General features: G+C 44.8%; 6 protein-coding genes and 1 long non-coding RNA gene across 18 annotated transcripts; 4 read left to right on the top strand and 3 right to left on the bottom strand.

Moving 5' to 3' along the window:
* Positions 1 to 850: 850 nt before the first annotated feature.
* On the top strand, positions 851 to 11324 carry LOC143172329 (DNA polymerase iota-like). Of its 3 annotated transcripts, none has more exons than XM_076361625.1 (10): positions 851 to 990; positions 2067 to 2192; positions 2921 to 3085; positions 3895 to 4047; positions 5057 to 5293; positions 5992 to 6170; positions 6441 to 6532; positions 8020 to 8153; positions 9063 to 9265; positions 10375 to 11324. In XM_076361625.1, exons 1-10 carry the CDS (start codon positions 882 to 884, stop codon positions 11197 to 11199), a joined length of 2223 nt encoding a protein of 740 aa, XP_076217740.1. In that variant the 5' UTR covers positions 851 to 881; the 3' UTR covers positions 11200 to 11324. The 3 variants fall into 3 exon arrangements, with proteins under 3 accessions (XP_076217740.1, XP_076217741.1, XP_076217742.1); XM_076361627.1 differs by lacking the exon at positions 851 to 990 and adding an exon at positions 1344 to 1439; XM_076361626.1 differs by lacking the exon at positions 3895 to 4047.
* On the bottom strand, positions 2889 to 9213 carry LOC143172331 (uncharacterized). The gene is made up of 2 exons (XR_012997330.1): positions 9151 to 9213; positions 2889 to 4177 (listed from the first exon to the last, which is right to left on the bottom strand). It is a non-coding gene; the product is annotated as an uncharacterized LOC143172331 (long non-coding RNA).
* Positions 11068 to 20110, bottom strand: LOC143172330 (stAR-related lipid transfer protein 6-like). Of its 4 annotated transcripts, XM_076361629.1 has the most exons (8): positions 20059 to 20110; positions 18684 to 18777; positions 18484 to 18533; positions 15267 to 15393; positions 14008 to 14125; positions 12820 to 12913; positions 12340 to 12495; positions 11068 to 11116 (listed from the first exon to the last, which is right to left on the bottom strand). In XM_076361629.1, the coding sequence occupies exons 2-7, from the start codon at positions 18771 to 18773 to the stop codon at positions 12342 to 12344; spliced, it is 633 nt and encodes a 210-aa protein (XP_076217744.1). In that variant the 5' UTR covers positions 18774 to 18777; positions 20059 to 20110; the 3' UTR covers positions 11068 to 11116; positions 12340 to 12341. The 4 variants fall into 4 exon arrangements, with proteins under 4 accessions (XP_076217744.1, XP_076217743.1, XP_076217745.1 ...); XM_076361628.1 differs by lacking the exon at positions 11068 to 11116 and having other exon boundaries at positions 11798 to 12495; XM_076361630.1 differs by lacking the exons at positions 11068 to 11116; positions 20059 to 20110 and adding an exon at positions 19934 to 19993 and having other exon boundaries at positions 11798 to 12495.
* Positions 20111 to 20289: 179 nt separating this feature from the next.
* Positions 20290 to 32713, top strand: LOC143173018 (lung adenoma susceptibility protein 2-like). Of its 2 annotated transcripts, XM_076362966.1 has the most exons (8): positions 20290 to 20345; positions 21604 to 21933; positions 23721 to 24500; positions 26005 to 26155; positions 27328 to 27436; positions 28833 to 28964; positions 31125 to 31198; positions 32064 to 32713. In XM_076362966.1, exons 2-8 carry the CDS (start codon positions 21654 to 21656, stop codon positions 32170 to 32172), a joined length of 1635 nt encoding a protein of 544 aa, XP_076219081.1. In that variant the 5' UTR covers positions 20290 to 20345; positions 21604 to 21653; the 3' UTR covers positions 32173 to 32713. The 2 variants fall into 2 exon arrangements, with proteins under 2 accessions (XP_076219081.1, XP_076219082.1); XM_076362967.1 differs by lacking the exon at positions 31125 to 31198 and having other exon boundaries at positions 32064 to 32155.
* A 593-nt stretch (positions 32714 to 33306) lies between these two features.
* LOC143173019 (uncharacterized) lies at positions 33307 to 48239 on the top strand. Its single transcript, XM_076362968.1, has 10 exons — positions 33307 to 33359; positions 38692 to 38778; positions 40582 to 40806; positions 42055 to 42261; positions 43525 to 43758; positions 44538 to 44691; positions 45843 to 45952; positions 46097 to 46210; positions 46861 to 47010; positions 48131 to 48239. The coding sequence occupies exons 2-10, from the start codon at positions 38701 to 38703 to the stop codon at positions 48233 to 48235; spliced, it is 1377 nt and encodes a 458-aa protein (XP_076219083.1). The 5' UTR covers positions 33307 to 33359; positions 38692 to 38700; the 3' UTR covers positions 48236 to 48239.
* Positions 48240 to 73271: 25032 nt separating this feature from the next.
* On the top strand, positions 73272 to 126480 carry LOC143173231 (ras-related protein Rab-27B). 2 transcript variants are annotated; one of them, XM_076363446.1, is made up of 6 exons: positions 73272 to 73535; positions 109888 to 110059; positions 112696 to 112781; positions 115500 to 115603; positions 116974 to 117097; positions 118498 to 126480. In XM_076363446.1, the coding sequence occupies exons 2-6, from the start codon at positions 109907 to 109909 to the stop codon at positions 118685 to 118687; spliced, it is 657 nt and encodes a 218-aa protein (XP_076219561.1). In that variant the 5' UTR covers positions 73272 to 73535; positions 109888 to 109906; the 3' UTR covers positions 118688 to 126480. The 2 variants fall into 2 exon arrangements, with proteins under 2 accessions (XP_076219561.1, XP_076219559.1); XM_076363444.1 differs by lacking the exon at positions 73272 to 73535 and adding an exon at positions 95666 to 95792.
* Positions 126481 to 127595: 1115 nt separating this feature from the next.
* LOC143172851 (coiled-coil domain-containing protein 68-like) lies at positions 127596 to 139962 on the bottom strand. Of its 5 annotated transcripts, XM_076362685.1 has the most exons (11): positions 139885 to 139942; positions 139113 to 139284; positions 135578 to 135720; positions 132942 to 133085; positions 132251 to 132376; positions 131830 to 131958; positions 130621 to 130703; positions 129953 to 130058; positions 129005 to 129088; positions 128631 to 128707; positions 127596 to 128090 (listed from the first exon to the last, which is right to left on the bottom strand). In XM_076362685.1, exons 3-11 carry the CDS (start codon positions 135695 to 135697, stop codon positions 128024 to 128026), a joined length of 936 nt encoding a protein of 311 aa, XP_076218800.1. In that variant the 5' UTR covers positions 135698 to 135720; positions 139113 to 139284; positions 139885 to 139942; the 3' UTR covers positions 127596 to 128023. The 5 variants fall into 5 exon arrangements, with proteins under 5 accessions (XP_076218800.1, XP_076218797.1, XP_076218799.1 ...); XM_076362682.1 differs by lacking the exon at positions 139113 to 139284 and having other exon boundaries at positions 139885 to 139962; XM_076362684.1 differs by lacking the exon at positions 139113 to 139284 and having other exon boundaries at positions 132942 to 133082; positions 139885 to 139962.
* Between the last annotated feature and the right edge of the window lie 280 nt (positions 139963 to 140242).

Genomic DNA, 140242 nt, shown 5'->3' with positions numbered 1-140242 from the left:
AGGGAGACGCACCGGGAGGGCTCGGGCTCTCCGGCGGCGGAGGCTGGAGGAACCTCAGGGCGGAACCGCGCCGGCAGGGGCTGGGGCAGGAGGAAACCGTCCGTCACGTCCCGCTCGTCCCCCGGCTGCGAGGGAGAGCGATGCTCGGCGGCCGTTGGGGCTGGTTTCGGGACGCGCTGCGGCGTTGGAGCCCGCCAGGACGGGGACGCCAACAAACCCGCTCTACCGTAAACCCCAGTTCTCCCGTTTTCTCCTCCGAAGCGTCCATGAGCAAAACACTTCCCCGGATCCCCCGCGTTCAGTTTATTCGTGCCCGCTACGCCCCAACCACCGCGACGCCTCCCCCTTGCCGGGCTGACCGCCCTCGGCGGTCCCGGCCCGGGGGCCGCTGCCCTCCGGCTCGCTCCCGGGACCGGCGGGCTCTGCCGAGCTCGGGGCGGTTCCCCGCAGCACGACGCCGACTTCGCACCACGAACTCCCCGTCGGACACCCGGCAGCCCCCTGACGGAGCCACCGCTTCTCGGCGGCCCCGCCGCCGCAGCGCAAAGCCCGCATCGCACAACCGAAGGGCTGCGTCCCCACGCCTCTCCTCAGCGGGTCCCCGTGCCCCCGCTCCCCCGGCCCCGCGCCCTGCTCGGAGCCGGCCGCGCTCCCGCGGGGTCCCTGGGGGCCCCGGGGCCGGGCTCGGCGGCCTCGCAGCCCGCAGGCGTCCGGCGGAGGCCCCGGCCCTCACCCGCCGCCCCCGCCGCGGCGCTAGGACCTGCGCGGCGCGGCCGTCGGGCCGCCTCCTCCGCGGGGCGGGGGCAGCGCGAAGGGAGCTGCGGGAGCGCGGCCGTTCCCGCCGGCGGCGGCGGTCGCGGGGAGCGGCTCTGCGGCGGCGGATGAGTCAGCCCTGGGGCGGCATGGAGCCCTTCCCGCCGCCCACGGAGGAGGACGAGGAGGACTGGCTTCGCCCGCAGCCGGGCGGCGGGGCCGCTCCGCCCGCCCCGTGTGAGCGCGGGCCGCGGGCGGCGGGGCGGGGCGGGGCGGGGAGCAATGGCGCCGGCTGCTGAGGGGAGCGGCGTCAGCCGGAGCCCGCGTCCCGCGAGCGGCTCCCTGGCGGGTGGCCGCAGACTCGCGCGGGGCCGAGCGCGGCCCGCTCCGCGCTGAAGCGCGGCGTTCTTCCGCGGGCGGGGGCTCCGCGGCTCGGGCACACTCGTGGGGCGAGGGAGGCGGGGTCGCCCCCCGGGATGAAAAGGCAGGAGCTGCCGGGGGGGGGGCGTCCGAGTCCGAGCCGCGTCCCTGCCGTCCGGGGAAAACGACTGCGAGGTCCCTGTGGGAGCCGTGAGGAGGGGAGAGCCTCTCCTCAGCAGCCGCAACCCCGCCTTTTTCTTTTTTAATTTATTTCTGTGATCCTGCTGGTGACCGCTTTGCTTCTCCGCTTAGAACAAGAGACCTCGGTAGGCATTAAAAACACACGCCCCCCCCCCGCCCCCAAAGAGCATAGAGAAATAGGCCGGGGTTTCATTTGGACTGTATCAACCTATTGGGGTTCTTTTCAGCTTGGAGAAATAAAAGCTTTTTTTTTTTTTTCTTTCCCCCCCTTAATTTTCCTTTGCCTTTTTTTAACTTGGCGGGCTTGTTTTCATAGCAGCGTTTGCCGTTTGTTGGATGGTGATTTGCCATCTTCACTGGCCGCCCCGGGAAAGGCAGATATCTGATAGACCTATCTTAGTGGAGTTAAAGACAGATTATTTTACAGAAATATATTAAAAAGAAGTTTCAGCGTTCCACTGTGAAAGGATATTGTATCAGTAAAGCGATGTTCTAAAATGGTTCGGTGAAAAACAAATACCACTGGCCCTCCGAAAACGGGAGTGTTTGGTAGCAACCCGAGTTACTATGGGTGACTTACGCTCATACGTAATCCTAGAATTAACGCAGCGCTAGAATTAGTATAAAACTTGTAAATTTTATATTCTTCTTGTAATATCTGCTTATTAGTATGAATTAATTAAACAAAAATTGTTACAATGACATGTAAGGTGGCAAGTAATTTTTAACCTGTTCATTTACTTTCCTTGCAGCAGGCCACAGCAAGCCTGTATCGGCAAGACGCGCCGCGTGCAGAGCGATTGTGCACGTTGACTTGGACTGCTTTTATGCACAAGTAGAAATGATCCGTAATCCTGAATTAAGAGACAAGCCTTTAGGTACGAGTTACCTTGCTGTTAATTTGGGGATTATGTGTATTCAGGCAGAAGAAACTAAGGACGTGAATAAAGCAAGGACATGCCTGTGTGGTGAGAGACAGGCAGTCGCAGCGGAGCTGTAGCCACATCCAGCGTGAGCAAGGTGCAGTCTAGCCTCCACGTAGCTGTGACTACAAGATTAATAAACCCTCCTGAGCGCAAGCAAGTACAGGCACTTGCCGACGTGTCTGAGCAGTTCTGGGGATTGAAGCTGGTTTGTAACGTACATGGGCATAGAGAGGGCTGAGCGCCACGGGTGAGCCCGAGCCTTTTGACACGGTCATGCTTAATGCATGCTTTCTCCCGTCCAGAAGTTAAGAATGAATGCGAGGCAGGCAGTGGCGCCTACGACCAGTGGAGAAAGCACATCGTAAAATGACTGTTACGTAAAAAGCACTTTCACGGGTAAGATTGGCTGAAAAGGCCCAAAATTAAGAGCGGTATTACAATGGGGAAAAAATACCTGTAAGGTTTTAAAATGTTCTTACTGTCCAGTAACCTAAAGCAAGAGATCTGTCCTTCTCATAGTCTTGTAAAACAAGACTGTTGTGCTGGTTTGCTTGTTCTGTGACGTTGCGTTCTGATCAAAGCATATGCTTTGCCGTCTTTGCAGTACATGAAAGTACTGTGGTCTTCCGTGAAGTACCGAGACACCTGAACTTTAAAACACATTTAACCTTTATTTTTAGGCGTGCAACAGAAATACATCGTAGTTACCTGTAACTATGAAGCCAGAAAACGTGGAGTTAAGAAAATGATGTCTGTCAAGGATGCTAAAGAGAAGTGTCCTCAACTGATACTGGTTAATGGAGAAGATCTAACTCCATACAGGGAAATGTCATACAAGGTCACAGGTACAAAATTAACAATTTTTCAGCAGAGGGCAAACACTTTCTGTTAAATTCTGCGTGCACGCGCACACATGTGCAATAGCAGACGACATTTTCCTGCTCTAAAAGTTCTTACTAGAATGAGCCTCATGCCATGGCGGTAATGCTTACAGTCGTACGATGTCAGTATTTCATAAAATAAGCTGTTAGACTTGGTGGCAGTCTGGGTCAGGCACTATACACGTGTCATACTGACGTTATGTGGGATCCGTGTGCTATGTTAGGATTATGCCCATGTAGTCCTTCAGGAACAATTTTTCTAATTAAATACTGACCGCAGTAACGTACGTCCAAATGTGAAGCAATGGAGGACAGAATGCTGAAGCCTTCAAGTGGGTGAACTTCTCCGGTATCTCTTAATTAAATGATATGCCAGCATTGTCACTGATTACTGCTGTTATCATTAGCAGTGTTAGCAGGTGAAATAGTAATAACTTAAAAGTGAAAGCCCACCTAGCTGGGAAACAGATTTCCTTAGGAGAAAGTACTGCAGGGGTTGAGAACTATGATTTCAAAAAGAAATGAGGAAAGAAAGAAGAGATTTGGGGAGAAGAAAAGCAGCTGACAGAGGCAGTTGTGGGATGAAGAAATATTCCTCCTCTTCACCTTTGCTAAAGTAGGTGCCTCATTATTTTATCTGGAAGAGAACACAGTTTCTCTTCATGCAAGCATCCTGCTTGAGTCCGTGGGAAGTCAGCTGTGGATTGATGCAGACGTGAAAACCTCACAGTATTAGTTGTGTGCATGTGATCCTTGGGTACCTTTCCTCCTAGAGCTGTTGGGGGAATTTTGTTCGCTGGTGGAGAGGCTTGGGTTCGATGAAAATTTTGTGGATATCACAGAGATTGTAGAGAAAAGACTAAACGAGCTACAGCAAAGTGGATGTTCCAGAGTCTGTGTCTCTGGCCACGTGTACAACAACCAAGGTGAGTTAAACATTCTTCATGTTGAAAAATATGGTGAACGTTTGTGAAGTTCAGTACAAAGTATCTGTCTGCTTCTAAGTGTTGTCCAGAGCTGAACAGTTGGAAACTTGGATTGCTCTGTGCTTGGTTTCTGTATTTGAGAGCACATGTATCGCAAATGTTAATCAGCGTTCCCATTAGACTGTACAAAAAATAAATCTCTGTGGTAGGTAAGCACGTACAATGATTTGGGAGAACAGATTTTCATTGTCTTTTTTTCTTTAAAGTAGTTTTACTGTAGTAAGACATAGAATTTTGTTTCAGCTTGAATGTTGTTGTCAATTGGCAAAACGGAGTGAGTTTTTTAACGAATAAAAAACAAAAAACAGTAAATTTTTGCTACAGCCACTAAGTAGGTCAGGAATAGACTTGCTGAGACCCAAGTAGCTAATTGAGCTGCTTCACACATTGTCAGACGTGAATGCAATAGCTATGCCATGATACTCATTTCACGCACTAGGAAGGAAAGCAGTTGGTTTTTTCTTGGACTTTGAGCTATTGCAGTGGCTTTGATTATGGTTTGGAGAGGAGGGAAATGCCTGAACCGTCCTTTTCCTCATTTGGCATTTGCATGTGAGTAATAAAGGCTTAGCTGCAAGGCAAGCCCTCTAAATGAAAGATTTGTAAGTCTCTACTTTGGTTACATTGGTACAAGAATCTGTGATGTTTAACGCTTTTCTTTAACGTCTCTTAATAGATTGTATTTTGTATTTAAAATACTCCCTAAACGTTATGCTTCCTGGACAGTATGCCCCTGGTTTTGGACAGCAGCAGTCTCCCTTTTACCAGGGTTTTTGGGAGATAAGAGTGAGGTTAAACTTGGATACAGAAGCCACGGCAATACCACTTGACCCCTGAGACCATACTTCCTTGTACTGCTGTAATGCAATGTAAAAAATACCTAAATCTAGAGAATTAGCTAACTAGGTGGCTGTTTACATACTGAACACCGCCTTCTTTTTCTTTGCAGCTATCAATTTGCATGATACAACGCATGTAAGACTAGTTATTGGATCTCAGATTGCAGAAGAGTTCAGGGAAGCCATACATGCGAGACTGGGCCTCACAGGCTGTGCAGGAGTGGCCTCTAACAAATTACTGTCTAAACTCGTATCTGGGACCTTTAAACCAAATCAGCAAACAGTTCTTCTGCCTGAAAGCTCTCAAGATCTAATACGCAGCCTTGATCACATCCAGAAAGTGCCTGGTAAGTATGGTGCTCTGAGCATAGATGGAGAACATACTGACAACTCTTAAGATGATAAGAAAAAATACTGAAAAAATGATAGCTGAAATAATTTTAAAATCTAGTTCTCACAAGCAGGCAGCAGGGTGCGCAGGTGTGTGTTTAGGGTGCTTTTGTTTTTTTTTTTAATAAGCTGTTTGAGTTTTGCTTAGCAGAAGGAATGAAAGGACTTTGGTTTTCTTAATTTTCAGTTGTGACATAAATGCCTTGCAGCACTTCACAAGATACCTTCAAAAATACTAAAATCTCAGTTTATTTTTATCGAAGCCCAAACATTGTGGTTGATACTAGGTTTTAAATACAAACTTTTTTAAACTTGCTGATTGGAAACCTACTGAGGGTTATTAAAACAGTCTATTGGAGCCCGATAGAATACTCTGAGGAGGTACTTTTCCTGCTTATTCTACACTGACGCTGTGCTGTGGGCCAGGAAGCATTGATGTGGGCTACAGACCCAGGCAGACTTTTGCTGTGTCCCGGTATGGCTTTTCTAATGGCAGATTCTGAAACTCGAATGGAAACTCACCAAAAATGTTGCTGAAAAGCCTGCATTGCAGTAGTGAAAATAATTGTCAGTACTACACAGGTGGGCACTATTTATATGTATGTATATACCTACTTTCACTTTTCTGTGTATTTTTAATACACGATTTATTTAGGCATTGGCTACAAAACTGCCAAACGTCTTGAAACGCTGGGTGTTAGGAACGTGTGTGATCTCCAAGCGTTTCCGTCTGCTGTGTTAGAGAAGGAACTAGGTGTTTCTATTGCGCAGCGTATCCAAAAACTCAGCTACGGAGAAGATGACTCCCCTGTGATGCCATCAGGCCCTCCTCAGGTACAAGTATTGTTCTGAAGTACTTTATAAAGAGCAAAAAAATCGCTTTTAGTTTTACACAGCTTTGCTGGACTAACCAAAATGATGCATTTTTGTATGTATTCTCTAGTACAACTCAAATTAATGGATAATTCTCCTGAAATTCAGTTGAGCTCTGAGTGTCAAAGATATCTTGGTGGTGTTAATTCTACACACTTAACTGTGATACTTTTTTCCTCTTCAGAATGTTGAAGTAAATATAAAATTGAAAGGACTAATGGGTTTTTTTAGTCCTTTAGTGATGAAGATTCCTTTAAAAAATGTTCATCAGAAGTGGAAGTTAAAGAGAAAATTGAAGAACTGCTTCCTAACCTACTAGACAGGTGACTGTCTTCAGTAGCTCTTTTTGATGACCGAATTTGTGACCTGAAGGGACTAGGCACGTATGTTAGGTTTGTCTCACTCTACGCTTCTTCTCTCAGCAAAACGCCATGTATAGGGACAGCACCTGCCTCTCCAACTTCCCCTCTGGTCTTTTTTTCTCAATTCATGCATTGTCCTGCTGTATTGCCCCACTTTCGTCTTGCCCCCAGGCTGGCTGCCAGCCCTTCCATTCCTGTGCAGCCTCTCTGATAAAGCATTTGCTGATCCTCCTCTGTTGCCTTGGTTTTGCATCGCAGTATTTAGTGCACCTTCACTAATCTCTGTGAAGGACCCAAGGTTTTGTTTCTCTTTCCGTAAGTGACTTTCTCTACTTCCAGACCCTTGGTTATCACCATTTATGCTTGTCTCCTATTCCACAGCTGCTTCTTCTGTTGGTTTGAAAGAACATTTTCATTTCTTCCTCCTTCCCTTGCCCTGTGAATCCAGGCAGCACCCAAACCCAAGATAGTTGACAAAAACACCAGCATAGCAGGAGGATGCATTTACTCATGTCTTGACTACTGTGACTTTCCTATCCTCCCTTTCTATCCTGTGACTCTCTATGTAAAAGAAATTAATAAAAAGGAGTAATATTCTAGCAGCACTGAACTGTGTTTCCTGTGCTGTCATGCTTCAACTTCTTCTGATTTTTGAAACCCTCTTTGTGTCAGTCCTGAATAGCCTTTGTGTCCCCCATTAGTTCTTGATTTTTATTTTTTTTCCTCTAAGTATTTTCATATTCTCTGCATGCTTCTCTAAGCCTCAAAATAATCTACAGGTCTTAAAGGTTTTCTGTCCCCACATCTATGCAAGTCTCACAAGATATATCCATTTTAGTTATATTAACATTGTGGGCAAGCAGTCTTTTATCTGCATCTCGGACATTGCTTGGTAATCACAAAATTTGAAGCGAGGCTGTTTGTCCTATCTTATTTACAACATGGAGAATTGAGATTTTTTTTTTTGGAGGGAAAATACCCCCCCATGCCTTTTGGAGGGGGAAAGAAGCAATTACATCCTTTTGTTTCTTACCCTTCATCCAAAAGCCAGCTGCCAAAGTGGGGATGTCTCCTTGAAAAGCAAAAAGAAGAGCTAAAAGCTGAGGATTATACAGGGTATAACTGCAAAGACTGTACTGCTTTCAGTGTATTAAATACTGAAATGTGGCAGTACTGCAGACTGGCCCACTTAATTTTCACATTCACTTCAGTTGAATACTCTTGGAGACAGTATTCACATTGTATTGAACTTCTAACTTACGGGTAACTCAGGGAACCAGCTAGGACCCAAAGTTCCCCGTATAATCAGTGGAGTAAAGCCAGCAGTTGAGAGAGATCTGTAATGCTTAATTTGACTTTGTAACCTAGGTGCTGTGACAGTTTCTAGAGACCCTCTGAAAAATACTCGTAGTAATGCCTATTGCTTTGTGTGCATTAATGCTCCATAGAGTGTACACAGATGGAAGACAACCCCACACAGTAAGATTGACCATACGCCGGTTCTCCTCAACCAATAAATGGTTTAATCGGGAAAGTCGTCAGTGTCCTATTCCACCTCATCTCATTCAGAAATTTGGAAAAGGTAAACTTAAAATCTTTGAAAGTATCAACTTTGTGCTGCTACCACCTAACTTCTCTGTAAAATTCCGTTCCTTACATTCACAATAATATTCCATACATTTAATATTTGGAAACTTTTCCAGTACTTGTAATGGATGTATCTTGATGAGATATGCTAAAAACATATAGAACTGGGATAACTTCTATGTTACTACCATGCTTTAACCTACTCCGGCTGGATTCCTGGAAGTAAATTTCTTGGTGGGCTGGGAAAGGGCGACTGGGGGCTGCTTCCCGGATTAATAATCCGCTTTTCTCTGTTAGGGATTTGAATTATGTTCTCAGTTTTATTATGTAATAAAATGTCTTTTTGATGTACCTCTGAAAATCAGTAACATAACGGCTCTCATCCTTCTCAGACTTAAGCTTTCCAACCGGCAATTGCAATTCATTTGACACTTCATCCAGATTGAGGTGGGGAAATAAATCTGAATCTCTGCTGTGTCAGCACAGAGAATCACCTTTCCCTGACTTCAGTTCCTGAATCACTTCTCACAGTCCTAGAGAAGCTATTGAAAGTCTGTGTAGCTTCTTACTTCAAAATTGCTACTGGACTTCTACATTGGAGGAGACTAACAATTACTGTCAGCTCATACAATATGTCATGCAAACTCCAATGAACCACGTTGTTATCGATGTTGGGATAATGTTATACACCTACGTGGCCCTGTAAAGGCCCTTTTTGGTAGAATTAGATCATTTTTCATGTCTATTCAGCTTGGCTTGTATTCTGTAATTCTTAACGACTATATTGACAGATTATTTTGGAAGCCTTTAGCAGTGTTTGCCTTTGTACTTTGCTATTTAAATCAATGTTAGTCAGTTACTCTTGATTATATACATTGCTTTTTTCCAACCTTTCTTCTTTTAGAAAGCAGCAACGTTATATCCCCATTGGTTGATATACTAATTAAACTCTTTCGAAAGATGATAGATGTAGATCTACCATTTCATCTTACCCTTTTGGGTGTCTGCTTCTCCAACCTCAAAGATCTTCCTAACAGCACGAAAGGATCAATTGGTTTCTATCTAAAGCAGATGTCACCACCATCAGGCTCTGGTAAACGTGTCCGGGTAAGCTAGAAGATACTGAAAACTATCTGCAGATAAGAAAGCTTCGAGATATTTCTGTCTTTATTATATAGATTTAAACCTTAACTGCTCTGGAATTTTTAGGATCGTTAAGTTTTATTCACCTGGTAAAAATGAAGATTTATTTGGAGTCTTCTGAGCAGGTGTTACTTGTTTGCTTTTTTTCATTAGACAGACTGCTTAAAAGAGATTTAATACTGTCTTAAATGGGACAGCCAGCTATGTTATCAAGCCCCTTAACTTGGGCAGAGGGGAAGAATCCAGACTAATGTCTTCTAGAAAAAATAATTGCTGAATTTGGCTGTTCATTCCATTAAGATCTGCCCTTTATTTAGCATTTGTGAAACAACAGGCCACTTACTCAGATACTGTCATACTGAAGGATCTTTTACCTTGGACTAAAATCTCCTTAAAGTTGCTTATAATTTACCTTGTTGCTTTTATGAAGATACTTTCACAGTGATTATTTACCTTCCTATGCATTCTCAAGTCTCCCCATTCAGGCTAGAAATTAATCAAAGATTCAATTCTGTATTTGCTACTAGCACTAGCTTCTGATCTAGTGAGCTTCTCATTCCTGCTTGGAATTGAACAAATCTCCTACTTCCCAATCACGTATGCTAGACAGCGTAGGAGCTGTCTGTGGAAAAGCTGCTAAGTATTTCCACAAGATGCTTTCAGTACTTAATACAAAAACTTAGTAACTTCAAAATTATGTTGTGTAATGAATGCACTGTTTCTATCTTGACACAGCAATTTTGTACATTGATAAACTTGTCTGTTTCTCAACTGCTCAGGAATATGAGGGATTAACATCATACCGTGTATTCTAAAGCTCCACAGAGTTTTAAAGCAATAAAATGTAACTTCAAGGTATTTGCTACTTTAAAATAAGAAAAGGATTCCTACGTGCATGTACTTTTTAAGGTCTATGTTTGAAAATAAGATTTAAAAACACACTACCAATCATAAGGAAAAAAATTACTGTGTTAAGGAATAATTTGAAGAACTTGCTGTTAGTAAAATAGTGCTTGGTAACTAGTAGATTACACAGAACATACTTATGCTTTTACATACATTTTTTGCCACAGGAAGTGGAAGATGTCTCACAAGGTGAGGGAAGTGCTTCTCGGAACCAGAACTGCAACAGAACTGGAACTACAAAAGCTAGGAAGCTTTCAGAGGAAAAGAAAAGCAATGTAAAAAAAGCAGGAGTTCTTGACTTCCCATTTCATTTGTCTCCTGGTGATATCGACCAGGAAGTCTTCAGAGAACTTCCAGAAGATATTCAAAAAGAAATTATTTCTGAAAAAACAGAAGCGATCCCTACTGAGAATGTTTCGGGTCAGCCGTCGGTATGTTTTGCAGAAGAGGTACACAGCACTTCCCCAAATTCTAAGGGACTGAACAGTGATACGCACTCTGCAGGGTGCAGTATACATCTCCCGTCAGCTCATGAATCTGCAGCTATTCTGGCACACAGCTCCAGGGCCAGTTGTTCTTCTGAGTGTCCCAGAAGTGCACTGACAAGCAGCAGTATGGCAGAACAACCTACTGACTCGCTGAACTTCAGAGGGAGAGAGCTGTCATCTCTGGAAGCTGGAGCCAGCCAAACCGTTTTGCATGTCCCTGTCTTGGATAAAGATAAGCAGGCCTTTGAAACACCTTCTGAGGATAAAACTTATAGTAGGCAAGTGGGAATTGTATTTCCTCCTGATGTTGACACAAAGACTTTTTACGAACTACCTGCAGATGTGCAAGAAGAACTACTAGCTGAATGGAAGAACCAGGAACCCGTGTCCAAGACTTCTATGGATAAACCCCCTGAAAAGCCTAAAACAAGTAAAGGAAGAAGGAATACAGCACCATGTTTATCACAGTCTAACAATTTGCTAAGGTATTTTAAACCACAGTGAAACACTTTTCATAAGAGACACTATAAGAATCAGCACTTGAAGGCACTTTAGTTACGAGAAGTTTGCTATAAATTGTAAAGATGTGAATATTAAAAATATATTTTGACAACTTTTGACATAAAAACTGCTGGTGACTTGTCTGTCTTATTTTTCCTTCTTATAAACTGACAGTTATCTGATGAATCTAGGTGTCCTAAAAATACTATAGTATGCAAATGTCTTTTAGTATTCACTATTAATACCTTAACATGCTGACTGGGGGGGAAGGAGTTTTTACTTTAATTTTTACATATACTATGTATGCAGTTAGTTGTTTCTAACAACTTGGGAGGGGATTGAGCAGAGAACATGAAAGCAATTTTCACACTGTTCTTTAATTTGCATCACTGTTTGTGATTTGTAATGGAAATTGCTATTCACATGGCTATCACTATTTCCTGCAGTTAACCTGTAACTTGAGGTACCAGAAATACTAACGGGTAATGGGAAACATTACTTCCAAATGAATCATACCACCAGCTTATTCCTGGAAATTAGTCAGCGTATAAAAATTGTTTAGGTTTGGTGCTCAGGATTCAGCAAGTGACAGACAACTCTGTGCATAAAGAGCAGCTTTTAATGAGTTGCTATATACAAATTCACCAGGCTTTTCTTCAAATATTTAATTCCAAAACAGTGAAATCGTTGCTAATTACACTTGCACACTTACAGTTAATAAATGTGTTTAAAGTCTCTAGTACACAAGATGTTTGCTTGTTTCAGTCAAGAGTACATAATTGAGGTAAAAATTTATCGAAGTGTGTTTAAAGCTATAGCAAAATATTTGACTACTGTATTTTAACATTGCTATAATTTATATCACCGGATTCTCGTGTGTGTGTGTATATTCTCTGCATATAAAGTGCAAAAATATTACAAAACATCACCTGATTACATTGAAAGCAACATCCTGTACTTTGAGGGCACTTCAGTGTAAATTCTTGCATCATTCCGAAGAACAGAGAAAACCAGCATTCACCATTTTAACAGTTAAGCTTTATACATTTCCACATAAACCGCAATTAAACTTCATCATCTACTTTAAAAATGAATCCAAGTAAAAGATGCATGTGACTTAAGCGCTTATTATTTTCCACTTACATTTAATTATGGTCTTTCAAGCCTTTCAGTCCAGCTCTTGTTTCTGTGATTAAGTTTATGAGAGTAGTAGGTAATGCTGTCTCCACTACAGAACCTGGGAGCATTCCTCCTAGTTCTGGCTGAATAAATACAACTAGCTTAGAATGCTCTGGATTCCTGCGATGAAAGGAGCAAAATCCTTCAGTTAACACTTGTTACTCTTGCTATGAAACTTACTGAGATGTAGAAATGTTTACAATTTATAGTTCATCTCTGTTGAAATTACTAATACGAAAAGTGGAGGATGTAGAAGAGTTTCAATTGTTTCAAAAGATAGTCTGAGTCACAAAACTGATCTGCACAAAACTCTCTCAGAACAAAACTGTCTAAAGAAAATAAAAAAAAAAAAAAAGCTGTGTGCTTCAGTAAATTTTAAGCTTTCTATAGAGAAGACAACTCAGTAACCAAAGATGCTAATATAAGGGGGCTTTAAATACTTACTCAGGCAAAGGTGAACACACGTATCCACAGGGATTGTTATAGCCTCGGACACAAGAGGGAGTTGGAGGGCAGCTGGAGTATTCCACACTGACCGCTAGAAGTCACCAGACACACAAAGCAAAATCAAATTAATTATGTTTATATATGGCAATCATACAACTCAAAAAAAGCTTTTAAAAACAAGAAACTGCTCCAGCTACTACGGGGTAGTACAAGATCTCACAATACGGTCACTGATGTGTTCAGCAATTCCATTCTGTACACAAAACACCTAAAGGACATTACAGAGTTGTGCAAGTAATTCAATACATGTAGAAGTTTCTATAGATGTTTGGGCAGGTACACCCGAAAGTACTATCCTTGAGATGTGATTACACATACCTAAGTGTTGAGGTGTGGCTTAGTTCTGGACAGAGAAGTCAGTTTGTCAGCAGATGTCATTAGTTAGTAAACGCAATTACAGAGAAGATGAGGAAACTGCTGCACACATGCACCGTAGTAGTTAGGAGGGGTTGTTTTGTTTAGTTCTTCATTACTTTTGCGTAATATAAGTATTGTAAGACTATGGCTTGGAAAAAACTGATGGGTCAGTGAAGTTCCAAGCTGAAAAATGTTGTTTTCTGCCATGTACGAAGATCCGCACAAAGGAAACAGATTAGCACAGAAATGAAGCAGCAGTGAGATATTTTCCTGGCTGGCCATATAGTTGTAATATTAATCATTTTACATTTTGTGTAAGTTTACAGAGCCAAACTCAGAATCAAATATGGAGCAAATTAGCAAGTTCACTCTGAGAATAGCATATTAGGCCAGTAGCATTTGGTCAGGAAGCCATCTAAGTACAGAAACGTGTTATTAAATAAACACTGAATTTATATAGCAAAATAATAAATTCCAGCTTCCTCATGCTACTACATTTTTTTCAAGTTTTCAAATAGAGGCATAATAGGAGACTAAACAAAGAACACAGTATTTCCGCTGAAGATCAATTTTGATAGTTTCAGAATTAAAAAAAACAGCTTTGTTCTGGGGATAAACAGGAGGGGACTGTTAGCATCAGTAAGACCACACACGGAGCAAGGTACTCTATAGCACAATTAGCCGGCAGAACTTCTACAGCCATTCCCCGTAGGATTTCCCGAATGCAGCCAAAATATGAAAACATGCAGGGAGTTACATGCAACTTACAGTTAGTTGTAAGGATATCACCAGGATATGGTTTAACATGCAGCAGGTCAACAAAGTCTCTTGATGAAATCAGTCCCATACCATAACTGTGTGTTACACTGTGGTATATACCAGTGTCCTACGAGTAAGTAAAAGTAATTTTTTTTGAATCAATACGTAAGAAGCTAAGCTTTATTTAATTGGCAAAGCAGCATTACATGTTGAATAATGAGAGTGTGGCAAAAATGGATTCCTATTTTTAGCATAAGATGACAGTTCTCTTATCGAGTTAGGGCTGAACCAACATGAGAGCCGTGAAAGGGATCTTCCAGTAAAACAGGGTAGGGATTCGCTGCCATTCCCTGTGGCCTAGATTTGAGGCAGGAATATAGTTTCTGTGTGGAAAAACTCAAAACGTGCACATGTAGTATCCACGTTCAGCGGAGCTAGAATGCCTGTTTGCATTAAAATACACATGCAACCTAGCACATTGTGTTCTAGGACAAAGATGTATAACCTGTTAAACTAAATCACTTCCCAAAAAAGCAAAGAAGGTATGGTTGGATGTACCACTACATCGTAACATCTGACCAATTCTAGCAAACCCAGGCAGGGGAAAGTGAGAGAGGTACAGGGAAGACAAAAAGGGGAGGATTCCCCCCCCCCAGTTCAGAGAGTACTTTTCATACACTTGAGTCATTCATGTATGTGTAATACATCCTGAGACCGCTCTCCATCGTACACAGGGCCATCTCTCTAAAGCGGTTAGATCAAAGCCGGCTAACACAGGACTGATACTCTTTCACAGGAATTCCGAGTTCTGGGTTTCCAGAATGCCTGAGACAAAGCCCCAGGCAACTGGAGTTCAGAACATACAGTACTTCACAGCACTAGTACAGCAGCAATTCAATCTCCATGCTGCCCTTGACTTTGGTGATTTTTTTAATTTGTGTAAACCACGCTCACTGTGAGAGGGGAGCCTTCCCTACATTCTGTTGTGATTGTGTCTCACCCTACTCTTGATGGAGACTTCTGTTGTTTCCCACGGACTCAATTCTTGGCATGCTTGAGGACGTTTATTTCACAATAAATATTTAGCTCGTAAAGGGAGGGACACATTTCATATCCATTTCACACAAGCAGCGGGTTTAGAAGTTTTTACCGGCCCAGAACGTATATCACATTGAGAGCTTCCTTCATCCCAGTAGAGGTCTTTCTAGTCACCATAATTCATGCAGAAAGAGCTAAAATAAAATCTTTATATTAAATTATCATATTACCTGGTCAATCCTTTCTAACAGCTTGTAAGATTGTAATGCTTTGTCCCATTTGTTTCGATATTCAGGAAGATACATAAAAGGAATAATTTTACTAGGGACTTCCTTAATTATCCCTTCTCCACGGTATCTAGATTGTGTAAAAAAACCAGATATTGAATTCACATTTATGAATTGGAAAAATAAGTTACACAATAATAAGCGTCTAGCAGTTGGGGATGCCAGGCTATAATGAGGTAACGCACACGAATGTGATTGCACTTGATGGATTGATTAAAATCCAAGTAATAATAAAAATTATTATTCTGTAACTGATTTTTGAGACCATTACATTCTTGACACCATATATTTTACATTAATTATTTGTGAGCTATTAGATAGGAACCTGCTAATTTAAATATATGCAATTCATCTATTAATTTCTTTTGTCTATATAGAGACTTTCAATCCATTTTGACACTGATTGCAAATCTTCTATTTATGAACTAGTACATTCTGGCACTTCTCCAGCTTTTGTTCGTAATCTTCTGAGTTGTTCAAGGGAAAGTTCACAGAGGGGAAGAGGGGCATCTCACAAGGAAATAGGAAACTCCTGTAATCCTGGGAACTGCTCACCAATACTGACAGTTCTCACACCCAGTTCCTGGAGAAACTGTGAATCACTACGGTAAGCACTCACAGACAGCAATTAAATGCAAAGGTGAAGGATGCTGCATGACAACAGATGAGTGCAAAGGACACTATGCTTGCAAACAGTTTAAGAAACATGAAATCAGATTTACAGATCCTGATGACGCATGATTGTAAGTCAGAAAGAGCAAAGATAGCCAAGCTCAAACCCAAACAGAGGCCCTGTAAAATCATGGGTCTGCTTCTTCACTCTGCCGCAACTGTTGTCACCACTTACTGCCTCGGTGGAGCGAGCGCAGTGTGGGCGTATATGACTACTCCAGAAACTCGCTTCTCCACTAACTACAGCAGGTCCGATGGTGATGGAAAACATTTTAATGCCTACTCAAAAACAGCAAACGTAAGCTGTGGCAGGACCAGTTAAAACCAGCACATTAATATTTGGATACACCCTTTATTTCCATAACTCCCATGAACTTATGTTTACCAATCTCCTAAGCAGCTCTCGCCTGCATCCTGTAATATCTTCTCTCCTAAACTCAGTGCGAGTTGTTAATCAGGAGGACTTCTTCTAGGCAAGGCTTCTGAAAGACACAGTTGCTAGAATAAAAGAAAGGGCACACTTGTGAAAAAATCTCTATTTCCAGTTCTTACAGTGGATTATTGAGAACACTGGAAAAAGAGGAAGTAAGCCTGGTAAAGACCGCTTGGATCACCAAATCTAGTCTCGCTGTCTTACACAAACTGAAATACTTAACCTCATTGTCTTTCTTGAGTTTAGGTGACATAATTCCAAACGAAATCGTATTCAGCCTTGAACAATCACCTAAACGCTGCCCTGAACTCTGCTGAAAAATATTTTACCTGCCTGAAGCAAGGATCTCTTTTGCTTTTCACTACCAGATCCCAATACTGATTTCTTTTAGCGAGTGCAGCAAACTGCTAATACTCCTGCCAATTAAAAAAGAATCTGGCATTTGTGATACATGGTTAATAAATATTCAATATCAAACTGAAAATGGGAAGAGCTATACTTTTGCTTCTAGAAACAGCTAGTATTCCTTCACAAAAGACACGCTAGGGACCAGTACTGCTTGTTAATGTGACAAAGATTTGTACAAAAATAAATGAATGAAAGATTCTGGCTCGCTGTACCAAATGGCAGAAAGCATGATGATGCTTCTCCTAACTGCAAAGGACTTGCTATGTACGGATCTGAGTACAACTGAAAACGGCTTCGTGCCTGATTGAGACTATAGCATATCTTTTTTCCACCACAGAAAAAAAGTCAGGCACATTCTTATGAATTCTATGCAACTAGACTCTCACTCCTTCACATCCACCTGTACTCAAGTAAGATCTGAAATACAATAATAATGCCACATACAAAGTATGCAAATTCTTATTAAGATAACAGTACTTTTAACATATTCTAATGAAATATTACAGCTATTTTCCATTGTAATACTATAGAGTAATTCTTCTGTAATACCTGTGATATAGCATTGTCTTCTGTAATTAATACCTTCTTTGCTCAAACCTTCAGAAATAATTAGAAAACCAAGCAAGACTTTCGGATTTAGAATACCACTAATCACAAACATCTCATCATATTGAGAACAAAAAAGAATCAGATTTTCCTCTACTGCCTAGCTGTCTAGACTGGCATTTAATATAATTTAATACCCATTAGGCATTTTAATTAAAAAAAAAAAAAAAAAAGAGAGAGGGGCTAAGGACATCTTGCAAGTGTCCTCTTTTCTGCTGCTTTTGCACACTTCTCTTTAGTGAGATTTTTTTTCTTTCCTCTGGTTTAATGAGCTGAATCAGCTTGGTAAACAATCAGCTGAGTGCCACAGCCACCATAAATGAGAAGCAGGATTGCAGAGCCAGGAGAGGGGTAGGAAAGAGGAGAGGAGGAATGTAAAGAGTAGAGCCAACTCTATCAGTGACAGCAAGCTGTGAGATCAGCTTAGTCTGCCTTCCCTAACTCCACCCTTTGGGCCAAATCTAGCTGCTTAACAGCAGCACAGAATTCATCGCTCAAGAGGAGGAAGGACAGATGAAGTTGCTGCTCCAGAGATTATGTGACCTTCTTACTCTCAGTACAGTTAATTCAGTTTTGGGTGCCAGAAAGGAAAAGGTACAAAGGACAGATAAGGTAGAGCGAGAGCGTAAGCATGTCTGCGTGTGCGAGTATCAGTCATTTCACAAGTATGAAGGGGTGACAAGTGAAGCCCAGCTGGTAAGATGTAATGGCTTAAATAGAATATTCCACCAGGAAGAGCCACTGACTTCAGGCCAAAACTGTGACTCCATATCTACTTATTCCATATTAGTAAGTGTTATATAGTATTTAATTTTCAAAGCACATTTGAAAATTGCTTGGGAAATCCATCTCTTGTGTTCCAGCCCTACTGCTGACCCAGTGTAACTACAGCGCAAAATGTTCTTTACAGCTAACAAAACTAAACTTAACACTTTCATGAAGGACAGAACATGGTTAACTTTTCCATTTCAATCTTGGGTGTCACTGCTCAAAAAAGATGTCGTTACTCATTACAATGACAAACAAAATGTAAATACTTACATATTTCCTGCATACTCTTTTGAAGGCTTTGAAGAAACTGTAACATTTTTCTCAAAGTAGAAAAAGGAAAAATAAAAACTTAGCAGTTGATAAAGAGTTGTCAACTAATTTCTAAAGGAAAACAGTTTTAAACACTTTTTGCAACAAAATGTATTTAATAAAAATAACTTTATAAACAATATTATCTAACATTTTCTTACTGAAACTTTTATCACTCTCCATCCTGAAGTATCTTGACTGTATGATAAAATTTTTTCTGAAACTTCATCCGTAATTTTCTTATAGTCCATTTATCTATAAAGATTTAAAAGCAATTTGCTAGTATACGATAAAAGCATTCCTTAAAGAGCAAAAAACATAGGGCTCGTTCCTGTATTCTTTCCACATGCTTTAGTATATGTTAACTGAGTATTTCTATCAAATGAACTTTTTATTCATCATATTAAATTTCAGAAAAAGACGGTCTTTATTTAAACAAAATTCTGTAATTGACTTCCAGTCTGGACTACTGAGAAGTAGCTGTTGGTGCGGATCTTGAGAATGAATTACAGCATCTAGTGAGACACACCGTTCACTCCATATTAAATCCATCTTTACTCCACATTAGAACTTCCCCTCTTTACACAGTTTATCACCTGAGAGTCTGATTCTGCAATGATTTGCTGAAGTCATTAGATTAGTAGCCATCTTGTGTAGTTAAAACACGAGGCTCAAACAATTGAAGAGAGAATTTTCTTACACCAGAGCTTTATGCAACTGTCATTACAGGCTGCGCTACTGTGGAAACCCTTTGGCAAGCGAGAGGCCTGGCTCTAGCAATAGCGCAGCAGCAAGGCTGCAGAAGCCACCCTTAGTGAGCCGCCCTCCGCTCAGCCCTTTCCAGCCCAACCCAGCCCTCCCCAACGCTGTTATCTCCCGTGTGCTGGAGCTCCCCGCCTCTCCACCCCTTCTGCCCCCAACACGTGCAGTATCGCTCAGGGAGCTCTTTCTGACAAGAATATCAGCTGTGCTTCTCAGGCCGATAGCGCTGAACACTCCCGGACCAGTCTCTCACACAACCTTAACTTCATACCTAAACCTTTAAGGGGCTGTCCCGTGTAACGGGTTGCACAGACTTTTCCAGAGCCACCTCAGTGACATCCTGTGGAATTTAGCCAGGTGTTCGGCTTGTGCCCCCTAAGGAGGGGCGCCCGCCGAGGGCTAGGGCGGAGCGCATCGCACACCCTCAGCCGGGCACGAATTCGCGGCGCCTCCGGCGGGGTGGTGGGCTGGGCCGGCCGGGCCCACCAGCACACGCAGCCCCCGCACCCAGCTCGGGGAGCGCTGACAGGCGAAGCCGAGCGATGAAAACGCGGCGGAGCCGAAGGCCTGGCCGACGAGACCCCCATCCTCCGCGGAGGCGGCCCTGAGGCGCGGCGCCCACCCCCGCGAGGGGCGGCGCACAACCCACCCGGCAGTCCCCCTCCTCGCTCCCCCGCGGCGACGGCCGCCCGAGCAAAGCGGCGGGCGGGCTGCCCCACCAGCGGGGGCTCAGGGCGGGAGGAAGAGGAGGCGACAGCGGCGGCTCGCACTCACCTCAGCGGCACGGCACAGAACGGAGAGACTTGCACGCGGCCCAACCCCACCCCACCCCGCCCCGCCCCGCCCCGCCTCGCCTCACCGCGCCTTCCCGCCCCACCGGCGCGGGGCATGCCGGGAGATGTAGTCCCGGCTAGCGCGGCGCCGGCCGGCCGGCCGGCTTCGACTACAGCTCCCGCAGGGCCGCGCGGCCGCCCCTGCGCCTGCGCGCCGCCATTTTGGAAAGGGGTGCGGTCCCTTCAAAGCCGCTGCGCGGCAAAGCCTGGAGGAGCGGCCGCTGTGGGGTGGGGACGCCCGGGGCTCCCGGGCAGGGCTGGGGAGGGATGGGCGGGCAGGCAGGAGCTAGGGTGGCGCACCCTCGTGGCGTTGCGGGGGGGCTGTGCTGCTTTAGGCGCTTCTTTTCCCCGCGCTGGCTGCTTCTTGCGAGGGAAGGGGGGTCGGGGGTGCCCGCCATGGCCGGGTCTTCCCGTGCGGGCCTGCCCTGCCTCTTTCGGGGGTGCTGTGTGTGGCTGGGGTCCCGGGAGGTCTCTGTTGCCGGTCGCGGTGCCCTCGGGCCGGTGCCTGGGCCGGCTCCTCAGCTTTCTGGGGAAAACCGCTTCGGCCTTGGAAGAGCTGGTCCCCACTGTGCCGTTTTCATATAAATCCTTATGCTGCTATTGCATGATGATCCCTGTACGCGTGTGGTATTGGATATAACAAAGTTATTAATCGTTCCTTGTTGCAGCACCAGTTTCCTTAACACCTTAACAGATTTTTCAGATGGTCTTTTACCTACAGGGATGAAATAAACTGTTAGGTTTCTTTCAGGGACCTTGACCATCCTGATTACAGCATTTGGAACAAGCGTGTGCTTCCAATTCTTCAACTTACAGTTTGTGGGGTTACAAAGGCGGCTTGGATTGGGTTGACTAAATTGCGTAGATAGGATGATTCTAAGTGCTCCCATATGGCTCGTAAAATTCTTTTGCTGTGTGTACCGATTTTGGTTATATAAAAATATCTGCAAGGGTAATGGCTTCCTACTCTTGTTACATTGAGTTGTTTAGTTTTTCGTGCTATCTAAGCTACTTCTGTTTTTTGGTCATGAATGGTAGTCTTGTACTGGTTCTGAAATCAAAAGTTACGATACTTTTGTGTGTCTTTGCTGAATTGTATGTTTGGTGACAAATGTCAACAATTCTTATCTGAAATTCTGTTGTTGCAAAAGCAGGGTACTGAAGTTCCTCTAGAATTAGCAAGGAGCCAGGTTTTCATGCTCTTCTGTTGTTTTTTTTTTTTTCCATTACTAAAGTTTTAATATACAAGAAACTTTCCTTATTGTTATCTTTTTTTCCAGAGCCTTTATTTCCTGCCTTTTAGTTTTCTAGGGGTGGTGCACCTATATGACAAACTTATTTGAAAAGCAGTGAGTTGAATAGCTAAATAGTAACTTTTAGGAAAATAATAAAATTACATAACAAAAGTAAAAAATCCTAGATACATTTATGAGAAGACATTTCAGTGCAGATGATCACTTGCGGTTTTGTTTCTTTTTCCACTTAGATTGATTAAAAAGATGAGTGAAGATTCTAATAGAAACCTGGATAAAAACTATGACAAGCTCAAAAAAAGAAAGCAGTATCTGCTCTCCTGAGTCAACAATATCTTCTCTTTTAACAAGCTATAGCATTGATAGCAATAATCCATACTCAGACAGTTTGATTCAGTACAAGGACAAGCTTTACAGCTCTGCATCTGAGGCTCTGGAGGCTTATATTGAAGATTTTGATCGAAGTCTCACATCTTCAGAAATAAGCACTGGAAAAATCTGCATATGTCAAAGCACTCCTAAACGAGTTCAGTTTGTAAAGCATCATGCCAGAAAAAAACATGGTATGTCTTCTGCAAATACGGCTTTTAATAAGTTTTGGTGTTTGTTGTTCTTTTTTTTTTATTCATTGCCAATGGTATTGCAACTCCTTGTCTCACACCAGGTGTGTTTTGTTGAAGGAATATTCCATGCACAACTGCTTGCAAGTCTTTTATGGTGTAGTAAATGATGCTTGGTCATGGCTGGCAATATTTGTCATTCTCTGTAATGCTTTTTCACAAATCCTTGGTGGATTGGTGAGAATTCATTACCACGTTTATAGGTACAACAATAAATTCCAGAGTATGGAATAGAAATTGTATTTTCTATATGTGAATATATGCTAAAGATGATGTAAATCATTGCTTAAACCGAGTCTTGAAAAAAATCTCAGTTTCTTTTCCAAAGTAACATCAGAGTCCAATTAATTGAAGGAGTTCCCTTAAACACTGCTTTTTCTTAGAACAAAATTTGCCCTTTATCCATTGATACTTACGGAATGTACTTTTGGGTCTGAAGTCTAACCCAACAGGGTAATGTGTATGGGTTTGAACTGGCTTTTGTCATTATTAGCTAGCTTGACTAGATAAATACTTAATTGATTATATGAACTCTTATGAGAAGATCTAGAGTAGATAACTGTGCTTGAGCTATTTTATACTGCAAATGCTTTGTCTGTTACATCTAAAATAACAAAGTCCTAAGTACAGACAAACTTTGTACCTGAAAAAGGATGCTTGCCTGGGTGGCATTGGCACGGACAGTTGTGGTAGCATATTGTATTATTCAGGGTGTTTTTTCTTCACTGTAGCCTATAACCTTCTGCTAGCTTCACACCTTTCCTTTCTTTCTCTTATCAAGACAGCTGGTTTTTAGATGTGTCTAGCTTCTGGTTTATATTTTTCTAATACAAACCATCTTCTACTTAAGTTTAACTGACCTCTCAAACAAAAATAAGCATTCTGATTATCACTAAAAATGAGAAACTGTTCTCTGAAAGATGTCATCTGCTCATATTTTACCCTGAAATTTCTCTGTTGCTGTTCTTTGCAGAAGTCTCATTAGCTCCATTCGCATATTAGCTAGTCTGCATGTATGTTTTGTATAATAGTCTGTAATATACAGATTTCACTTACTGATATTACAGTGAAAGTGAGGAAAAAATAACTTCCAGGTACTAGCTGAGGAAAACCTATTTTTGTGAATCAAAGTGCTTTATAGTTTCAGTAAAAAAAAAAAAAAGATTTAATGCTATAATTCTTCCCTGAAAAACTGCCAAGTCAAATCTTATACAGCAAATAAGTTTCTGTAGAATCACAAAATGGGTCTACAGGCCCGTTAATCTGGCTACTTGCCTTGCAAGCTATTGCTTTTAGCTATCTTTTTCTCTAGTAAATGTGCTCTAACTTCAATATGGGGAAAGTTATCCCTAACACTACTGTGTGGGGGAAGTGTCACTACTAGGACTGAAATACTAAGGATGTATCTGCAAAATACACAATTCTGAATGTGCAACTAAAAATGGACTGTAGAATGTTGAAATCTTGTTCCTCTTAAATAAAAACTTCACAGCTTTGAGTATTTTCTTTAATGTTGTGTACTAGGCAAGGAGGGGTAACTTTTGACTGGTAAGGTTTTTATCAAGATTCTAATTAGAAACGGAACCATTCTTGCAAGAACTGTAATTCAGTATCCCCTGGTAAAGAATATATTTCAGCTTTAAATTATTACTTCATGTTAGATCTTACAAATATATCATTTTGGTATGCTTGAAGTTTAGCAATTCATGTAAAATATCTTTGTTTTTCAGCATCGGATGATTTTAATCAGCACGTAGGACTGGGTTCTCTTGCTTCACCCTGTAGAAGGCAGACTGAGTGTGACCCAGACTTGATTAGTCTCGCGACGGATGACCTGTTAGCATTTCCAGCAGATGGATCGCTGCCCTTTGTCCAGCATACTCCTTTTAAATCAAGGCATCAAAGTAGTGAGTTGAACAGGCGGTCACTTAAAACATCTTTCTGCCCTTACCAAACCTCATCACTCGATACTGAAAGCGGCTTCAGTAGTCTCCAGGAGAATGGCAAAGCTGTTGCTCACCGGAATCCACACAAAGACTTCAGCAAAAAGAAACACAATGTGTATACACCTGATAGGTGTGATTCTGTCTCCTCTAAAGGAAGTTCAAGACCCTTCTCTTGTGAAGAGACCTCTAACACTTTTCCTTTTAAGAATTATCCGAGGTGGCTTACCAGTCAGAAGTCTGACTTAAGTGTATCAGGGATAAGTAGTATTCCCAATTTTCACTACCCAGTCTGGCTTAAGAGTTACAACCTTTTTTCTGATTCAACTAAAGAAAATGATGGTCAAAATTTTAATATACAAGGCAAAGCTTCCTCTTCACAAACTTCTGAGATCCTGACAAAAAGACACTCTGTCAATAAAGACAGTTCTAATTTTTTTGAACAAAACAGTTGCCTGGATCTGAGAGATGATAACAAAGTAGAAGAACGTTACAACTATGATAATCCAGATGCATGCTTCCAATTTGATAACTCGTTTTCAAGACACACCAAAAAGCCATTCAGAGGTAACCATATTTCATATAACTTGTTTTTTTAATTTTGAGGGTATGTGTATAAAGATGTACTTTTCTTAAACCAACATTCTCTAGCCATGTTAGTCTGACTGCACTGTATAGTAGATCTAGTCATGTCCATCTTTGACAAATGACTCAAAGCACTTACTAGTAGTTGACTAAGTTAAACAGCTTTTATACTGTAAGTTTTCATATATAAATCAATATTTAAGCATTACTTTTACAGCAAAGTATTTATAACAGTGGCATATTTAGTACTTTACTGCAATGACAGTAATTCCATGAATACCTTAATAGAATTTCAAGCATTAAATTAAACTTCAGGAAGTGTAATCTTGGAGGAGAGAGATTCCTAAACACAGTGTAAATGAACCCATCAAATTGGTAAGAAATACCATTTATCGTACAGTCTCTTTCTCTACTTTACACAGTCAGCAGGAGATATTTGTAACCCATATACTTAGGTTATCCAGTGCCTTCAGTTTATGTAGAGACTTTCCTTGGGAATCTCTCATGTAGCTACTCTTTGCAGCAGGCCATCGCTCTTCAGAAGCAGGGAGGTCCTCCCATGGTGAAGCACCATCTTTTTATTATGAAATATCAGCAAGATTTGCTTTGATATGACAGATTAACATTGCGAAGTGTTAATTACCTTCACTTCCATCTAAGTTTATTCATTTAAAAAGAAAAATATTTTTTTTGTTTTGCAAAGCATAAATATTGATCTCTCCCTCTTTCCAAGAGGTTATTTATAAAAACTAAGTTAAAATGTGGTTTATGTTGTGAATTCAAAGTGACAAAATGCCAGATATGCAATGTCTGCAAATATCTTTCTAATGTGTGTGCATGATGAACTTTAAATAGAGGGTTATATCTTTTTTTACACACAAAACTTTACCAATCATGAACAGGCTAGGTATAAAAAAAAAAAATATGAGAATGTGTCTGTCATTTTGAGTGCTTATCTCAACCTATTTTTAAATGTGAGTCCTGTATGTGATTGTATATGTGACTTGCATGTATGTTTGCATGATTTCTCTCCCAGGTGTGTGTAAAAGCAGCTGTTAGAAAAACCTGTACAAAATAATAAGAAAATTAACCTAAAAACTTACAGTATTAATAAGTAATATTTAACATTGTATTGTGAATTAATATTAATTATATTTTCTATAACATAAAAGCAGATTAAAAATATTAAATAATCTTGAATGCTGCATATGATACTTGTTTTACATAAGTTAGGAAAAGAAATGCTTGACTACTTTAAATACTCTCCTGGCTAGAACCTTGCAGATCCCACTTGGTACTGATGATTTACGTGCCGTACTGCCATACCACGATAACCAAAGGAGTTGTATTGGGCCTGTACTCTCTGTAAAATATTTCCAGTGCTAATTCGTCTGTAGTAATTTTCTTTGAGTATTACATAAAATTAAAAGTAATGTGGAAATAATGCCTTGAAGAGGGTTGGATACATTGTGTCCTTGTGTTTTAGAAGACCAGCTTGAGCTACTTACCTTGAAGGCTGACAAAGGTCTGGAGAGTTCAACTGAAGACTTGTCAAATACTCTGGAAAATGATGGCAGTCCTTCTACAACAGATATACTAGGAGCAGAAAGATCATGGGAAAATGCTCCAGGTGCTTTGTAAGTAAACATATTTTTGGAGTAATTTGTTGATGAAAATGGATAATGTACTTAATTGCTCTTGTATATAGATTATAAGTAATGGTGATGTGGCATGTACATAAAGAAAGGATTTACTGTTAGATTTCTTGCGTAGTGCTAAATGTTTGATAATTCGAGGTCAGGTTGTTGGTGCACTGCTTTCCCTTTTTCATCAAAGATAGCAAAGAGCGCTATCAATATTACTTATTGTTGCCTTTTAATAATATTTCTTATATATATAATTGATATACAAAGATATGTATTTCAGGAGAAAAATTATTTAATGGAACTTAATTTGAGAGATTTAATAGCTTATGAAAAACAGGTTACTAGTGGGAAGTCCATTTTTAAAAAAAAAAAGCAGTGTGGTCTTGGGAAGTTTTGGAGCGGTCTCGGAAGTGAAATTTCAGTTGTTCAGGAGCTGAAAGGTTATTTCACAGGATCAAATAATAATAAAAATCAATACTAGAATTTCCTGTAGTTTCTTGCAGTTTTTAAGAAGCAGCTAGGTGTAAATGGTTCTGGGCGTTGTCTGTCAGTTTCCCTTTACCCTAGAAGATTTTGAACTATTGGTTAGTTTTAGCAATCTTTAACAGGTGAGTAAAAGTCTCAAACTGCAGCATTCCTGCACATGACAATAGAAATGGTACTATTCATGCTCCTGTTGGGAGAGGGGCTAATAATCTAGTCTCCTGCTAGCCACCAGAATGCCCACATAGGAGAACATCACTGGAAATCAGGCTTCATTAATGTCTGTTTCTATGAGACTGCTAGCTTTAAATTAAAATACCTTAGAGACTGTAGAAGAATTAGAGGTCAGTAAGCAGAGTGTAACTGTTTTTCTTTAGATGTTGAATATTAATGGAGGAGTACCAAGTGTAAGAAAAACACCCATGTGTAATAAACTATAGCTAAGAAGTCCTTTGTTTAGTTGATTTTTGTGGCTACCCCTGTTTTGACTATACTGGCAAAACTGGAAAAAATAGTTGTTTCTCACACATACACCAAAGTGCTGACAGGACTACTCGGTGCCCCCTTGGTGTTGCACTGATGCAATATATCTGGTTTCATCATAATGACTATATCCTAAAACAATTCTTTAGTTTACAAACCTGTTGTTATTCTCCACTGCATGTTTAATGTTGGTTTAGCAAACCACCAGTGCCTGTGTGCTGTGAGGACACGGAGAATGTGCTACCGTTCCCCAAGGCAGATATTATACATAAGTTCTTGGAAGACTGTTTAAATGACAAAAATAAGGTCAGTAAAATTGAGTATTTTTTTCTGAGAATGCCCAAAATGTGTAAGGCTGGTAAATATTAGAAGGGGGAATACCTGTAAATTGGTTTTTCTTCTATAATATATAAAGTAGAAAGTCTAACTGCAGTAGTTTAGCCATATTTGAGCATAGAGTTATTAAATCCTATAATCTAACCCTTGGTCACAATTATGATTAAGAAAGCATCTAACTATAAAATGCTTTGCTTAGTAATAGTTTGACTTTTACAGTCCATGTTTTGTTTAAATAATAATTTTCCTGCCTCGAGTAAAGGAAGAAATTTTTTTGTTATTGATGTATTAAATACTACTAATTTCATAGCCTGGCTGATGTACTGTTGGATATGAGTCAAGTTCAAGAGGTAAGTTAAGTAACGTATTTCTTATTTATGCTGTTGCACTGGAATTGGATCATGGATTGAATTTACGCTTTTGATTATTCATTATTTTATTCCCATTTTTACATATTAATCACCTTCTTGGCAGTCTTTAATGTTTTTCAGTCTTTCATCTGGATTATATGAACACTTTATCCTTTTCTCAGCTAGGGAGATGAGCACTGAGCCCAATATTCTAGTTGAAAGGCATACTATTAATTTACGTACTGGTATGTTTCCTTTGCTTTCTGCCCTATTGTCCTTGAATCTTAACTGCTCTAAGGTTCTGTTTTCCCATCTTGTAGTAAACAGAGCATTACCCTTTAAGTTTTTCCACTGTGACACATACTTCTGTTTCCTTAAGGAGTTAATTGACACAAACCTAATGATGTGCATGAGTAATTCAAATTACTCTGATGAATGGTGCTTCGCTGTATTTCTTCCTTCATGGTTTCCGTTCTCTTGGTTCTGCTAGATCATCAGACATTTCTAGACATAAGAATTTCTAAATTATCCACAAATTTTTGTCACCTTGAGTTAATTTGCTTTTTTGATTATAGAATGAGCAGATATCATATAGGTGCTAATTATATGAATGAATCTGTTTATCATTAAGGAAGCTTACTTGCTCTGTCAGTTATGAAATGTTGAAACATGTTGCAGCACTGCTGTTGTAACATTACAAGGACTGACAGTCTTAATGTTCTTGAATTATTTTACACAAGCCAGGGCTGAGGCCTTTCTGTGTTGCTTCATGTCTTCCTAATGATGTATGTATTTACAGTGATTTCACTGACTGTACAGTGGCATAAATTAAGATGAACCAGTGTAGCATCATACTATAAATAGACCTTTAAAGAACAGGTAGAGGGAAACACTCATAGAAATTAGCCTTTAACTTGTTTCAGGGAAACTTCAAAAGTTGTTTGTTTTATTTTGTTTTGTTTTATGTGCACTGCAGTACACTGCGAGATCAACAAATTCTTTGGGTTTTGGTTTAGGGAACTACTTTTTCCGGCGGTTATCATCACAGGCCCCTTGAGGCTTTGAAGCTAACGTTGTTTAAACTTCAAGCAATTCAGGGAAGTTTAAGCCAGAATGAAACTGCTGAGCAAAAGGAAGAGTTTGAAAAAGTGAGTAGCTAGTTTCCTTATGTTGTATCTTGTCAAAATCGATGTGCTGCGTACACTTCTGAGAAAAATTTAGTCCTTTTATAGACTTGGTTTCCTGTCATCTTAGAGCACTGCCAGCAGATTCAATCCAGTTTGCATCAGGAGCATATGCTCAAGACTGCTGTGCCCTAAAATCCCCTGTGTCTTGTTGCTGCTGTTGCAAATTGGAGGCCCTGTGCTACATTACGCTGCAGTCTCTCCTGTTTGCAGGGTCACTGTGTGGCCGGTCAGTAACTCGACAGTGGCCTCAGCAGTGCTGCAGAAAGCAGTACTTGTAAGCCAGGAGATGGCGACATTCCAGGCAATCCTGCCCGAAGAGAGCCGATGGTGCTCTCCTCTGCTGCTCTAGCAATAGCTGTGTTCTGGAAAAGTTGTCTTCTGATAATATCCCCATTAATTCTAGGCTTTTGGGGGCATGTACCAAATTTTTAAAAAGCCAAACGTTCTCAAATGCTCTATCCTTGCCTCCTTTGGCATCAGTGAGTTGGTATTTTGTGGCACTTTTGTTTCAAAATGACTTAATAGACTTTATGAAAAAGGTAAAAAGAGATAATAACGTTGCTTGCATACAGTTCTTAAACCCTATGTCCTATGCTCAGTAGTGAATGCAGTGCTCCATATATATCTGGATCAGGCAGGCTGGGGGAATGGGCCGACAGGAACCTCATCAAATTCAGCAGGGGTATATGCAAAGCCTTGCACCTTGGAAGGAAGAAACCCTCGCAGCACTACAGGCTGGGGACTGCCTGGCTAGGGAGCTGCTCTGTTGAAAATGCCCAAGTGGTCTTGGTAGGTACAAGCTGAACATGAGCCGTCTGTGTGCCCTGGCAGCAAAGGAGGAACAGCAGGGCCTGCGCTATATGGACAGGAGCACAGTCAATGGATCAAGAGAAATGATTGCCCCTCTGTATCCCCCAGCACTTATTAGACCACATCTGTAATACTGCATCCAGGTTTAGGCCCCTCGCTTCAGGAGAGACATCAATAAGCTGGTGGAGGGGCACCTAGGCGGTTGGAGGCTACAGCACTTGTTTATGGGGGGGATCTGAGAGAACTGGGCTTGTTCAGGCTGGAGGAGTAGTTTTGGGGGACCTAATAGAAGTCTTCCTGCACCTGTGAGGAGGGAATTAAGAAGATGGAGCCAGGGTCTGTATCGGAAATAGTGTGGCCAGCAGGAGTAGGGAAGTGATCGTGCCCCTGTACTCGGCCCTGGTGAGGCCGCACCTCGAATACTGTGTTCAGTTTTGGGCCCCTCACTACAAGAAGGACGTCGAGGTGCTGGAGCGTGTCCAGAGAAGGGCAACGAGGCTGGTGAGGGGTCTGGAGAACAAGTCTGCTGAGGAGTGGCTGAGGGAACTGGGGTTGTTTAGCCTGGAGAAAAGGAGGCTGAGGGGAGACCTCATCGCTCTCTACAACCCCCTGAAAGGAGGTTGTAGCGAGGTGGGGGTCGGTCTCTTCTCCCAAGTAACAAGCGATAGGACGAGAGGAAACGGCCTCAAGTTGCGCCAGGGGAGGTTTAGATTGGACGTGAGGAAAAATGTCTTTACTGAAAGAGTAGTTAAACATTGGAACAGGCTGCCCAGGGAAGTGGCGGAGTCCCCATCCCTGGAAGTATTTAAAAGACGAGTAGATGAGGCGTTTAGGGACATGGTTTAGTGGGCATGGTGGTGTTGGGTCAACGGTTGGACTCGATGATCTTAAAGGTCTTTTCCAACCTCAATGATTCTGTGATTCTATGATTTTCATAGTGGTGCATGGTGGAAGGATGAGAAACAGGCATAAATTGAAACAGGAGGTTCACACTGGACATTGGGAGAAACTTTTTAACCTTGAAGACAGCCGAGCACTGGAACAAGTTGTTCAAGAGAGGTTGTGTAGTCTCTGTCCTTGGAGGTTTTCAAGATTTGACTGGATAAAGCCCTGAGCAACCTGCTGTAACCTCATAACTGCGTCTGCTTTCAGCAGGAGCCCACCTCCTGAGGTCCCTCCCAACCTGAATTACTTTATGATGCTATAAAGTTTTTGGCAATACTTTCCAATGCATTGTGCTATAAAGATTCCATGTTTTATGTCATATTCAGTTACTTTTCCTTCCCTCAGCTAACAATGTTTTTTTTTAAGCTTTCTGAAAAAGCAGAGGCTGAATTAAAACTGTGTGACAGTGAGATAATCCCCCTTACTAATTCTATTCAGAAGTAAGTGACCATTGATTTTTCTGACTTTTCTCTGTTTTCAGAAAGTGCAGAAAAGGAATGATAAATTAGCTGAAGTTTTGTCATGTGATCTGAAAACTTTAAGAATAAGCCATTAATGAATAATTAAAAACATGGCAGTTCATGGAGCAGAGAAATATCTATTGAATAGTTGCAGAGATGTACTCTGTAAATAAGCAGTTGTATTTCATCTATATCAATAGATTAATTATTGCTACATATAGATGGACTTTAAAATAATCACACTTGGAGAAGTTTGTAATATGGGACAAAATATTTTCTCTTTTTCACTACAGTGGGGAAAATAATTGCTAGAAAACAGATTTCATTAATGAAATCCTACTGAACAGTTATAAGTGACTAAAGAAATAAGTTTGAGAAAAGGCAGAATGGAAAACAGGGTTTTATGTAGAGCGCTTGTTTCAACAAAACTCAGTGTTGCAGTACAGTTTTATACTGTAATGTAAAATTAAAAGATTTTTTAGTTTAAAAAGATACAGTAACTTTCACTATTGCTATTTTATAACAATGTTTTGCAGTGTTTAACATCCTCTGTTAAATACCCATTCCGTAATAATTTAATAGAAACTGTGTTTGTGAGCACCTGTATTTGAAAAGACACATTTAAAATTTCAGTTCCAAAAAGTGTTTTATCTTTTTAAAAAAATCTTAGTGTATTTTATAATCTCTGAAACAGAATAAGTGGAACAGTTAGATGTAGAGATGTAAACTGTATATAATACCATTCAAACTGTTAAGCTGTTTGTAAGAAATCAACATCATTTTCTGTTAAATGAAAACAGTAATATATACACTGTTGTTAAAGTCTTCATTTTTCCTAATCTAGGGCTTTACACCATTTGTCGCGTCTTAAAAGTCTTGTTGAAGATAACAGTAACCAACAAGAGCAGACGGGTGATCATGAAGATAAACAAGACAAAAAGAATGATCTGTGAAGCTGATAACTAAGAATATTTTAATACTGTGTAATTTAAATAATTTGTCAGCCTGACCACTGGTCAAAATTTTTTGAAAGCTGAACCAGTGCATGTTCTGAAAAATGTTGTATTCAGTATTTCTGTACATATTTGTTCTTTTCATTAATAACTTCAAAGCTTAATTGAGTGTTAGTGCTTCCAGTAGGATCTAACAATATGTGCAAGAGATACCACTTTTTAAACGAATATTTAATTAATGTGAACATTTTCATGGAAGAATCTCTGTGTATAAAAAATTTACAAAAAACTAAACTATTTGGCCAATTCTAGTCATCACTTCATTACATGGTGTGTTAGAAACAGGGTGAGCTCAATATCATGTGTAAAGTTAAGCAGTAAGGTTTAGCAATAATGTAATTATGTAATATTTCCAGTGCTGTTCTTTCTAACAGGACTTGAGTTGATGTAATTGTATGTTCCTTGTTCCCCGACCACAAACTTAACAAATATATTGTATCAAAAAGTGTCTGAAGTCTTTTTGAATTGTCCCCCTTTCACATCCTAGTAAAGCCTGGTTCTCTGGGGAGAGAAGGCACTTGTTTAGAGGCATCCTGTTTGGGAGCACAGGGTGTGTTTCAGCTGAACTGATCCAACAGGTGGTTGTCACTGTTACTGAGAAGTCCTAATTTCCCTTCCATTTTCCTTGGCTTTGTTCTTAGCTTTAGAGCATATAAAATCCTTCAGTGGGCCTAAATAAGCAGAGAAGTAGAGTTTGGGGGTTTTTTGCAGCATAATTGAATAGACTTAGCTTGTGAAAGCCACTGATAGGTACTGGAACTTGTGCAGGGGAGAGAGGAGTAGGACTTATCCCATTTGGCAGCAGCAAATTGAGAGACAGAGAGAAAAGCTGTAAGTAGTAATTTGAGTTGTGAATTGAAATACATTGACAGAACATCTTGAAAGAAGCCTTTTGTACCTCTTCTGAGGCTTATATAATGTAGCCTAGTATTTTATGCTGTCAGTAAACAATATGTATGGTGACATGCCTTTCTAGTGAACTGTTTCCTTCTAATCTGGATATTTATAGGTTCACGTGAGAAGGCGGGTACCTGAGCATGTGCTGATCCTGAGAAATGAAACAGAAGCCAGAAGAAAAAGCAGAAGGAATATTAGCTATGTATTTCCCATCTTCCTGTTAAGAATTAGTAAGTAGAGAGAGAATAATAAGTGACTTCATTTTATGACTGTCATAGAACTTTAACATAGGTAGATCATAGGTAATATGTAATAATATATTTCAGGCAGTCTTTATTGATCTTTTTCAAATGCTGAGAGCTAGATCTGAAATCGGAGTACAGACAATGAAATGACTCCTAGAAAACTTTTTGTTGAAGCTTTTATAAGCATTGCCGAGACATGAATGTACAAACCAACTAATAACTGTGGGTGTAACTGTTGTCTGTACTAAGATAGTATCTGTTTGCCAGAGGTCATTTTAAGGAATTCAGATGTGCAAGGAAAGATGAGGTTTTTTCCTGACATCGCACATGCCTGAATGCGGATCATGATGAATTTGCTCTACTTTTGCACTACTCTGGATGCTGTGTGTAGGTAGTTACGCATAGTGTGTGTATGCTGCATCGTTTGAGCTAGTATACCTCAGGCTCTCAGCACAACTAGTGTGGCACTGCCCAAGCTCTCATAGCTCTCCTGTTTCTGAAGGGGCTCGTGCCTATATAGCTCACAGTAGAAAGGTAGGTTTACTCATCCAGGTGTACAGATACTCCTTGGGGTGCTGGTAGCACAAGCAAGGTGGGCTCAAAGCATGACTTGATGCCCTGAGAGTACTTGGAGGTTATAGCATGCTCCCCACGTGTCCTGCTTGCAGGGGTGCATAGGACAAGTGTAAAGCACTCCCTATTCCCTTAGAACTTCTCTTGATGTTAGGGCAGAGTTTGTTTGCTATTTAGAAAGTCTTTTTCATTAATTCCCCCTTGGAGAATCCTTGTAGCTATCCATATTTGTGAGATGCCTCATTCTTTGGAGTTTTTTTTTATTAGCCTCCAGATATTTCTCCTTTATCAGTTTCATGTACTTTGGAGAATTTCGGCACAACTTTTTTTGGGTTTTATGGCACACAGACCTAGGTAACAACTAAAAGTATTGTTGACATTATTGAATATTCATATCTACTAACTTTATATTGGCCAGCTATGAAAGGCTTTGATAATGGATAAGGTCCAGTGTGTGAGGTACTGTACCACACCAGATGAAAGTCCCTTAAGCATATGAAACTAAGCAACAAATGAGTGACACTTCCTAGTTTTAAACAATATAAATTAAAATAAGAACAGAATAAAAAAAACCCAACAATAAAACACCATTAGTCAGTAAGTGGAAACAACTGGTTTCACTTTTTTTTTAAATGCTATTGAGATTTTTATGGCCTTTAAAGAGGGATTTGATCCCTTATATATCAATAGAAAAAAGTAACTTTTTGGTTGTATACACTGTTCTTGCAATTATAGCTGGAATTTAGTTTGCTTATAAGTTAGACTAAAGAAGTTGCCACTCAGGAAAAATAACAGAATGTGTAAATCAAGTACTAAACAAAATTGCCATATCCAAGATGTCAGTGATGTTCTTGTCCTTGAGGCTAGATCAGAGAAAAGGAATTTTATTGAACTACAGTCTTCCATAGTGACAGTGGGAAAAACAAAAAGGCAGGCAGAAAGACAGAGATTGGGATTTGGAGGAAATACTAAAATAAAATAGCAGGCTGGACAGAAGGAAAGTCACTTTCTCAGCAGGTTACAAGAACTGTTTGCTAAGGATGTGCACAAGTATTTGTGATCCTAGTATTTGCATATACAGGAAATCTTTTATTGGGAGGGCACTTCCTGAATTACAGCGTATATATATCAGTAAAACAGAGCTGAGGGAAGTAAAGGCTTTGATGAAGACAAGTATCGTGCTCTTAAATCTTGTGAACATCCTACCTGTGGTAAGACTGTGACTTGGCATGGTGGGAGGAAAATAGATGGGATTTTTGTCTCGGGGATTTTTGCCCTTTAAAGGCTTAATGAGAGGGTCAGTTGTGATACTGGTCTTGAAATGATTAGAATGACTGTATGCTGCAGTTATCTTTTCTTCTGTAACAGCCCATTTGCATTGGCAAATCTCTCTACATCACTGTATTCACACTGATACAAACAGGTGCTGATAAAGGAACACTTAATTTTAGGCTCCAGGTGTCAAGACTAACAGTGCTCCCCGCAGCGGGTTAATTTGGCTAGAGTTTATACCTGTTTTAGTCTGAAAAGGAGGATCTGAAAAACTGCAAACCCCGCAGTCACTCATTATCAACCTATTAATTCTTTTCCTATGTAATTCTGATGCTGCCAGAGCAGTTGTATTTGTTTTCCAAGAGATGCTTATGGCTTCTTGCATATATATAAGTATCTGGAATTGTGAAACCCTTGAAAATTATGATGTATGTTTTCTTTCTGGTTGATCATGGATTCTGTGATTTACCATGGTTTTTAATTTTTGTGTCCTTACTCAAAATATTTGGTCAACTTTACAGTTGGTAGGTCTCTCACTGTGCAGACAGAATTGCCGCTCAAAGGGAAATGAGAAAAACTTTTCATTAATTTTAATTGACCTGATCCTGCTGTTGCCGATTTGAATGGCTGAGCTTTCACAGCTCTTCCAGAACAGAAAAGAAAGGACTGCTGAGGAGAGATGGGCTCTGTCTCATAAGGAAGAATAAGCGCTTCTTTAAGTTTAGGCTTACCAACTCAGGAAGGAAGACTTTAAACTAGAATTAATGAGGACTGATGACAAAATAATGTGTTGTCAGTGGAAAGGTGACCAGAGGCATAGTAACCATGGATATAGGGTTTTTATAAAAAAGATTGAAGCAATATGGAAAACAGGATAGTGATTATGCCTGCTTAACATTTAAGATGTCTGTACTAGTGCAGGCTGTATGGAAACTAAATGGAAGAATGTACAAGGTTCTATTCAAAGTTGTGATTTAGGCAATGTAAATGTTTACTTGGTGGGATATTTCATTTGTTAATGAATTAATACAGAAAAAAAGTGGAGGTGGCTCCTGAAGAAAAGGGCAGGGAACATATGTTTCTCTATGAATATTTACCTTGGTATTGAAGTCTAGAATATAGAGGGAGATAATCTGTTAAAAGTATGCTTATGATAATAAAAGGAGAAAAAAGCCTGACTGTTGTTATGTTGAGGACCTACCATTAAGACCACCAAACCAAGAAGGATAAGATGGAAAGAACATTCTTGTAAACAACTGACAGAATAATTTGCCTTGAGGAGATACTAGCTAACCAAATATTTGTTGGGAAAAATAAATTGAATAGAGAGTATCCAGGGTATTTTTAGACTAGGATGATGTCAGGTTTTGATACAGAAGGTGAAGGTGAATACAAGAATTTTCTTACAAGGTTTTCAAGATTCTTAGAATGGAAAAGAGGAAGAATAGAAAAAAGCAACTACAAGAAATTCAAAGATCTGTTTGCAAAATCCTATGAAAAAAGTCTAGGAGAAAGGTGCTCAGGAGTTTGGCAGTTCATAAAAAACACATATATTTAAGATATAGTTGCAGGTTATCCTAATATGGAACAGTGAAAATAAATGTAATGTCTTGTAGTCCTCAATGGTCTTCAGGATGGAAGCATAATGGAAATAGCTAGAATTGTTCCTGAAGATGAGTCATCTTGGACTTCTGTGCTTTTTGGAAAGTCCAAAGTACAAAAATGAGAGACAAGGAGGAAGAGTTGTCGAAGATAGTAAAATAACCCAAAAGTTCCCTATTGCTTAGTAAGTCCCTTACTGATATAAGGGAGGACCAAGGAAAATTTTGGTCTGTGACCTCCCTGCAGAGAGTAATATATGTCAGTGAAGGTACAACATTTACTTATAACATCAATGGCAACAGGCAGTGGATAAAGTTCAGATTACGACAGGGAAGACGTGATTGATAGCTCTTATGCAAGCTACCTGTATTCAGTGGACTATGCCTACCAGCATTAACACTAAGCTCCTGGAGAAATGGCTGAAGCTATCTTCGAATTATCAGTAATGTTTAGAACTCAGTGCAGTCCCATAAGGGTCTAGAAATGGGACTAGCAAAGTAACTTTTAACAAAAAGTCAACTAAACGATACCAAAGAATTATAGGGCAATAAGCTTAACCTCAGTTTCGTAGAAGTTCAGAAGTACATAATCAAACATGGAATATGTCAAGGAAATAAGGAGGGGCGGGGAAGAGAGAAATATCGTTACAAACACTGTGTATTACACAAACCTAGTTTCCTTTTTATGACTGGGTAGCAACGTTTAACACTTGTGTTCGTCAAAACAAGGAATCATAGTCTATATTAAATTATTTTTAGGGAAGTATAAAGGTGGGTGAAAAACAGTACTTGGAGAACAGTTAGCAATTAGAAGTCTCTTGCTATTGGTGGAGTTAGAGAAGATCCAGAGGAGAGTGACTGAAATGATCATGGAGATAGAAGAGCTGCCTAATAGGGAGAGACTAAAAAGGCTGGGACCTTCAGCTTGGAGAGGGGAATGCGTGTTTGTTGCTGCTGAAATCCCACAATACAGAAATGTAGGAGGCCTTAAAGGAGCTAGTAGGAGCTCCATTTAGGACTGAGAAGTGCTCTTTGTTTTAACCAGCAAGCAGTAAACTTAGGAGGTCTGGGAGTATCAGCAGGTTCAGAAAAGACTTTGTCCAAGTCATGGTTTTTCACAGAATGAAATCTACAGGGAAGAGGCTATTTCCTCTAGCAGCTCTCATCCAACAGTTACGTGTGCTTGTAAAGTATGAGAGGTGTAACCTGGAAATAGTAGCCAGGCTATGCTCTCCCTTACCATTTCCTAAAGTCCTGTCAGAGAAAAAACACTGGGCTGGATGGTCTCACCTAGTAGGGCATTTCCTGGGTAGCGAGGTCCATTGCGGGAGGGTAAAATGTAACAGTTCTCTTGCAGCAAGAGTGATTTAGGCTTGTGAAAACCTTTTTAACAATAATAATACGTAAGCAGGGAAATGGGTTGCCAAAGAAGTTCTGCAACTTAAACCGTTTTTGTGGTTGTAAAAGTAGATTACACAACCAGCCAAAACTGTAATTTAAATATATTCGGTCCTTAGCATAGGTAAAGGAACTAGATGACCTCTGCTTCCCCCCCCCCCCCCCCGCCCCAAGTATTTGATGATTCAGACTATTTCATTGTCATGTTGTGTCTCTAGGGTTCATGTGATACATGAATAATGTTAAATCTGAATGTGGAAATTGTCAGACCTTTCTGTTGTCATTTAGTGAAGAAGAGTTTTTTTGTATTGCATCACATTTCTGCACAATGGTACTGCACTAAATGCCGTTAGTGTTACTATGCAGAAGATGAGTCACTTCCCTGGGCTCTGTAACATAACTGAGCACATATTGGAATTAACATTCTTTTGTTTCAATGTTTTTCTTGTCTTCTGTGGGCTAATCTATTTCAGCTTTACTAAATGGATAACCACGCATTTGAAATGCACGGAGAGAGCATACGAAGTTTGTCAAAAGAAAAAGAGTGGCCAAAGACAGAGGTACCAGCCATTTTCTTTTACAGTGCTATCAAAACATTATTAACAGAGTCAGACTGAAGATTAAACCCTTATTTTGTAACATGACCTAATCCTATACTATTAAGAAGGTCCTGAAGAAAATAAAAGCTGTAAAGGGCTTCAGTTGCTAAGGTCCTAAAATGCATAGCTCCATGTGCACTACCTAGGATCTGAACTGTGAGACATAATTGCCTGGCCCCACTTAAGTTAATAGTGAAATTCTTTATCCTCTAACTGCTGGACAAAGTAATTATCTTTGGAGGATTCCCCATTGATTTTAACAGAAAGAGCTACTTAAAAGCTCATCTTGTGGTAATGTTTAGTATCTCAACTGAGTTACACATTAGAGTACTGTTTCATCTTTCCTTTTTTTTTTGCCCTTGAGAAAAGTAATTGTCTGTAATTTTCCCATTAAAGTTTTTGCTTCTTGGGATTTGAATTAACTTCATGCAATAAGAGTTGGCATATCGTTTGTAAGCCGTTACATTTGTTTGCAGTCAGCACAGTGCTGCTTCTTGGCTATAAATATACCAAGGCTAGTGATTTCCTCACAACATAACTCACTCCACACAGTTGTACTGAGGTTGAATGTTCTGTATTAGTTATTATTATATAATATGTACAGCATTCTTTTGACTTTAAAAATAATTATTGAATTGGTGCCACTGCTGTGAAAATGCTGTAAATTAAAGGCCCTTCAAATCTGGAAAATGGGGATTTCGAACGCACTTAACTATAAAGCCTTGTTCTCTGACTCAGACTCTGTGGTCTGAGTACTACTGTTGGGATATTTAATTGAACACAAGCTTTAAAAAGGGAGTCATTTAAACTGAAGAAAAGATTATTACCGAATAGAATAGGGTGGTATTTTGAGCACTTTTCTGCTGGCAAGAGAAACGTATTTGTAAAGAGCTTTTGTCAAATAGATTCATGAAAAAGGTCATTTTGTTAAAATCAGCATGTAATTTTTAATTTTTTCATTTCTGATTGTTCAGCTTAAGAAATCAACATTCATAGCTCATCTTCAGGCACTCACCATCTGAAAAATCAGGCTTTTAAAGGTAGATCAAGCTGTGCACCCAGAATCAGTAGAGAGTTTTAAAATTTGGGCCCGAGAATGCAGTCTCTATTCATCTGAAGCTGCAACTTCGGCAGCAAAAATGGTTGAGGGACAGAAAACACTGAATATCCTCACCAAGGTGATGCTTCATGGTGCCAGAAGCGCCTTGGCCTTCTATAAAGAACTTGTGTGCTTCTGCATGCCCAGCTGCTTCTCCCCTTTGTCCTGAGCTGCTTCTCCCCTCCCCAGAGGCCTGAATGTCCACAAAGGAAATTTTCAGTAAAGAAATGATGCCCAGAGCAGTTAGTACAGATGAAATTTCCCCATTCTGGCCTGTCTTCTCCACTGCCAGGGAGCTGGGCCATGTGAGATGTGACGTAAAGCAGAGGCAGCATTTCCACCCCAGAGATGAAGGTGGATGCTACAAGTCCTCAGTATTTTGTGACATAGATTAGAAACAGCAATGAAAAAATCTTTAAGCGTTTGTGAGACCCCAGGATGAGGAAGATGTTTTTTTTGCTTGATGAAATGATGAAAGGACAGCAACAATCTGATAACGTACTCTACAAGGTTTTCCTGTACTGGGCCCAGTAATTTGGCTATACCTGTGTTTCTGAAAGGCATACTGTTTTGATTACAAAACAACTATGACAAACTTTCTCCTGTGTGTTAGATCTAATAAAGCTTTCTTTTTTGTTGGGGGGGGGACTTTTTATTAATTTCAGGAAAGAAAGGGCAGCTGGTCCCTAATGAAAGTCTTTCTAGTTTGTCTATTGGCCTGTGTTATCACCACCGCAATAGGAGTGCTGGCCCTGTCCTTGGTCTATGTAAAGAGCACTGCCTTTATGAAAGAGACGGATATTAAAGACGATGGTGCATCTTCCCCAAAACCAGATGAAAAAAGTGTGGATTTCAAATTCCAGTTCCTGAATCATCTGGAGAAATCAAAGGTAAATTGTTCATCTTGTGCAATGATATTCTAGCATCATTTATAGAAGTTTAATGAATTAATTTCACCTAACTCTTTCTTAAGCATTAGGTGATCAGTCTAAACCTGTTATCCAGGCTTCTTTTATAATCCATGGGGAGAGACACAAACTTCCTGACAGCGTTTCACTCCGATTCATAACAGATGTTGGAAGTGGTACGGATCTCTGGAGTGCCTCTTGGGGAGCTAAATAATTGCTCCAACAAATTAGGCTTGTAAGACAAGGCAACGGTTTTATATGTGATTCTGAAATTACAGAGTATGAAATTCTGAGTAACAAAACCAGAAAGATCAAATTTTAATGTAAGCCGAGTAGCATGCTAACCTTTTTGTTCTTAGGACTGGATTCAAACAAATTGTTATGTTGCAAGAAAAAACTCCGTGATCTTGTTTCAGTGAGCTAAAATGAATTAATTGACAATGTAATGAAGCCCTAGGAATTATGTAGTTTTTGTTTAGGTGTATTTTGATACTTACAGAAACATAACCTTTGACAAACTCTGAAGACGTGCTCCATCTTCTAAATATATCTTTATATAAAAAAATAACTCCTGATTAATTTTTGCTTTTCAGCGAAAGAGGGAAAAGAATAGATTAGGTAGCAGGGCACTTTAAACTGACAACATCCATTCTGGTACTTTTTCATGTTAGATTTAACTATGTAATTAATTTTCAAACAAAAAATGTTTGTAAGAATGAAAGAAAAGTGTTTCAGAGGAGAGCAACCCTTTTAATATGCCCTTCCTCAGTGCAAGATGATTCTTTTAAGTACAAAACATGTTCTAGAGGCAGTACAAATATTGGGAAGGGAACAGTTTCAGGTGCAAATAGTTTTCAACCATAGAAACTCAGGAAAATATCTTGCTTGGGAAATGTTCTAAATGTTTTCAATCTAAAAGTTTAAGCGTATATGTAACTGATTCCCCAAATCAAAGTCCAGAATGACGTAAAAAGAGGAGGAGCGGATAATTTTGTTCTTGATATCACTATATCTCTCGTTTGTAGAAACAATACTGTTACATCATGATGTGAGAAAGTATATAAATGATTGTGAAAAGTGACTAAAATACATACAGAGAGAATCCTCACTAAGAAAAGGAACAGGTCCCTTCAGTATTGCCCAGACCAAGAATTTTCTGAACTATTTTTGGATTGTTTGGTCACCACTGTCCACAATTAATACAGTTCTCCGCTCTCACTAACTTTACAGGTACATAAGTACCCAGGTGGTGAAATTCAGTGGGCAAGATTCAGGAAGGATGTAAAGGAATATCAAAGTGATGAAGAAATGGAATTTGGAAAAAGTATCAATAACCATTGCTCCAAAATGACTTTTGGAACCTTACGGATCAAAAGCAAAGGGCTTCGGGCTCCCCATTGGCATTTTAATGCCAATGAACACGGCTACCTGCTACAGGTATTATCTGATTATTTCAGCTTTCCCAATTGGTTTTGCAGTTTCAAGCATCATGTATATATAGAAGATGTACATATCTAAAAAAAAAATTACATATTATATACAAATGTTAACAGGTAATAAAAGCAAAATTACCACTGATTTATGTATGACACTGGTTCTCTTGCTTGAAATAACATTTTCAAATGGAGATGCTTAAAATAGGCTGTTTAATGTTGTTATTTGCAAGACTACTAAACACCTGTAGCTTCCAATGAAGTATAAAAACTGAGGTCAGAGGACCTGAAAGTTACAGAGTTTTATGTACTTATCCAAGTACTTAGAATGATTAAAGTAATTATATTAGAGAACCGTTGCAGAATCACAGAGATGGACTGTTCAGTTTCTTAAGAAAGCCTCTGGCTCCATCCCCTGTATTGATGCAGGATAAGAACACCTAAAGCGTATCTGACGGTTTTGTTCAGTTTTTAAAAATTTTCAACAAAGGAGCTATTACAAAATCAAAAAATAGTTGTCTCCCATGTTTCATCACACAAACCATTAGAATGTTTGTGCTGGTACACAAACCACATTTTTGTTTATTGCAAAAAAACCCTCCTAATTTCTCCTTGTTTATCTCCATTGTTTTGTTCCCGCACAGTCTTCTCTTTCCTAGACCAAATACCCCTCCCTTTTCCCCCCAAAATAAATCTTTGAAAAGGTTTGCCCTGTCTGACCTGAGTGTCAAATTTCAAATCTGTAAAAATAAAGAAAATAAGAGATCAATAGAAACTCACCGTGAGGAATTCAAGATAGCATGTTAATTTGAAAACAAAATGATCTTTCTTTGGAAGCACAGGTACTTAGATATATCTAAATTATTAATTTATTTCTAAGAATAATTATTCCTATTTTGATCAGCACAGAACTGAACAGCTCCAGCTGGGTGGGGTATCCTCCTTGGAGTAAGGCATTCCACAAATGCCTAGTCCTCTCTCCAGCAGTTTTTGGTCAAAGATGGCTCCTTTATAGCTGCTCACAGCCTCTTTAATAAGAAATGGTTTAAGTATGAGCAATGTGTATTTGTCATTTGTTCCTTAAACCTTCTAAAATTTTGTCACTTAAAATGCTATTCTGGATTTAAGTTCACAAAGGCTGGTTAGAGAGTGCATTAGGATCTGTTTTTTCCTAACAGCCTTCAGGTTATTTGAATTATTGATTTGCTGCATATGGATTAAATGAGAGAACTTCCATTATGATCGTTAAGCTCTGATTATGTTACAGGGTACTGCCTGGATTGGAGTAATTGGTGCAGATGACAGCGTGGTTACCACGTACAATGTCACGGCTGGTCAAGTGATCTTCTTCCCTAGAAACACTGTGCATTGGGTAAAGAATGTAGGATCAGAAGACTGTGTGTTCTTGCTGTTCTTTACAACACATGAAGAACTTCAGACCTTGGATGTAGATGATGCATTTTTCTCTACTCCAGAGGATATAGCAGCTAGAGCATTAAAGGTCTGTATGATAGGATAGCCAGCCTCTATCTAGTCTTCTACACGTTAACATGGCAGTCCAGGCTCCCTCTGTGTATTTTTTGGAGAGGATGTTCCCTACCTCAGCTGTTCTCTCTAGTCCCATCAGTGTGGAAGGATGTACACATGTCCTTTGTGTATCACTGTGCCACCCTGTGTGTTCCTTTATACACAAGGAGAAATAAATGATGATGCTCTCTCCAAGAAACTTCTTCTCCTTTTCACACTTATCCCCGGTTCATGAAGAATTTTCCATATTTCCAAGGGTGGAAGGGAAAATAATATAGTGAAGCCCAAAGCAAATTTCCCAATAGACCCTTGATGAATTCTGTGGTATGAGAAGGTCTCATAGAAAACTATAGATAAGTCCATCTCCTTGTTAAAATTGATCTTATTTGAACTGACTAGTTGGCAATGTCCCTTCAGCAAGAATACAGCCACAGAGTTTCTGCTGAGTCTGAGGAATTTGCATGTTCAAACCACAGAATTATGATAGACCTTCCCACCCTGAAACAGTTTGATGGGAGATGGATTGAGTTTCCCTTCTGCTTCAAATCTCTGTGGTAACTGCGAAGGAAGGGCAGAGCAAAGGAGCAAAATAGAGTATTGACGGGGCTAGGTAGTTAAAGAGATGAGGTACGTTCATGAGGCAAAATTTGTCTACCACCAGGTACTAAGGTGGGATATTCAATGAAGCAAAATTTTAATTCCTCCGTTTGCTGTGTGTCTCTGTCAACTTAATATGCATTGTGTGTCCCGCAGCCACAAGGAGGAGTTAACTTCATCAGAACATTCAAGAAACAAGTAGAAGATCAAGCAGTTAACCTCCCACCAAACTTAAATGAGCTTGTACAAAATGCCACCTATGTGCAGTCTCCGGACAACCTTGTATGGCAGTACTTCTACAATCTCAAAGGTATACATCTCGGAACTTTGTATGTAAGAGCTCTCCGTGTTTCTGGAAGGGGAGAGGAGTGGATCTGTAATCAATTCACTGAAACAGGAGTTAAAAAGTATATAGAGAAATGACAAGAATTTAAGGAGATAAAATGAAAAATATATTGGTAATACATCTAATTACTGCCCTTTGAAGATGTATAACCTAATTCTTATCTCAAAGTAGTTTACCCTTTGGATTTTAATGTTGCTATCTGCAACAGTAGGTATGAGAGCAGAATGCCAGTAAGCAGCAGGGCATGAACTAAATACTTCTCAGCTCAAGGTTCTCTCCTGATGTATGTAACCAGGACTGGTGTGTTCCCTGCTATAGTTAAGTTAAGCAGTAACCTAAACCTAAACTTTTCATTCAGAAATTGAAATCTAATAGGCCAGGAAGCCCTGCAGCAGATTAGCTGGAGAGTGGCTGATGCTGAGCTGCTTAGAATATCTTGCGTTTGCATATGAAACGTCAATGAATAAACACCTTAACATATACCTAATTATGTCCTCCCTTTTCTTCTACAAATACAGCTTCACAAACAGCATTGAACCATATTCACTGTTTGGTTTATCGACAATTGTATTAAACAACCCTCTGTACTGCCTGGATCTAGTGATTATCAGTGAGCACCTAATAAACACAGATGGCAAAACTTAATTCCAAGTAATATAGTCTATTCAAAAAGCTATAAAAAGCAAATATGGGTCCAGAGCTCCACACACAGCTGATGGAGGTCATGAGAAGTAGATGTGTGACAAAAATCTTTGCACTTGGACCAGAATGTTCTTCTGCATTGGCAGTACTTTACAAAATATTGTGACACACAATCAGTGCCATAAAGGTTAACATGAATTAATATACTGAAAGTCAGCGTGTTCTTTGAGTGTATTGTTAATGATAGCAGTTTGGGATGGAAAAAATGTAGTTGACTTTTTCATTATGGTTATCTGACTACTAGTGCGTGAAGGATAGATAAGCTAAATGGGCTTTCTTTTTGGTTCCAGAGGCTCGTAAGATTCGAGGCCTCAAGTTTAGTACATAGTAATGACTTGAAGTTGGCCAATACACTAACAAGCAACGTTAACCAAGCCTTGTTGGAAATGCTCATTTAACTGTCTTTGTTTTAGGGTCAGCAAAATATCCTTTTCCAGGAGGAATCTTCCAGTGGGCTCGCTACCGCATAAATGGCACAGGACTAAATGAAACGGAAAAAATTTTTAGTGAGTCACTGAACAAGGTGTGTGCTTTCAGTTGGATACTGTAGCTATTTAAACATAAGGCAGAGTATGCAATTTCTGTGGGTTCTTCACTGCTTTGTCATGTATAACAGGGATACAACAAACTTGGATGGTTTTCTGAACGTTTTTGTTCTGCTTTTCAGCATGAAAATACCCTGACCTTAGCAACTCTCAGGATATTCAGCAACAGACTGGGGCAGCCTCATTTCCACTTCAATGCTAACGAGATGGGTTATGTCATTAGCGGCTGTGGACAGGTAATTTGTAACATCGGTGAGGGATAAGTCAGTGGAGTTTTGGCTGTATAACAATTACAGACCTAATAACCGATTCCCAGCCCTGATTAATAATACCACAATTAGTAGTATTACAAAACTTTCAGTGTCCACACTTTCCTTTTCCATACAAAATTTTGATCTGGGTTACATTTGCGGAAGCTTGTCTAGTCAAAGGGGAGTTAGACAAAGAGCAGAATTTGTCCATCTTGTTAAGTTGTTCAGCAAAATCACGTATGTTTATGACAGGAATTCCCACGCTCCTGCATGCTGGGAGTACAAACTAAAAAAGCAATACTTTTGATTTAGCGCCTCTGAGGAACAGATAAATAGAGAAAATTTAGTGAGTATTAAGATTTAGACTGCAGGATTTTATTATGTTTTTCACTCAGTGCAAATTTGAAGTGCAAAGGTAATTGAGATGGAACGATGAGACTCCATAATGTGAGGACTTACCGTGTTCTTACTCAGGAATTTGCCTAGGACCCCTCTACCTTTTTGGAGTCTCAGTGAAAGCACTGATGCTACCCTAGCTGATTTCAGTGCGGTGCTGGGACCGTCACTGTGTATTTATCCAATAACAGCACACTGAAAATTGTTGTTGTTGAATATTGCTGCTTTACTTGCAACAGGCTGGAGTTATTCTCTCATCTGGAGTCACCGCCAGCTTCAACATTGGCATTGGAGATGTCATATTTTTCCCTGTTGGAACCCAACATTATATCAAGAGCATATGTGATGAGGATTTGCTTTTGATTCTAGCCTACAGTACGGGGAACCAGGTGAGAATTCATATGGGCAAGGGGAGTAAAAAAATGTTCAACTGTACATAATCTCATGCTTTCCTCATGCACATAAGCTTTATGCTTTGGTGCACACATTTCAAAAGAAATTCTGAGAATATGTTGGGTACACTGACAGTGCAAATTCACCTATCAACACTCTGTACACCTATCAAAACTCTGTACACGGAAACAGGAGGTGGGGAAGACAAAGAAAAGGTCTGTGGTAGGGTGTGACATGTGCCCGTGTGTGTGTGCGTGTAAGACAGATGGAATTCAGATCATGTTTGTGCATGAGGTACTGCTGGTGTTTAAGAGACGGAGCTTGTCCTTGAGCAGACGGGACAGGCTGAGGGTCATAGAATCATAGAATCATTGAGGTTGGAAAAGACCTCTAAGATCATCGAGTCCAACCGTTGACCCAACACCACCATGCCCACTAAACCATGTCCCTCAGCGCCTCATCTACTCGTCTTTTAAATACCTCCAGGGATGGGGACTCCACCACTTCCCCGGGCAGCCTGTTCCAATGTTTCACCACTCTTTCAGTAAAGACATTTTTCCTCACGTCCAATCTAAACCTCCCCTGGCGCAACTTGAGGCCATTTCCTCTTGTCCTATCACTAGTTACTTGGGAGAAGAGACCGACCCCCACCTCGCTACAACCTCCTTTCAGGTGGTTGTAGAGAGCAATGGGGTCTCCCCTGAGTCTCCTTTTCTCCAGGCTGAACAACCCCAGTTCCCTCAGCCGCTCCTCATAAGACTTGTTCTCCAGACCCCTCACCAGCCTCGTTGCCCTTCTCTGGACACGCTCCAGCACCTCGACGTCCTTCTTGTAGTGAGGGTCTTTACAAGCTGAGCACCCACAAAGGGAAAGATCTTCATAAGCCTCGAACAGGTCTATATCTTAGGAGCCAGAGCAAGGGTGTATTTATCTAAGGTTACACGTATCCAGTGATCTTGATAGCCCAGTGTAAGACATGCCATTAGTTATATGCTTTTATATTAATTCATTTTCATCTTGGATTTGAGCTGCACTTTAGTATTCCGTATTATTAACACTGTAAAAATGATCAGGTAGCTATGAGTATTCTTTTTAAAATATTCTTTTTCTTCATAGCTGGAAACTCTTCGTATGAATAAATACTTCCGTGGAACAGCAGATCATATCCTTGCTCAGCTTTTTTTCAAGAAGCAGGCTGAGTTTAAGAAGTTCTCAAATTAGGCAAATAACCTCTCTTAGCAGTTAATGGCTCTAAGAATTTTTCATGATCACCGTGTTTCTAGCAGTACTTTTTGGTACCTTTCTCGCTATTTATCCAGAAGAGATGTTCAGAAAAAAGAAGAGTTTGGGGTTATTAATTATAAAAATTATTTTCTTTTTGTATTTTATCATGTTTTATTTATAGTACAATGTAATGTGATTGTAAATTAAAGTAATTTCTACCATTACAATTGCTCTGTATAACATCCATTCTCTCGCGCTACTGAAGTTCACATTGATTTTCTGTCACGTAGACAGCGCTCTTATCTAGCAGCGTGTTTACACAAATACGGCGTGACAGCTCGGTCTATCCCCAACCCGGGTATTGTGTGTTAAGCCCTGCATCTAACAGTGATGGCAGGAACGAGTTCGTCATACGTTCAGGTCATATTCACTCTCCCTCCCCTAACTCCTTCTCGTGTAAATATTTAATTACAGCCAACAGGATGGCTGCAACAGGGATGCAGGGAGATCTTTCTCTGTTTCCCATGGGTGAGGGTGTATTTTTTTTTTCTGTCTCAGGAAATATTTGCTTACTTCATGGGGTTTAAATCAAATTAGGATCAAAGTGGTTTACCGATTTATCGTCACGTAATAAACAAGGATTCAGTGAAATACACAGTTGGGATTCAATTTCATGTCTTACCAAGGCTCTAGGTAATCCCCTGGCTACCCTTTAATCCCGCTGAAGGTCATATTCCTCTTCAGCTTTATCAGTTTGGGGCAACCATCCCATCAGCTTGGGGTACTCCACTTGCAGCTGCTGCCACGCTCCCCTTCCTACCGCACAGGCTGGGGTTGTCCCAGCCATTCACAGAGCAGAGGGAGTGGCTGTGCAGGTCCCGGCACAAACCTCTTCTCAAAGAGAAGACTGCAGACCCCAACGGGGCTGAGGCGTTGACGTTCTTGAAGGCAACGAACAAAGATATTACAGGCATGTCCAGGAGGAGAAGTTTCACTGTCGCATAATTCACCTGCAGCCCAGCGTTGCTTTTAAAGGCCAGAAACAATGCCTAAAATAGGAGTTGGACATAAAAGGCTTGCTATGACCTAGCTCAGGTCACCGCTGTCCCAGAGGGACCTGCCTCATCCCCTGTCCCACCAGGGCTCACAGGAGCAGTATTTCTTCTGTGCCACGTCCCTACTGGCCACCGCCTGGCCTGGCCTTGACCCCAGCCTCACAGACAGTACCAGAGCTGGATAAGCCCTCTAAGTCATGCTGCGCCCCAAGGGTGTCGTGGTTTAACCTCAGCCGGCAACTGAGCCCCACCCAGCCGCTCGCTCACTGCCCCCCAGCCCCGGTGGGATGGGGGAGAGAATTGGAAGAGTGAAAGTGAGAAAATGCGTGGGTTGAGATAAAAACAGTTCAATAATTGAAATAGAATATAATAATAATAATAATACACAAAGCAAGTGATGCACAGTACAATTGCTCACCACCCGCCGACCGATGCCCAGCCAGTCCCCGAGCAGCGGCCCCCCCGGCCAGCTTTCCACAGTTTATGTACTGAGCATGACGTCCCATGGTATGGAATGTCCCTTTGGCCAGTTTGGCTGTGCCCCCTCCCAGCTTCTTGTGCACCTCCAGCCTGCTCAGTCGGTAGAGCATGGGAAGCTGCAAAGTCCTTGACTAGTGTAAGCACTGCTCAGCAACAACTAAAACATCGGTGTGTTATCAACATTGTTCTCATCCTAAATCCAAAACACAGCACTGTACCAGCTACTAGGAAGGAAATTAACTCTATCCCTGCCGAAACCAGGACAAAGGGGTGGAGACCTGGCTTATTATTAGGTTATTAAGTGCTTCCAGGTGTTAGGAGAGAAACAGGCGGGTTTCTCAGGTGCTGGGAGTCAATCAGCCCAAGGCTCTGGTTTAAAACAATTCAGCTGGGAAAAGGAAGGTTTAAATGCTGGGTTCTCAGTTGAGATGCTCCTTTGGAGACCCGGAGGCACCCACCAGGTAGGGGTGCTGCTCTCCTTGGCAGATGGGAAAAGGCAGCTCGCTGAGGAACAGGGAAGTGGGTTTTGTTCTGCTGTTGTCCTGTTCCTTTGCTGTGCTGGAATAACAGACTGAAAGCCGGGGCCTCTTGTCCTCTGCCCTCCTGAGCCCTGCGGTCCCACGGCACGGCGTTCAGAAGTTGCTCGTAGGCACCCACCAAATATTTCGGTGCCTGGTTTCAGCCGGTGTTCTCAGTTGTGTGCCCCTAGGGCTGGGTTTGACCTGTGGCCCACTGTTGGAGAGGTTTGGTTTATCTCTTGTGTCTCTTCTTTTTTTTTGGCATGCTGCTTTTATTCCATGTTGTATTTGACTGCAAGCTACACTTTAAAACCTAGCTTGATGGCGTCAGGTCCTTTACCCAGGTGGGTGCCGTTATTACCTGTGCAGAGCAGGACAGTGACTGTCAGTAAAAGGGGGTGATCAGGTTGATTATAAAAGAAATATCAAAAAGTGTTAAAAGCCTGGCATTTCTAATTTCCGTTTTGCCAGCTGATCTTTGTGAGTCCCCAGATCCTGGGAGGCCACAGAAGGGCGCAATTAGCGTGTGCTACATAAGCAAACCAGGGGAAATGTTTCTATTGTATGTGTCATCAATCTGTTTAGCTCTACTAACTACTTCGTTAAGACTCGCAGGCAGTGGGGTTCAGGTCCCAGCGCTTCTGTGGGTATGTTTCTAGGGCCCTGACGGAAATTTGGTCGTCCAGCAGTCTGTTCCTATTTGGGTATAAACACCTTAGTCCACCTGCTTTACTCCGTGCCGGTCTGCTTAAAACCCCGTACGCTGCGAGTAGGGTGACTGCACGCTGGAGAACCGCTTGGAAGGACCGTGAAGTGAGATGCATTGCTGTCACTTCTCGTTTGCCTCGTGTGTCCAAATCAATCGGGTTAACAGCCTGCGAAATGCACTTTCCGAAAGCGATTACTGCCCCGTCAGCTGCTCCAGCCATGCCCTTGTGCTTCAAAAGCAGGCTTGCGTCTGTGAACGCTTTATTTTTGTTTGGTTTTTACTAAATAGCTAGCATGTCTTTTTCAGACTTTACACTTTTTTTTTAATTAAGTTTTTGTCTACTAATTGCAGGCTGATCCTCCAGCCGAGTGAAGTGCATTTTGCTTAGCTGTAAGTGTGTGTCCAGGTGGACTGACTTCAGCATCCATTTTACAGATGTGCTGGTTTTAACTCTCCTTTAACTTTTACTAATACTGATAACTCAGCTGTTCTCACCATAGCTTCTTTAGGTGTCAGTCAGCCTTTGGGCTGGCATCAAATCTGTCTTCAGCTGACCGCAGTGGGATTTAATAGTGTTGAATCGTGTTTCTTGTCCCACCCCCTGGATTCAGAATCCAGGCAAATGGTCAGAGCACAAGTGCCAGACCCCCGGTTTGTCTTAAGCTGCCTAAACCAGTGAACTTTTGTTAATGCTGAGCCCAGAACCTTCTCGAAAGACCTGATAAAGACCCTCTGATTTAGTCCTGCTTTTAGGGCCTGAAACTCCTGCTCGTACCATATTTGAAATGTAAGAGTAAGATGTGTTGTTAGGTGCTGGGAGCTACTGAGATAGGAGGTTATAAGGTAGCTCCGTCTGACCGATTACGTGGTTGTTGCTGTATGTTGCACAGCTCTGGACCGCTGTCAGCCCTATGACTCTTGGTATTATCCCAGGCCATTAATATTACAGCTTTGCAAATAATGTTTGGCCCATAAGAGCAATATGTTCAGTGAGTGATGAAATATACTCTCCTCTCTTGCTTTCCCTTTGATTAGTAAATTAACTAGATCCCCCCGGTACTACAGGCCCAAGATGAAAGGACTAAGACGTAGTGAGGGCTGGTCCCTAAAAAGGTGAGACTGGCCTCTGAAGTCTCCTTTATCTTTTCCAAGCCTTTTTCCTGTTTACCCAGAGGACGATTGGTCAGATTTTGTTTAAAAAGGTTTTCTAGTCATGAAGTTCTTGAATTGACATGGGAGAGATGGGCTTGAAATGCATCCGACCATCTGTGCCGAACTTCGTCCAAAGAGATGAGCTCGGCTCTGAAGAACAAAAAGGTGGAAAGCGATAGGAATCGCAGAAGTCCACAAGATCTGATACGGGGAGCTTCTCGCATTCACTTCTGCCGTCCTCTTTCTTTTAACTCTAACTCATATTTGTTTAAGGGATTTACGTCAGCAGAAAGAAATACAAGCAAATTGAGAGAATTCTGCTTGGTCTTTTAGTTTCGGTTCCTACCTTTGATTTGTGGTGCTGCTTTATCGCCTACCCATCAGGAGATGTTCTGCATGTCGGGAGCTGCAAGGGCACCCCATGATGGGGGGCTGGAGACGTGCTCGCCGCAGACACGAAACACAACGGCCTTGCTGCAAGCGCAGGCCAGCTAGCTTGGGATCTCAAATGCAGATGTGCAATGCACGGCTGTCTCCTAAATTCACCTGTATTGCAAGACCGAAACCCAGGGAGGACCCTCATTTTGGTCACTGGGAGAATGGGAGCGTGGCAGCTCTGGCTTTCTCGGGATATTCCTGCAGTACAACAGGGTGATTCACCCGAAACCAGAGGCGCTCTTCAATGCAATAAGTCCATCCCTGGGTATGTTCTGAAAATAACAGGTAAAACATTGATTGAAACAGCAGTACCTAAAGAATAAGGGCTGTGTTGCATCCCCTGAGAAATATGAATTGTGGCAGATAACATTTCTTACCTTAGAAACTATATAGGTCTATTCAGTGGAATGGACCTCAGTATCTTTGGGTAATTATAATCAGAAGCGGTAATAAAATGCGTGGGACATGTACAATACCAAATTAATTCACGAAATGCCTTGTGTGACTTATTAGCAGTGTACAGCTACCTCATGGGTTTGCACTACCCATTCAAGAGAAACGTGTAATGTTTTCCAGTGGGTGAAATCAGCCTCATATTGAGGAAGCAACAAGAGGTTAGAAATTTTAAAAACCATTTAAAGCATCTTTTCAACCAAATCTGGAGATTCAAGCAGCCCACCAGCCCTGCGCATGTGAGTGAAACTTGTTCAGAGTAAATTGTCTTGCGACTCATTTAAGTGACAAACCCTGATGTGATCACCCGCCGCGAGCCCCAAGCAATCCTGGGGGAGAGTGAAGCTTTCGATCTGCTCGGAGGTGACAAAGCCGGTTCCCTGGCTCAGGGGATGACTGGTGTTGGGGTCACCCAGGGGAAACTTGAGGCTGATTCGCGTCCGTATTTGGGGGCTGTCTGCTGTCCTTCACGTGGCAAGCACAACCCAGCACATCTGCGCTCCTATCCTGTTTCCCCAAATGCAACCCCTTCGTCAAACTCTTTTTCATCTGATGCTCGCTCATCGCCTGTGACGGCCCGTCTTCGGTCAAGCGTGCGCCAGCCCCGGGTTTGGGTGGATGCTACCTGTGGCCCGCCCCGTTCCCCTCCCTGCAGAGGTTGCGATGCTCCATGCAGCCTCCCCCGAGGTGACAGCTGTCCCCGACGTCTCTGGGGGCATTTGCTGAGCCAGCACCCGGCCATCATGGGGATGGGGCTCGTGGGTTTCCTCGGGCAGCCGAAGTCCTGATGGACCATCAGTTTTGGTCGGTTTGTCATCTGGGCTGCCCCCAACTGCCCCTTTTAGGGAAATCCCCTTTCCTGCCCCATCTCCATGCCAAGCCATCCCCAGAGGTGGCCAATGCCACGCTAAGCAGTTTTTATAGCAGAGAATGAACAGGGTTTCTGTAACCAGCTGCCATAAACCAAAGGGTTCACGTACCCCATAAAATACTCTGCGGTGTTTTTTGCTTGGGAGGGTTTACCCTTTCCCAGGCCTGGCACCGCGTGTCGTCCTTCAAGGTGCACGTTTTACAGCCTGGCAAGGCTTTACTCCCGATGGAGTTTGACCAGTTTCCTCATACAGAAAATTATTTGTCAAAATTTGATGATGGTGAGAGATTAGCACAGGACTATTTGGAGGCTTTTAAGCTCCTTGAATCCACCAACGGTTCATGGCTCGGTGCCACGGCTCGCTGCCTGCACGGAGCACTCCTTGCCAGTCGTGCAAGAGCTCCGTGAGGCTTACGGGTTGCATCTGCTTGGGTTAGCGGAGCTGCTGAACGGGCAGATGCGACTTCTTCAGCCAGCGCGTGGTCTGGAAAGCTGCTCGGGAAGGGTATCTCGGCCCCAGGGGCTGTTCCCACCAGGGCTTGAGGAACCTCCCAAAACCCCTGTGTTGCTGCTGTCAGTGGGGACCAGTGCTGGCAGCATGACACAATGGAGGCAAAGTGTAGGAACACATTGCAACGTGGCTAAAATAAAAGCCCAAAGCAACAAAACCCCACACCCCAGCTAATAAAAAACCCCCCTAGATCTTTTGAAACTTTTTTACTAATTCTTAAAGAAGTATCAGAGTTCACGTGTATTCATGCAGCTGTGCTGTAGACCCCCTTTTTGTTTGTTTTCTGATGTTTAACAGATAAATAGTCTTACTAATATCGCCATTATAATGAGTAACCCGTGCTGGTCTTCTGCACAGTGCTGGTCTTCTGAGCCTGCCTCATGTTCTATGAACGTGCGCACACACGAGCATCTCCTACAACGTTTTCTGCTGAGATCCCACCAGCTAAAAAGCCATGACAGAGCTCGGTAGGATCTCAAGAGGTCTCAATGCAGGACGATTTAATAATTAAGCCCAATCCGTACATCTCGGTCCTGTACCTTCCTTCACATGACAAGGAGCCGTAATGGCCTGGGTGAGTTTTATAGATCCCAAAGGACAAATGGAAGTTTCCTGCATTTTATTGTGTATTCTGATCACAGCCAGGTTAGAAATGTTGAGAAATGTTTATCTTTCTCTAGCAATGCAAACACAGCCAAATGGAAAATCCAGCCCATGCCCTGACCCCCGACAACCTGCGCAGTAATGAGTCATCTCAGAAGCTGAAGGATCATTTGAAGGCAAGCCAAAGTTTGTTGGATCTGAGTTAGTTTTTGATGGCTGCATAGCTGGAAATAGCTTACCTTGTTTTATAGAATGATACTGCTAATTATAGGGGTGGCATCCATTTATAGTCCAGGGTTATCCATTCCCCCAGCCGGGGACTTCCCAGCACCCTCAAAGGTACCTGCCAAGTCCTTTGTGGGTTTATGGGCTGTCGTTAGCCCGGGCAAACAGGACACGTTCAAGGTGAGCACAGACAGCGCATGGCAGCACCGCCGGCCGTCTCCCGCAGCTCCACGGAGGAGACGGCTTTCCATAGATGGGTCAATGCAGGTGGCTTTTAGGGTAGCGATGTCTGTGGGCTGCAGGGACCCTCTGTTTGAAGGGTACCAAAACACACGCTGAAAGAAAAAGAAAACCCTTCCATTAAATCGCCTGCCCCACAGGAGTCAGGGATGCTGCTTATTTCCCTCTTCAGTTAGGCGGGAATGTAACAAATCGAGCGGCAGCACGGATATGGGCAAATACGGGATCTTGTAATCAAATAGAGAAACTGGGCTTTTTTGCGAAGACGCTGAGTGTTTTTCAGTGTGTTCATTTCAGAAATAATACAGAAGGTAACAAATGATAAAGTGACTGTGCTTTATAGGCGCACAGGAGACGGGAACATCACCAGGACGGTACTGAGTGCAGACAGACACCTGTGGGATGCCAGGGAGCTCCTGCAGCCCCTTGCCACCACGGTTTGTCCCCCTGTGTCCCTGCGCTGTCCCAAATGGTGTTTCTCAGGAGTGCCAGATGTTCATAAACTCATCCTCCTTTTCACTAAAGTTTATCAACCGGCAGATGTTGTTTATTCTGCCCAAAGTCATCAGCCAAACCTAAATTTCTTTCCAGCTTCCTCAGCTGTGCTGACCTGGGCTTGTCACAGTGGGCACCCTGCAGAAACCCTCTGAAATGGAGTGTTTTCCAGGATGCGCGTGCGTGTATACACACACATATAATAGAAATTATAAAAATATATATATAAAAAAATCCAGCGGTTTTTAGTAGTTCAGAAATGTGCTGTAGTTGAAAGTTTATGGATGGAAAGAGGGCGTTCAAGTCGTCTTCCACCAAACGAACCTTGTGGTGAAGCTCTGTTAAAGAAGACGGGATTTTGATGCAGCGCCTGCCCACAAGTTGATAACGATCTCCTTAGTGCGCAAACAGTAAGTTTATTTTCTCCTACAGGAACAGGCGGCAGTGCACAAGCAGAGCTGTTTGTCCAGGCCAGCGGCAGCAGCGGTGGGGTTAAGGGGAGAGACCTGATGGAGGTTTAAATGGAGACACGAGGCTTTACTCCTGCACATGCAGAGTTTGCTGCGGCGGCTGTCCTGCCACCGCCGCTCCTGTCCTCTGCCTGAAGCCTTGTACACGTGTGTGACACCCTGTGACGATGTGCGTGACCCCCTCTCTCCTAACCCAAGGGGGGTCTGGACCCTGCACACAACGGTTCATGCACCGCAAATTCACCTCCTCCCATGGCTTACAATAACCTCTTTGGGTGTCTTCTAATTGCACCAGTGCTTGCCAGTCCCCCTCCCTACAGCTTTGATTGCACTTTATTTCTTTACTGATTTTGCACTTTTCTGGCTCACTGGACAGTCGCCTCTGTTTGCTGGCAGCGGGCAGGTGACTGGTACGCCGCGAAAAAGAAAAGTTAACTTGCCACAGTATGGGAAAAACAAAGGGTGTCCCCCAAAGCAGCTCTGGCCAGAGGTCACCCCGAGTGGGAGATGGTGGGAGATCCCACAGTGACGGTGAGGTCCATCCCTCTGAGGAACTTGTTTTCCTCTCGTTGACTTTATTACAAAGAATAACATCTCTGTCGGGCGCAAGGCAGCATCGGTGCGTGCTGCCGGGCCGGGCGAGGGAGGAGGTCGTTTACTGCTCCTTTTCCTTTTCTCAAAGCTCGGACTCCAGGTTTCATACAATGCTACTCCTGCGTTTTGGGAACACAACGATGTGTCTATACCGGTGCCAGAGAACGTCATGAGAAAAATACCAAATACCCTATAATAATGTATTCTAAATATAATAAAAGCTCAAGGAAAGGAGTCGTTTCTGCTCCCTGCCCCTGTGAGATGACTAGGAGGTGCCACAGTGGGATCGGAGAGGCACGATGGAGTTGGAAAAAATGCAGCATGTCTTTATGGGAAAGAATTACACCAGGAGGGAAAGCCCTGCCTTGCTCCTGCTCCTCTCCCGGGCCGGCTGGGCTGTGAGCTGGAGGCAGAGCTGCGGATGCCATCTGCTGGGCTGTGGCCACAGGCGTGTGCTGGCAGTGCGATGGTCTGGGAGCGGTCCCTAAGAAGAAGGTAATTTAGGATAAAAAGCGAGAAATTTCGACTGAGAATGGAAATTTTCCCTTTGGAAGTGTCACATCTGTATCTCATGGATGCGCAGCTTCGCTGTCCCCATCTCGTTTTACCTCCTGCTGCAGGCAGGGGCTGCGCTGCTCTCCTGGGGACACCCAGAGCACCTCGTGGTTCAGAGGTTTGACTGAAGAGGATACGATACCAAGGAAGAGCAGATACTTTTATTTGCGAATACAGTTTGCAGCCAGACAGGGGTGTAAGCGCTTCCCTGGAGCCCTCTGCACAGGTCCTGCCTCCGGAGGGGGGAGCATCAGTCCGTGTCGGCTCTCCTCTGGTATCGGATACCTGTATGATGCATTTTAACTAGCGTACCAGCAGCGTTTGCATTTTGAAGCAGGGATCTGAATATCCCCAATCTGCCCTACCGGTGTTATTGGAGCCACATGTTGCTGCCACGGGCCGATCAGATTATTTTGCAAGTAACGGAGAGCACTGGGGTTGTGCCTTAAAAGTAACTCTGGGCTGCAGCAGTCTGATGCCGAGATAGTCATGGTACCGGCAGGGTCAGGGAGAGTCTCCCCCTGGGGCCGGAGAGCCAATTCTCATTAAATTCAGTGGGAGTCTTCATCAATGGAGGCTGGATCAGGTCAGGAGAAAGCAGTAGCGCTGGGGAAGATAGTATTTTTCATTCCCACTAAGTGGGTGCTTGCAGCATCTGACCTCTCTTTGTGCTTTAAGTACCTCTAGCAGCCGCCGCCAGAGCAGGCAGCATCCTCTGTTAGGAGGCTGCATCCCGAACCGACCTCTGTACGCAGGACTGATGTGTTTTGGGTTTGATTCGTTGGATAATCTTGCATTTTAAAGGGAAGGTCACCCCAAACCGAAGGCAGGCTGAGGGGTGAGGGCTCACCGGACCCCCACCGCCCGCCAGACGTGCTGTGCCCGTCTGTGCCCACCCACGTTTCCTGTGCGGGGAACGATGGCCCCTCGCCCGATTTTCAGCTCGTTAGTCACAAACCCCTCATTTCACCCTGGAACATCTCTGTCCCCTAAATCTGTCACCATCCCTTGTAGCCGTAATTGAGCGGTTGCTGGGAGTGCGGCTTCACGAAAGACATAATTGGGCAAAAAAAACAGGCTGGCTTTTAGCAGGGAGCACTGTGATGCTTTCATTTATTGGGGCTTGACTACTGAGGGCCTTGTTTAAGTTTACCATCTGATTTTCTTTTCTTCCCTTCTCTATTTATTCTTCACCACTTCTCCCTGCCCTCAGCTCTGTCCCCTACCTGAGCCCGCTCTTCTCCATCCCCTGTGTGTGATGTTGCATCTCCATCACTTGATTCAACTGATCCTTTGGGAAATGCCCCCCAACGCTGATTTTTTCCTCTTCTGTTCCTACATCCATCGCCTTTTGCTCTTCCCTGAGGGTGACTGAGCTGCCTGGCAGGGGCTGAGCCGGTGGCGGCATCGCTCGGCGAAATCTGAGCAGCTCGGGAAGCGAAGAGCCGTTCATTAGGATGTAGCGGTCTCGGTGGTAACCACCCACCGAGGAGCCTCAGTCTGTAAAGTGCCTGATACGCCTCAGGGCTGCGGGAGGGGTGATATTAATAGCGCCCGCTCGTCATTTTTAGCTGAGGCTTATATAGAAAGCGCGTCCATAATTCATGTGCTCCAACTCCGGGACCCTTTGCAGGTCTCGGCGGCTGCGGCAGGAGCTGGCAAACGGGCGTTAGCCCACAGCACCTCAAAAAGGGGGCAGCCCTCTTCTGAAACCCTCCCCAGGGGTGCTTCTGAAACCACCCCCCAGGCCCCAGACAGCAGTACACGTACTGCCCCCAGTGACAACCGCACAGCCCCGCTGTCTCAAGTCTCTCCCCGAGCACCTGCCGTCCCCTCCCTGCGCGTCAGGGTGATGCCATTTCGCGATGGCGTTTTCACCTCTGCTTTACTCCCCGCTTAAACCACGGCGCTGCGGTTATAAAGCAAAGAGAAAAGCGAGATGGGCAATAGAAGGCGGAAAGGTTTGAAGCAGCGTGCCGTCGCGCAGCGGCTGCACAAACCCCGCTTCCCTGGGGACAGCGGTCCAGAGAAAAGCTGGGCAGCCGGCAAAGCGGGGGAGCGGAGGGAAAGCTCCTTCCCTAAGGGAAAGCGTGGGCGGGCGCTAATCGTTCCAGAGTCATTTACTGCCATTAAAACCCGGGGATCGGCAGAGTATCAGCTGAAGAGACTTTGCTGAAGACCTTGTTGGGTGGATTAATTCAGTCTGTGGCTGGTACCTTGGCGTCCGCTGAAGTAGTTGTGACCCCTCAGGAGCAAGATTTAGGTTTGCATCCAGAGTGCGCCCATTGCAGAGCAGAATTCAGAAAACCCAAATGAGAGGGGAGGGAGCGAGACCGCGCTCGGCCCCGCGGCCATCCCACGTTCCGAAACTAATGCAAGAAATGTCAGTTCACTCTGGAGCCAGCTCAACCTCTTGAGCTCGCACCAGCGCACGAGAAATGTGGATTTTTGTGGGGTTTGACCTTTGACTGCTTAACTGGCAGCATCGCTAGGAGGGCTTACCCGTGTGCGTGTACAGGAGGTTTGCAAGAGTTTTCTGCATTTTGGGGGGCTCCCAGGGTGGCGAAACAAACGCCCCAAACCCCGATTTTACTTTCTCTTCTCAATGGCCGTCCCAGCCTGCAGCAGGAAGGATGAGTCAGCGGCAGGAACGCCCTGGTTTGCAATAGCACGGAAATGCGATAAAAATCTTGATGCAGACGCTGGCCCCATGAGCAGATATCATTGACACGCCACAATTAAAATGGACATTAAAATCAGCTCGTCTCTTCAGTAGGCAAGTTAAAAGTTTGGGATTTTGATTCACCTTGGATCGAAGAGAAAATGTTGGAATAGTAAATTTCTTCCCAGAAATACTTTATTTTCCAGAATATTATTGTTATCGTTATTAGGTCTGTTGGTTTTCTGCACTGTTGTTACTCAGAAAGGAAATGAAGCCTCTGCGGCTGAGGGAGGTCATACAAGGAGATAGAGCCTGGCTCTCCACATACCCATTAACTGGACCACTTCAATTCGAAAGCCTTCAGCTCAAGCCCATTGTAAAAACCACCTAGAAAACTTGTAGACGTGACCTGTATTTTCTGAGAGTGAGTTTGCTGCAGATAAAAACCAATTTTCTGCCTGCCAAAAGTGACCTTACAATATTTTATTCTTTACTGACGCATCAGTTTCTCGGGCAGAATTTTTCTTTGTGGCTTTTCTCCCCCTGGATTATAAAGGCACTGAAATATTTTGGATTTAAACTTAGTTGCCACCTAATGTCCCTGTGTACCCAGGCAGTGCTGTCGAGAGGACATGGTTTAGTGATGAGGAGATGATTTAGCGATAAGGAGGTCCTGGTCCTGGCCCCTGCTCCGTCCTGAACTGGCTTAATGGAGATTTGGTGCCACCACACCGAGGTGATGGGATGCGTTCCCGGGTGCCAAACCTCAATAATCTGGTCTATATTCCTCCTTCTTTCAGGCTGATCTATCCATGCAAAGATAAAATTCAAGTGAAGTGGAAATGTAGCTACAAGCCTGGGAGTAGCGCTCGCAGTGTCATTCTGTCTGGGGGATGGATGAGCCATCGCAAACCAGGGACCACAGGAAAGTCGACTGGAAGAAATAATGATAACTTGGTGTTTCCCTGCCTTTTGCAGCTGCTTTTGAATTATTTTCAGGTATTTAAAGTGTTGTTTGGACAGAATGTTGTTCGGAGCTGGGGCTGTTTGTCAAGTCTGAGTCCTTTCACCATCCCACAGATTTGTTTCTGCTTCCTAAAGAGACTGCTGAAATGTTTTCAACAGGAGAACAATAAATGCCAACAGTAGCAGGGTTTCCGATGCAAATACCCAGCGAACACCGAGTTTCAAACACCGTGTACAAAATCATTGAGGTTTTGAGGTTTTTCCCCCAGAAGCAGTGTGGGAAACGAGCCGGAGCTGAGCACAGCGCCCACCACTTGCGAGGGACGGGAGGCCCCAACTCCGGGCACACGTTGTGCATCTCCAGGAGCGTGCGAGGCCGTGCAGGGCCACGCAGGATTTGTCCAAATGCGGTGACGTTGCCTCGGCCTGATGGGGGTCCTGCTGTCAAGGAGACAGAGGTATCTCTCCAGTGACAAACTGCTACAAGTTTTCATTGCTGATTGATTGATCCAATTAGTTTCCGCTGGACACCACCAGCTTTCTGCTTTTGTTCAGCTTAAAAGCATTTGAAAGAAAGCGAAGATGGGTGATTAACGCCGAGCTCGGTCAGCGAGCTCCCAGGAGCAGGGTCCTGGGGGACCCCGGGACAAACCTCTGCACTGTCTTTATTAAAAATACAGAAATACCTTTGGGAGAAAGGTCTGCCCAGCGGCGTGCAGGGGGAAGCTTCATGCTTGCTTAAAATAAAGTTTGTCGGTATTTTGCTTCATGCCTCCAGCCCAAAATGGAGAGGAATGTCTCAGAGGACGGGGCTGGGAAGCGGGAGATGTCCCAGGTGTGTTCACCGGCTCTGGCTCAGGTGCTGGCCCTTTGCTGTCGCAGCCTTTCTCCATACACAGCCCGTGGAGGGGCATGAATCCCCGACGCGGCAGCAGCTGGGGGTGCCTGGGTCTCTCCAGGGGCTGGGGGGGGCCAGGAGGTCTCTCGAACCCTTTGCACAGGTGCTGCACTCCTGCAAGCGTGCCAGGACAGCATCCCGGGCTGGTGCGGCCAGCACTGCCTGCCCTGGGTGGAAGTGACGGGGCAGCGGCTGGGAGCAGCGCGCTCCGACGGCGTGAGAACGGGTCGCTGCTGCTTTTGTGGCGGCTCCTTCTTCAGTGACCTTGTTTTTTCATGCCCCGCTGGCGGGTGGCAATAAGAAAGACAGTCTGTTATCTGCTGTGCAGCCGGTGGGGAAAACATAGAGGAAAACCCACAGCAGGTGGGAGATGATGTCTCCCATCCTCCTTATGGGAACAGCCGATTTCTGAGGAGTGGAGCTGACTTTTTCGCTGTGACTTTTCCTTTCTCACCCGCATGCTGCGGGCTGTCCTGGCCTCCGCCGTGCTGGTGGGGCTGGAGGGCTCTCTGCCTTCCCTGGGTTAACCCGGCGGGCAGCACCTGCCCCGCACAGCTCCCCGTTTCCCCAGCCGAGCAACGCGTTTGGTGCCGGCTGCATGCGGGATGCTCCGCTCCCGCGGAGCTGTTAGAAGGTTCAGGTGCCGTGCTGAAGAAATCCAGTGCAGAAAGAGCTTGTGACCTTCCCTGATCACTGCAGCAAGTTATATCGCACCTAGGAGATCAGTTTGGCTGGCAATTAATTTTTTTTATAGATATGATTGCAATTTCTTCTTGACTCGACCGCTCTGCCGGCGGCCGAGGGGCAGAGCTCGGCGACGGGGAGGTTCGTGGTGGCGGTGCTGGCTGTGCTTTGGGTTTCCCCAGAGGTGAGTCCTGCGGCCGGGGGCACGGCGCTGGCTCCAGGCCAGGTCTCGGGGGCGGGGGGGGGGGGGGGAAGCGTTTCTTCTCTGCTGTCAATAAGAATAACTTAATTTTCTCCCAGAAAAATGCAAAGAATATTACGGCTTGAACGCTGCAGTTGTGGACTTGAAGGAAATCCGATTTTATTATTTAGAAGTGATCGGTTTGAAATGCCAGCAATTTGATTTTTGAAGATTAAAGCTCATGGTGAAGCAGGGAATTCACAATGGGATCAATGCGGTAATCTTGCTCTTTAATTCGCAACACGTGTTATGATTTCACTGGGCTAATGTCTAAATAATAGCACCAATTCAGACATCCTCCTTAAAACCATCAGCGCTTACTCCTTTTTTCTTGGTGGAAGGTTTGCCTGTGAGCTAGACATCCCCAACAAGAGTGTGTGTGTTATAACATCACTACATAATTTCCTTTTTTGAGCAAAATGTCAGTGGAGGGCTGTATCGGGGTATACACACCTGCGGCTTTATGACTCTTCTAATATACTTTAGACCCCTGTTAAACACAGCGAATTGGTTTCCATATGACTTCATTTAATGGCTAGATAAAATTCAGATTACAGTGTGCTCTCGGTAATAAAAATTCATGAGACAGTATTTTGTGCAGACAGGATACAGTAAAATCAAAATTATTTCCCTGGTGCTGTGGGGATGTAATAACTCAAAATCCTCTTTAACCTGTACCCCTGCGAGTTTGGTCGTTCCTTGTCGGTGAATTGAATTTGGAAATTCATATTTCCCCTTTTTCTTTTAAAGAGAAACTCAGAATATTTAATTTACTTCTAGTTTTCATAATTTATTTACTGAAGTTATTGTTTTCTGTACTCGCTCCCAGCTCCGGGCAAACCCGTGGGAGACCTGGCGCTGGAAGGCATTGCAAGAAAAGATTTATTTTCTTTATTTTGAGAAAAGTGACTTAGTTTTATGAGTGACGAGAGAATTGGGGTGCAGGGCAGGCTGCTGGGTGGGTGTCTGGGACAGGGGCCGGGGGTCTCTGTGCGAGGGGCGTATGGGGAGAGGCCCGAAAGAGAAGATGAGAGGTTTCTGCCAGAAAACGGCTTTGCTCTAGCAGGCCCGTCGGCGGACCCCCGTGCACGGAGGAGCGGTGATCGCCGCCGGAGCAGCACCCACGCACCGCGAGGAGGAGTTCGGGGTGTTGGCAGAGCACGCCCGCTGCGCTGGTGAGCTCCGGCTCATAAAGCTCATAAACTTGCTTCTTCATAAATACCTAATGAAGGTCTCGCTTCCATCATTTAGCGATGGAAGGTGCTTTTTTTTAAAAAAAAGCCCCCCCATGCAAGAGGCGGGGTTTTCCTGGCCACCAGTCGGCAGCCACATTAAGACGTGACTCGCCGTGCTAGCGAAGGCGAATGAACTCCGATTGCCGCCTGCAACCGTAAGTTCTGTTTTACTGAGCTATCATGGAGCAGCTGACATTTATCCGACCAAGCTGTACGGTACCTGAGGTGCCTCAGTGAACGCCCACCCTACGCGGGGAGGCTGGGGTGTTCGGGTACGCCTCCCCGTGACCTGCGCTCTCCTGCTGCGGCAGGGACCCATGGAGAGATAGGCGTTCAGCGCGATGCAGCTTTGGCCCCGCAGGGAGAGCGGGACAAATCCTGCCGTGCCTGGGAAAGGTCTAAAGCATCAACACAGCATAACATAAAAGAGAATTAAAGGACATCCATGAACGAGGGGAGAGAGAGGGCGCTCTGACTCATTGATACAGCAGTGTAAGGTGGTAAAAGACTACTTTAAAAGCTCCTTAAATAGTAGTAACTCTTACTGATTTTGATATTCTTCCCAGACTAAAAGATATGTTGGGGGAAAAAACTGCCGTGAAGCCACTCAAATTGTGCACAAGTGTTTGGGAGGTGATAATAGTTACCGGGGAAGCTGCAGGCAACACGTACAGGGATCCTCTGAAACCCCTGCAGCATTAATGGACGAACCCATGGCCGGGGGCTCATCACTACTCTTGTCCAGCTGCGGGTGCATCCTCTGGGAATTAAAATATTCCTACCTATCAACTCCCGGGGCCCCTTTGGCAATAACCAGCCATCTGAGCCAGTTCCCTCCAGGGCAGGTTTTCACCATCAGCATGGGCCGTGCCCTGGGGGAGGTAGTTAATTAGTGGTATTTCTCCCTGGGTGTCAGCTGAAGGATGGGAGCGGTTTTGGGCAGTGCCCGTGGCGCGGTCCGGTGGGTGCAAGCCCGGCCATCGTCCTCCGCTGCACCCTGTTCGCTGCCAGCCAGCCTGACCAGCCACAGGCGCTGCAGGGTCCGGCTGCCGTCTGACCCAGCGCTTTGGAAGCACAGGGCGGTGTAATTCCTCTGCCCTTTAAAAGTCAGCTTGCTGGAAGAAAAATATTAAATCCAGAGGAAGTGATATAGTTAGGATCATCAGACTTCTGTAGCTGGGAAACCTTCTTTTTCAATAGATTACTAAATCACTTTTTGGTAGGAAAACAAAAGGAATTGAGCACTGAGGAATTTTCACATGAAATGAACGCACAGGGGTTTTAATTTTTTCCTGTTTGCACGTGAAGCCAGTAGACTGCTGTAGTTTTTCTTGGCACAGCCAGACTGTTACGAAAGAGAAGCCAGAGCTGGTGTGAGTAGCGTACCCTGTAGGTATGGGGTGATGATAAAGGGGTGCCTGTGCCTGGGGGCTCGGGGTGTCTGAAGGCTTTCTTCTATTGAATTTACCAGCGTGGTGCTGCCGGGGCTCCTCGATGCCACCATCCCCTCCAGCAGCGCCCCGGGCTGTTGCCTGCCTCCGTTCCTGAGGCAGAAATCCATCATTCCTTACTCCTGCCTCCTCAGCAATTGTTTTGGAGAATCACATTACCTGGTTTTGCCTTGTGCAATTTAGCACATCTAAACACGTCTGCGTTTAGGTTCACCCTCCTGCTTTGAGGAGGAGGCTCTCTGAAACACAGGTTGGTTTTTCCTTTGGCTCTATCCATTTATTTCCATCTTGTGCTCTGCAGCACGAATCTATCCCGCCGCTCCTGACGTGCTGCCGGTGAGCTTTAACCTCGTGGCAGGGCTCTCAAAGCTGGTGAGGTCCTGGCTGGTGCCCTCACACGGGGAAAACCTTCACAAAACGCCACCCCTGCTGGTGGGGGGGCTTAAAAAAGGAGGAGTGCAGAAACCCACGCCGCGGGGGTGCATTCATTTCAGACGTTGAAAAGGGGGGGTCTGGTCTGTGCGCCGTGTCGTCATCAGTGGCGTCTTGGTTTGGGTGCTCTTGTTGCACAACCAAAGGCGGTCCCCGCGTACGCTAGCAGATGTTAGGAAGAGTGATGCACGGTACTGTGACGTTATCCCCTTGATTTACTCTAGTCTAAACCAGATTCTTTCCTTCTTTCCTTTCTTCAGTTCTGCACATGCTTCTCTCCCGTCTTGCTCTTTCTCAGACTCTCTTATAGACGAGCACCTTGCTTTAAAGTGACTTTTTTTTCTTAGCTGTTCGTTAAAACAAGTGACCGCTTCTGTTCCGGGCATGGGGGCTGCCGTGAAGTCCAGCTGCTGCCTCCAGCTCCAGCTTCGCCGGCAACATCTGTCACGTTCTTCCATTCGTTCATCTTGCATTAATTATTGTAATTAATATAGTATATTAATTATACAGTGACCAAGCGCTGTTCCACTCTATTGCCTGTTTTCCCCCTTACTGTGAACAGAAACAAGGTGCGGGTGGCTCAGCTCAGCGCCTGTCGGGAGCATGCACGTATCCCCAGACACAGGGATGAAACGTAGAGAAACCACGAAATAAACTGCAGGTAAGGCGCTGCCTATAGAGCTGCGGAGAGCTAGAGGTGACTGAGCAGCAGAAAACACGCTGTATTTAGCTGTGCGTGTGGGATGCTTTTTGCATTCGGCCTGTCCTGAACATGGTGTTAATTAGTTAATTACACCTGGAAATCTTTCTGATTAATTTCTCGCTAAAAAGGCCCAACGGAAGGGGCTGATGGTGGTCAGGAGAGGATGGATGCAAGAGCTGCTCCCGGCTGCAGTGTGGTGTCACGGTGACCAGGATGGGCTGAGAATAGGAGCATGGCACACGTTGTAGGAAGAAGCTGTTTTGCAAGAAATTTTTTTTTTAATCGGGCCAGCTGATACAGTTGAAAACCCTAGATCAGCGCTGGGACACGTGTGCTCGGCGAGCAGGGCTCGTCTGCCCCGCTGACAACGTGAGCGAGTCCCAAAGCAGCCGCCGCCTCCTGCCCACTCTGCCCGGTGCGGCCGTGGCAGGCGGCGGCACGAGCACGGCATCCTCGGGGCAGGACCACGCTGTCCTCCTCCAGGGCTGGGCAGAGACTGGCAGGAGTTACAACCAATAAATAAATAAGCAGATAAATAAATAAACTGTGAGGTTGAAATGCTTGTAAGAGCGAGATGCGAAGAGCTTAAATGAGCACGTTACAAATGAGGTATTGCTACTGTTTATTTGTGGCAATGAGGTTGGGTAAGTTTTTGGAAAACTCTCAAGATTATTAACACCTTTAAACGAAGCCGGGTGGAGGGGGCTGTCCTGAAGCTTTCCTTTAACCCGACTCAGGCTTGTACGCAGTGAAGGGCTGCCTGGATGAAAAATCTGCTAGACGTGCGATGCGGGCAATCAGAATAATAAATCTAATAATTTTTTTTTTCTACCTTTTAGATCTCTAAGTCTGTAACTTATTTGCTTTGAGCAACGCGGCTCAGACATAAACCTTGGTTCCTATTTTCTTTACGCTTAACACTTTCCTTACACTTAACAGCAAAACAGGGTCAGGAAGGAGAGGAAAGGGACCCTGGGCTCATCGCTCATCAAGCGGTCGGTCTGCGCAGCACTCGGTGAGGACGAGTTTAAAGCTCTGGATCAGGTTCTGTGGTTTTTCCAAGAAAAAAAAAAAATCGCAGGGAGCTAACTGTTTGTCCGCACGTAGGGAAGTTTAATATTTCAATGGTGCAGAATGCCAGCATGCTTGTACTCAGACACTGCAGTTTCTTCTCTCGAGGAACGGCTGTTACTCGGGACGAGGTTTTTCACTTCTGTATAAGGACGGACTTGCCACTTGCTTCAGTGGGGTCTGGACTGATCCTCTCTCGTTGAACAGGAGAAGTTGCAGCTTGCTGCTGTTCCTCCCTGTGACACTGTGTGGAGGTGCTGCTCCTGGGAGCCAGGATGGGGCCCCGAGCATCCTCACCTGGAGTCACCGAATCAGAACCGCTTTTGCCCTAATTTTGAAATATAAACAATATAAACATGTCATCCCCCCCCCAAAAAAAGGACAAAAAGCAAGAAATCCTAACATTTCTCAGAGTAACTTCTCTCTTCTTGAGATTATGAGCGCTGTGGCATCATGCCTAATTCTTTTTTTTTCCCTGTAAGTTCCTCTAATGCCTAGAAAACCACAACGGTAGGTTAGATCCTGTTGTGGGTACATTACATTAAGATATCTAATTAATCCTCACAATTCTGTGTATTAAGGGGAAATAATTAACTCCTTTCATTTCTTGTGCCGAAGAGAGGATCAAGAAATTGAAGAGGCATGCCACAAGTCTGAGGGGGGGGGGGAAAGCTGTAAAGCCAGGATTTAACAAGTTCTTGCAGATCTATGCACAGCTGCTTCCCCACACCATCTTTACAATGCATTTAAACACTAAAAACCCTCTTCTTCGCGACACAGCCCTCTCATCTAACATGAATTGCAACTACAGCCTGGCTAGCCCTCGTGCTGGGTCGTCATCGTTCGGCTGGGGAAATCGTGCTCCTCAATTAATGCCTGTATTTAATGAGCTTGTACGGGCCAGGCCTGCCCGTGAAGAAGCCAAGAGTCTCTCTGCCGCGTGTCCTGACCTGCCAGCCCAAGAAAATTGGGATTCTTGGGTTGCTTGCTGCTCATGCAATGCATCGCGCCTCCCTGCAAGCCTGGGCAGTAGGTTTTGAGTGGGCAGAGAAGAGGTAGTTTGGGGGTAATAAAGGCATAATAAGTGAAATAAAAACGCAAGACAGATTTGATTAGCTGGCCGTCCTCCGTCCTGGCCCAGGTGGAGCAGGAGAGATCAAGGAGAGTGGCTGCAGGCCCAGTGTGAATTGCCAGGGGAGGGAAGGCATGGAAGCATACCGGGAAGAGTGCAGGAGAAGAGGGAAAATCAATATTAAAATGAATGCTGAACAGCCTGTGAGGGAGGATGAAATCAATTATTAATGTGCATTTGAGGAAAAGGTTAAATGAGACCACAGAGCTCTTAAGTCTGCTGTGAAGTGGCTTTTGCGCTGCTCAATAAAACTTGTCCTCGGCGTTTGCCAATGGGACCGAGCAAAATAGTGTGGGGAATGGGAGAGAGAATTAAATGGATGTAATTTATTTACAGAGACCTGACTGCTCTGTCGCTGTGCGAGCGCGGGTGTCGGGGTGATGGGGAGCAGCGGGGGGTGCTCGGGGGCAGCTTCGCCCTGGGTGTGGGGAGACATCTCACAGCACAGTGAACTTCTGCTGTAAAGGTGGTTTTCAAACTTACGATCAAATTTTCCCTATGCTGGCCATTAAAATGTTGCACTTGCACATCACTGAGTGAAATTCGGGACTGATCAGGTTTTTCTCCGATATAGCTCCTTGTGTGACCCCTAATGTGAAGGCTGGGAAATGTAAGATGCCCACAGGTCGCATCACGGACCTCATTCCTCATTGTCAGATTGTTCTCCACCATATATTTTGCTAATTAAAATTTAATTTTAAAGGTTTTATGCTTCTGTAGCAGCAAAAAAGGATAGGTCCGGAGTAAATGTCCTCTGTGCACTAGCTCTGCACACGTTATAGACCAAATTTGCAGCGATAGGAAGCAAAATAAGGATTCTCCAGGGAAATAATTTCTGTATGGCTGTTTCCAGAGGACCAGAAGGTACTTCTGAAGACGCACGCTGTGCAGCGGGGCCGAACCGCTGAATTAGCCGTAGGCGGGTGGCAGCAGGTGTCCCCGGGTGATCTTCAGCGCTGTTCCAGAGCAGGCACCGCAAGGGCTCTGGGGACCGACATGCATGAGATCGCTTTACCACGTTTGCTCAAAATGTTGTTAGATATCCCTGAGCCCCCCAAGCCTTCCTAGGAACCTGTTCGAGAGTTTCCCAACGCTGGAATTATTTAAAAAAAAGAATAAAAATATATTTTTCTCTTCCTTAAATTAAGCTGACAGGCCTGCGTGTGTGATGGTTATTCTTGCGTTAGAGAGCAGAGGCTGTGTTAGCGTTTACAGGATTTCCCCAGATCTGTCCTTTCTCTCGCATAGAAATAGGTAAGACGCTGCCCTGTTCTTGAACACATTCATTATTCAAACCGCTCGGTGAGTAATAGCTGCACGCCGCCCTTGGGCAGCTGTTTACTCATAAAATGTTTTTGAAGTTTTTTTGCTGGTTTAAACACTGATCAAACAAGCAGGTAGCAAGCTGTAGCTCTGCTCCTCTACCGAAACCTGGTTGTTTTGTGGTCTGCTCTGCTGCTCTCCAGCTCCATCTGCCTGGTCCTTCCAGAGAAGATGTTTTTTTTTCTCTCTAACTGGGGATGCTGGCTGTCGGGAGGACTCCTGCAGCCCAGGCTGGAAGTCGGGGCTGGTTTATTTTAAGAACATCTGCCTGGTGGGATGTACCTACACCCATCCTAGATGGAGGCAGGAAAACTGAACGGATGTTCTCCCAGTGTCCTTTCCACCCTCCTTAATGCAATTCTTCTATACTGCCATATGTCCATATATATTCTAGTTTGGTTCAGAAAGCTTTTCTGTGATCGTCCTCGGTGACTCGATGTGCAGCAGCAGTTTGAAACGCCCTTGTCGACATTTCTGTGTGTTTTAATTGACTCGGGAGATGTAGGACACAGAGTAAATGGCAGGTTTTAAATAATTAAGGTGCTGCTAATCCTCAAGAAATGTCAGAAAGTCCCTAAGAGATGCTGCGTGAGATCCTCTTTCTTGTGAATTGGCTAATTAAAGGGATCCTTTTCATTGAAAATAAATAACCGTGTGAGGCTGTCAGCTACACCGCGCTTGCCCTGGGGAAAGGAGGGCTGTTGGGAGATTAACACCTCTCACTGAAACGCGGTCTTTTGATCTGATGGGTAAAAAGAAATATTTAGATATAAATCCTGAGGCTATTTTGCAGTAATGTGAATGATGAGCAGTGGAGTTTGCAGTTGAAAGCGAAGGCCGTGCGACTCGAGATGGACACGAGAAGGTCCCAGAAGCTGCTGGCGACCTGCAGGTGAGTGCAGAGCAAGGAAGGGGGATTGCAGCCAGCTCTGCCGGAGGCGGTTTGGGGACCCTCTGTAAAATAGGTAATGGCATGTAAAATAAGTTTGTTAGTGCTGGTTAGATGTCCGCAGGCTGTCAGGGTGGAGCCCCCAGGTTTGTATGGCATAGGTAAAACGTCTGGGCTTGGTGGGATGTAAATCTCCTTTACCTGTGCCTCATCCATCACCATGCCTGCTTCCTTCTACATTCTTCAGAAGCTGCCTCTGTTTATTGATAATGCCAAAAAACATTGTTGGGTTTTGAAAATTATGTTCTGGCAATCACAGCTGTAACGTGAGTTGAGATAGTGGGGTGGGAGCTAACAAGTGGAAAATTTTAAACATGCAGAATTATGGCTCTAAGGCATTTTACTAAATAAAAAGCAAGCGGTTGGAGAAAAATACATTCCCTTTGAGATTAATTTTTCATTGACAGAAACAAAAGGCATTGCTAACAGAAATTTGATGACTGTTCTGCCTTGGAGTTTACAGAAGCGAATAGATGCCAGGGAGAAGCAGATTGCATCTTTCCCTCAAGGTATTTTGGGGGAAATCTAGATTGTGCCAGACGAGCCGATCAGGTAAACACGCTTCTCTGAAGACTGGAATATGGTAAAGTAAAAAGCATCTGGAGCCTTGCACATCCGCAGCGAGTCCCTAACGCCCGGCTCTTCCCTCCCCTGGTGCATTCAGGACCGATGGCTTTGGGTTCTCAGGAGGCCGTTGCAGCTCTCGCCGGGAGCTCGCACAAGAAGCTGGTCTCCAGCTCCATCGGTCCAACTCCCCCGTCAGACCGTTCCTTGGGATATTGCTGAATCCACTCATCTGACAAATGGGTGGTTATTTTAGGGTGCGCTGGCATCAGCGACATCCCTTTTCTAAAGAAAAAAATGAAAAGGTTATTTTTGTACCAGTTCCCCCTATTTTGGTGGAAGGTGCTCTCACGTCACGGTGCTATAACTGGAACCTGGATCCGCTCCATCTGCTCAATTGACATTTTGTTTGCAGTTAAAATTGCCTTTAAACTCTCTTGGTCCCGCTGTGTGCCCGTGGGAAGAAATACACTGCAGGAGGGTGGACCCGCTGTAGCAGAGCCTGGTTAAAGAGAAGGGCAGAAAACACGAGGGACCCCATCGTGCCATGTGTGCTTCTGCGTCTCCTGTTGTAACACAAAAGAAATGGCAAATTTGGGCAATATCTTTTGGGCAAATCTAACGTTTGCAATACACGAGACACACTGGGCACGGGGGGCAGCACGGCTGTTCCTCCTGGGGCGAAGGCAAACTTGGCTTTGGCCCCTGAACCAAAATCTGCCTTATTCAACCCACTCCTCAGCGCGATGCCCAGACACAGGCTTGGGGAGGGAGCGGCACCCAGCTCCCCCAGCCTCCCCATAAGGTCCCTGGGGCTCTGCATCCTTCCTTGCTGCCTGATGCCCGGCTCCTGCCAGAGAACAGCGAATAGATGAACCTGAGGAAGAAAGGAGATATATTTCTTTTTCTTCCTGCTTCTCTCACGCAGGGTTTAAAATCCTTCTGGCAGAAATTCACAGCGGGGTTTGCTATATCTTCATAACGGGAGATGTGAAGATGCTAGAGCCTGTTTAACTCTTCTCTCCCCTAAGCAAAATTTATCACTTAGCCACTTGAAACAAGAAATTAGCAGCAACATTTGATGCACTGACACAGCTCTAAAATGGACCTCCTGAGACGCCTCCGACAAGCTGTACCCTGCCCTTTCAGGGAAAGCATCATCTTCTGTCACAGGGTGTATTTCCCTGCAAGAAAGGGAAACTGCCGGCACAGGAGCTCCGGCGCGGAGGGAATACGAATGCAGCAATCTCCTGGCCGCCCCTGGGCTCTGCATGTGAATGCGCTGCCAACAGCTCCAGCTGTATGTGCACGGCGTAGGTGGGAGGCACGTCCCACTCCCTTCCCCGCTTCCTTGTATAAGCCGAGATGCCATAAATTGGGCGGTTTGTGCCTTCGCGGTGCTGAGGGTGAGTAGCACTAACGGGACACAGTTTAATGAGAGTCTGCAGAAACTAGTAACCGGGCAGGAATTAGGAAATGGTACATTCAAGACCTTAAAAAATAGGGCAATGCTGCAGGCACTGGCTTTAATATTTTATATAGCAGTAATAAATTATTGCTTAGAAGTTGGAAACCAGCAGAAGGCAGCAGAAGGATTAAACTTGAGCTAGATCTCCGGTAAGTTGATTCATTTTATTTCCTAATGGTACGCTTTAATACTTTGCTTATTAGTTTGTATTAATATGAAGTTTCTTATCTGAGAAAGATAAACAGGGGAACGTTCTATTAAAAGTGACTCGGTGATTTATGATGTTTAACCTTTGTTTCTATTCTGCCATGTAAGAAGTAGTTTTAAATGTATCTTTCTTATGTTAAAAATGTTATTCTAGGAGATAGAGTGAACGTTTGTGGGGCCAAGGGGTGTGCTGGGTGGGCTGTGCAGGGTGTTTGTTGGGCTCTAGGCGGTCTGCTGTTTGCGTGCCTGCCCGTGTGACTCACTCACCCAAGCCAGCATCTATTATTCCATAGTCGCTTCCAAAAACCCCGTGCCAGGGATGTGAACCGCTTTGTGTGCACACGTGTTGCTGATTCGGGCGACGGAGTCAGCGGGGGACCCGGTGCAGGGATCCCCGGGGCTGCGACCCGGCTGGGGGGTAGCTCAATAGGGAGACGTGACCCGAAACCTCGAGGATGAGCCGTGGGGGCTGCTGTCAGCCCTCCCTGTACGCCTGCTGCAGCTTCGTGCGCCCTTCTGCCGCTCTCAGTATTGTTCTGTGCAGTTTGTGACTTACAGTCAGCAACTAGCAAACAAAAAGTATATACTCATGTTTTCAAACTTCAGGTGATGTTCACAAGTCCCTTCCAACCTAAATTATCCTGTAACTCTGTGCTGTGTAGGAGAGAAGCAGTAAGGTAAATCACATTATCAGACTCCTCCAGAAGCATCAGGATAAAAATGAGCATATCTCACGTACGCAATCGTTTTAGAATAGTGTCTTTCTCCTAAACTAGTGAATGTGATTCTGAATCACGATTTCGTCATGAATTTCAGAATTTATTTTCTCTGTCACCGCCCTCTGCAAAGCACAGTGGAGCAGCGCTGGTGCCAAGGGTGCCCACATCCCCCATGGCATCTTAACCTCATCCCTCCTCTTCTTGGGGTGCTCTTACTAAACCTGCAGGAGCGGCATTTATTTAAGTCTGTCTTTTTCTGCCAAATATAATTGAATTGGAAGGGGAATTGGGGAACTAGCATCACTTTTTTTCATTTAATCTCAAAAAATAAAGAGAATTGGACTGTCCAGGTGGGCAATGGTTCCTCGGGCTTGTCGGGAAGGCAGCATGCAGACCTCACTGCTTTTAACCCAAGCCTGGAAAGTTTGTGTTTCCCCTCAAAAGAACTCAGTTTTTCTATAAAGAAGCAGAAAGCAAACCTCGGCTTCACACCTCTGAGCAGAGGTAGTGAGTCGGTCGCCTACAACTACACACACAACTGTATTTCCAGCCCCAGGGGAGCACAGTGAATTTTACTTGGGAAACCATTCATTTAGAGGTAAAACTGCTCTATTAATGATAAAAAGGGATAAGGCTTATTAATTTGGAGTTACTAAAGTAATTTGAGGAGCACAACTTCGTTTATTTGGAATTCAGGCCAACAAATTCCATGTAAATGTATCAGCTGATTGCAAAAATGCCAGCGCTGGGTCGGTGCTGGAGCACGCTTCCACTATGGGTTTTTTTTTGTCCAATAGCAAAAGTGTAAGAAGCAGATTTTACACCACAAGCCCTGTGTTCCCGGTGCTTCCCATTTCCCATATGGCTCTGTTGATGGAGTGCTGGGTGAGGCGGTGTCTCTGCTGGCCCGGGGCTGGATGCTGCACAAGTGGAGTTTGTCCTGTCTGCGATGTGAATACGTGCGCCCTCCCTCTCCCTTTTCATGTATTTATTTAATGGACAGGCACTGAGACACACGCTGCTCCTGGCTCCCCGTGCAGGCGTGACCCCGGTTATCGGTGCTGGCTTTGTGCCCCAGCAGCGGGGTCTGACCCTGCTCTGCCCCCTCACCTGCACGTGCATCGGGGTACCCGTGCGGTGCCCGGCGTGGGGAGGAGCCAGGAGGGACCCCTGCAGCCCAAAATTAAACTTGATCTTTACCAAGGGCTCTGTAGTACTCCTGAGTCCCAGCGTGTCCCCCAAAATGAGGAGAAACACCTGGTTTCCTCAGGAGCTTTAAAAAAAACCCAAAATCTATCTATCTATCTCTATCTCCATTTTCATGAGTGGAACCGAATGACCCCATCGGGTGTCAAGCAGCCGCAGTGGGAAGGGGGACCCGCGGTAGGTCCCCAGTCTGTGCCACCCCTTCAGCATCTCCTACCAGGTGCCAGCCCGGAGCTGAAAGCACGGTGGGGCAGCGGGAAGCCACCGCCTGCCCAGCTCGGTCTCCGCTGGAATAACTGATGGTGTGTCGTTTCCTTTTTTCTGCCTCCCACGGGTGATGCCACCCAGGGCGAGCCGGGCTGCAGCCGGGAGGGCTCCGAGGGTGCCCAGCAGCTTTCCGAGAGCCTCGATAATATTTTGCAGCTGAGCACCGACTGAGCTGGCCAGGATGCACACATCTCTCCGGGGATAACACAGCAGCATCCCTCGAAGCGCGGGCTAAAACCCCCGTGTATTCCTGCTCTGCGGCAGTTTGGGGTCACCCTTGGCAGGGAGGGTGTAATTGTGTCCCTTCCCCTTGTCCCCATGCTGCAGCCCTCAGCGAGGATGAGGAGGCAGAGGGGTGGCAGAGGGGGCGAAGCTGGCCTGCCCCCACCTGTTTGCCGTGTTGCTGAGGTTAATTGTACAGCTTAGTTCTTTTTGCAACCGTTTGTCTACTCGCTGAAAGGAACAGTGATATCTTGGGTAGAAACAGCCAGTTTCAGCTTTTGGGATTTAAAATCCTCTCAAAGATTTTAAAAGAAACAAAGACCTATTGAGATATTAATTTTGCAAATTATTACAGGGTTTTTTTTTAATTAATAGTGTGTTAATTTAATTACAATTAAGAAATGGGGAGAGCCAGTCTGAAACTTTTCTCAGGCTATCTTTACTAAATTTACCATTACAGTGTCTTTTACTATACCACAGAACCACTGGGATTCATCATTTTTAATGCACCTGATTTATTGCCGTAAGAGAGCAAAGTCAACCATTGCAGCACCCTCTCCTCCACCCTGCTTTCATTAATCACCCTCCTACCAGGGCTAGCCTTAGAGAGCTGTGATTCCTCCACTGATTTAATCTCTTCTTTTTTTTTTTTGCATACAAAATATTTGAGTGATTTGATTCTTCAGAGAATCTGAGTGTCTACAAGCCACACAGATTTCAGTGAAACTCTAGCATTTGTATCAGTAATTCATGAACTGGGTTTTTTAAAGCCTGCTGGAACTATTAGCAAGTCTTTTCGCCACCAAATTTCAAGTCTTGCAGAAACACACCCACCTGCAGTTGGGATTTTATTTTTTTTTACATACTTCCTCTGTTTAGACAGACACTTGTTCCATCAAATATTGGGGCATGAATTTTACTCACGTATGCTGTCAGGTATAATTTTCTTTGTAAAAAGCTTTGACGATACAAATTACCTACGTTCTCAGTTTTATTGGTTGTTATTGCTCTGTTTGAATTCATCCTCCATGGCTCAGGTGAGGGCATAAACACCCCTTTCTCAACACTATTCCCCATTTGCAGTGGGAGTTTTTTGGATCAGATGGCGTTTCAAGGCGTGAATCATTTCAAGGAACATCTAAATAGGATGTTCCTAACAGGACATCAAAACGATGTGACCATATAACACAGCTGGGAGGAGCTAAGTGATCCTGTATGTGTGTTTAAGCATGTCAGGCCAAAGGGACTGCATGTCTGCTTGAACTTAGGTGTAAATTTAAGTATTTGCTGAGCGGCATCTAAATAGAACCATAGAATCTTTTAGGTTGGAAAAGACCTCTAAGATCATCGAGTCCAACTGTTAACCCAGCACTGCCAAGTCCACCACTAAACCATGTCCCTGAGCACCACATCTACACGTCTTTTAAATACCTCCAGGGATGGGGACTCCACCACTTCCCTGGGAAGCCTCTTCCAATGCTTGACAGCCCTTTCAGTGAAGAAATTTTTCCTCACGTCCAATCTAAACCTCCCCTGGCGCAACTTGAGGCCATTTCCTCTCGTCCTATCGCTTGTTACTTGGGAGAAGAGACCGACCCCCACCTCGCTACAACCTCCTTTCAGGGGGTTGTAGAGAGCAATGGGGTCTCCCCTGAGTCTCCTTTTCTCCAGGCTAAACAACCCCAGTTCCCTCAGCCGCTCCTCATCAGACTTGTTCTCCAGACCCCTCACCAGCCTCGTTGCCCTTCTCTGGACACGCTCCAGCACCTCGACGTCCTTCTTGTAGTGAGGGGCCCAAAACTGAACACAGTATTCGAGGTGCGGCCTCACCAGTGCCGAGTACAGGGGCACGATCACTGCCCTACTCCTGCTGGCCACACTCTTTCTGATACAGGCCAGGATGCTGTTGGCCCTTTTGGCCGCCTGGGCACACTGCCGGCTCATGTTCAGCTGCTGAGAATACTGGAAGCCCATGCAGCCCCGTGGCCAGCCTCGGTCCTTGCTTCTGCCCGTACAATTAAAATGCAGCTTTAGAACAACACTGAGCTCGGGTGTGGAGTGGACGGGCACAGCAAGTGGGGACAGCCCGGCGTGCAAGCTCTGCAAAGGCAAGCAACTGGCCCCGCTGCTCCAAAAGATGCCGTAGCCAGCATCTCTAAAAATGCCTGAGTTAATATTTATATAGCTCTGATTTACAAGGCTGACTTGCATTGGTGTCGATGTTAGCAGGAAACGACACTGCCAAGAGCATGGTCTGCTCTGGAAACACTGCTCTTTGGTTTGTGATTTGCGGGAAGCCTGCCCATGTTGAGTGTGAAACTCAGCCTTGCTGCTGCTGCTGCTGCTACAGGCGATCCAGCTCTGAGCTCTGACCCTGGGTTCCTGAGCAGTCTTTGCTTGAGGTGGTCAAAGGATGCATCTCGCTACCTTGGCTTACAAAGGTGTTTCCAACAGCATATTTCGTGCTATAGTTTAACTAAATCATGATGCAAATGCAAATCAGATTAGCAAGGATCCAATCTGTAAGGGTTCAGATTAAAAATAACACACCATCATGACAAAATATACAAAAAGGGATTTAAGCAAGTTCTGGGAAACGCAACACTGGTTCCCCAAATATTTAGTGAAAGCCAAGGTGTGGGTTGGGATTTTCTTTTTTGCTCCTGCATTTGAGAAGCAGTGGGTCTGACCGCTCGTAGCTGCTGCCCCACGCCTCTGCACCAGCAACACGTCCACCAGCCACCATCTCGGGAGCAGCCATCCCCTTGGGCTGCCGGGAGTAGTCATCTTCAGTCTGTGTGCGCGTCGTTAAGTTGGAAATATCTGGGTATCTATCATTTCAGTGTAAATCGTGTTCAGCCTTTGCGGCAGGAATGAAGTTAACCTGCACGTAAACACAGCCACAGCCGCCTCCTCTGCAAAAGCAGGCTGGCAATTAGTTGCTAAGGCAACATTTTTCCCAAAGCTGGGATCTTCTGTGCAGCTTTTTAGTGCAGTTCCATCATCACGGATATTTTACAAACCAGGCTTGACCTGTGAAGAGCTCAGCTTTGCTTACTGACCTCCTGCGGCCCCTCGCCCCAAGGTGCAAGGGAGGAGGGACCGTGTGTCACCGGGGCAGATGTCTGTAAGGGGGGCCAGAGGGACCCCCCACTCCCAGGGGGTGGTGGAGGTCGAGGGGAGACCCCAGACTCCCTCTCGGTGCTGTCTCCCTTGGGTCGGGTGCCTATGGAAGAAGTGAGCGGCCATTCACAAGCCCGTTAGCAACAGCCGCTGGAATCAAAGACCCTAAATAGAGTTGTCTCATCTGGGTAAATTTATGGGTAATGGTCACATCTGTAAAATTATTGTCTGAAATAATATAGGCAGACATATATTGTATGTCAGAAAGCTAAATGGTAGATAAATACTCATTTATCTAACGCGATCGTTCCTATTGGGCTTTGTTTCCAAATGTCTGTTTAATAAGTTGCTTCCCAGCACTTTCCAGACAGAAACTCGGGGAAAGTAATAAAGGGATCTGGTCGGGGCCATCTATTCTGCTCTGCAGGCACCGAGTTTGCACTGGAGTAGGAAGGAGAAATTACTTACACTGTAAACAGACATTTATCATTCTAGATAACGCATGCTCATTTAGTTTGTAGATCAATCCTAAAGTTTTCTGTTTGTCAGACTATTGCATACAGCTCTTCGTTTGCATGATGAACTGCTCTTCGTTCTCTCTGCTCCAGTAAAATGCTCTTCCATTTGAAACTGGGCTGCAAATCCATGATTTCTGTAACTATCTTATAACAGTCAAACGCTTTATGGCTATCTCTGCATCTGCTTTGTGCAAACACCTAATTTGTGCACACGAGTGTGCCAGCATTGCGTGAGCTCTTTGTTGCAGCAGTAAATGCAAAATACAGAGATGCAAGTCTTCTCTCTCGAAGGCAAAGAGCAGCGGGAGCTGCCTTTCTCCGCGTGCCTGGCCTCCACGGCCCGAGGTGGAGCAGCGAGGAGACATCCTTGTCTGAAACCTGCTGCAGACTTCATTAGTGCTGTCCTGGCTTGATAGCTTTTCTGCTCTTCTGTACGATGGGGGAGCAGGAACTCATACGGTTGCCATCAGGCTGACTCAGAGGGTGCAGATCACTTGCCAGCTCCTAGATAGTAGATGCTAAAATGATCAATACTTTAAAAAAAGATACTAATCCTTTCTTTGTGGCAATTACATCAAGACAGATGGTGTACCGTGAAAAGGAAAAGGGATGCTGTTTATACTTGAAATCACTGTTGAAATAAAGAGCACAGCTCGTTCTTCCCTCTGAGCCTGCCTCCCTTCACCGTGCGGATGGACTGGCCAAGGCGCCTTTCTTGCCATCCCCGCACCACGTTTCCTTCCATGGAGACTCGTCCTGATTAATGAATTTCATGATCCCCTGTGCTGCTGAGCACCCAGGGCTCACTCCCCTACCTTGCCCAGGGTGCTGAGCACCCCCAGCCTGGCTTTGCCTTCAGCTAAAAATCCTACTTCAAAGTTACAGAGAAATAGTCGGTGCAGGATCTGGTTCCTGAATTACACATCTTTGGCCATACATTTGGTTTAGAGGGTTTCTCCCGGTGTCTCAACGCTGCCAGAAGTAAATGATTCTTCCAAATCAGCCTTCATTCAGGAAGAGAGGGAAAATTGATCAGTACGTGATCACTGGGGGCTTCCCATGCCAGCTCTTCTCATCTAAATTCAGGAATTACTTCACATCCTCCAGTTTTGAGGATGGAGATATTATCTAGGAATAACTATTGGAAGTGAAAAGTGTCAAGATCTGCCTGAAGGTGCCCATGTCTTGGGTACTGTTCTGTCACGGTTTTTAACAGGATTTTCAGTTATTTGTTATTTTTAGTTCTTTGTTTTGTTGCCGACACCCCAGGGTCTAAATCAATCCGGATAACTTTCCTAAGAACTGGATTGCTGGTGAAGACTTCACATTCAAGCTGTCCAGTGTGTATTCTTCAAAATATCCTATTTTGGCTAAAACTACTTTTGAATTTCACATATATTGAAGAAAAAATTCCAGCCAAAGAGATCCTCAAACACTCCAGCTCAGCGCCGCGAAGCCTGAGCTGCTGGCCTTGCTCTGCACCGTCCCCGCGGCCCTGCTCCACACACGGATTGGCTCCAGCAACCCGCGAGTGAAAAACGGGCATCATCAAGGGGGCTCATTTAGCAGAAAATAAAGATGCCAAGGTAAAAATTCATCAGACTCCAAAGAACTCGAACAAAAGCCATTAAGTGCCTGGCACACAAGCACTGGGAGCATGCGCAATAAATAACAGGCACTGGTATTGCTCTGAGCACATTCCTGAGCATAAATTGGGTCTGGTTATTACTTAAAATCAACGGGAGGGTTGCTGAGGCTGGAAAGTGGAAATTGGTGGGTTTGAGTTGTTTAGCGAGGTGCGAGCAGGGGGAAGCAAAGGCAGGAGGGAGCTTTCTCTGCAGGTGGCACTGCCGCTGCCATGCAAGCTCTCCCGTGCTCCCGCGGCTCGAGCAGCTCTCGTTCATCTCGGGAGGCAAACCCATCCATCCGACAAGAAGACGAGTGCTTTGCCCGATGCCCACCACCCAGTACGGCCCTCGCACGGGCGGCTGAGCAGGCGTGAGGCCGGAGCACGGCTCCCAGCCAGAGCAGCCACAGAGGAGTACAAACACTGCACGCCTGATGCCATCGTCAGTGCCTCGGTATCCCCAGAGATAGTGAATATTTACAGAACCTTGCACAGGCTGTTTGTGTCGTTGCATTCAGGTTGGTGCAAGAGCTTTTGCATTTGTGAGTCTGAGAAACGAGCAGTGAGAGCGAAGAGCATTGCATGGGGTTAACTTGGGAAACGTAGCTAAACGAGTGGTGTCAAACTTAATTGCGGAGCTTCTTTCAATTATTGAGGTTGCTTTGTAATCTCCTGGTGCTACCTCACATGCTTCCCCCAATGAACTGCCTGAGGAAACAGGTATAATTCATGAAATCAATATTTCTTGCCTGATGCTCCCCTGGGGACTCGTTATTTCACAGGGCAGGTATAAGCTCTGCCAGCAGCCAGGCACCCAGATGCATTGGCCAGGGCCGACCCGTGGGACCAGGGGAGCAGGCAACTGGGGGCCCAGATTTAGTGGGGAGGAGCAGGAGAGCCCAGTGCTGCCCGGGAGCCGAGGGGAGCCGGCGGGCATGCACGGAGCTGCACCCCCCGGGCACCCCGCTTTGCCAGGGTGCACTCAGGCCTCCTGCGCAGATGGATGCTCCCACTTTAAAGAAGACTTGGACTCTTTGCAACATCTTCATACACCGATTTCCCCTCAGCTTTAACCAGAATTTCTTCAGATATATTTTGAATCAAGTAACTATGTTATAGATGATGTTTGTTACAGTAAATCATAGAATCATTAAGGTTAGAAAAGACCTCTAAGATCATTGAGTCCAACTGTCGACCCAACACCACCATGCCCACTAAACCATGTCCCTAAGCGCCTCATCTACACGTCTTTTAAATACCTCCAGGGATGGGGACTCAACCACTGCCCTGGGCAGCCTGTTCCAATGTTTAACCACTAAAGATTGACTATTGCTGCTAGGGCAAGTCCCACGATATCTGAAAAAACAATTTATTGCAAATTGGTGGAGTGGCTGTTGAAAAGTGGTCCTGTAATGGAGCTCCCTGGAGAGCAGCCATGCTAACGCAGGTGCTGTAGCCGGTGACGTCTGGCATTTGCACTCACTCCTTTTGCACTGCAGCATCCTCGGGGCACAGCCTCACCACCATGTAGGCAGCATCCAAAATTGCCCTGTCCAGGCGCAGCCCTTCCCGGGGATGGCCCGCGCATATATGGCAGGCCCGATTCCTCCCACTCCCATTCCAACCCTCCCTGCCCCGAGGTATTGCACACATGCAGGCATTTGGCCAGCCCAGGGGCTCCTGTACCATCACGGTGGTCCTGAGTCCCCAGCTGGAGCCCTCTACCTCCACCTTCCGATACCGCGATTGGAGAGGAGCCCTCGAGTCATGTAGGATGATAATAACACTTCATCGGATAGACATTGGTGACATACTTTTGACAAATTGCTGTTGTCTCTTCTCTTCAAGGGCAGCATCACCAGCCCTGCCATTGCCGGCTTGCCTTGAGAATGCTTGCTGCAGCTCAGCCTTTTAGTGCTGCTCAGCACTTCTCTGCAAGGCTTTGTTGCTTCTTTGTTAGGTCTCAAATGGATAGATTACACTGGAAATATCCAATAATTCTACAGAAACTGTGAAGTGTAGCTTACAGGGTTATACTGCTAATACAATAGCTGAAACACATATCTGGATTTTCATGGGAACAAGGAGGAGCAGATCGCAAGGAAAACGCCAGTAAGACAGAGGCAGCACGAAACCAGTTCTGTTTCATTACAGTTAAATCACTTATTCTCACATGTGTAAAATTTAAAAATAACCCAGACGGTTCATCAGAGGCTGCAGACTATGCTGCCTGCTTAACGCCGCAACAAACAGCCTTCATCTCTTGCCTCTGTAAGCAGATGACTAGTGATAGGTGTAGGTGGTGGAACTGGAAAACTTGGTTTGAAACAATCACTTTTCTTCTAGACAATGCTATTATGCATGTTCCCTATTATACAGCTTTTAATTTAATGAGCTTCCACATTCTTTTAGATACAAATGCTAATCCCTGTTTGCATCCCCAATGTGCTCTTTGCAGTGTGCTCCAGATAGCATGTCACCATGTAGCTAAAAGAACTTGGTGCCATTAGAGCAATTATTAATTTCTTAATTTAGTGTGTGCCCTAAAATGTGTCAAACATAATAACCCCTGCTTATACAAGAAGGTTTTGATATTAGCAATGTATTTCTGTATTATTATAATGTGTAGATTATTATCTAGGCTAATCTGTGGGTAAGAAACCCAAGTCGCATCCCGGCATCCCACGGTGCCTGGCACTTGCAGGTGCAGATTAGCCCCCTGAGACAGTCATTGAATTTGCAGAACTATTCTCTCTCCAGAATTTATCTACTATTTTAATGTTATCAGTGAACCATTCCATGACTCTAAGTATCTTTCTCTTTTCAGCTATGACATCAGAATTTTTCCTACTTTATTTACTAAAAGGATTACATTATACAATAAGGTAGTATTGCACAACTGTGTGACCAACATGAGTAATTCTCGAGAATAACTTGGCGTTTTTTAATAACTCGTTTTAGCTTGCTAAAGGAACTGCACAGAGCGGTTTGGTTTCAGTCTGCTTTGAAGCTCAGGTGACAAAGACGAGATGAGATATATCGTTCCCTTGACTGGGTGAATCCAATCTGTTCAGCTCAATGTTTCCTTGGGGGAACAGATTGCTTCATTGCTTTCTGCTTCCTTCCACTAGACTGGTTTTTCTCAGTTATCCTTCATGGTCCCTTAGAAATAATCCATGGACTCCCAGGAGGTCAGCAATTACAAACCGGTGCTGAGCTGCACTGAAGATGTGGGATGCACAGGTATCTAATGACCTGGAGGCTTAGGATTTGCCTCAGCTCACAAGACATCAAAAGACAGACTTCAACAAGGATGCAAAGGTCTTAATCAGTGATGTGGACTTTTTCCCATTCCCATTTTGTGGGGAGTCGCCTGGACTGGGCTGAGACGCCTACAATAGTCCTTTCTGGCATCTCCACTTTGCAACAGACGTCAAAAAATTGAAACAGGTTCAGCTCAGCAGAGGAAAGGTCTGTGATAAGGAAACCCGCTCTCAGCTTCTCCAGGGGAGGGGTGAGATGACTTCCACCTAGTTCTACATTTTTCTCCTTTGACGGTCTGCGGCTCCCGACATCTCGGTCTGCCTTACGGCAGTGAACTGGTTCAGTGAAACCAAACGACCAAGCAAGCTTCACCAGGTCTCTTCCTCAGCTTTGCCTGAAGGTTTAGGAGAGCATTTAGTGCAACAAAATAATTCAGCTGACCACCAAAAATCGCTTACAGCGACCAAGGTGAGAAGCTGTCAGAGCCGTCAATGCCCGTGCCATGGCTGCACGGGGAAGGCCCTGGGCTGCTGTGACAGCCACCCTGGTTGTACCTACGGGGCGATGCCAGCGGTGCTGTGTACAGCCAGGGACAAGTGCCTGTGTCCCCGTGCAGTGACACGGCCAGGCACCCCCAGGGATGCTTCCTGCCCTGGCCAACCCTGAACCCACCTAATTGCTGCCTGTTTTGATTCATAGATCATGTTTTCTAACAGGGGTGCTGACCACCCCTGCAGTGAGTTCACCTCTTCTCATAATATTCTGGCTTTTCTTAACTATTTGTCATGGACCTTTTCTGTAGTCTATGGGAAAACAAGGTTCTGACTTGCCAGCCGACTGCCGGCATGCTTCTGTGCCCTGTGTCTTGGAAGTGGGAAATACAGGTTTAAAAATACTTCTAGCAGCAGGCAGTATGGAAATTAGATTTCCCAAATCCCCTGTGAATGCCCAGAGGAATTCCACAGGAGTTCCTCACCAGTTGTCTTTAAAAAAAGGGAACAAACCCCGAACCCCAAGAGATCAGCTTGACTGAGCTGCCAGGAGCAGTAGGTTCAGGGCTGTTAATCACAACGGGAAAGTGCCTCTTGATAAGCCTCACTGAGGCACCTGATTACCTCCGTGGGACTTGCAATGTGTCCCAGTCCTCGGTGTTTCCCTGCTGCCTGTGTCTGGAGAGTTCGGTGCTGCTTCTTTGCGACGTTTTTTTGCAGTGTGCTGGGTTTAGAGGTCCGGGTGGAAGGAATAGGGAGCGTGACCCCCTGGTGCTGTGTGACCTACAACCCCGCTCCCAGCAAGGGCCGCTGTACAGGAGAAGACCTTTTAAAGTCCTCACCTCTCCCCCAAACACACAATGGGGAGCCACAGGCATCTTGCTGCTCTGCCCCACGGGGCTACTTCGGTAGGAAGAAGTGGCCGTGCTCGTGCCACAATTCAGTTGCTTAGTCCATCATATGTGAATAATTTCAACACTGGAATTATTTTTCTAAGACTTCTAGATAAATGCCTTATTAGGGGAAATGGGACAGAACGGGGGTTTTTTCAGCATGCTATCATGCTCTGCTGTTGCTCGTGCACCGTCACCACCGGTCCAGCGCGCCCTCAGGCTCTTCCATGGCCAGCCCCGGTGTACATGGGGGTTACGAGTGGCTGAGGGTGCAAAGCTAAACCTGAAAGCTGAATACTGACTTCGCTGCAGCCGAACCCAAAGGTGTCAGAGCTTCCTCTGCAGCGACAGCAGGGAAGGGGGCAGCGACTGCCACGTGCCTGTGTGACATAAACTGCCCTGTATCAGCGAGGTAGGTAAAGCAGTCCCGGTCCTGTCCTGGGAGGAGGGAGCATGCATGGGCGAGGAGCGGGATCAAGCCTGGGACACGTAACCCTGGCTCGATGCTGCTCTGCTCATCTGTCCACAGGGCTATGGCTTTCCCCAGCATCCGCGTGATCTGCAGGCTATGGCTGCAATGAGCAGATGTAACTCACGACACGACTGTGGCACTGGTTTAGAACAGAAATAACTATCCTCCTTGTTCCAGTGTAAGGCTAACGAGCATGGTACACGATTACATGGCAAATGAGTTTAAATCCACTCCTTTGTAATCGCACACCATGGTAAGCGCTATCTTTTGGTTCCTAATGATGTCTCCTCCTGCCACTCACACAGTACAGTTCACAGGCAACGTGGGGAGGACATTCTACGAGAATAGCTGTCTCCATCCCACTGGGATGAAAACGTCTCGGTCAAAGTAAGGAAGAAATATCCTTCCTTCTAAAACGGCTTTTAAAAATCTTCACAGCCAGGTCCTGGAGTTATTCGGGGACATTAGCACTTGCTGGAAAGGAGGATGGCAAAAATGTGCATTAAACATCCATTCTAGCTAAAAGACCAACAGAGGACAGGTGGGTGTATGTGATGTTTTCAGACACACTTCATCCTCTACTGGTAATGTACAGCGGGGAGGCAGGACAAAACGGGATCTCAGGGGCCATCAGCTCCCACCCCTGCCGCTGCAGGGACGCCGCTCACCGAGTCCCACTGAATGCAACGGCACAGGTCCCCCATTCCGGTGGGCACTCTTGACCTCGCCTTCCCTTTTGTGTGTGAATTGGACAGAAAAAGGTTTTTTTTAAAGCTGATATTCTCTGTTCAATGTGGTCTCCAACTTGTTTGATCAGTTACTTATTCAGTGAAATTTATTTTGTTCTGTGGCCTGCCAATTACAAATTCTGCTCTGAATATTCAGTATACAACAATTTAGCCCAGCGCACATGCTACAGCTTCTGTTCCTCAAAATTATTTGTCTTTGGGTAAGTTATACAAATTCATGTACTTTAAATTCCTCAAAGGCAATTAATTTTGAGTGGCAACTTGTCATAATTCAACACAGAATTCAAAATTCACAACTAGTCAGTATTTTGAGTGTTTGAGCTTTAAATTTCTTTTCCATGAACATTTATGTGGCTCCTTAATAACTGCAAATAGTGAAGCAAAATAAAGAAAAAAAAGCGCGTTGAAATTTCAATTTAAAAATCATTATTAAAGACTATTTTCTTGTTCATAGTCATCTCAAGACACTACCTTTCACTTTAAGAAAAACTATCTGCATAATTCTCTTCTTGTAAGGTATAGCACTTAGAACTAGATCCTCAAATCCAAAAAGAGAAACAAAAAGAAACTTTTACTAGTAAAAATTGATGTGTGCAAAACGGTGAAGACACCAGCGACAAGAAGAAAATTGTGCATCTATAGCTATGAGTTCTTGCAGAAAGGAGGCTTAAGCTGCGCCGAGCGAGCCTTTCACTGCTCATCGAGATCATGAAATCTTCACGGATTGTTTCCATGGAAGATGAAAGATATTAACTTTCTAAAGAGAACAGGATCGCCCTGTGTAAAGCCTTGCATGCTGTTTGTGCTCCAGGCACTGGCAGTGAAAACACCGATACATGAGACCTGCAAATAAAAAACAAAAAGAAGAGGAAGACAGAGAAATAGGAAATAACTAATAAAAGGCTTGGACAGATTCTAAAATATTTTAAAGCAGGTTTCAACTGACAGTTGCAGAGTATTGCAAGGTTTATATTCCCCAGTTGCTACCCAAGAGCAGACAGCGTCGGAGGCTCGGTGCCCCCCTGCTCTTGCTGCTCTGCTCCCAGGGAATGAACCCCTGCGAGCGCCCTCGGGACAGCATCACACCAGCAGAAAACCAGCAATATTTTCAGAACGGGGGGGATGTTTGGTTTCCCTACAAAATCGAGGCCAACTGGTCTGTGCTGTGCTCCTGATATGAGCAAACCATTCCAGCTGCAACAGCGGAGGGACCTCGGGTAGCCAGGAAAACGCAGAATGAGAAACACAACCATCGCAGAGCCTGGAGAATGATGTGAAAAAGCCCGATTTCCTCCCATTCATGTCCTTTGCATAACAGTGCATGTGGTTAGAGGGGAATAACTAAATAACCTAGGGAGAATCTTGAGCAGGCTGTGATGATTACACCTAGAGCATGGTCAGGGTGGCGATCGACCATGTGCAGGGCCCACCGGCAGCCCCAGCACGGCATGCACGGCACGTCTGCCACACTCGACAGAGCACTGAGCAGCTATTCAAGCTCATTTGGATGCCCAGGCCAGCGGCCCCCCTGGACTGCAGCATCTCCACACACGAGTGTCAATGCCGAGCAGGAGCTAACAAGGCTTGATGAGTCTGATTGGAATTTGCGCCGCTGATTGCCTCTGCGGTGAATCTTTATTTTGTGTCATACGCTTCCATTTAAATGTGAAGAACCACTTCTCGTCAAAGGTGTGGAGCACTTAGGCCACATTTGCTCCTTCTGGGCCAAATCACCTGTTCCTTCTCCAAACTAGGTATGAAGTGCTTGTGAAACACCTACAGCATGCGTGTACCCACGTATTTCTGTGGCCCCTCTTGCTCCGATGTGGGGGAGCGATTCAGTTCCCCGAGCTCAGGCTGCAGCTGTGGTTTAGACCCCATCAGGTTTTGCATCTCGCCCCCACGTGCTGCTTCAGCAGACAGGTCACCCCCGCCGTCCCCGCCAGCCCGAGGACATTCCCCAGGCAGTGCCGCCCTGCCCGCCGGGAGACATCGCGCAGCCCTTGGCTCCAGCTTCCCGCTTGGCTCAAGCTTTAATTTTATTCTTCCCAGGCAGAGTTTCTAAAGAGAAAGGCGCAGGGTGGGGAGCGAGAGGTGCCTGTGAGGAGCGACCGGGTGCCCAGCGGTGCTGGCTCTGCGCTGCCAGGGGCTCCCCGCACCCCCCAGCCAGCAGCCACGCACCTCCAACCACATGCTGCCTCTGCAGGGTTTAATTAGCCAGAGCGCATCCAGAAGCTTTTCTCAGTGGGTCGTAATTTTATGGAAATCTTGTTAGATTAATTTTTAGCAGGGATAAAAGACTCCTCATTCTCAGCACTCCACACTATTTTCCAGCGCCCGGCAAATCAGGCTCGCTCAGCGCATTAAGGAGCACTCTGTTTCCAGGTTTTACAGATTAATTTCATTCAGAGCTTTTTAGCACTCGCTATGCTGCATGTAATAAGAAAAGAGCCACTTTTGGTGCAAAGAAAGTTTTTTTATGTGATTCCTAGCTAAAATGTCTTCCATTTGATATTCTGGATGGGGGATGTATGAGCATATGGAAATACTTCAAGGGGCTGATGGCTTGCACAAAGCTACATCGGTGGGTTTGTTGGTGGTGACAGTTGGCTCAGATAGATTGTATAGGATCTGGTGCCACATCCCTAAATTACCCCCGTCCTCTGCCTCTGTGACTGACTCACGAAGTCGCCCTCATTGAATCACTCTTGTGGACTTGTAAGGTGGGCAGAAGAGATCTCTACAGCCACCTTGTCTGGTAGTTCAGAGCGTAGACCTGATCTACCTGATCATCGGTACCTCTTCATCCAGGCAAATATGTTTTGTTTAAACTAGAGCAAACAATTTTGAGCTATTGGTTCAGAAAATGGGGGCTTTTGCCTATATTTCTGCCATTCCACTGGCTCACTTTTTAATTATCCCATTCTTATTAGTGCCTATCTTTGCATAGGATTACCAGAGGCTTCCTTTTCTCCCTTATTCCAGCAGAGCTTTTGCAATGATATTTGCACTGCTTCCTTCTGCTGCAGAAGTGCACAACATCATCATCCGAGTTACTGGGGTAAACCCTCCTCTTCCCCCTTGTCTCTCCTCTAGCCCCGCAGGTCGGTCTCTGCCTCACCCACCAGGATGGCAGAGCAGCGGGGACCTGAGCCCGTGTCTGCACAGCGAGGCTGTGCCTTTCCCCGTCATCCCAGAAAACCCACCCTGCAAACGAGCAGCTTCCTTTCCCGTGTTGCTAATTAACTCATGAATCAATAGAAAATCCTGCAGTTAAGATGCCGACTGGTGCCTCGGGAGACCACAACTACCACTGCGGGAGAGGGGGAATTGCACGAAGCTGGGTGTTTTCCTTCAGCCTGTTTTTCTGAGTTTATAAAAGTGATTCCACATACTTTCAAAGCAAATTCGCAGCCAGCTCTGTTGAAACGCAGGAGTAGCTTGTTCAAAAGAGATGCAGTTTAGGCCTGCATGAAATATTTTTCTGTTGTGTTTTGTTCTGGTTTTGCAATGTTTCTGTAGATAACATGAAAATGTCCAGAGGAAACTTAGGGAAAAGGAACCCACACAGACAGCGTGTGATAAGCTGTTATAAATCGGCTCAAATGAAGTTAAGATAATGAGACAGGTCTGTTCAAATTAGAGCATTTTTTCCTATCACAACAGCCCCAGGTACTGAAAAGGAACATTATTACATTTCCAACTGGCCAGCACTTACTAATTGCTGCTTCTGCAGCAAGTGAGAGTCACAGGAGACCAAGTCAAAATCAAGGAACTGGTGAAGTTCAACTCAGGCTTTATTCTACAGCTTTCTTCACCTTGAATAAATAAATGCAGACGCACACTGTTATTTAGGTGCTGATACTCAGTGTTTGCAACATCAAAGTGATCCTGGTTTGTTTATGAATGGTGGGGCACATCAACTATTTAAAACATTGTAACACATGGAATTAGGAAAAACGGGTGCATTTTGAAGTTAAATAGCAGATCTGATTTTAAAGAGTGATGCAAATTACTTGCAATTGCAGATTGAATTTTTGACTAGGCAGAAACGATCAAGGTCATTACCTGCTGGCCCTGGCAATGTTCTTTTTTCAGGAAAACAACATTTTCTGGGTCTGAAAAAAATCTGGGGCAACCTTCTAGATGAGAAACGTATTTTAATCCAGAAACTTAGTTGCAATAAATAACTAAATAATCAGGGCTTTTCTTTTTAACGTCATTTTGGGCAGAAGAGGATATTGGTTTCCAACCAACCTTGTTCATTCCTCTTATTCTTAACTAATTAGCTCCTGGCTATCGAATCATGGTGCAGAAAATACGAGCGTATCCTTCTGAATTATTATTGTTTAGGAAACATATAATGGATTAAATACCCAATTGGCATAAACTGATGGAGTTTTGCTGAGCTCAGTGGAGTTACGCTGACAAGCACCAAGCGGTGAGCTCTGTCTCTATGTACGAGTGCAGACATAACTAGACCAGACTAGACTGGAGCAGAATAGAATAGAATATTTCAGTTAGAAGGGACCTACAACAATCATCTAGTCCAACATCCAGACGAACCAGAGGAAGGGGTGTCGGGAGCTCCTGGGGACCTGAACCATTCGTGGACGCCCAGCACAACTGGGAGAGGATGTGGGTGGCAGAGGAGTGGAGGAGGAAGGGGAGAAAGCAGGACAGACGTATAGACTTACTCATTAAATAAATCTGCAGTATGTGCCTTATCTAATTACCTTGTTGGCCTTATGTAATTAAGGCAACTGTTTGTTCCAGATTCACCTTGGTCATATATCTAATTTCTACATTCTAATCGAAATAAGCCTTTTACAAATGGCTTATACCACTGCTTGCGAGTTTAGTCTGGGTGGGGTTTTTTTCCATAGAGAACCAAGAAACAGGCTTGATACTATTTAAAACATACAGAAAGTAAGTTTCTCCTCAAAGAATCTTGGCAATTCAGGCAGTACCTTGGTCGAGGACAGGATGAGAAAGGATATGAAATATGCTAGCAACACTGTGTCATTACTCAGCTCAGACATACCCCTCTCTGATTACTTTCATTAAATATCACTAATTGCTTCTGACAACCCTTTGGAGGGCCACTGGGCAGTCCTACGTGTGTTAAGGCTCCCGGCAACAGGTCACAGATTGGGCATGTCGCACGCCCCAGCGACAGAAATCCTACCTGCTGCGTGTGACTTGTTAGGCCACCGTAAGAGAGCAGCGTGCCCCAGTCCTCACAGACCCACGCTGAGTGGGTTAAGCAAGACTAAAGCAGATTGAGTGCATTTGCATGAGAAGTTCGTAGCAGTTTAATGAGGTTGAATATACATTAATTTAGCTTGCATTAGTGAGATGAAAAATGACGCTATTAATACCTTGTGAAAAAACACAACTGAGCCACCAGAACTGGTTTACGACAGCTTGCTTAAAGGCATACACCAGTTTTGCTAAACATAGTTAAAATGATTTTTTTTTTTTTCCCCAAGTAGAGCAGGCCTTGAAAAATTTGAATAAGAAATAACTTTCTGGGATAATTAAAGGAAAAACAGGGGGGAGAGAGAGTTGGCCGCAACTTCTTCCTGATTGCTGGAGAAGAGTGAAGCTATGCCGAGCTGGGCAGCTGCTGCCAGCTGGTATTTGCTCCCGGCTGTGGGCACAGGGAGAACAGGTGAGATAACATACTCGCTTTCACTGTGGCGCAATATCGCAGCTAATGCAAATATGCCCGTCACAGGGAACATAAATACCACATCCTGCTACTACTTCCAAAGCAGATCCAGCCCTCTTTTAAACAAGAGTGTATCAGGAAATACCACCCTTTCATTATTAATTTTGTATGATTTGTCTCTAATAACTCTGTAAAGTACTTGTTTAGTCACTGCTGCTTCACATGAAATTTCTCTATCTGGAAAGAACAAGATCCATGCACGTTTCCTGTTCTTGTGAATAATGCTGAATTTTAATTGTTAGAGGAATAAGCAGGAAACTGAGGTTACCGAGTAAGACATTCGCCTTTAATTTAAGGGACCCAAAAGAAACACAACTACCATAGTTTTAGTCAACATTTAGCAGCCTAGAGGAGACGATAAAGAGAAAACTTATCTAGAAACTGCAAGGGCTTTGGAGAAATGCTTCTGTCTGAAACCGTCTGTCATAGCAAAACATTTCCAGTTATATAAAAAGAGCTGGCAACCAGCAGAGTTACTAATTGCCTGTGTGGCCAAACTGAATCACTGCTGATTGCTAGCCAATTTGTAGGATACTGCGTGGGTGTGAAGCTCTGAGCTGTGAGGCCTCAAAGAAATGTTTGCCAACAGCTTGATCTCCTCTGCCTACGAGCACTGGGCATTTACCAGCGGGGAAAGGGGCAAACAGACCAACGATAACCCAGTTAGGAACGGCGCAGCAGCAGCTAACGCTGGCAACTGGTCTGACTGATCTTAAACTGAATGACTGCTGTTCCCAGCTGAGCTGCATGGAAAGTATTTTTCAAAAAGGATGTGTGCGCCATCGGTAAGAAGGTTTATTAGTAAGCTGCGCAGCCCAAAGAACAAAACTGTTCAGAAAAACTCTTTTTCTCGTGGTAGTGACAGCACTGTTTTGAAACATTGCCAGTAACAAACCCCAGGGAAGGGCAGAAACCATTTAAACAGACCTCTAAGTGGCTGTAAGCGCTAGAAAGCGGGACTGGGCGCAGGATCTGCAGCTGGATCGTCCTCCCGGGATCATGAAACGCTGCCTGCAGCTATCCCAGTTTTGCAGGTATCTCTGGACACACGGAAATCAAAATAGAAAATAATCATGGCAGAGGGCTCCTATGTGTTCAGGTAGGGTACGAAGCTCAAACTCCCATTCTTTGTTCCTCACCCAACGATGTGTTCTATCAACCTGCTTTATCAGTGTGATACTTCAGCATTCCACACATCTCACCAATGACCTCACGCACACAAAAATGACATATAAAAGAGGAATTACAAGTTATAACTTCACAGTACACTCTGCTGAAACTATGACAAGTCCAAGGATGTGAGTGAAATTATCAGAACTCCCTCTGAACACGCAGCTCTGTCACCCAAGGGCTTTGCAATGTGCTATAACCTTGCCAAAATAAGTACACAGGGTAACACCAGCCCTTATTTTTCTGCGCTGTTCTCACTCAGCTCTCTCCCCCTCCTGCCTATTGCGTTCTTATTTTTAAAGCAGGTATTTTGGGGCCAAACTATGCTAGTACTATGTGTCAGTTATCGGCAGTGTAGTGCAAATGTTGTTATCGTTTTCCACATGAATACCAATGCGCAGTACTAGAGAGAGAATGCATGTCTCCCAGCCCCGTGAGGCTTCTGAAGGGCTCTGCAAGGGAGACATCAAATTCCTTTCAAGTTAGGGTAAAGAGTTAACCTCATGTAGTGACAAGACTGTAGCAGAAACGATTATAACCGCGCTGTTGGGCTGTATGAGCTCACTGAAGGTACTCCAGTCCTAGGACTGTTGCATGGAAGCGCTTCAGAAAGAGCCGCGCTTCAGCTACAAAATACTGAGGTTTTTTTCAGTAGCACAGAGTGGGTTAGCAGTGACTGGATTAGCACTGGATGAACTCTTGCAGCTGCACCGCTCGATCCTCACAGCGTTGGGATACTGGAATAGCAGCAGGGTTTGAAACACAACCCGACTGGCCAACTGCCTCGGATTGAGTTTTGGGAACTAGGAGATGTATTAAAGGGAAAATTTGAGTTAACTTGAGCTAGCAAGGCTGTGGAAAGAAGCCCTCTAAACTTCTTCCCCTAAGGATTCAGGGGGGTGATACGTAATGGGTCACAGCTGCTCTTTGCTCTGGATCAGGCCCGCAGCACGGCGTTGTGCTCAGCCAGGGCTGCTCCCCTGCAGAACTGCTGGTAAAACCTGAACGCGCATCAAACCGATGGCAGGGTGCAAGTTGGGACTGGCCGGGCTGCGGGACTCGGCTCGCAAGCTCCTGCCTTCCTCCTCCTCCTCCTTCCAGGAAGGCAGGGCTGGGCCCCGCTCGAAGGCCGAGGAAAGCCGATGGCTGGGTCCCGCTTGGGGCAGGGACTCTCCCTCAGAGCAAAGACGCTGCTCAGGCCCCTGGTTTCCTCAGGGAGAAAGCTGGAAACCCTCCACTGGCGACGAGCCGGTTCGCCTGAGGGAAAATCGGGGAAGCGGGGTGTCTGCCGCGAGACCCCTTCTTCCCCGCCTCTGAGGGCTTTGGCCTGACCCGCTCCCAGCTGGCTGGGCACCGTCCCCCGGGCTTTCCTGCCCGTCGCCTGCCTTCCCAGGGGGAAGGGTGATCTCCTTCTCACCAGCACAGGTTTTAGCGTCTCACGAAGAGACACCCGCGGCGGAGAGGGCCGGCGGAGGGTGCTTTCCCTCAGGAGAACCCCGCTCCCCCCCCCCCCCCCCCCCCGCCCCTTCACGTCCCGTCCCCGCCCCGCCGCCGGCAGCCGCCAGCCTCGGCCCCGGGGCGAGCGCCCACATCCGTGCGTCGGCCCCGGCAGCGACGCCTCAGCCTCAGCCCAGCCTCGGCGCCGGGCTCCCGCAGAGGGAGGTGCTCCGCGCCTCGCTCGTCCCCCTATCGCCGCCGACAGCGAGGAAAGAGGCGCAGGCGGCGCGGCGCTCCTGGAGAACAGGTCTGTGCCGCCTATCGGGGACGGCGGGGGGGGGGGGAACCGGGGCGACCCTTCCCGTCCCGCCGGCCGCTGTCGGCCTCGGCTCCACCGTTACCGGGGCCCGGCGAGGCGAGGCCGTGGGCCGGGGCGGCGCGGGGCGGCCCTGGGACTCCGTGACTGGAGGGAGGGTAAAATGGAGACCGGGGGTGGGGAGCCCGGTTGCGGGGTGCTTTGAAATCGCTTGGTGAAGGTGAGCGCCGAGCCCGGCCAGCCGCCCCGCTCCAGCCCGCGGCCAGGGGCGGCTTCAGCCGCCCCTGGCCGCGGGCTGGAGCGGGGCGGCAGGCGGGAATCCCGCCCCCGACATGCGGCCGCTATCGCGACTGTTGTCTCCTCATGACAGCGGGGGGGAGACGACGACACGTGCAGAGAGGGTCCGGGGGTGTGTGGATTTCTGGCGTATCCTGCATTTTGAGCTGGCAGATTTGTGAATGTGAAAGACCTGGCTCGTAGAAAGGGAAGGGCAGCATAAAGCATCTAGTGAATGATGCATGTAAATGAACGATGCACATAAAGCATAAAGTGAATTCGTAACAAGGCGCTCTTATTCTGGAATGTCCCAATATAGTTACCCTGAAATAGTTCTTCCGTGAACAGACACGTTTTTATGGCGCTGTGTCTGCTGTCACTCCTTAATTCGGGTGGAGGAGTGAGATGAGAATATGATATGAAGTATATAAAAAGATCAGCTGAATGCACTTTTTCATTTAAAAAAAAAAAAAAAATAGCCGGTTCAGAAATACCGTGAACAGTATCATTATGGTTAATACTCTTTTATACCTATTAGATCAGATTATTGTGGAGAAGCTTCTTTCACGCAGTTTTATGCACTTTGCAGGGGTCATGGAAACAGATTTGCTCCTTAAGTTTGTAGCCAAGCACAGCTTCTGCAGAGTTTTAACTGAAGCGTCTTTGCGAGTGGCTGTGGCAGGAGGAGAAAGGCAGGTACACAGAGCAGCAGAGGAATAGTTTGCCTCTTCTGAACTCTATTGTAAAAGTTCTTTTAAAGTAGCTCTATGCCATGGGCTGTAGGCAGAAAAAAAAATTGCCAAAGGTAGAATGAATTGCATACTTGCAGGCATATGGGGGGAAAAAAGGCCCGAGTCCTGGAGTTATCCTAATTCACACCAGTGAGAGAGAGTGTGACTCCTCTTTCAGTTCTTTAATCAGACTTTGACTCAAAGGAGAAACAGTTTTCCCATGCTGAAAAACTCTTCTCAACAAATCTGGTGGGTTTTGGCTGTGTGTGAAGTTCTCAAGATGGGGTGTTACAAGTAAATGCGCAAGAAGGCACTGTTGGCAGTTTTGCGCACAGCGTTGTTGGAAAGCTCTGTTAAAACATGGTGCTAGGGAAGTTTGAACAGCTGCAGAGAAGAGCGACAGCTCTCGTGGTGCGGTGCTTAGTTTTGCCTTCAAGGAAACAGCAATATATTGCAGCCTGCTAAAATGTGCGAACTGGGGAGTAGCAACACACTCCCTTAGAGCATGCCTAGAAACTGCTAAGGCTGACATACCACAACCTGGTCATTACTGAAATACATGCTGTCAGTGTTTAAAGCTGGCATAATAACGTCTCGAAAAATATACTGCCCTTGAGAGCATGTCACAATACACAGTTGTATGCTGCTTACCTGTATATCTGCAAGCCCTGCCTGCTGAAAGTCCCAATTTGCATTTATGAGAACTGGATAGCTTTTTCCTGGGAGAAGCTGTTCTTTTCTCACTGTTCATGCATTGCAGCCTCAATTTTCCAAGCTGATTTTCCTGTTAGCATGTGGCAGGTATTTGGTCTCAGAACTGCTGCATAGGCGACTATAAGTATACGTTGTGCTGGTTCCCACGAAAGCTTTGGTTTTGCTCCTTCTTTCATTGAGAAACAAAATAGCTGAGAGTAATTCAGCAAAGTCTATGTTTTGCATTTTGTGTCTTGAAATGTGACATGGGGAAGCAACGTTGTTAGTAGCATAATGCAGCAGGTCTGGGTTTGCTTTGGGTGGCATTAGGAAAAAGTTTGAGCCTGGCAATCGGTCCTTCCCCCCTGCCACCCCCAGGTGAGGTTGTTGGCCTGGGTGGAGGTACCTGTGTCCGACAGCCGCGATAAAGCGTGACCCTGTGCCTGCAGCCAAGTACTCCCTGCTGTGATATTCCCTGCACTCTGTTCTAGTTAATGCAGCATTATGAAATGGCCAGACAGCATGGAAATAGGCAGTTTCTGTGATCTAAACCACAGCAGGTTTATCAGGCAATGGATAATTCTCTGGAATGGCTGATAGAGAGTGGACCATGTAATCCTGAAATTCCGTATCGGGAAAGGAGCTTTAAGATTTATGTTTCCTTTTGAGTCTTGAAGAACTGGCTAATTCCCATAGGTTAGAATGATAAAACTCATTGCTAATCTTGCTTGTCGCAGCTCCTAATTCACTCCTGATTCTTGCCCTCAAAACCTTTCATTTGCTTGTCTGCCCCTAAACTCCTGTGTCTGCTCCCGACGCCATCGGTGTGGGACAGGCAGGGCTGGCATTAACCGGGGTGGGGCGGGTATGGCTGTTTCTTGAGAGATAGGAGAAGAACCAGCTAATGTGAGAACTTCAGAGGTGGTGTTTCTGGTGTCTGCCTGTCATGTCCTCATGTGAGCAGAAGGCCACTGGCGCAGAGGGAGGAGAAGCACACCCTGGGAAGCTCGCTGGCAGCAGCACGGTCTCAGGCACGAGCGATATCCCAGGGGGAGCATCACAGGGAGTCGAGAAGACAGGTGTGAGAAGGAAGACCTTTCTCCTCTCCGGTAGCCTCAGCTGGAGGAGAGAAATGACTGTTCTCTCTGCAGCTTTAAGGGGTTAAGACTTCTGGGGTAACCAATTTGTGCCTGAGCAGTACAATAGATTTTAATTCCTAAAACCTTTCATGGAATAATCAGATTGCTTCAGTGTTCACATAAGATTGTCTGACGTAGAAAGAAGAAATGATTTACTGTTTCAAAAGCAGTGATTTAAATGTATAATAGCCATTAGCTTGTTAGAACTAATGACTTTCTATATTGAGGAACCTTCTTTACAATTTGCAGCCCTTAAAGAGCCACGATAAATGGGATCAGATTATTTGACAAGCCAAACCATTTTGATCACTGTTGTACATTTTTATTTAAACAGAATGGTACAGGGAGTGGAAATCTGACTTACTGTAGGGAGGGAGGTGTAGCTGCTATTGTGGCTAACGATTATTGCAGAGATTGTTTAAAGGGACACTCCAAGTGTTAGAGCTTTCCAAGCCTGTTCTAAGCAATATGGAAGAAAAGGCATTAATTTCAGTTATGCCAAAAAATCTTCTTTACCTGTCTGACAGCAAAAGGGAAACTGCTTTGAGGATTGCAGAAGGGCTTTTGATGAAGTACAATCAAATGTATTTACCTGTATAGCATTCCCTAGGATCAGGTGTGATCTGAGTGCAAACGGCAGGGCCAGTCTCTGGGCCTTTAGGATTTGGGAGAACCATGTAAAGCTGCACTTCAGCCACGGAAAAGCCTCCGTGTTTCTAGGTGAGCCCCTGCACAGGCCTGGGATACAGCCAAGTGAGTTTGCCACCCTAATGGAGGTTTAGTATTAAAGGAACTGAAAACCTAGCCCAAAGATTTTGGGAAAAGCAGTGAGGTATAGAAATACGGACCTGTCAAGGGTGCAGCCAGCCAATAGCTTAAACTACTTTAATAGCAGCTTTGCTTTTTATTCACTGAAACGATACACTCCTTTGTCAGGTGTGACTGAGATCTCCCCACCTGCAGTTTAAGCCCAGCAGAAGCATCAGAGAGCAGGTCCCTTCCCCGTGGTGGCTGTCCTCCGGCTCCGGAGGAGGCCGGTGGCGACTGGGAGCGTTGCATTTCTAAGTTGGGTCGGCAGTGTCTGTAGCAGGTATCCGCAACAGGGCAGTCTCAAACAGGCGATTCCTTTCGGACAGCATTGTGCACTCAGTTTAGTTCCTGCTGGCTTCGGGCAGGCAGGGAAGTACAGGCCACATGCACAGTGATGCAAATGAATGAAGTCGAAGGAAGCTGCTTTTTTTAGGAAGAGGATTGCTGTCAGAAGGACCATTAGCTTTACAGGAACGGTGGCTGCAATGTTTAAGAGCTGTAGCAGATGCAGTAGCCAGCAGTAGGCACAGAAAAGGGGCTTGTGGTAAAGCTGATGACAAGATCTGCTCTTCACTTGCAGTGCATGTGTCCCTGGGTAGTCCCTGGGTGTCTAGCCGTAGGAGCAGGGGAAGCCAAACCTGTGGAAGTGGGAGCACCATGTGCTGGCAGTGGAGCGGGAGCTCGGGTGCCTGCTCTCAGAGCTCTCCGTGTGGCTGTAACCTCCGGAGCTTCCAGGTCCTTTGTAGGCGAGAGCACAAAGGTATTGGCTGCCACAGTGTATGTCAGGTAGAAAATTTCTGTGTGATAAGTCTTGGAAGACTTTAAACTTTTGTTTGGGTTTTTTCCCCTAAATTTCATTTCAAAGTGGATCCTTTGGTTTTTCCTCCATTACTGTGGAGAGGAGGACCTCAGCTCTGCTCGCTGCTTTCTGTCCCATTCCCAAGCTGATTTGTCTGGGTTTCCATCTTTTTTTTTTTTTTTTCCCCCTTTACTGTACATACAGGCCACTACCTGTAGGCAGCACAAAACAGAAATTCCCCTAGTCTTAATCTTGATTCAGACTTTCCATTAGATACTTCACTATGAAGATGCTCCGAAAGACAGGTTTGGGTTGATTCGGGGATCAGTTAGAGGGCTAACGATGGCCCCTGGCTGATCGTGGTCAGCCCCGTGTTCCCCAGTGCTTCCGAAAATATTTTTGGAAGGAGATTAGAAAGGATCCACGGTAACAAAATTGAGCTGTATTGGCCGGCCTTTGGGCTGACTAACTGTAAACCAGCATAACTGGTGAGCGGAGCGATGCTGTTTCATACCGTCGGGGAACAGCCCCAGCTATTGGGACAGGCTTTCTAAGCCGTGGAGTTGACTTTCCTCCCCCCACCCCCTTGCTCTTTACTTTGTTGATAACTCTTCATTGCACATATTGATTAATGTATGCAGGAAGGAGGGTAGTGTTATAAAAAACACAAGTAGCTGGCAAACGTTCAGGTCTTTTAGATGTAATCATCCAGTTTGGAGTCTTCATCAGCATATCAGGGTTCCTAAATTTAAATAGAGATCTGGAGAAAAACAGTGTAACAGTCATGTGCTTGGTGGCAAAAGCTGGGCTTTGTCAAAGGAGCTTTACAAAAGATTTATGATGAGTTTTGGATTCAAAACATGAATTTGATAAGGTCAGGGAGAGATGAAATATGGATAATGATACCACGCTTCTACAGTTAAAAGGGAAGTCTAACCCACTTCGTGTCTTTCAGATAACTGTATTAGCTCATAAATTTTCATAGAATTTATTTCTTTTCCCTGACAGACAGAGAGAGAAGTAACGTAATGAATGGTAGCTTTCACTTGCCTTCAAAAGAGCAGGAGAGACTTGGAGGGTTTGAACAGCAAGTCAGCAGGGAGCTACTCAACGTCTCTCCTGGAATCTGCGGCGTGTTGGGCTGTGTCGGTAGGGTGGGAACTGACCCTGCACTTGTGACAGCAGTCCCGATACCCCCCTTCTCTCCCATTTAACCAGGGGTACTTCCCTGTGCACGTCCAATCCTTGTACAACTTTTGGACTGCCTCAAAGGTAGTTACTTGATTTATGTGTGGTTTATGAGATTTTTTTCCAATGAGCCACTGAAACTTCCTCATACTGGCTTTCTTCCTTCTTAAATACATTCCTGTAAATGCTATTAATGACTGTGCTTGTTTTCCTTTTTGAAGTGTGAATGAAAGGTTAGGGTATTTGCTGTCTGGGTTATTTTACAGTGGCAGGATTCTGCTGCCTTTTGCAAAATCCATTTCTGGCTTGTGTATTTTGCAGGTATTTGTAAATTATCATGGTTTTCTGGCCAGTAGCACAGTTACATTTGTGTAATCAGTCAAGTGTGATAGACTGGATTATGTGCTAGATACAGACCTACTGTGGCACAGTCAACCCAGAACGAATTCCTATACCTACCAAGCAGGTTTTTGAAATGGTGAAATAGAGGAAAATGTGTATGGTCGCTTGTGTTATAACTCACCTCGTACTATGTGTTTGGCCTAGAGGAAAAAAGCACCGGGGAAGTGTCGTGATAACAGCTTCTGGTAACAGTTGGGCGCGGTCCTTGTCTTTGCCTTTTTTTCTTTTTGGTATTGCATGTATTTTTCATATTGATTAGTACTGAAAATGACTGAATTAGTTACTCTTCTCCCTTGCCCACACAAATGTAAATATGTATTTGCTCTGTGTGTGTGTAGCGAGAGAGTTTTTAGGCAGCAACACCACATCGGCTGGAAGGGAAGGGCTTCAGTGCTGCTCTTCCCTCTTTAAGTACGACTTGGGGTAGCGTGAGAAAAGGGTGCCAAAAGGTGTGGGTATGCGAATAGAAAACATGGATGGACATGGGTAGCTGAGAGCGTGCTGCTTGGTTTATTCTAAATTATACCTGTGGGTTGTGCGGCGATGTGAACGGGTTCTAGCTTAGGAAATGTCTGGTGTTTACCCATCTATTTAGAAAGCGGTATTTGGAGATTTTACTGGTTTTGCTTGGGTGAATGCTCACTGTGGGCTTGTCATGAGTTGAAGGGGAATTGAAAGTGGAAGTCCTGATGGCTCCTTCACAGGGCACATGTAGCAGTGAGGAGCGTGGAAACGAACTCACCTTCTTACCTGTGGAGTTATGTTCAGCCCGTACTCAAATGGGTGAAAGCTGGAAGTCCGTATAGTTAAAGAGGAACTTCTAAAATGCAGTATGTTCTGTATATATTTCTTTCTCTATTAAAAAGGGTATCCTGGCTTACTAAAAGAGAGTAGTATGTGGCTGTGGCTTGCCAAGAGTCTTTTACATACTGAAGCCTGAAGCTGTCTGCGCTCAAATGCTGCGAGGCATCCGTGCCAGAAAGCGTCCATCTGGTCCTCCGGGGGTTTCCACTGTAAGGAAGAAAATGAGGAAAGATCATTTCTTTCACACTAATGCTGCGTTTGTTACGTATTGTTGCTCACAGCTCCTATATGGAAATTATTGTGTATGCCTGATTTTGAGCAGAGAAGCCAGCTTTAATTTCATCTCAGCATAGCTCCAGTGAGTTGTTTGATTTTTGAGGGGAAAAAATGTTTGGCTCATTGTGGGCCATTTACTTGGCAGCTGTGAGGCTCTGCTTTTTTGGCAGATGATTGCAGACAAATTATAGCGTGGTGCTGGGATGACTGGATGGAGTTTTACCTTATCTTTCCTACATCTTGTCTCTTTCTCCCACTCGGGAAGGACTTGTGAGGCTACTTTCTGGTAATGCACTCTTAAATTTAATTCTCTGTCTGTTCCACTTTGTGTTGCAGACGTTCCTGTATGTTCTCTCTGGTAGGGAAGAGGTTTCTAACATGGCTGTGTTAATGAGCTTGATGGTAATAATCTGGTTGGCGTGGGGTTCTCTCTTGGATGCTCTGTCGGCGAGAGACGTTGTCCCACAGCAAGAGAGTAACATGTTGTGGGGTTTTGAGGGTGAGAGGGCACTAGAGTTTAGTTCTTCACTGTACTGGTTGTGGCTGGGATAGAGTTAATACCACTCAAAATCTTGAGGATGAAAGAAAAGGAAGTTTTTTGGTGTTCCTGCAGAAGACCAGGGGAAGCTTTCTGTTCGTGTTGCAGAGCTTTGCGTTTCTGTTCAAAGGATGTAGCTAAAGAACTTCAAAGACCAGACGCGTCCAGGTCGATCTTGGGATGTCTTTCTGCTACAGCCTGTATGATTTCTTTAGGAGGACAGACGAAGCTAGAAATAACAAAACTCTCTTTACATAGTGACTCTGATTTCCAACAGGGACCTGCTGCTGTCAGTGTTTTTCATCTCCTAGCAGTGACTCTAACAGGAAACCTAGCAGGCAGCCTGTCCTCCCACAGATCAGCTTTGCCTAGCTCTCCGCTCTTTTCTTCGTTGGAAGTCTCTGTGCAGCTCTTTATTTATCAGAAAGTTAATGGTATGTCTGTGGAGTGCTTGGGGATGAGAAGGGGTCTTCTTGGTGGTACTGTGCTAAACTTGGTCAATGCCCGCCTGTCTCTCAGGCCCTTTGCAAGGTATTTCTAAACCATGTGTTGGTGTTGGGGTTATCTCTCTGCATACCACGTGTCGGTGGTAAGTGCCCTTGTCACCTGCATCCAATTGCTGACCCTGAAGAGATCCAGGAGCAGGATCTCCGGGGTGAAAGGATGGTGCCACAGTCGTTCTGGGGGATCCTGCAGGTCATCTTCATGCGGTCCAGTACCTTTGCCTGTGCTTAGGCACGTCATCCTGTGACCCGGGGCATGATGGCTCGTGCCATGCACCAAAGAAAGTTGAATAGGGTTGGTTTGTGGTTTTTTGATGCTATTGGGTCTATTAGGCTGTTATTGGGTCTATTAGGCTGTTGCTGAGCTCTTGGAACGGCATTGCATTTTATTTATCAAATTTGTATCAGCTGATGACACTTCTAGGTGCCAGAGGCTGTCAAAAGAAGGGGAAGTGGTGAAGGTTTAATGGTGCTGGAGAAGTCGGACTCCGGCCTCACTGCAGCGGAATCAAAGAGGAGCAGCAAGTCTCCCAACGCCAGCCGCGGTGGGGGGCGTAGAGCTTGCTCATGAAGCTTTCCCCTGGTCAGCTCAGGGTTTGCTGATTTGAGTAAGTGACGGTTACTATGTATGTGTGTTGTGCCTGTGATACAGTCATCCGTGAGTTGGCCCTCAGGACAGAGATGATTTTTGTGTTATTGTTCTTACTTTTAAAAAAAAAAAAAGCTTGGATGAATAGTGGTGGTGCTGATTTATTTTGCTGCAGAGGGAACGAATCTCTTGCTGACCAGCTGCTGGTACAATATGTGCACTGTGATTTTATATCCTGCACTTTCTAGAGCTAATGCTATTTATACAACATTTTTGTTTGTTCGACTTTTAACTAGTAGTGTGTCAAGGGAAATAAAATCTTATTTTCTGGAACTGACTTTTCTCTCATTGCGCACGTAACTTTTCCTTGATGATATTCCCATTAACTACTTAAGTAATTGTTGAACTCCTTTCAACAACTCTCTCCGTTAATGAGAAAATGTGTTATCAGAAAATCTAGTAGATAGTCTATTTGATTAGGAAAGTCTTTTAAAATTTCAAAATCTGCAAAGTTTGAAATGTAGAAGTTTTAAAATTTTTCAATCTCTTCCAATTCTGAGAGGCTAAAAGTATAACTAACAGGCCATGTTTTTAGGTTAGGTTCATCAGAGTTTTAGGTTACTTAATTTTTTTCCTACTCTGCATGTAAACATCTTGAGATGAAAGAGAGTTTCTGAATTAAAACCATTCTTCTGCAGACTTTTTTCCCAGCCAAAAGTAATTTTTTTTCAAAAGCAATTTAGATTTCAGTTAATTGCCTTTCTCCCAGTTTTTAAGGAACGCACTACAAATGGAAGAAGAAAAGTGGACTTACAACTTTTCTCCTCCATATCCCTTTCCATGCACTGGGGTGGGTCTTCTGGAGCAGAGTTCAGCATTACTTCAGAGAGAGCTGCTGACTTGTGCCAAGGCTGCTCCTTCAGGTGGAGGGGTTATTGATGGATGTGCAAAGGGCTGGAGCCCTCCTGCTTCCACAGTCCCACCTTTGGAGGTGCTGTGTTTGGGAGGCTGCTCTGGGCATGCCAAGCCGGGTGCGGTGGGATGTGCTGCTGTGCGTTTCTTCTGTGCCTTGGGTACAGAGCCGCAGAGCAAAGGCACCGTGCCCGAGGAGTAGATTTTCTTCTCCCTGTAGGCTATAACTGAATGTCTTTAGGTTTGGCTGGTTTATGTGAAGCCGTATCTCTCTATCGAGAAAATGCTCTCTGGAGTATCTGCTGACAAGTGCCAGATTTTAAATGATCTCTCACACTGTAGTTAGAGAACATTAAATAGGGATGGAACAAAATAATCAATCAAGAAACAAGATGCTGCTTCTGGTCTAGATGGGAATCTTGTCTGCCAAGAAAGCAGAAGAGTGGTTTTTTTTAAATCGGGCTCAGTCTAGATGCACAGCCTGGAAGAACAGCATCAAAACGTCCCATTTATCATCCTCTGGCTGTTGGCCACGTTGGCAGAGAGGGTTGGGAGAGACGGTCAGGAGGCCTGTTTGGGTTTTTGTAAAGCTTAATTGGTAACATGGTATTAGAGAGACAGCACGGGCTTCAGAATTGGAGGGTGAGATTGCATTAGTTGAGTGGAAAGTTGGTTTTGGTCTGTGTGGGCGCTTGCAGGTTGACTGAGCCCTGCGGGACGGACGGCGGGGGGGACCTTGCTGGTTCTGACTGCAGGTGGTCTGTGGTGGAGACACAGTCACGGCAAAATGACTCACCGTCGCTGCTATTACAACTTCAAGTCCATTTAAATACTCTCAGAATGGTGAGGACTCGAAAGTTAAGGTTCCAGGCACAGGGGTGTTTTTTGAATGTCGTCATGGAAAACAGTGAATTGAGTTGCTTTGTTTTAGCAATGTAAGACTTTTGCGTTACAGCCCAGGGGTGTTTCTTTTCAGTAGCTCAATATATTGAGACATTTAAAATTAGAGTTGAGTAAAGTATACTGTACTTTCATTAAAATGCCTTGTTAATAACCTCTTAATAGAAAATTCTGAAGTGTTTTTCAGATTTTTACTAGGAGAAATTCTCTTGAAATAAAGTCTCTTTTCTGTAAGAACCCCAAACCTCCTCCACTGAAGAACCTTGCTTTGTTTCCGATATGGTATATGATTTTTATACTTCAGTTGTATGTACTGTTTAAGTTAACATTTGTCATGAAACAAAATGAAACATTTAGGGTTTTCAAATCCAGTTAATTATAGACATGTTTAAAAGCAAGCTTAGAAGTTTATCTAATAGTAATTATTGGTAATCAGTTGTAATTTTAACGCTTTCATTCTAGTGAAATTAAAATCTTAATGCTCAAATTTCCTGTGGAACAAGAACTTAGTTTGTTGCACTGCAGTATTTTGGAAGTGGTAAGACAGTAATGGCAGTGTGAGGGCAGTGGATCAGTCTGGCCTGTGAAACTCTGCCTGCACCCAGGTTTTTGTGAAGCGTGCTCCTCCCATCTCCATCACGTAGCTGGTCAAGGAGAGGAAAACTGTTTGGTAGCTTCAGGTTAAAATCTGAAGGAATAAAAACCCTTTGTCCAACCAATTGCTATTCTACTTTCCTACGCGGTACAGAAAATGAGGAGAGGGGAGTCAGAGTCGCCTTGCCAAAAGACACCCAGGCTGCCTCCCTGCCCTGGTTGCAGGGGTGACTGCCTTGGCTAGCGCCGGGCTGGGAGAGGCTGCGACGCCTGTGCAGCCCCCGGTGCAAACGGGCAGGAATTTCTGGAAAAGCAGCCAGTGCTGGGAATAGGAGCGCCAACTGCCTTCTCGTGACAGATTTACAAAAATAGGTTTTTAATCATCCTAGTCTGATGTATATTTTGCTCAGCGTTTAGAGGCCTGGTGAATTCTGAATATTCTGCTTTGCACACTTGCTTAGCAAGGAGATGCTGAACTTCAGCTCCCAGAGAACGTGGATATTTCAGAGTAGTGTCTAATACCAAGTTAATACTTTGTATTACCGGTCAAGCATTTGGGGGAGAATCGTCTCCCAAGATACCTTTCTTTTTTTCTGATTTGTTGAATGAAATGCCTGTAGAATAGTTATTGCATTGGTCAGAAATACTTTGATAATCCTCAAACTTCTGGGGAGAAATTACTCTTGCTCAGTGGAGCCTTGTGGTAAACTTGGGATATTCTGGAAAGGATTAAAGACCTTGAATTAATTTGTGTGAAGTTGCTGTGTTGGTGCTCTGGCCTTCCCCTGCCCAGCGCAGACCAAAGGCAGTGCAAGGCAGCGCTGTCAGATCAGGGGCCTTTTTCTCTTGATTCATTAAACTTTTATCATCAGAAGATGAATTCCTCAAAAGCTTGTCCTGCCTCTCTGGGTGGCTCTATCTGTCAAAGATAAAAATCTCGTACAATGAAACTGCTCAGTACGCAGCCAGCTTTTTTATCCTTAAAGCTGTTGAAATGCAGGATGATCAAAACGGGCTTAGTTCACTATTTTAGTCAAAGCAGGTCAGTACTTGCTAATTTAAATGCTCAGAAAGGTAGGTTTTATTCTGATGGAAATTAAGGTCTTGTACTGAAACAAGCAGTAGTTTTTATGACTGGGATATGGCCCAGGGTCTCCTGCTCTGATACCACAGTAATTAGTCTCAGCATAGAGATCCAAATGGAACGGCTGTTCATCCGTGCTAAGGGTTAACAAGATATTGGAAAAAAGAGAAGGCTTAAATGACGTTGAGAACAAGGTAAGAGAGGATGTAAACTAGGTGGTGTTTCATATGATTCCAGTTTTCTCATCATCAGGGCATTTCGTACATGTGAATAAATACTTTGTAGGTCTATTTCTTACATAGGTCCCCTTTCCTTCTCCTATAGAGCTTCATAGTAAATACTAACAAAGAAAACACAGTAGTGGGAGCTTTAGGTTTAGGCTAATACAACGCTCCCCTTGAACTTGAAATAATAAAAAAACCTGCTGGGCAAGCAGTCCGGTTGGAGAAAGGGTGCTCCTCCTCTGGGTGAAGGCTTGGCCAGGCTGGGAAGTAATTTTTTGAAGGTGCTCTGCTCAAGCTGGGTGTCCGTGGCGTGGTTCTTGCAGGAGGTTGTGCTGGCAGATGGTGTGCCCTGCTTCAGATGGAGGATGAACATTTCTGTTGGTGGGAGCCCAAGTGACCCTGAACACAGGCGCTCGGTTGCACTGGCCAACCGGGAAAAGACCAAAGTAGAAGAAAATGCTGAAAAGCTGTCCCTCCTTTGTATCTGGCTTTCCCTCCCAAATATGTTGTGTCACTTGACTCAGCAGATTGGGAAAAGCCAGGAACTGTTGTGTGTGGGGCCATGAAAACCCCATTTCTACGGCATGCGCTTTGCTCCGGGAGCTGCTGCCTGGGCTGTGAGGCAGCCTGGGTAAATAGGATAAATATTTTCCTCTTTCTGTAAATTTGTGTTGCTTTCTGACGTGTATATTTGTTTTACAAGTGCTTAATGAGGTAGGCTTTGCTGCTCTTGTTCACTGCTATGTACAGAAAAGAGCCTACAACTGCTGTCGAGGCGTGTAAGCTGTCTGTGGCTTTCTCCGGACGTCGGCCACTCTCAGGTGGCTCCCTGGGCTGTGGGAGATGCCCCCGCTTGCCGTTACAGCAGTAGCTTAACCGAGGCACGGAGCTGAACCCAGGCAGCGGGCTTGTCATCTGCTTTTATTTCTTCTTCACTGCAGTTAGTATCTGCAGCGTTTGATGAGGGGGTGGTTTTGGTTGTGTGCTTTACAGAACAAGGCAGCTGTGGGTTCATCTGGTCATACTAGAGAGTAAACTGCATTTGAGCTCTCTCCTTTTATTAACAGTGGCCCTGGGATAACTGCTTACTCTGCATTTTTAATTAGTTCTCTTAGGGGGGGAAAATATTTCTTTCCAGATAAAAATACATAGCCCTGATAATGTCATGTAATGCTGGTTAGAGCTTGAGCCCTGAGAATGGTCCTTGCCACGTCCGAGTTTCCTTTTCATGCCTGCTTCTGCCCTACCCTTTTTCTTCAAACTCATAATAAAATACTTTGAGCAGAAGGGTTTAGCCCTAGGTTTCATACCTATGTTCATTATAGGCCTTATTGTTATCCTCAGAACAAAAATAATTTATTTGTCCCAAACTCTATCATTCTAAGCTTCAATTTTATTTATTTAGAAAATTGAAAGTGTAAGTTGTATTATCTCCTGGCACCTGAAGTGAAATTGCGAGTTTCACTGCTGCTTTGCATTGGCGTTTTTCAAAATACACAAACATAACTTTCAGCCCTGAGCACAGGCAGTAGCATTTCCGTGAACAAAAACAGAAATGAGGCAAAAACAAACAGAGAGGGGGTTTTGTTATCATTAAATCAGTTTTTTTCTCCTCTTTACGTAGGTTCCTAAAAATTAGCACTATGACTGATGGAGACTATGATTATCTGATCAAACTCCTGGCCCTTGGAGACTCTGGGGTTGGAAAAACAACGTTCCTGTACAGATACACCGATAACAAATTTAATCCAAAATTCATCACGACAGTAGGGATAGATTTTCGGGAAAAACGAGTGGTAAGTTGTCTCATACGAATGATACCACCTTCTTTTTTCTTTATTCATTTCTGCTGAGAACAAATTTTCTGTAATGTGTACTGCCTCTCTTCCTGTGGGGTACAGATGTGTTGATAATGCTTTTCCTGGTCTAGTTTTTGGCTTAAGCAAGTCACAGTTAGGAACTAGACAAAGGGGAAAGGTGCCATTATCCTTATCCCGGTGCTGGATTGTAAAGTTGTTTATTGCACATTGGTTTACAAGAGCAGGTTTCCATAGTGCTAGTGAATGGGGTGTGTTTTACGACTAGAAATAACTCTGGCCCCCAAACTCATAATTTAAATAGAAAAGATGGAAACTTACCGAAGCACAGAAGTTTCAGCTTGCTTCCAGATCACGCAGTAAACTAGTGAAGGCACAAGAAGCGGTTCCACCAGGTGGACCACGCTGCTCCTCTGAGTCGCTGCCAGCAGCAAGGCTGGAGGCTGAGCATACCGAGCCTGTGACCAGGAGTCCTCGTAGGTTAGGATCAATGTGCTTCTTAATGCCAGGTGCGTGAGCCTGCTCTGCCATGCTTTTTTGTTTCTTGATGTTAAATAGAAGATGAGAGTTTTCTGTACTGTCATTCAGATACTTTTTGTGGATGTGAGAGCACACTCACCTTGTTTTAATTTGATGTGACTAATGTATCTGCTCATAGATCCTGACAACTGATGCAGGCTAAATATAGGGGACAAATTCAGCTTTCTAATAGGAATCCCTCTAGCTTGCTTGAACAGTAAAACCATAATAAATACAAGATATTAGACCCTGGGCAATTATTTTAAGCATTTCCTTAATAGAAAGAAATGTAAATACTTGCCCCGTTGAAAGATGGAGACCTCTTTAAATTTGATTCTTTTTAACTTATTGTTTTAAGCTCCTATTATTTCACTAGAATATGAAAAGGTGGGCATCACTCCCCCATTCACCTTCATCTTCCCTGGCAACTTTTTCATGACTGCCGGTATTTGTGTCTGCTGTGCCGAGTTCAGTTTTGCCATGGTGACAGGGGCGCGCAGGCTCCGCCTGGAAGATGGGGGTTCAGGGGTCCCCTGAATAAAAGAACCGTGGATCTGGATTCTGTCTTGAATTTCTCATAATCAGCACTACAGCAAGTTCAGGCCGGTTAAACATGATGCTCGGGTCGGAGTGGAGCCTGGCTCCTTGTCTGCACTGTGGGATTGCACTGATGTAATAAGAGTAAAATATTAAGAACAGTTTTATTGCAAGGAAATGTCTGAACATGCAAATTGCCGGAATACTCTTTCCCTGGCTGGTCAGACACTCATTAACGTGTTTTGAACATGGGTGCTGGATTCTTTCCAGAAGGTTGAACTTTTCTGCTAAAGGTTGCAGACAGATTTCTTCCGTAATTTTCCATTACCGTACATTTTGGGGTAAGATAGTTTATAAGTGTGGGATAAACTACATCTTACATGAAATTACCAGCTTTGAAATGCCTTGAAGGTCTAATGAATAATAAATCTAATATTTAGATTTAATCTAATAAATTGTCTTCTAAGAAAGAGATCCAAAAGGTTAAATATGTTTTTCTGTTGTGTAAAAGTCATATTAAAAAATGACCCTGTGAGATTCCTTGTTTATCACGCTAAATATTACAGGAACATGCTCCAGCAAACCGGTTTAATTCCCAAATGTGGTGCGGTTGATCTGTTGATTCTTTTCTGGTTTTCAGATCAGGGACCTGCCACAAAGGAAAGAAAGGCATGCTGCAGTCAGAAGCTACCTGTTGAAATGACAACAGTTTACATAAGTCCACAGAATCACAGAATAGTCTAGGCTGGAATGGACCTCCAGAGGTCATCTAGTCCAGCCCCCAATTAATATTAACTTGGTTGTGCAGGAGAACTAACGGCTGTGTTTTACAGTCCAGGGAGGGCAGGTGAGGAAGTGTTCCGCTTCCCCGGGTAAGGTCAGTGCAGCCCCTGGATACAGACGTGTCCATAAAGTCCATATTCTCTTGATCTAAATGCAAGGGCAATATTTGCCTGCTTTTAAAATTGCTGAGAGTCTGCTAAACTACCTCAGATAACAGAAACGGCTCATACTTATTTTATCCCTCTGTCTTTTACTGCAACAGCTAATTTACACGCTGTTTCTGCTTAATAAAGAATTGAGCCCCAGCGAAAGGTCACAGTGATTTCTTTAAGCACTATGAGTTTGCAGTTGCAGTTAGTAAGGAAGTCATTAATGTCCAACAGAAGTTAATGAAGAAAAAATAGCTTTTTATAATAGTGGTTAATCCTGTCAGTCAGCTGTAAATTTTGTGAGAACAGCAATGAAACAGAACACAGACAGCTTGCTCAGCACAGTGCTATGCCAAGTTTTAAAGAATTGGTATCTAATTTGAAGTGCTAAATATGACCAAATTATCTTTAAAGTGCAGCTTTCATAGACGTTTCATGTGGCTCCTGGGTTTTTAAATATTATCATAAGTGGCCCTCTGAAGTGGCTTTTAGAGGTAAGAGTCAGCTTTTACTGAAGGACTGAACTTTTACTCCTTACTTATCGCTTGCACAAAATACAAGTCTGTGACCCATGCGATGGATTTCAGTGTGAGCTGTATGGCTGTACTGATTGGACTCTCTCGTTAGGTATACAACAGCAGAGGACCAAATGGATCGCCAGGAAAAGCCTTCAAGGTGCATCTCCAGCTTTGGGACACAGCCGGACAGGAAAGGTAACAGAGTTCAGCTCATTGGAAAGCAGTTCTGAGTTTTTCACATTTCTGGTAAACCATTAGTCCATTCAGGTGAAAAATATCAGAAATCCTCATATTTTAGGACAAGAAAAATATCTTACAGAAATAAAGTTTTTCTGACACTGCTTTGATGTAGTGATCAGAGAGAGGATCTCGGGACTGGAAGAACTGAAGGTGGTCTGCTCCCTGCCTTAGCAGCACGCTGCCTCGTTTCTGGCACACGTGGGTTATTTGTTCGTTGGTTAGCTTTTTTTGGTTTGTTTTGTACTGTTATTTTGGCTTCATAATATGTTCCTAATCTCCTATGGAAGACATTGTATAACCTACCTAAGTGTCTTGTTCTTGTATTTCACATTTTTTTCTGTTAGGCTGGATGGCAAGGCATGTTCTGATGAAGGCGCGCAGCATACAGGACTGCATTGGCACGCATGTAGCCATCAGACTGAGGGAAGTGGTTATTCCCCTTTATGCAACACTTCTGAGGTCACATCTGGAGTACTGTTTCCATTCTTGGGACCCCCGGTGTGGGATACTTTGTACTGATAAACTGAAGTCCCATGGAGTGCCATTAGAACAGGTCAGGAGGCAGAGGCATATGATGATCCGGTGAGGGCTGAGGGGGCTAAGCTTGTTCAGCCTGAAGATGGGAAGACTAAAGGGAGGCTAATTGCTGTCTTCGTCTACCCAGTGGGGAGAAGACAGAGCCAGACTCTCCTCAGGCTCACAGCTAAAGGGCAAGAGGTGGCGGTCACAAGCAGCAGCAAGGATATTCTAGCTAGGTAGAAGGACACAAGTGTTGACCATGGGAGTGGTTAAGCCCTGGAGCAGGTCGCTCTCAGAGGCTGTGCAGTCTGTGTTTTCTTGCAGGTGACAAGGTCCTGAGCAGCCTGATGCCTTCCTTAAGTCCTCTCCATTTTGCGTGACTCGGGCTTGCTCAGGCTTTTCTATGATGAGCAAGCTTTCTGTTCTATACTGCCCCAGGCTGGTTCCAGCCTCTCTCACCACCAGCATGCAAGTGGGATGGAGAGTTCTAGTTCAAGTCTTACCAATGCCAAGTACTATGGAAGAATTGCTTCTTAACTTACTTTTATGGTTTTGGTTGTATTTGCCTTCTTTGCAGCAGCATACAGTGGTTGACATGTATTAAGTTCATGACTGACCAGAATCCTCCTTTGCAGAAGGATTCTTTTATCTAACCAGTTGTTCCCCATCTTCTGTGTGCACACTTATTTGTTCATTCCAAAGACGTTCTTGACTTGTCACTATTAAACTTGATCCCATTATTTTCTTAAAGGGAGAATTGTGATACTGCTTTCTTAAGCTTCCCCTGGCTAGTTACATACACTGGTTTTTGCTATGATGAAGTGTGTAAGGTTGCCCTCAGTGTGACTACTGATGTCATCTGCCAACAAGGGAAGAAAATGCAACTCTCACCTATTTGCTGTGTAATAGCGACTGAAGAGCAGCAGACCGAAGCGTTTGCCCAGCGGGGAGGAAGGAAAGTCGTGATGAGGCAGGTTTCAGGTTTTCTGAGTGAGCAGTGCAAATACCATGTGGGAGGGGTTGCTGCTGGAAGAAAAGCAGAAGCAAGCTGAAATTTTGTGTCTGCATCTCTTTCCCTTACTCTCCAACACTGTGTATACACCTCTGCAAGAGATTAAATATTTTGAGGCTACTTCCCCCTCCCCCCCCAAAGAAACCCTAAAAGTAGCGTCAGGTATCATGACATGTTTCTGTGGAGAGCTTTTGTTTTAATTTTCATGGATGTCTGTCGTAAAATACCAGTTACTCTTTCTGGTACTGCTGGTTTGTGCGAGATTATATAGTGCTGTTTTGTGATGTGCTAGATCCCTGTGATATAGAAAACACCAGAGTGCCATTGCACAGTTTTCCAGCACTATTTCTTCACATTTCTGATTTGAACAGGCTTGTGGCCTTTTGGTGACAAACAGAGCTGCATTTCATGGTTTGTAGTTTCATCCAGCTCCGTAGCTTTGCAGGAAGCCCGTGAACCATGTCCCTTGTGAATGCACACTTAGGCAGGTCTGCTTACGGAGTGCATGTGTTGTCTAGAGCTCTGCAAGGAAAGGTTACCTTTTCCTTTTAGCTGAGCTTCACAGCAGATAGTCACATCGAACAATCAAAAGCATGTAAACAGCCACCTACTCTTCCTTTGTTTGCTTTAATATTGACTATATTGAGTAGTGCGCATCCATCGACTAAGTGTGTGTAATCTCGGCTGGTGAATCCATTTCTATCACTGATCTGTGATACACTAAATGCTTCGGTATCTTTTTTTTTTTTAGGCAACCTGTCTCGCTCTTGGTTAAATCAGGCAGAATTTGAACTAATAGATTAGTCACTGACAATGTTTATATTCTCACATATAAGCTTCCTCTGGTAAATTACTAACACACTGATTAATAAATGTTGACTGGTGTGATGCATCATAGCTAAAATGAAAGTCAAGGATTATTTTATTTTGTTTTTACTTCCAAGGGAACGTATGTCCACTAAATCTTGCAGACTCTTCAGATTTCAAGATATATTTAAATAGAATTTTTGCACAAGCAATTCAGAAAAGCTTTACTCTATCTCTTTTGCCTTTACTCAGTTCAGGCTTGCCAGAAAAGTGCTTACCTTAGAGATCACTTTGTATTAATAGAGCTATGTTTTCTTTTTTTCTTCCACCTTCAGATTTCGAAGTCTCACCACAGCGTTTTTCAGAGATGCTATGGGCTTTTTACTAATGTTTGATCTCACCAGTCAACAGAGCTTCTTAAATGTCAGAAATTGGATGAGTAAGTAGAACCGTAGAGCTTGCGTTTATCGGTTGACTTGAAGCTTTCTTGTGTATTTTAGGCTTCTAGGCTTCATGCACGTCATTGAGCATTTTCCAGCTCACAAACAAAGAAAGTAGTTATGTCTAGTGCAGCCATAAGTGGGGTACTTGCAGCCTGTAATTTGGGGTGAAAGCTTCATCAAATTGGAAAGATACATGCTCTTCTCTTTTTTGCACGACAGACTCTTTTGGGCATATTCTTCATAATCTTGTTTGGATTTGGTACAACTTGAATAAATCTGTTGCCTCTTGAAAATTCATGGCATTCGACACTTCCTTGGCCATACCCCATATTTTAGATGATATACAGGAGCTTGGAAACTGTACTTTGGATATTGCTGTTATCTTTATGGTGTGTTTTCTATTTGTGTGATTCCTTCCTATCTGCTTTGAGGTTTAAATTAAAATTAAGATTGGGCTTTGAGGATTTGGTTTGAAAGCCCATAGTGTTTGCTGTCGTTGGTTTTCCTTCAGACAACGGCTAGACCAAAAGTGAAACAAAGGTTAAATTCTTAAAGTTTGTTTTTAATTGAGGATATTTAGAGTGCTGGAAGGACAGAGGCCAGTACATTTCCAGCTGGCAGTTTTCCAGCAAACAAGCTGAAGGTGGGGATAACGTGAGAATCCAGATAGCTTTGTGAAAACAGCTCCATCTTCTTCAGAGATTCCTTCCTCCCACTAAACAATCCCCATCATCACAGTCTTCCGCTGCTTACCAAGCTGAGTCTCTAATATTCTTCTGTGTATACTGCGCCTTTTCAAGTCAGTCCCCTCAGGATTGAGGCAAGTGTAAGTAAATGGCTTTGTACAATTACTTACGAGGGGCGAGGCTGTGGACAGTACTTTCGCCTGGATCTTCAAATGGATAAAACTGCATTCAAACCACTGAGTATATCCAAGAGAAAAACGTGCTTGAGGATTTTGTCCTATACTTCTGAAGAGCTGCATTTGCAGATGACGTGGGATGTTGTTTGTACTTCCACAATGTCCTTATGAGTCTTGTAGAATAAAAGTTCTGGCTGGTGGAGGTTCTCCTCCACTAAAGCACTGTGTTTAGTGCACCTCATTGCAGCTAAGTCTTTTTGTATGTTGGTAAAATAAATACTGGAAATAATTTTCTAGTACCATTTCTACTTCCTATTTTGAAAAATTCCCCTTAGCAAGTAAATGTACGACAAGGAAATGTGTTTGGCATAAAGTGGTTGGCTGGTTAGTCTAGGATATTTTGAGGTGGGGAGCCAGAAAGGTATTTTGAATTATTTTGTCAACGATCTTGGTCTCTAAGGCGCTTCGAACATTCTCTTAACTCCTGTTTATTTTTGCTTCTAGGTCAGCTGCAAGCCAATGCATATTGTGAGAATCCAGATATAGTCTTAATTGGTAATAAAGCTGATTTATCAGACCAAAGGGAGGTAAACGAAAGGCAAGCAAAAGACCTGGCAGACAAATATGGGTAAGCAAATTATGACAGAAGCTAAATTTAGTCTATAACTGTTGTAGGTGCAGCTGATGACTGGCTAGAGATACTTGCAAGTATACTTACAAACCCTAAGATTTGTAGGCATTGCAGTATCACCTGATATCCAACTTGCCATGCTTTCAGATCGACCTGTTTGAATAGGAAATAGATAGAATGAAACACACTGTTCTAGTAGTTTGGCCAAAATATTACAACATAAGAAATAAGGCTGGAATGAAACATTCTTACTAGAAAACTACATTCTTGGGATGTTGGCTTGTCCTGAGAGTTCAGGACAGACTATACCAAAGGCAGATGAACACTCAGTGTCATGAACTAAAGAACTAACAATTTCTATAATTTGCTTTTCTAGTTAGTTTGGAAGTGGAGACACCTGTGGATTTTGGTCAGGTTCTAGGTGTGCAGTGGCACTGAATTTATTTGTTTTTCCCTGATGGATAATAAAACGGTTAATGGCCTTTTTCTTGTTCTAGTGAGCCTTCTACATTACTTTGCACTAAAAACATCTGCAGAGTGTCCTGTAACTGGATAAATTGGCTGATAGTTAATATAATTAGTAAATAGTGCTGTGGATAAAAAGAATGTGTATTTTTTTTCCTTAGTGGCCCTTACTGTACAATGAGGGATGTTCAGAGAGAATTGGGCCAGCAGCAGAAGATGGCCTGAGAGACCGTGAGGAGTAGTAAACAAATTAGACTTAAAAATAATAAAAGAATATTAAAGAGTTGTGTGGAGCCAGGTAAGGAGGACAGTGACACTGAGGAGACGGTAGCTCATGCCCGATTTCATACGATGGAAGTGCTGGAGCGATTGATAATCTTCTCTTCTGAAAAAGACGATTTGGAAGGCAATATTCTGGATTCAAAGGGGATTTCAGAATGGAAACAGCCAAGTTAAGTTGCGCTTATAAGTAGGCAGGAAGGGAGGGAGACAGTACTTACAGGGACTGCTAAATAGCAATAGTTGTAACTATCTGCCTAAAAAAAAGGTTTCTGGTATGTTCTGTGGTCTCTGAAATTTTCTGTAATGCAGACTTAGGTTTCTCTTTAAAGTAGACTTTCTGGTTACCCGAAAGACTTTTTCAGCCAAGGTTTGTGCTGATGTTATCGCAATTTGAAGTCAAAATGCCAGGATACATTTTGTAAATTAATGTGGCATTTTTGTGCTCATGTCATCATGCCACCATGTGCTTAGGAGCAGGAGTTTGGGTTCTGCCCAGCAAGGAAGTAGAGTCCCGACAAACCAGAAGTCTGTCCCATTCATTTCATTGCCACTAAACCCACCATTGATAGCTGCACTGAGGGTGTTACAGAGAGTTGAGTCTCGGTTGTCTTTAAAAGTCTCTCCAGCAAACCTTTTCCTTTCCACCGTAGCATACCGTACTTCGAAACAAGTGCTGCTACCGGACAGAACGTGGAGAAGGCTGTGGACACGCTTCTGGACTTGATAATGAAGCGTATGGAGCAGTGCGTGGACAAGACACAGGTCTCCGACACAGCCAACGGAGGAAGCTCGGGAAAGCTAGATTCAGCAAAACCAGAGGAGAAAAAGTGTGCCTGCTAAACGTCACCTCTAAACTGTGAGAACCAATGAAAATAGTTCATCAGAATATGGCTGACCTACCACCAAATTCAAACCGGCTTTCTTGAGCCGTGCACAGAAGCAAAGTTACATTGTTTTATTGGGGTTGTGCATTTTTCTCCAAAGAACTGGTTTAAAACTAAAAGCTGTGTTTCAGTGAGGCTCTTGTTCCTGATACGGTGCCATCTTAATGGAAAACTCTCCCACCTCTTCTTCCCCACTCCTTTTCCCCCAGCCCTCATCTTTATTTTTCATGTGATCAGGATACTGAATAGAGGAAAGTAGCTTTATTTTTTTAAAAAAGGAGGGAAAGAACCTATTGTCTGCATACACTGGATATTGAAATTAAAATGGAGGTGGGTGGTTTTCTAGGTCTGTGCCATTTTTCCACAGAATCCTGTTTCATTATAATTCTTAATCTGCATCAGGGACCGTGTGTTTTCTAAGGCAGAGATACAAAAGATTTTATGTGGCCTATTAAGAAAAACTTTTATCACTTGCACAGAGTAAGCAATGCTGTGAATCCGTCCTGACTGAATCACTGAGACGGTGGCTGGGGGGGTGGGTTGCGTGTGTGTGTTTTGGGTTTGGGGGTAGGAAGTAGGGCATTTAATTTAAAAAAAAAAAAAAAAAAAAATTATCAGGGAATTGCGCAGCATTGCTTGTGTTGCCAATAATCCAAGCAGGGATTGGAGCGTTATGGGAAAAAGTATGGAGAGGGATTCTGATGCTGCAGGGACAGTTTATAAAGAAGAGAGTATAACGTATGGGAACAGAGATAAACTATATTTTATGAAACAACTTCTTACCATTAGCAAAAAATATTCTTCCCTCCTCAACTGAAGGAAACTATCTATTTTCTTCTCTTTCTCTGGGTGACTGTATATCGCAGGTAGGACATAGGGAAGAACTTGTGGCTGTTTGCACTGCCTAGAAGGGAACTGTAAACTCTGCTGTGCTGAGAGAGCCTCTAAGTTACCGCTACAGCTTTGTTGGGTCCTCCGTACACTTAGGTTTTCAACAGAGGACAGCTTTCTCATACTCTTAAATTCTCTGCAAGAGGGCAAAGTGGAAAAAATGCGATGTGGGGACTTGGAATCATGTGAGTCCAGAATATGTGACTGACGGATAGAAGTGTGTTGCAGAAGTTTGCAGGTATCTCAGCGCAGAGGGTAGAAGTTGCTCTGTTGGTGTGCTGCAGCGGAAGGGTGCAATGCAAAAGATTTCTTCTACAGGTGAAAGCAAGTTCTAGTGAAATAGCAAGCTGCTTATCACAAACAAAGACAAATACAGGAAAAAAAATTAAAGAAAAATACTATATTTATAAGTATAGATCATTTTCTAAACCAAGTCACAGCATATTTATTAGTCTACCCTGTCCTGTTTTGTAGAATAACAGTTCTGTTTTTATACAGGTGGTAGTTAAAGGTCTATTTGTGTTTATTGCGCTTTAAGCTACTTTCAAATCACTTGGGAGGGTACAGATTGGGGGGTAAAAACAGATCTCTTTACAAGTCAAGCTTAATTGGTTGGGTTGGCAGGATTGCAGACTTTCATTTATTTAAATATTTTCAGCTTTGATTGATTCAAAATTGCAAACTTTATGAATAGCAAGCTCATAAAGTGTTTCAGTGCTTCCCAGAAATGGAGAATTTACCAGATTCACTGCTGAAAAAATAACAGGTTTTTCTACCCAGCTCCTAAAATGATGTTTACTTGATGATTTGGCATGTTAACAGGGCAGATGGTACACCCGTAGGAGCAGACCCACTGGGTGAGTAACCAAATAGCTACGATTACCATGCCAGAAATCTAACTTACAGGCTGTAAAGATTATATAGGTGATAGACTATACCTTAAGGCTATATATAGTGTATACTATACAAACAGGTATAATGCAGGTCCTTTTATAGGCTATAAACAGTCCTAACACCTCAAGAGGTGGAAAAGCTGTTGTGGTAGTCAACAGGTGATTTCTCAGGCAGAAGATGTAAGTAGACTGACAGCAAGCAGGCTGATACTCAGATAGGTTCCTCAGTTACCTGAGATACGTAGACTGGAAGTTCAGGGTTTTCTTTGAAGTGAAGTTGTATTGCTTTTTAATATGTAGCATAAAACATAAACCTGATTACAAAAAAAATAGTAATATGTCTTGAATTCCTGAAAACGATGATCTGAGGAGCTCCCTGTCTCACTTTCAAAGAAATCTGTCATTTTGTGGCATCAGATTTTTGTCTGTTGAACAGGAGTGAAAGAAGTTGCAAAGAACAGTAAATTACCAACAGTCAACCACAGCGTGTTTCCCAGAGCAGCTGAAGTATAGCTTGTCTAAAAGCTGTTACAAAACTGAAAGTGACTTCAGTAGCAGACAGATGATTTGTACAAAGGTGTGTAAAATCCCAAACCTGGCGCTGTTTCAAAGCACCTTGATGGAGCTCAGTTGCTTCTATTTATCTCTCCACCTGCTGAAACTAGCACTCTTAAAATAATAATAATTAAAAAAAAAGAAAAAAAATACAGCAGTGATACCCAGAACAGTTTGGTCTGGAGGAAGGTTTCTCCTAACCTTGCCAGTGAGCTTCAGTGACTGTGAATTGTCAGAGCTGGCGGTCCGTTACCAGGGAGCTCTGTTCTGTAAGGATACAGTCTCGGAAACTCTCTAGCGCAGATGGAGTGAGCGCATGGCCAGCCCTCGCAGCCCAGTGTTGCTCGAGGGGTCTGCTTAGGAACGAAAGGGAAATGACTGTAGTAAAAATTCCATTGCTTGGTTTGTATTTATATACTTGCTAATAGAAGAAACTGATGATTATTCTGTGTTGTTGTTTTTTTTTTTTAAAAAAAAAAAAAGAAATCTGTGAATGCATGTGAAACTATTATCCCAAAAGGATTTTGCCATCAAAACTTTGTTTGGAGGAAAGGAAGAGAAGTTTAGACATGTTTTCTTTCCTGGTAGGTGGTATAGGAGCTCTCAGTTACCAAATTAAGAGGAACATGATAAGTGATTCTAAATGGCTACTAACAGCTTTGCTGTTTATCAGGTTAACTCTCTTTGCAAAAAACTAGATAATGAACTCTTACTAAAAATCGCCTTCTGTCCCCTCTCCATCATCATTTGACTCTTGCTCCATTTTTTTTTCTTCATAACTATTCCTCTTAGGTTTCACATGCCCACCAGCAGATTCACATTCGTATACGTCCAGTTGGCGACGTCCGTCCGTCTTCCTGCAGCGTCACGGCTCTTGCGAACCCCCGCTGAGCAACTGCAGCCCTGCACGGATGAGTCAGGGCCACTCCTTGCTGCTGTGGTAGGAACTGAAAGCGATAGCAGTGTTAAGGTTCACAAGTTTTGTGTAATATCCAGGAAATAATGGTAACTGCAGCAAAGAAAGAACACTGCAAGGGGGCTACTCACAGTCTTACAGAGCCATGCCTGTATGGAAAGGAACTTTTCCATCCCACGTGCTGGAAGACCCTTTCCCACGTCTATCTGGTACTCGCTTTCTGGTTGAAGTGCGTTCCTTCACCTCTGCTATAGCTCTGTAATGGATCCTCTTAGGTAATTTTTCCAACTGCAGCATGGTGAGCTGGATGCACAGTGAGCCCCTGCTAGCTGCTTGTGACCTGCTGGAAAAGAGCTGGCGGGGCGGTGCGGCACAGCCGAGTCACCCGTACGGTGGGTAGTGCCATCCTGCGTACAGGCTGCTGTGACGCCAGTGAGGCGCAGCATCTTGGCACAGCACTTTACTAGTTCGAGCTCTTCTGACTGCACTGTGAACTCCTGAATGTATCCCTCGCTGGAGCCACGTATCCTACCGTTTTCATCCTTTTCTCACTCCTGTTGCTCAAAGTGTTTCACTTTGACATGTTCAGTCCTATAAATTCTTCCAGGACACCGGCCTGGGAAATGAGTTTGCTTTCACTTAACGCCTCTGGTAGGATATGGCCTCATCCCATCCCACTAGAACTTGAATCGAGATTCTGCTGTTGCAAAATTTGATTATACATATTTGAATTGGAAGTTATGCATTTGCTTTTTTTGAGCACAAATACAGCTTGTTTGCAAGCCTGCTAGATATCCCGCATCGGGGCTGGAGAGGGAGAGAAGATCCTATGATACTTTATCCAGGGTGATACTAAAAATTAAATGTTAGTTGCAAGTATTCCAACCCTCTTGAATTTCAGTCCAGGCACTGGTTTCTCAAGGTCTCTTTTTGTGTCCTTTTAAAATTATCTTAGTTTTCCAGTATCTCTCCAGTAAAGTGCTCTTCCCGCCGACTTTATTGTGCAGCGTGTGCGGTAATTTCTGAACTGCATAGTGCTGTGCACTGAAAAAGGTGACGGTAATGCCAGTCCTTCAGAGATGCGACTTGCGGGATCTTACACTGAGAATAATTTTGGTCTCCTTTTCTCTCTGTGTAGTTCTGCTTTCCTTGTCTCCGGCAGCTGTCTCAGGCTGTGATATTTACCAAGACAGTTCAAGTTACCCGACTTCTTGAATCTGTTCCCTTAATCCTCTCGGCGTGTCCCAGTTAACTCACATATACAGCGTAAGGGCGTTATACTTCTCGCCTCATCCTTAGAGCTCACCATAGTTTCTTCTTCCTGATCTACAGTTATTTTTGTCCTCCCAGTTTTAAGCATGAATGTAAAAATGTGGCATCAAAAAATGTTAATACAGTATGCTAGAGTAGTGCTGGAGTGCTGACCTATGGCTATGGGCACCACAGTGACCCCCTGGTCGCAGCTCCTTCCGTTCGCCTGCAGCCTTTGGCTCGGTCTGTCTTGGTGAAGGAAATGTGTCCCTTACCCGTTGCTAAATATTTGCGTTGCCAAAGTCTGGTGTTGCTGCTCCGTTTATGAACTGCCACACTTAGTGAATTCAGACCCTGGGGGTAATACTCGGAGGAGTGAGGAAACTTACAGTCAGCAGGGAATGTCTTTAAGCCGGTGTTGCTGCTCTTACTCTGACATTCATGCAGCCTCTGCTGACCTTGCCCTCACCTTCCCCAGCCCATCGCCTTGGAGTAGTAGTGCCAAGACTTTTTTTAGGAACACAAGAAAGGAAATGTGCTGTTGTCAAATGGGACTTTTTTTTGATGCATACATTGAAAGTAACTTTTTGGCTGTAGAGATCACTCCAGTAGTGAATTTACACTGCCTGTGTTTATGTTATGCCACTGCGGTGCCTTGGCCAGCCCTGCTACCAGGTGGGCAAGGGGAGATGCTGGCCAGTGCCAGGGCAGGGTCCTGTGCTGCTTTGCATCCTCGGGAATAAAACAAGTTACCTCCGGAGACAGGTGGAGGGGTGGGAATACCTAGGGCTGGCTGGAAATTGCAGGATAGAAGCGGTACAAGAGGCAACACGCTTTAGAGAAGAGAAATGCCCTTATATGTTTACAGTGTTTACCAGAGAGCCCAGCTTGAGAATTGGGTCTGGAATGTCTCTGTGAAGTAAGGAGCTATTGTCGGGGCAAAACAACTAGAGCTAAAAGGGTGTAAAATGAAAAAAAACTGCACAGAAGTACCTACTCCATGAACATACAGATTTACTTATTATTTTATTTTAAATATTGTCCAGCCATGAAAAAATTATTCCATCAACTGAAAAAGGCCAGGAGAGTATTAATGGCTATTCTTCAATGCAGAGTTTTTAGATGCTTAAGCAGACGCTCTCCAGAAGTCCTTACAGGGTCTGTTGCTGACATGTAGCAATGCCCGTTCAGAGCCGTGAGAGGATTAGAAGCGTCTGAGGGCCAGGAGATAGCGTGTGGCGCGTGGTATATTTTAGGCTTCGCAATCATTTAAGCTTCTGCTTTCATTTTATGAAATATTTTTGTCTGTGATCAGCTTGTAATATGTGTGGTTTTTTTTTTCCTTGTTCTAGTGACTCACTTCCAAATAAAAGCATTTGGCAGGGGAGTAACTCTGCTCAGCCAGGGGCCCTGCTCCACCCTGGCAGGTACCGAACTGAAGTTACAGCGGAGGACTGCCGCTCCGGGCTGCCCTTGCACAGCAGCACATCCTCTTTTCTCAGCCCCCGGCTGATGCGGTTTCCCCACTTCATCATCTCCTTTTCTAGCCAGGATGCTGTGGCAGAGCCGGCTTGGAGCCCTGGCCGAGTCCTGAGCCTGGCGTCCAGCTCAGCACCCGCCTGCCCCTGGGGAGAGGTAGTGGCACTAAAGAAAACCAGTAGCAGGGGCTTGAGTAACTCGTCTTTTCTATAGCCTTTGCCTTCTGTGGCTTTTTACAGACATTTGCAAGAGGAAAGGTATTTGCTTCTCTAAAAAAAAAAAGAAGAAAGAAAAAAAGAGGGGGTTTGGGTGCCTGAAACATGCTTTTTTTTAAAAAGAGGAGACATAAGGTAAGAACAGGCAATTTGCTGACTGCTCACATGGCTGAGACTGGCAGTAAGTATGATGTAGCAAAAGACATTTTGAGAGCAGCTGCCGTTTCTTTGCTGTCTTGGTAACTTTATAAAAACCGATTGCCTTAACTGTTTTCTGAAGGCTACATCTTATTTAACATTCTGAATGTGTAAAGGGTTGTCATACATACATTTACATTTTAGAGGATTGGATCATGTAAGAAACTCTCTTAAAAGTTGTGCAAGATGTGATTTTCATACCTGCTCCATAGTGACTCATTGGGACTGTTGCAAGGTAAGAGGTTTTATCTCCTACAACTATTTCAATCCAGGGATATGACTAAAGATTTCAGCCTAAACTTTAAAAAAAAAAAAATCTGGAGCTGTTATTTTAAAACATGTGTTCTTGGCACTATAACTGAAGAAAAGTAGCAAGCGTAAAAATAACCTCAAGTGACTGCTATTTTTATACAGGTGTGAACACTGTAGGAGTTTCAGACCACGCTCTGATCTTACTTACAAAGAAAAGGAGAAAAAAAGTGTTGTAACTGATGTGAAGCTGTAAAAATGAATAGTTTTTTACCTGACTGCTAGGAGGCCTGGCTTGAGGCATCTTTAAAGAGAAAGCCAAATTTTCACAGCTTCTTTCCTGTCTTAATTCTTCTACTTTAAACATAAATTCCCTTCCCCCCAACTCCCCCCCCCCCCCAACACCCATATAGGATAAGTTTTGGGGTTTTTTTTCCCAGAGGATGCTGTTGACTTGGGACTGTTCTCTTTGATGCTGGGCAGATCTGTTTCTAATTTATTATTATTTCTGTCTAAACTAGTTAAAGGCAACAGAGGAAATGATTCTTTGCTATGTGCTTTTGTTCCATACGGTTACCTAGTTAAAACATAACTTTAGAAAGTAGGCCCTAAAGTTGTCCATCCTCATCGTGCAATAGGGCTTCATGGACAAACTGTATATTAGAAGAAGCCTGTTGTATCTTACTCAACTTACTTATGGAAGTTAAATGGTTCTTCTTTGGTTTTGTTAAGGTATCTTTCACCTTCCAGATAAACACTAAGCATCCTGTATCAATTACCTTTTAAGTGTTTCCTTCTGTTAATGCTACTGTAAGCATGTTTTACATTTGTCTTCAACAGATCTGTGCTATGCCTAGTGCTATGAGTGTGACTGAAACTATCTTGAACACAAATAGTATTTTTTATTATAGATGCCCCTCGATTGGACCGTGGTGCTTGCTTACCGATGTTAATGTCACTCTGTTGTACCAAAGTACCCGTGGCTTCAAAACATACTGTCAGCTGATTCACTGGTGTCTGGGTTTGTGTAATACAGCTGAGGAATGTATCCTGTGACTCAGTTTCTGCACTGTTATTTTCAGAATAAAAGTACATTTTTAAATCTGGTGTCTCAGCTGGTTTTGGGGGAAGCGGAGGCTTCTCCCTAAGAGATGCAGCATTAGCAACCTGGCAGCTTAGGAAAACAAGTGGAGGACCAGGGAAAGAGAGGCAGGGCTTTTCAGGCTGGCCGAGGGTTGCTCGGGGTGCGTTTGCAAACCTCGCCGTGGGTCAGCACCCAGCCTGCCCCACGGCAGCGCAGCATTGGCACCCTGACTTCAAGTTGAGCTCCGTTTCTCCCGAGAGAGAGGGCTGGGTAAGGACTGACCACTCGCTCCTTGCCCTCACTTGGCAGGGAAACAGTACAATTTTTTTTTCACTCTCTTAAATGGTGACTAAGTAAGCATAACCCGGCAGGCTGTGTACTGCGCTGCCCGCTCCCGCGGTGCCTGCCGAAACACACAACCTGCCTCACCCCGGTGTTAAGCAGGTGCCAAGCTTTAATTTGCACCTTAACTGAGTTAATCCCCGAGTGACGCCATGTATGAATAATGTATTTAAAGTTAGGGAAGAAAAGGAACAAACTGAAACTTAATACCTTTAAGCTTTATCTAAGGATCAACACTTCCCCCCCCCAAATGCTGCTCTGCCTGCACATCGGGGATTAGAAGACAGACCAGGGACACGGCCGTTCTCGGGTTCCCTCTGTCCCACAGTGCAGAGGTAAACGTGAGTGTGCAAAGCCGCTGTCACTCCCCTGGGGACACTGTTTAGCTCCCGAGGCATGCCCCATCTCTCAAACGGGATTGCTGAGCACCGTAGCACCTCTCCCACTTTAAGGAGGAGAAAACACAGCCCTCACCCCTGCAGCAGCAGGGATTTTGGCCAGAGCAAAGGCTCAGGGAGGAACTTCACGCTCCCGCTGACACGGGCAGAAAACCTACCATTTGCCATGGAAAGTTTTCAGGAAAGCAAGAGCCGGGTTAACCCAGAAAGAGATCCGCTCACTCCTTGCCCGAGGACACTGCAACATTACGGTGCTGCTACGCCTAAAATATGCTGTGCCCGCGGGGTCGAACGCTGGAGGAGACCTGAGCCCCCCTGAAAGGGTAGGGCCACCGCTCCACCTCCACCCTGTGCTCCAACAGCAGGCGGGAAAGCGGCGACTGTAACAACATACCAGGTAGCCAAAGGTTTATTTTATAATCTTACCTAAACGAGAATTGCGATTAAACTGAGTCTCTGCTGCAGTCTGTGTAGGTGGGAGCCCCTTCATGCAGGCAGGTGCCTGCTGCTGCCCGCACCAGGGCGGGTGCAGAGCTGGTCCGGCGATGCAGCGTCCCCCAGGTATGGCCAGGGCCGCCTTTGCCGTCTGGGCTGTGCGGGCATTCATGAGCTCACCGCCTCTCTTGTCAGCTCTCACCGTGCTTCCAGGTTTATTCTTTCAAGTGCAGCTCTGCAGCACTGCTTCTGCACCACGTGTCGTAGAGAGGCAGCACGTGCTGAAGGTGCTTTGCAGTAACAAGGAGGCCGTAGGAGTTACAGGTTGCAACACACAGGAAAAAGTCCTTCTGGCAAAGGTAGGAGACAAACATCCAGTCGTTCCTTTAGCTCTCTTGCTTCCTTAGCCTGGTGAGCATCAGGTAAGGGGATGCTCTAAAATCTCGTGGGGCGCTGCAGAGTGAAGCACAAGAAGGTAGAGACCACTCAGACACCCTCACCTGCCCAAGCCAGGCTTAAACCCACCACAACCATCTATTAAATAAGTCAGAGGTTTATAACTATGGCCCTGGATATGGAGAAGCTGACTTCAAAGGCCCGTTCAGCTAACTGAGAGCAGAAACTTGCATCCAGATCTGCTACAGCAAAGGGCTGTATCCCCCAGAAAAGGCTCCCATTTAGTCTTGAACGGATGTACAAGGTTCTGCAGATGCCCTTGGTTGATGTGCTGAGCGTGCCCCAGCTAAGCTGGACGGCTGCGTGGGAGTCAGTACTCGGGGTACCACCATCACACCATCAGCTACTATGTTTGAAGCGGAGCTTGTGTTTTTCCTCCCCTTTACAAGGAAGATAATCTCTGCAGGATGAAATTTGGTTGCTCCCAGCAAGGCCTGACTCAGCTCACTCAAAGCCCTGCAGGGACACCAGAGGTAGCCTGTGAGAAGGGTGGGCTCAGCCATTCCTGTGCCCCGTGGTACCTCCCGAGGTGCTTACTCTGTCCAGACAGCTTTTGAAACTTTAGTCTTGGACTGGCCAGACCAGAACTCCACTCTGTCTTTCAGTTCTTTATTCTGCAAGGAAAAAGTAAAACAAACCCCTCTCAGCATAACGTAGCAGACGAGAGACAAGCCTGGATGCCAGCTAGGCCCTGCTGCTCCTCCCGAAAGGTTTTTAGGGGGCTTGAGGGGATTCTTTGTGTTTGGGTTGGTTTTTTTTTTTTTTAAATGAAGTGAAAGATGCAGTGCAAAGAAACACCCCCCCAAACAGTGTCATACTGACAGAAGCCCAGCAGTGTCAAGGACCTCCTGATCGTAGAGAACTACTTTTGCTCTCTCCCTTCAATATATCTTTTTACTTTCCGACCTTACCTGCGCTTCCAGTGCAGTCAGCTTCTCTGTCAGGTTTTCTATTTTTTTATCTTGGCTTCTGAGTTCGTTGTTCAGTTCCTCTGCCTGAGAGTTAGGAAATAAAGTTTGTAAGAGATTTGAAACCTCAATACATCAAGAACATCTCTGTGTCAAACAAAACCATGGAGTTAAACGTCTCACCGTACCAGGGGAATTGCAGACCATTCAACTCCCTAGTCTTTTACCATAGAAGAACTCAAACTAATTGATTAAACGATTTATAAAACAATTTCTCAACACACGGTGTCGCGTTTTCCTTAGGATAACAAGTCTACCTCTTGTTGGCACATGTACAGAAACCTGATTACGAAAGCTAATTAGTGCAGGGCCTTGCCTTCGCTGGATGGGAAAAGGCAAGCACGTGTTCTGCGAGGGGAGTACAGCGGGTGTTCATACATACAAAAGCAGTCGGTAAGTGAAACAGCTCAGGTTTTATCGTGACTTTAGGAAGCAGGCTGATTGGTTTGGATTTTGTTGTAGTCTTTTTAGGATGTCGGCCTGTTGGCTTTGCTCATGGGAGCAGCTTCACTGACTTCATGTGACACCAGCTGCAGGGTGGGCGCCTCAGGCAGAGCATCCCTGGGTCAGCCAGGTCCCCCCCCCCGAGAGCACGGCATGGAGCGGGGAGCCAGGTCACCCCCAGGAACGCTCTAGGAAAACTTGGGGGTCTGCCTGAAATCGCTGACTCCACCACAATAATCCCATTTTTACAGTGATGCCATTTCCATCTTAACATTGAAATGCGTATGGATGTCTGAATGGGGGGTGCACAAAACCAGGCACAGCGTGGCCAGCAAGCTGCTTGTCCCCAGAACACGTGCTTAAGACAAGAGCCCCGAGCCCAGCATCTCCCCTTTCTCTTCCCAGCGGCTGAAGACCTGCCCGGTGGGACAGCCGCACCAGCCTGACCTCCTGTATCACGCCGCGCAGGCCGTGGTGCTGTGCCCGGATCACGCACTGCAGGTGGCAGATCTGCTCCTGCAGGGTGGAAATCTGCCTCTGGAGATCCAGGCACCTGCGGGCGAGAGCAGAAGCACCCCGGGTTCAATCCCCAGGGATCACTGACCCACCCAGCCGCTTTCCCACCCCGGGGTCAGCTCAAGAGCTTGTTGCTAGCAAGGATGTTCCTGAGGATACATGGCTGTAATTCATACAGAACTACATATATAAAGGGTTCTTTATTGAGCAGGACAAATAAAACCATAGTTGGAGACATATTTTGCCTGGTAGGACCACCCTTACTAGCTGTTGATAAGTAAATTCATAAATAATGAAGGCTTTTGCCTTACCTACTGCATGCACAACGTCACCAAAGCAGCATCGACTCCACGCAAGAATTGGGAAAGGGAAGTAATTAGTGCATGCAAGGCGGAAGGACAAGTACGAGGAATTCGAGTAGAATCAACATCTGTCTTGGCTTCTTCAAGCAATCACGGTAAATCAGGTTTTGAACCAGTTGCTTTTGTCTTGAATAATTTTACTACCAGAAGGAACTTGAGCAACTGATTGTCTGGTACTCTACATGAAATAATCCCCCAGAAAGACAGACAGACACTTTATCGCATGCATTTAATCACCGTTTGCTGTCTTCATTCCTTGACATCATCTGTTGAAGCATCTTTTCAAACGACATTTTCTTCTCTATCAGAGTTTTCTTTTCCTAAGGAAACAATTCAAGTTATATAAAAACTATATGACATTTCCTGTCATTCAGTTAGCAAGAGAAGTTTGGCTGTACCTTCAACGGTTCCACTCAGTGTCTGAAAACAGACAGAATTCAGCAATAACCACCCACATCAACCTGCGCCAACATCAGCTGGAGATACAAACCAGTCCAACCTCTCTGAATCGAATCCGGAAGGGATGACAGTACCGATTTACCACAAGAAAAGTCCAAACTCTCTTAAAATAGCAGTTCTCTCCTTTACTTAATTAGCAAAATCCTTCGGTCTTGTGAGAGTCCGTGCTCAGCGGCCACGGGATTCTGCGTTACTGCTACATCCACCTCTCAAAACCTTGTCCACAGAGGGAAAAATCTGAACAAAACTGATACCAAAACTCTTAGTATCAGAAGGATTACCTGCATGTGATGGGGGTGGGAATACACTCAGTGACCCCATGTTGACAGTAATCCCAGGACAGGAAAAACTTAGTTTTAGAATGGCACTTCTCCGGGAGTAATTCCCACTGCTACTGAGTGCGTACATCAGAAAAACGATGCACGGTGCCATTGCTTCTTCCAACACAACTACCACCACCAAAGAAAATTCACAATAAAGGAGAAGAAATTTTCGGCAAGTTTCTGCGCACGCCGTCGCCGGATTGCTACAGCAGTCACTTGCCTGCCCAGGATTTCGGATACTTACAGTGGCACTTTCCTGAGTTAAGAAGGAGCGGTTTTTAGTGCTAGCATGGCTACGTTTTAATTTCAAATGCTAGAAGTACGCCGATGGGGGAAGGTGAAAGAGCAACTATTCAGGAGTAGAAATCATTAATAGCTACAAATTAAGACTTCTCCGTGATGCTCTACAGTTTTTAAGCATGTTCTGAAATAACTGAAAGAGGGACCTCAAATTGCACCTTTTATTTATAGTTACAGCTAAAGGTTCTCTATTTGGTGTAACATGGCAGAAGCCTTTTTAGTCCCAACTCTAACAGCTAGCATGCCCCAAACCCTGAAAGCAATTAACTACCCTTTCCAAGCGCCAGCACTCCCAGGGCAGGTTCCTCACCTGCGCTGACGCCCGGTGCTAGGACGGACGGACGCGAGGAGTGGGTGGACATACCTCCTCCATCCTTTGCACGCGCTTCTCCATCTCTGCGATGCGGGTACATTTTCCCCTGACGTCTTCAGCAAGGTGGCTGCCGTTTTCTGAGCTTTGCTGGAGCTTCTCTTCTTGTTGTAGATTGAAGGCCTGGGACCAAGAAGGGCATTAATGCGGGCGTGCAGGGAGCTGGTGAACGCAGCAGACAGACAGAGATGGGGCTCAAGGAATTTTGAGCCAACTCTACCAACCCGATTCCAAGAATCAGGAATAAAACCAAAATAATTTTTCTTTTTAATTTTCCTATTTAACTACCCTCTGCACTAGCAGAAGGGACTCAGTAGCTCTTAGGACAAAGTTTGCAGCACAGAGAGCCGGAGCCCACGTAAACATTTTGATAGCTAACAGGATGGTCATGCCCACACGTGGGAGAGATTTGTACCTGTATTTGCTTCTTCTCATTCTCATGACTTTTTTTCAGTTCTTCTGACCGAGTCTGGTAATTCTCATACAGTTTCTGGGAGGCAGATCTGAGAGCCTGTACACCCGCTTCTCTCGTGGCTTCCAGCTAGGAAGAGTAATTGTACAACACGTATATACAGCGCTTTAAAAACGTGATGTTATAATCGCATGCCAAAAAATAAGCCCTCTATACAAGATCAAATTTCAGCATTTACCCTTGTCAAAAAAAAAAGAAAGGAATCCTAAACACCTGCGGGCAATATCTGACAGGCCTTTTGGTTTCCAAATAAAGGCGGATGTAATTCAGTATTGAGCCATCCCCCCGTGACAAACAGAGGCTGATGGTTTAAAAGGAGAGATGCACTTCCAACTGCTTGTGAGTACATCTGCTGCCAACTACCAACAGAGCTGACTGGGCTGTCTCACTAGCCACAAGTGGGATGTGTCCCCAGAAGTGGATTTCGACATGACTTTTGTTGCCTGCTGGAATGCAAGAGTTTGCAGCAGGTGGGAAGCGAAACAGAGTCTGCCCCTTCCCCGAAGGAAAGGCCGCGGCGCAGGATCGCTGAGCAGGCACCGTGCTGCAGCAGCCGGGACCCAACTCTGACTAACTGGGCTGCAAGGCACACATATTTGTCTGAAACCTTAAAAAAAACCAACCCCGAACGCACCTTGATCTTCAGCACTTGGTTTTCCCTGCTCACCAGCAGCAGCTGCTCTTCTGTTTCCTTCATCGTCCTTGCAACGGGACCGCAGCTCCAGCTCCAGCCACTGTTCTGTGACCCCACTTTAGTGCCCAAGACTTCAGGAAGCTGCTAAAGGAAAGGCACATGGAAATTATTTTTAAAATAACAGAGAAACAGCTTGAGCAATCAATCTGACTCCAAAAGACCTGGCTCCTTATAAACACCCCTCTCTGGCTCGCGCAGGGAGCGCGGGGCAGACGACAGGCAGCTCTCCGGAGAGCCGGGTCCGAGCTGCTCACGGGGCAGCAGCCAGCGCAGCTCCTTCACCTCCACGAATTAACTGAAATTAAAATGTTCTGCTTGTTCAGCTCTCCAGGGCTTTACACTGGAAAGCATTTGCACGTCGATTCTGATAAATAGCTCTCTTCCACTCTCTACAGTGTTATTCCACAGGTAAAAGATTAATTAGCTTTTAGAGCATTGCAGCAGATGTTGCATTGTAGGTGAGGCTGCATAAATGCATGTGAGTAAACGTTGTCCAACGCTTCCCATTACAAGAGCTACTTCTTACTCCCGCATATTTTAACTGTTTGGACACAACACTTCCAAACCTGTTTGCTTCCTAGGGGCTGCCTCTTTGCTCAAAACCACTTGCCTAAAGTGGTTTTAAGTTGCTTAAACCACTTTTTTCCCCTACAGGTGTTCACAAATGCGTGCTCAGTGCTTGTCTCCTGTCTCTCTTGAGAGCTGGTACGTGCAAGGAACACGACCTGCAATCGGTCAGATTTATGCCAGAACGCACCGGCATTTATACGGCCTTTCTTATGTTACGCCAAGTTCATTTGTTAAAAATAAACTACTACAAACAAAGGGCAGTCTGTACTTTTTAAAGGGTTTAAACCATAAATCACTTTCTTATCACCACAGAGGCTTTTCTTCAACCTCATTCCTCAACTGAACAGAGAAAGGAGTAAGCATTTTTTAAAAAGAACTTTTTGTGATCAATTATTTCTTAATTAGCCATGTTTCAGCCCACTGATCCTTCCTCTCCCTCATTCCACAGTGCTCTCCTGGGCTCAGCTGGGATGCAGAAAAACTGCCTTTGCATATTATCATCACCATGCTCTGCTGCTTAGAGCAAAGAAATAAGATATCAGATCTACTAGGCTGAGTCTCACTGCTCACAAGATCTCTTGGGGGGGGGCGGCAGGGGGAGAAGCACGTCCTATCTATTCATGGTGGTGTCAGCATCAGGCAGCGCACCGCTTCCCAGGCCCTTCGTGACTTGGTGTCACCACCACAGAATATAATTTTTTTCTCGGTATTTGCTTCATGTAAACGATTTTGGATTATGAGATGCTTAAGAATTCATCACAAAATTTTTGAAGTTACAGCACTGTTCTGCAACTTCATAAATTTGATTGTAAAGGGAATGAAGGAATCTTATTTAACTTAAATCAAAAGTTTGAGGTCTCCTCTTCTGTCATTGCACACATTAAAGGCATTCATTAAACTCCGTTCTTCCTGCATTTCCTCTGGCATTCAGGAAAGGAACAACTCAAGACTCTTTCACACGTCTCAGAACTACTGTACGCTGTGCTCTCCAAGGCGCTCTCGGTTTTGCTGACTGACACCTCCAGGATCCGTCTGTCCCACGGGTCATCCTCCGCCTCCCGAGGTGCTGGTCCTCCAGGTACCCCAGACCAATACTTCTGCTTCAGATAAGGCTGCTCGCTGCTCCAGAGCTTCCTCGTCTCTTCCAGGGACCATGCCCAGCCGTACAACTCAGCTCAGCACTGATGCTATAGAGCAAACAGCTTCGAATAAACACTTGCAGGTATATTAGTACGTACCACCAGCACGATGTTCAAACTGTCCAGCAGCTTGAACAGCAGCTTTAGATACATGTATTTTTTTTATGCATCATATCTCACATTATTGTTTTGAAAGTATAATTCATCCGTCCTGCAGTTTCTAACTGCTTAGTCACCGTCTTTGTATGCATAGCAAGCAAAGAAGCTCCAACCGCGTGTTCATTCATGCTCTCTTCCATCTTCCCGTCTTTTTCCACAGGACAGCAAATTTTTGATAAACCTCTGACGGACCCAGGACAATCATTAGCCCAATATCAATCTGCTTATCAGCCACACTATCAGACACCCTTTCACTTCAGCTGCAAAGCTGGGACTTCACGCTGTGGACATGCTTATCTCCGCCGCAGCTCACAGACGTTCCCTAGTGCTGTACTGCTGACCACGGTCAGGCTCCCGCGTCCTTCTCCTCGCATCTCCCAGCAAACAGCCCCAGCTCTGCCGCTGGAGAGCGGTGACTTCGGGTGGGGACACGCACTTAAGTGTCTCTTGCAACAGTCCCAAATGCGGGGTGGAAAAACCTCACCAGTTTTAAAGTGGTTTAACTCAACCTAAGACAGAGCATGCTATAATTAAGTCACTACTGGGGAGTAAATAGCATTTCTAGAATCGATGTGTAAATCAAAAGGTTTTCCAAGTGCGTATTGCCAGGCAGGTCAGAATTTTCTCTTTCAGTGGTTATTAGTTTCACTCACCGTGTTTCCTGCTGAAGCAAAGAAAGGAACAGAACAGCGACAACTGCAGAAATACCTTTTTCACATATTCAGCTTCCTCAGTGATTTGGGCACAAGAGGACCCATAAAGGACGTAGTTTCCCTCCGAGCCGTGGTCTTCTTGTGTTATTTGCTCAGTGAGTAGCAGGGTAGTCATCACTATACGTGCGTTTCTCTGTTCTGTGCAAGCGAGAGAAGAGAGGGGCTTGTTTCATTACGCAAGGATGGAGAATAATTCCATTATTCCATCCCATTTGATTCCATTTCAGCTTTAGGGACATGCTGGAGCCAGGCAGGCATTGCAAGCTTAAAGCATCAAACATTAAGGACCACTTCAAAAAAAAAAAAAATGCAGACACCTGATTTTTTTTTTTTTTTTTAGCGGATAGGGAGAGAGATATATTCACACATTATTTTCCCTGAAGATTTCAATGACTTTTTACTAGCAACCTACACCCCAATCCTGTATTATTTCAGAAACACGTGGCCAGAGATCCCAGGCAGAAAATAAGTGAGTAACTCACACATGCATGCGGTTTAACTAAGAACAAAACAAAACTCTTGCCATCCATCTGCGAAGTTTATAAGCCAAACCCAATTACACTGCGCACGGCAATCCCACTGCCTTCAGGGGATTCAGTCCACACTGGGCTCCACGTTCCCAACGACTACGCCAGAGCAGAACTGGTTTTAATCAGGTTCAGGAGGATTACCCCCGTCCTGCTTAGCTGCAAGGAGCAGCACAAAGCTTGAATGATATCATAACTCTCAGGAAAGAAGAAACTACCTGGGGGGAACAGATGGGAGACAAGAGAGAGGGCTCTTTCTCCCCATATCACACGGAGAATAAAGTCTCGAGCACCTTCATTACGTTTGTGCTGTACAATGGTGACATCCAGTGTCAGCTGCATTGCTCTGAAGTGAGCGTCTGTATCTCAAGACACCCGTTTCCAGCCCTATCCCAGGTAGTCAGCGAGCTCCCAGCTGCACGTCAGACAAGCTCATTTCTAATGAGCACATTTGAAGGATCTGGAACCAATTAAGGTTAGCACAGAGCAACAATAAAGCCACTTACAGAGCACGGAGGGTGTGGACGGGCTCACAGTGGAAAAGGCAAAAAGTGGTTGTGCTTTACAAAGCTTACAGATAACTTACAACAATATCTCATTTAAAAATGCGTTTATTTTAAAACACTTAAGTTCAAGGTCTTGGGGTTCCTGCAGTTTAGCTCAGTAACAGCAGTCCTGCCTGCACAGTACCAATGCTGCAGGCCAAACCCTTCTGTTCGTTGAGTCATCCCAACATGAAGTATTGCAGCACTACCAGGAAGATCACTCAGGCTAGCGCATTTCTTAACTAGCTCATTTTCTAATAAAATATAATTAGGCAACTTGACACATTTATTGCTGTGATGGCGGAGGAATGCCATTCCCACAGAGAGCCGCACGGAGCTGGTTTGCATAACTGCCCAGGTGGATCCGCAGCAGCTCGCCCACACCAGAGACATCTCCATATACCATTACCTTGTGTCCCAGGCAGCCAGCAACAGAAGGCTAAATTAGAAATTAACTATAAATAAGCGTAAAGAAATTTAACACATGAGCTTTAAGTGCCCCAGGGCTGCTACTTAGGACTCCAATTCTTGGGTGATTTACAAATTCAAAGTGCAATAAAATAAAAACTTTTATTGCTTTCCTTTTTACTCTTTTCCACCTTCTAAAAGTCAGGAGCATCAGCAGATGCCGCATCCCTGGCCATCACCGAGCTGGTCTGTTCTGGACACGGGAGAGGGGAGGAAAATCAGGTTGCGCAGGAGCGAGCTACCTTTCCTACCATAGCTTCTACCTGAATAGCAAAGAGGAGCTGGATATCCAGACACAACCCTCGAGGGCTTTGACCTCAAGCAAAAAAAATCAATCACTCCAAATGTCATCCCCTGATTTCACAGTCCCACAGTTTACCCAGGCTGGACGATAAAGCAGAAATCCCAGGCGCCTACAGCCGCGGCACAGAAGAGGTTTTTCACGGGTAGAGGATGGTTCCCACCAACACTACAAGGGGTTAAACAAAGTTTGTTCTGTCTTGCTGGCTGCTGTTTTCCCTCCTGCCTGCAATCCAGCAGCTACTGAGTCACCGGACACAAAGGCAACCCAGGATCAACTCTCCCTTCAGCCTTTGCTAATTCAGGCTGAAACCTCCGTTCGCCCCCAGGGGCTAAGTCCTGGAATGGAAATGTTTTTCAGCTCTGAAGCAGTTGAGCCAGGAGAAGTGAGTGATAACAGGCACAAGCTCTCTAACTTGACCTGAGGGCCCTGGGCTGGGAGGCAGAAGTCCTCAGGAGGGTCCTCCTTCCCCAGCTGGGCAACCACTAGCAGCAGAGCAGCAGCCTGCAGGGCTGCACGGCCTGACCTCGACACCCCTCCCGGCACCTCTGTCCTCGTGGCAAGGGGAGGTGGCAGCAGAACCAGCACACTAAAGCTGCCCGCGCCACCCCAGAGCTCAGCACCCCCCACCGCCCTGCCTCCCCGGCTAGCCCGTAAGGGGATGCTCAGCGGGTGTCCCTAAAACACCCTACCGAAAGAGCAGCGATGGGGGAAGTACCACGACCGCCTGCAGCACGCAAACACTCCCGCCATTTCGGAAGCAAGTGTGAAAAGAAGTGACTATTCATAGACTTTCCTTGCTAGAAGGCACAATTTCAGAGGCTTCGCGTTTGCAGAAAAATCCCGCTGCCACCCTTTATAAACAGTCACCTTTCGGTGACCCATCAAGCACGCGAGATTTTCTTTGCCAGGCCTGAGACTGTCAACACAGGTGTGACAAACAAGTTATATTTTTATGACTATAAAAGCATGTCTTTGTGCTTTGGCTTATGATGGGTTGCTTGCTCTAAAGCTCATGCAAGAGAGAATCCAGGACACACCAAGCAGGAAAGCACCACCCTCGCCTATATAAGGAACACGCCAAATTCTTCAGAATAATGTTATTTTGAGTAACCTTCAATACAAAATAGCATTTATATTATTACACTCTTGGCCAGAAAGAGGTGCAGCTCCTTGGCCACCTTGGTGATAGGTTTTGCCCAGGCCAAAAAGAGCGACAGGCCAAAGGTGACGCAGAGAACGCGGATCCCCGGGTGCGTGGGCTGCACGTGCCGCAGGCGTCTGAGCCTGCTGAACGGCAAGGCAGGGGACCGCGAGGCTTGTCACAGCCAGGGCGGGCTGGCAGCTAAGGGGGACACTTGAGAATTTCAAGGGACCAAAGGCAGCTCACCTGCAATCACGACAGCCGGGTATTTACCATAAACCTCTTCTCAGGCTGGGTAGTGGGACTAGCTATGGAACGAAGGCAGGGCTGGACTGGAGTCGCTCAAATTGAAATTAATCCATTTAATTGCAATTACGGGGAATAGTCAGATAAAGTAATTCCACGTCAGTCTCCAGCTGAGCATTGTAACTCAAACGCAAGGTTTCTGCATATTTTTTTTCCTATGCACGCTCCAGGAACAGCCAGGTAAATAAATACCACGCTTCTTCCACAGCTGAACAGGAGTTTATACAACATTCATTCACCTTTTAATGTTTGGTGCCTGGGCACATCCACAGAAAGGAGTTATTGTTACTGTTGTTCTCACAAGTGTTTGAGAAACGGTTTTTATGAATACATGAATGTACATGTAAACACGACCGTCTCTCCTCAGGCAAATGTACCTTTTTTATATTCTCCCACCGCACAGAAGCGCTTCTGCAGACAACAGAGGGAGAGGGAGAAGATCAGATAACCGGTGACTAACAGCACAACACACAATTAAGCGCGAGAAGTCAGCGGGGACACTTTGCAAACAACCCACAGACTTTTGGCCACGAGACATTCGTTCATCCAAACGGCATTAGCTATGAAGAATAATTCGGTTTGGGCTCTACGCAGACTCACTAACAAAGGCAGGGATACAGGAAAGAAAAAAATGGGTTATGCTTTATTAAAAGCAAGTGGTGGTAGGCGCAAAAGGGACCGCCGGGGGAGTGGGACTCGCCCGGGCTTGGTTTCTTGGGGCGTGCTAATTTGGGGGAAATGCTGAGAAAGCCCCTACGGTCACGCTGAGCTGAGACCCAGCAGCTCACTCCCGAAGCTGGGGACGGGACCCGGCCCCTAACAGCCCCTAGCGCGGCAGCGGGGTCGGGGGAAGGGGCTCTTCGGATGCCACCGGCGGAGGGGGAAGAAGGGATGCCGGGGCCCCCCGGGGAAGGACGACCTGCCCCCGGGGCCCCGCGGGGAACGACGACCTGCCCCCCGGGGAAGGACGACCTGCCCCCGGGGCCCCACGCAGCCGCAGCCGAGACTCACCTTCGGAGGGAGCGGACATGCTACCTGCCGGCGCCGCTCCGGGCAGCCCCCGCACGGAGACCCGCGCCGGGGCCGGGGCCGGTGCTCGGCGGCCCCGGGCCCCGCCCTGAGCCCCGCCCCGCCCCGCCCTCACCTGCGGGCCGGCCCCGCCCGAGGGCAAAGGCCGGCGGTAACGGCTGCGGGGCGGCAGCCGCCTCCCCGCCGCCCCTGGGGGTGCCCCCGGCGCGCCCCGCCGTGCCTCGGGTGGGTTGGCCCGGGCCCCGGCCGCGGGGAGCCAGCCGCCAGCCTCGGCCCGAAGCACCGCTGCCGGGGCACCTCCGAGCCGCGGGGTTAGGGGGGCCATTTCGGCGGGAAAGGA

Source organism: Aptenodytes patagonicus, chromosome Z, assembly GCF_965638725.1.
Source record: "Aptenodytes patagonicus chromosome Z, bAptPat1.pri.cur, whole genome shotgun sequence".
Lineage (NCBI taxonomy): Eukaryota > Metazoa > Chordata > Aves > Sphenisciformes > Spheniscidae > Aptenodytes > Aptenodytes patagonicus.
The sequence above is the reverse complement of the archived record's forward strand: the minus strand, read 5'-3'. Positions and strand labels throughout refer to the sequence as shown.

What these genes read in the sequence shown, in the direction of transcription:
- LOC143172329 (XM_076361625.1), top strand. Translation starts at nt 882, where the DNA reads ATGAGTCAGCCCTGGGGCGGCATGGAGCCCTTCCCGCCGCCCACGGAG. An exon ending in CCACGTGTACAACAACCAAG is followed by an intron (nt 4,048 to 5,056) that starts GTGAGTTAAACA and finishes TTTTCTTTGCAG; the next exon opens with CTATCAATTTGCATGATACA. An exon ending in CTTCCTAACCTACTAGACAG is followed by an intron (nt 6,533 to 8,019) that starts GTGACTGTCTTC and finishes AATGCTCCATAG; the next exon opens with AGTGTACACAGATGGAAGAC.
- LOC143172330 (XM_076361629.1), bottom strand. Translation starts at nt 18,773, where the DNA reads ATGGACTATAAGAAAATTACGGATGAAGTTTCAGAAAAAATTTTATCA. An exon ending in AAAGAGTATGCAGGAAATAT is followed by an intron (nt 15,394 to 18,483) that starts GTAAGTATTTAC and finishes TACACAATCTAG; the next exon opens with ATACCGTGGAGAAGGGATAA. An exon ending in GTGTGTTCACCTTTGCCTGA is followed by an intron (nt 12,496 to 12,819) that starts GTAAGTATTTAA and finishes CTTTCATCGCAG; the next exon opens with GAATCCAGAGCATTCTAAGC.
- LOC143173018 (XM_076362966.1), top strand. Translation starts at nt 21,654, where the DNA reads ATGACAAGCTCAAAAAAAGAAAGCAGTATCTGCTCTCCTGAGTCAACA. An exon ending in CACCAAAAAGCCATTCAGAG is followed by an intron (nt 24,501 to 26,004) that starts GTAACCATATTT and finishes CTTGTGTTTTAG; the next exon opens with AAGACCAGCTTGAGCTACTT. An exon ending in GAAAATGCTCCAGGTGCTTT is followed by an intron (nt 26,156 to 27,327) that starts GTAAGTAAACAT and finishes ATGTTGGTTTAG; the next exon opens with CAAACCACCAGTGCCTGTGT.
- LOC143173019 (XM_076362968.1), top strand. Translation starts at nt 38,701, where the DNA reads ATGGATAACCACGCATTTGAAATGCACGGAGAGAGCATACGAAGTTTG. An exon ending in TCATTAGCGGCTGTGGACAG is followed by an intron (nt 46,211 to 46,860) that starts GTAATTTGTAAC and finishes TACTTGCAACAG; the next exon opens with GCTGGAGTTATTCTCTCATC. An exon ending in CCTACAGTACGGGGAACCAG is followed by an intron (nt 47,011 to 48,130) that starts GTGAGAATTCAT and finishes TTTTCTTCATAG; the next exon opens with CTGGAAACTCTTCGTATGAA.
- LOC143173231 (XM_076363446.1), top strand. Translation starts at nt 109,907, where the DNA reads ATGACTGATGGAGACTATGATTATCTGATCAAACTCCTGGCCCTTGGA. An exon ending in GACACAGCCGGACAGGAAAG is followed by an intron (nt 112,782 to 115,499) that starts GTAACAGAGTTC and finishes TTCCACCTTCAG; the next exon opens with ATTTCGAAGTCTCACCACAG. An exon ending in AAATGTCAGAAATTGGATGA is followed by an intron (nt 115,604 to 116,973) that starts GTAAGTAGAACC and finishes TTTTGCTTCTAG; the next exon opens with GTCAGCTGCAAGCCAATGCA.
- LOC143172851 (XM_076362682.1), bottom strand. An exon ending in ATGAGAAGAAGCAAATACAG is followed by an intron (nt 131,959 to 132,250) that starts GTACAAATCTCT and finishes TCTTGGTCCCAG; the next exon opens with GCCTTCAATCTACAACAAGA. An exon ending in TGCGCGGCGTGATACAGGAG is followed by an intron (nt 129,089 to 129,952) that starts GTCAGGCTGGTG and finishes CCTAACTCTCAG; the next exon opens with GCAGAGGAACTGAACAACGA.